The sequence below is a fragment of the Camellia sinensis genome, chromosome 8 (assembly GCF_055761805.1).
Source record: "Camellia sinensis isolate YWXY chromosome 8, ASM5576180v1, whole genome shotgun sequence".
Classification (NCBI taxonomy): Eukaryota; Viridiplantae; Streptophyta; class Magnoliopsida; order Ericales; family Theaceae; genus Camellia; species Camellia sinensis.
Window position 1 is genome coordinate 171,818,486 of NC_138968.1, and position 144,179 is coordinate 171,962,664.

A 144,179-nucleotide genomic window follows, 5' to 3' on the forward strand; every position below is an offset into this window, starting at 1 on the left:
AACATCGTCTAATAAGTTTAGAATTTATTGGTGACGAATTCCTTTTGTCACAAAAAACCTTAAATTTTGTGACAAAAATGTTCGTCCCTAATGACCTAAAATAATTGGCGCAAACAAGAAAAAAAAATTGGCGCCTCTTTTTTTCTGACGAATTTATTTTTTTGTCTCCTATAGTTTTGAGAAGAATTAAAAGAAACAACAAAAGTAATATTTGGTCATGTTTGGGTTATGTTCTAAAACGAAAATAAATATTATCACCAAATTTTAAAAATTAATTATTGAAAACTTCATATTAAACAAGGTAATGTTTTTTTATTAATTTTGAAAATTACAAATTTTTTATTATTTGTTTCTCTGTATTTTTTCTCACAAAAAAAAAAGCTACATTATTATCTTTTTTTTTTTTTTTTTTTTTTGTGGAGAGAGGTTTGACCTTCGATTTTTCTGAAATGGGTGTTCTAGACGGAAATGGTAGAATTGGTTTAGATAATGAGAAAAACTGCTTGCATGCAAGAGAGGCCTTCACTGTGAGAAAGAATGGTGGGTTTGCATAGGGTGCCTTCTTGGATAATAGCTTCAATGCTGGCATGCATGAAGGGCTTAAGTGTGAGACAGAAGAGAGGGGCTTTAGCGCGAAATAGAAGAAATGGTTTACAGAGTGTCTTCTTGAGTCACGACTTCAATACTTGTGAGAGAGGAGTAGACTCAAGTGCGAGAGAGAAATGAGGGTTTGTAGAAAGTGTCTTCTTGGGTCACGACTTCAAGGTCCGTGTACATGAAAATGAGTGATAAGCGTCAGAGTGTATCTCTTGGAGTCACAGTTTCAATGCTTCGAAACACAAAACCACGGCATTTTAATAAAGAGAAATGATTAGTGATAAAATATTTTTGTATCTTTAAATACCAAAACAAAGAATTTATTATTGGTGATGAAATATTTTTGTCTTCCACAACTTAACCTTATGAGACGAAAAATATATTCGTCACACAATCAATTAGAATTTATTAGTGACGAAATATTTTCGTCTCCCACAACTTATTCTTCCGAGCCAAAAATATATTTGTCGCCTATTTAATAGAAAAATGAAATGGCATTGTCTACATGATGGAATGTTTATTGGTGACGAGATATTTTCGTCTTCCATAACTTATCCTTCTCAAACAAAAATATATTTGTCGCCTAATAAATAGAAATATGCAACAACATCGTTTAATAGGTATGGAATTTATTGGCGACGAATTACGTTCATCACAAAAAAAATATATATATATTTTTGTGACAAAAATGTTCGTCTCCAATGATCTAAAATAATTCGCGCCAATGCAAATGAAATTGGCGCCTCATTTTTGCAGACGAAATTTTGTTTTTGTCTCCTGTACTTATGAGAAAAATTAAAACAAACGACAAAATTAATATTTCGTCATCTTTGGGTTAAATTTTAAGACAAAAAAATTTTGTCACCAAATTTTGTCACAATAGCCTAGATTTCTTGTAGCGGTCGAGAATCGAGGACGGGGACGGGGAATTATATAGGTTTAGGGATCGGGGACAGGAAGTGCAATCCTCGGCCCGGCCCCGCCTCGCCCCGTTGCCATTCATATCTGTCATACTTTGTTTGTTTAGTTTTCATCAATAAAGTTTTTTTTTGCTGATCAAAAAAAATTTGTAAGATTTTGTGTTTTCAATTTGTTTAGATATTTTGTTTGTATTTTCAATTGAAAAAAAGTTTAGATATTCTATTGTATTTTCAATTTGTTTTCAATTTGAAAATCTTTTTATCAAATGGCAAGTGTTGATATTTGATATTTTTGTGTGGAAAATATAAGGCCTAATTTTTTCATCTAAAAAAAAATCAAATTAAATAGTTTTTAAATTAAAAAAAAATAATGAAATAATTTTGATAATGTATGTTTTTTTTATACGTATTTATTATTAATATTTGACAATTTAAATGATAATCTTTTAGTTATGTTGAGTTGGATTGTTATAAAAAAAATGTTGACAAATTATTGTATTATGTTCAAAATTTGTAAAAATTTAAACCGCCACACCGATTTACAACTATTTGCCAATTCGCTTAATCCGCATTCGTCAATCTGGCAGATGGATGCAGATTAATTTTTTTCAATCCGGCATACGGATGACGGATTGGAAGTTTTCCGACTACAACTGAACCGCAAACACCTCTACTTAAAACTGATGTAATCTAGAAATAGAAATAGAGTAAAATTATTGCATAAGTATCATTTTTTTAATTATAAGATGTTGGAATGTTGATAAGTTAAATTACAATGAAAAAATTAAAATCATTTCATCAACTTGAATCTTAAATTTTTAACATTCTTATTATCTCAATAATTAATTACATAAATCACTGAACCACCTGTTTTATCCGCGTACCACTAATTTTCTTGTTTGTGAATAGTTTTAAAGTTGAAATATTGAAATTTATGATTGAAATATTCACATATAACTTTTGGACAAATAATTGCATTAGAAGTACACCTACCTAGGTTTCCTCATTTTTGTCTTTATTGTCATCGTATCATATGAGAATTGTATCATGTACCTACCCACACCACAGCGAGTCCGGATTCTCGGCCGCCCTTCTCGGCGGCCGTCCCAGCAGCCCCCCAAAACGACGACGTTTTGGGGGTTTTTTTGATTTTTTTTTTCTTTCTTCTTCCTCGTTCGAACCAGAGGGGAGGGGAGGGGAGGGGAAGAAGAGAGAGAGGAAGGGAGAAGAAGAGGGAGCCGCCGGTGGGCCGGACTAGAGGGGGCCATAATCACCGGGGAAGGAGGAGGAGGAGGAGGCGGAGGCGGGCCGGAGGCGGAGGCGACGGCGGTGCAGCTACTGCGACGAGCTGGATCGGGCGACGATCGGACGGCTGGCGAGCTCGACGACCTGCGACGGCGAGTCTTCGGCGAATCCGGACCCCCTTCCCTCCCCTTCCTCTCTCTCTTCTTCCCCTCCCCTCCCCTCCCCTCTGGTTCTGCGAAGAAGGAAGAAGAAAGAAAAAAAAAAAAAAAAAATGAAAAAACCCCCAAAACGACGTCATTTTGGGGGGCTGCTGGGAACGGCCTCCGAGAAGGGCGGCCGAGGATCCGGATTCCACCACAGCGAGTCCGGATTCTCGCTGAATTTGTGGATTTCTCTCTCTCTCTTTTTTGTTTCTTCTCTAATATGGAAGTAACAGCGAGATCTATTGTTACCTCCATAGCTTTGGTAACTTTGCTAACATGGGCATGGAAGGTAGTGAAATGGGTGTGGTTGAGGCCAAAGTTAGAGAAGTGGCTGAGAGAGCAAGGTTTCAAGGGAAATCCATACAAATTGTTGTTTGGAGACACCAAAGAGATGATACCAATGATGAAAGAAGCAAGATCCAAACCCATTGACCCTTACTCCGACGATATTGTGCCCCATTTTCTACCATTCCACCATCATTGTGTCAATCTTCATGGTATGTATCTCTCTTGAAAACTCTACTTGTTTGAATAGTTTCGAATTAGGTTTTCAGATTTTTTGAGGGCCACAAATAGTGGTGTGAATTTTGGAATTAAAAAAACAGAAATCATACAGACTTTTTTTTTTGCCCCCACAATCCCACATACATATCAACCAGAGATAAGAACAAAAAAGAAAAAAATAAAACAAAAACAAAACAAAAAGTTGACCAATCACAATATCTTATGTACATTATTAGGCTAGCATTTTACTATGTGATGCGCACATATGTGTAGACTAAATTTGTAAAAATTGAAACACTTAATTCATGTTTGTTATGAAAATTATTTCGAAATATGGGTGGTGGGGTTTCCAAAAGGAATTCCAACATTTTTTTTAAGGAAAATAAGTGAGACTTCTTTTTTAAGACCCCACGATCTCTGAAGTGATGACTTTAGGTGTTGTGAGATCCCAAAAAAGAGGGTATCATTGTTGTTTCCTTAAAAAAAAAAAAACTAAACAGGTCAAATGCTTGAGATTGGAGTTGAGTTTTGCATTTATGGCTGGACTACTTCTCAAATTATTCAATTTGTTACATTTTAATTTATTTAATATGTGATTTGTTACATTTAGTATTTAGTTTTTGGTGTTAGTGTCATTCAAAACAAATAATCGGGGAGTTAATTTTCAAAACTTTACCTAAAATCCCCAAATATGATTTTATTGCATTTTTATCCTTAAAATATATGCTCTGTTATCGAAAAATAGCCTCATAAATATGCTTGGAGAGCAAATTAAAAAATTAAAAATTAAAAATTAACAAAAAAATGTAACAGGCCGGATACTTACCTTTTCTTTTTGAGAAATTCTACTATATACATTTTTACCATTTGCATCCTTAATTTATGTAATTTTCTTTTTTTAATTAGAATTAATTTTTTTCTTTAATTATGATTTTATTTTAGTCATAACTCATGAGATCTTTAGTTGTACCTTATGTACATGTATTGTTTGATTATAATTTTTTTTTTAATTATAACTCTGAAAGTATAAAATTATATTATTATTTTTTTAATTATAAGACATATACGATACACATATGCACCATAGGCTTTCTTTTGTTGTTTAGAGACCATTTAATTAGCCATGATTATTTCTGATGAGAAATTGTTTTAGATAAAGTATTTGTGTGGGTGATTTTCCGACCACATTGCCCGCTTAGTAACCAGCTGGAGAGCACTGGCAGAATAGATGGCACCTGATGGACCTGCAACAGAAATATAAGAATCCCGCGGTGGTTTCGACCACCCGGGGGCACTCCGACGATCAAGTCAGTATATCTCTTAAAGATAAATCAAGTATTAAACTCACAAGCTTGAGTATCAAAAGCATACCTTAGACCCATGGGGGTGCCTCTCTTTTATAGCCAATACAATCCTAGTCCCAAAAGGAGTCTGGCTCTAATGGACTTAGGATTACTGCTAATCTGGGACTCCCAGTGGGATTAGGATAAACTCTCTAAGAGTCTGATCTTTACCCAAACTGAAGCCTTCTCCCAATCTAGGACTCTTGTCCATGTCCAAGTTGAGTTCCCTCTTCATTCTAGGACTCTTGTCCCTTATCCGCTTATCTCGGTTTCCGATATCTTCGGAGATAACCTCGGCCTTGCCGAGATCACCTCGGCATCACGACCAAGACACGTGGCACCTCGGCTGACACGTCGGCGTCACCTTGCCACGTGTTGGTACTCAGAAAATATATCCTCATAACTGCCCCCTAGGTTCTATTACCTCGGCATTCTGAGGTGATGGAACCTACACTGTTCGTTCACCTGTGCCCCTCTGTCTGAGATCAAACTCGCCGACCTCAAAGTTCCCTGGAATTAACAGTCCACTGGTGTCAAGAGTCAAGTTTTATGCTTTCCAAGCTGCTTGAAATCGTACCTCCTAGCCGAGATTCTGGTTCCATTAATTCGTAAACTCCAAGAGTTTTGCAACTGCTCCACTCACACTCTCTGGTGAGTTCCCGATTTTCAGTCACCTATTTGACTCCGGCGATTTTCATATCGGCGTTCATTTCACTTTTGTAGGTTCATAAACTCTTACTTTTTTATTAAGCTTAGTCTTTCATAACTCTTCTGATTTACTTTGAATCTGTTTATTTGCCATCTGTTGCCTTCTGTTCTCGTCTGTCTTCAAGTTTTTTATTTCTTATTGCTAAAATGCCTGGAACTGTTCTTTGTCATATCCGCTTTCTGTTGCGAGCATCATGTCTGGTTCATTACTTTCTTGTTCTTCACATACTTACTTAGTGCCTGTGCACTTGGCTTTATTCTTTGAACTTTGTCATCTTCTTGACTTCTGTTTTTCTCTTTTTTCATTTAATCCTCTGGCTTCTTTGCTTTCTAGTTCTTTTGCTTGAATCCACCATTTGTTCCAAGCTTTCAAGCTTCTGCAACTGTCTTCGTTTCTCTCCTCCGGTGAAGCTTTACGTCATTCTATCATTGTCGTCAAACTTCGGCAATTCTCATTCCGGCTTCCCTCTTTCTGGTAAGCCACTGTTCCTCCTGGTTTTATTTCTTGTTGCTTTCCAAGAAGCTCTGCTTCATTGTTAATCACCATTGCTTGTTTTACCCGTTATTTCCAAATCATCTTCTTAAATACACACTGTTCACACATCTATTGATTTCTACCACTGTTCTTGGCTTGACACACTTGTGCAATCTTTTTGCCTTGATTTCTTGATAGCTTCATCATCATTCTTGATTACGAATTACATTCATGTTTCTGTTTTTTGTGTCTTTTTCCAGATTCTTGCTTTCAATCTTTGCCTTCAAACTCCGAGGTGCCAATCGCCAAGAAGAGCTTTGATCAAACTCTTCAGGAGGTCGATACTGAGCTCGTGGCTGAGAAGGCTGCTGAGAAGTTCTTTCCAACTGTCTTCTGGGGGTGAGACACAACCTACCGCTGATGCCGAGTAGTTTGCTTCCTTCTTGAAATTGATGCCGAGGTAGCGGTAGAGAAACTCCTCCAACTGACTGCCGAGGCTGAACCATTGTCGTCCGTCGAAGCAGATTAGTCCGACGTTCTTGCTTTCAGTCCCTAGTTCTTTAAGGTCTTCATTTTTGTACTTTCCAACCTTCTCAGCTCTTAACAAACTAGTTGGTCATCCCGGTTGATCATATCTCGGAAACGTCTTTCAGTGTTTATCTCGGCTATACCAAACTTGTAAATTGCTACAAATTTCAACAAGTGGTAGACTTCATAATCTTTGGTTAACTCATTTTGTAATTTTGCTCAAAAATTTCAACAAGTGTTAACATTCCTTGCTCCTTAATTATCATTCATTCCCCCTGCACCTTCTCCCTGCCCCCTAATGTGAACGTTAGGATCACATTAGGGAAGTGGGCTTCGTGCTGTAGTCACAGACCTGATGTGTTCTTCTTTCGCCAATGTATTAAAACTTCTAGTATTTAATTCACCCCCTTTAGACCCTCTTTCTCTTGGCCTTTGCAAACTATCATCGCTGTTTCCTGAAGCATTTATTCCTTTCACAATTCTGGTCACCACTTCTGGCGTGCACTTTAGTGGTTCTAATCAAAACGACGTTTGACTCCGGCGAATCTTTTGCCGACATTTAACTTTGTGCACTCTTTAACTTGTAAATTCGCTCAGAATTTAAACATCATTTCGGTTTAACTTCGGTTAAGTATCATCTCAGTTTAACTTCAGTTAAACATCACCTCAGTTTAACTTCGGTTAAACATCATCTCGGCTTAACTTCGGTTAAGCATCATCTCAGTTTTTGAAGTTTTTCCTTCTTTTTTTTTTTTTTGTTGCTTGTACTCTTGTACCTTTTTGTTCTTTAGATAATGTAAACTCTGCATATGGCCGATGTGCCTCATTGTTCTTCAATGTCTAATTCAACTTTCCTTCTCTGAATGAAGCGCTCTTCGTCGCCCTCCTAGACGAGGATTTTCTTCAGTGTCTCTTCACTCTTTTTGGCTGGCTCCTTGCCAACATCATCTGGGACCTCCATGTCCTCGTCTTCAATCTCTGCCTTCCCTGGTTCCCGAATTTTGCAGGTAGTTTTCATTGCTGCCATGGAGCAATTCTTTGCCTGCAGTTGGTCTCCTCTGACTTCTTCAATCTCATGTACTGTGGGGAACCGCAATAGTTGATGCAACGTTGAGGGAACTGCCCCCATTGCATGCAACCATGGCCTTCCCAAGATGATGTTGCAAGGTGAAGGCGTGTCAATCACCATGAATTCTGTCTTGATCTTCTTCTAACTGCTCTTGCATGATTCTATACTTAGAATATTTTGCATGCCTTTCATACTTTGCCTCCTTTGTGCAATCTTCTCGGGGTTACATACCTCGGGTATAATAGCTACAAAACTTTTACTTCGGCAAGATACTGACCTGCAAACTTTTCATAAATTCTAACAAGTGTGAAACATATACTACTCAATGTTAATTTTGTAAACTTTTTCTCAAGTTTCAACAAGTGTTTAAACGGTGATCTCGATCTAGCCTACTTGTAAATTGCTACAAATTTCAACAAGGATTAATATATACTGTAACAGGGATCAACAAGGATTAACATAACAAGTGTTAAACAATAATCTATTTGTAAATTGCTACGAATTTCAACAAGTGTTTAAACAACATACTTAGCTTTTACCTCAACTTGTAAATTGCTGCAAATTTCAACAGATGATCACATGTCGGCTTAACATTATCTTGTAAATTGCTACAAATTTCAACAAGTGTTAAGCATCTTCTTGGTTGGACCAACCTGTAGATTGCTATAAGTGTGCAAACTATAACCTCGGTTTCATTTTGACTTATAAATTGCTACAAATTTCAACAAGTGAAGAGAACCAGTAATCTCGACTTAACTTCAACTTGTAAATTGCTACAAATTTCAACAAGTGAAGATAAGGAATCAGCTTAACTCCAACTTGTAAATTGCTACAAATTTCAACAAGTGAAGATAAGGAATCAGCTTAATTCCAACTTGTAAATTGCTACAAATTTCAACAAGTGAATTAAGGAATCAGCTTAATTCCAACTTGTAAATTGCTACAAATTTCAACAAGTGAATTAAGGAATCATTTCAGCTTAACTTCAACTTGTAAATTGCTACAAATTTCAACAAGTGAAGGTAAGGAACCATCTCAGCTTAACTTCAACTTGTAAATTGCTACAAATTTCAACAAGTGAAGGTAAGGAACCATCTCAGCTTAATTCCAACTAAGCATCATCTTGGCTTAACTTCAGTTAAGCATCGTCTCGGTTTCACTTCAGTTAAAATCATCTGGGCTTAACTTCGGTTAAGCATCATCTCGGCTTAACTTCGGTTAAGCATCGTCTGGGCTTAACTTCGGTTAAGCATCATCTCGGCTTAACTTCGATTAAGCATCATCTTGGTTTAACCAACTTGTAAATTGCTACAAATTTCAACAAGTGGTAAACGCATTCTTCTTCTCTACGCCCCCAGTGTGAACTTAAAATCCACTTGGGTTCTCATCATACATGTAGCTTTGACCTTGTCGCCGAGGTTGTCGGCCTTGGTTTCTCTATTGATCTTACTTGGCTCCAACCTGAGTTTGATTTTTGGCCTCGCATCGGCGAGCCGTTTCTCTTTTCTTGTTCCGATGCCTTTGTTCCCGGCATGTCTTCCTCGGCCTTAGCATACTTCTCAATTCTGGCCAACTTTAGTCTGATCTTGTGTGTTTCTTTTTTATCTTCTGGGATCTGAGATCTGCTCATTGTGCTCTTCTCTTCTCGGACTCAGGTGCCGAGATCTTATCTTCTGGAATCTTGGATCTGCTCACTCAGGTTGAGCTCTTCTTTTCTCGGACCTACTCATCTAGGCTGAGATCATGTCTTCTGGGATCTGGGATCTGGGATTTACTTACTTAGGTTGAGCTCTTCTATACTTGAATGTTATCTCCTTGGGAGCGCTCATGCCCCCTGTCTTTGCATCCCTTCTGGAAGGGTCTTCGTTCCTTTGCAGGTATCTATCCTTCCATACCTGGAGGTCATCTTCGTTGTAGTATCCTCTTTGATCTGTTGTCTTTGGTGCGTCACCTTCCTGGCCGGTGTCTTTCACTCCGTGACTCTGGTCACGAGTTTCTGTGTTGCGATCGTCCCCTTTAATGTCGAGATCGATAGGTCTCTCACTCCCAGTAGGAGCATTGTCTCTAATCTGATCTTTCTATCCGTCATTGGCCATCTATTCTTCTTTCTTTCCCACAGACGGTGCCGAATTGTGTGGGTGATTTTCCGACCACACTGCCCGCTTAGTAACCAGCTGGAGAGCACTGGCAGAATAGATGGCACCTGATGGACCTGCAACAGAAATATAAGAATCCCGCGGTGGTTTCGACCACCCGGGGGCACTCCGACGATCAAGTCAGTATATCTCTTAAAGATAAATCAAGTACTAAACTCACAAGCTTGAGTATCAAAAGCATACCTTAGACCCATGGGGGTGCCTCTCTTTTATAGCCAATACAATCCTAGTCCCAAAAGGAGCCTGGCTCTAATGGACTTAGGATTACTGCTAATCTGGGACTCCCAGTGGGATTAGGATAAACTCTCTAAGAGTCTGATCTTTACCCAAACTGAAGTCTTCTCCCAATCTAGGACTCTTGTCCATGTCCAAGTTGAGTTCCCTCTTTATTCTAGGACTCTTGTCCCTTATCCGCTTATCTCGGTTTCCGATATCTTCGAAGATAACCTCGGCCTTGCCGAGATCACCTCGGCATCACGACCAAGACACGTGGCACCTCGGCTGACACGTCGGCGTCACCTTGCCACGTGTTGGTACTCAGAAAATATATCCTCACAGTATTCTATCAAACTGGATAAGCACACCAAATCCAACGACCATAGCACGTCCAACAATACACCAAGTCCAACCCCAAGCCCATGGATATCAAACTCCTCCCATAAGAGTTGAATTTACAACTTCACACCTCAAAGTGGTGCTCCACAAATTACCATGCCAGGGGTCCTAGTTAATAACCATGAAAATGTTTCTTTTTTTTTTTTTTTGGGGGGGGGGGGGGGATTCCGAAACCGAAAATTTCTTTCACAAAAATTTAATGGAATTATTTTGTGAACTTGATTGAATGTTTCAAAATTCCTTTTTACTGGATGGAAAATACAAGATTTGAATGGATTTAGAACTGGACTTAGCTTCTTCTTTTTTCTTTTTATCGATACAAATTAATTGGACTTGGATTTATTTAATTTTTTTTAAATTAGCAAAAAGAAATATATTGATGTAAAAACCAGTCTAGACTTAGGAGCTATTCGTATAGCCATGTCTGCTTCGCCCTCTGTTGAATAATTTTCTGCTTCACTTTCTGTTGCATAAAATAAAAAATTTGGTTTACTCTTATATTTCTCCTTAGAAACATATCACTAGTTGCAATTCTATTAAACCAAACCATCCAGCCAAATTGCTTGTCGAAAGAAAATCAACAACACTTCCCTCCTTAGAATTAATTTGATAGTGTCATTGATTATTATATTACTAATGAATTTTTCCCCCTAATATTCCAGATTTTATACTTGGGGTGGGTGGATAAGTCAGGAATTGAGTAAGTAAGTCTAACTGGTTGAAGAGGCCCTTTGCAAAGGAGAAAATTAGATTGGCAGCGTTTGAGTGTGATCCGGGGGCTTCTATTTTTGTGATGGCAGTTTTTCAAGATAGTTGGAGTGTGGTCAAAGGAGATTTGGTTGAAGTATTTTTTGAAAACAGAATTGTCAACACTTGCTCAAATGCTGCTTTTATTGTTTATTAATTAGACTTTGCTTCCAGTCAAGTCAGTTAAAAAAAAAGAAGAAGAAGAAGAGAGAGTGCCTATACTGGTAATTGAACTTCAGATGCTAGCCAATCATATAGCACAAAATCATCCTACTCCTTGAACAACAGAATCTCTCTTGTTGTTTTTATTTATTTCACATTTCTATCTTTGGTTATAGCGTTGAAAGAAGATGTAAAACACATTTTTATATCATCAATATTAAGATTCTTAAGCTCATCTCACATGTTATCATATATTGTTAATCATTTTATTAGACCAAGTCTTTAATGTACTTCTTAACCTGGAAAAATGGCCAAAACTTTCAGGTAAAGATTACTTTCAATGGTTAGGCCCAACACCGAGACTAACCATTACAGATCCTAAACTGATAAAGGAGATTTTATTTAACTATGAAGCTTTTCAAAAGCCAGGGATGAACCCACTTGGCAAGTTATTAGTGACAGGGCTTCTGGGGTACGAGGGTGAGAAATGGGCTAAGCACAGAAACCTTATCAACCCGACTTTTCATCTAGAAAAGTTGAAAGTATTTAATCTCTAATCTTGACTTCTTTAAGTTAAATACATTTGGATGCATGTAGTATGTTACAGTGTGCTTAGATGAAATTAAGAAAAAAATTAAAATTAAATAGACAATATTTTTTTTTTATACCTAGCCATTAATTTCCTTGTTTTATCCACTTTTTTTTTTTTTTTTGGGAGCAAACATGAGAACCAAACCACCATTCATCCATTTTTCTTTTTTTTGGTTTCTTGCCCTTAAATTTTGTAAACTGCTCACTATTGTACTTCACAAATGCTTGTTAGACCCGAGACTAGCTAATTTAATGTGTTATAATTGTCATGAATGAACAATATCTTACAAATTAGTTGGGATCCACATTCAAAATATCTTCTTTTGTTTTGTTTTTTTGTTTGTTTTTTTTTGTTGGTTTCTGTGTTATTCTTAATGAAACTTAACAATTCCTTCTTTCTGCACTTTCTTTTATTTGCACACAACAATGCCTCATCCTAACTAGATTTAGAATCATACACAAAAAATAATAGTACTAAACAAGTAAAACAATTAGAAACTACTTAGTGTTTGTTTGAACTAGACATTCATTTGCTTCTCTTCCTCAAAATTGCTTTCCAGAGTAACCAAAACCCCACAAAATGTTTTCCATGCAAGTATTGCATCGGCAGTGCTTAACAATGTTTTTGGTATTTGTCGTATAGCAAATGTTACCAGCAATGTACTCAAGTTGTTGTGAGATGATAAGCAAATGGGAGGTATTAGTCTCAACAAAAGGGTCATGTGAGCTTGACGTATTCCCGTATCTTGAGAGTCTGACAGGCGACATAATTTCTCGGACATCGTTTGGTAATAACTATGAAGAAGGAAAAAAGATATTCAAACTCCAAAAAGAACAAACAGATCTTACAATCCAACAATTGCAGTCGATTTACATTCCAGGATGGAGGTAAGGTAGAATTAGTTTATGATTGTTTTGCTTGCTTTCTGTTTGAAAGACAAAACTCTTATATTGCATTACAATTTTAATTATATACCAATTGTGAGTTTCTTTACTTGTGTATACTTGATTTATTTACTTAAAGTAACTTTGATTGTACCTGATATCTTCATTTACATACAAAGATTGAATATAGGATTGTAGACAAATTTCTTGGTAGATATTAAATGCTAAAAATATATATATACCTACCCAAAAAGTTATATATATATATATATTGTAAATTTTCAAAATACTTTACTTCATATACTCAGCTTCTCATTGACAATTACGTTTCCAAAATTTATGTAGTTGAAGCCCAGATAGTTTTATCTTCTCATTTTCATATGATGCTTCATCGCTTTTTCAAGAAAATAGATTGGAAACTTTACATGTCTTTCTGTCCCAAGTAGTACCAATCACAAAAATTGAACCTTCTATTTTGGTTCTTTTTTGATGTCTTCATCTTTTTGAGATTTACTGGATTGCATGTAGGTTTTTACCAACAAAGACAAACAAGAGGATGAAAGCAATCTATCATGAAGTGGGATCTGTACTACGCAATATCATCAATAAAAGAGAGAGAACGATGAAAGATGAAGATGAAAATAATGACTTATTGGGAATACTATTGAAAACAAATTTGAAAGAAATTCAAGAAAAGGGAAATAAGAAGAAAATCACGCTAACGATAGAAGAGGTGATCGAAGATTGCAAGCTATTCTAGCTCACTGGGCAAGAGACCACCTTGGCTTTGCTTGTGTGGACAATGGTCTTGTTGAGTAAGCATCAAAAGTGGCAGTCTCTAGCTAGAGAAGAGGTTTTGGCAGTATTTGGGGAAAACAAACCAGACTTTGATGGGTTAAATCAGCTTAAAACTGAGTATTTTCTGCATAAACTAATTTTTGGAATTGTTCTCAAATTAATAGGACTAACTACAGAACTTTTTGCCTATCATACTAAAATCTTTTCAGAAAGAGAAAAATGTAATGCATGAATATAATTTGGAAGTTCGTGAATTGTATAAACTAAAACGGAACAGCTGTCATCTTCTGAAGAAGAAATTTAAGTACTAGCTATAATTGAATTGGAACAAGAATAACAACGTAGATGTATACATATTAATTTATGCTCCCTTAAACTTAGAAATTTGTGTTATTTGTTTATATTTTTTAACTTTGAATGAAATATTCATACGTATAACCTATAATAAATTTATAATAGAACAATATATTGTGTGTATTCTCCATGTTTAGTGTTCTGTATTTCTCAAAAATTACTATATCGATATGTCTACGTAGCTTCTTAGGTGTGCAAAAAATGCATACATATGAATGCAGAGCTATCATTTGATTATTGTATGAAAACATGACCAATCCAATTATACTTCTGCATTATGTATGGAATATTACTCATTTACCAATAAAGATTCAATTTAAATGTCCTGTAACTTTTATTTGCAGATAACCATGATTCTCAATGAGGTTCTTAGGTTATACTCACCAGCAAGCTACCCTATTCGAGCTGTACACAAGAAGACAAGGCTAGGGGAACTTCTTGTACCTCCTGGACTAGAGTTTCTTGTGCCAATTACTGCAATCCATCATTACCGTGAAATTTGGGGTGAAGATGCAACGGAGTTCAAGCCGGAGAGATTTGCTGAGGGAATTATAAAGGCAACAAAGGGCCAAAGCACATTCTTTCCTTTCAGTGGGGGTCCTCGTGTGTGCATTGGAAAAAACTTTGCAATGGTGGAATGAAAATTAGCCCTGGCAATGATTTTAAAACACTTTTCATTTCAACTTTCTCCATCATATGTGCATGCTCCTTTCACTATTGTTACGCTCCAACCACAATATGGTGCTCACTTGATCTTACAAAAAATCTAGGATCTGAATCTTGGAATTTCAATATGTAAAAATGACTATCTTAACTTTATGGTTAACGTTGTCTTATGTATTGGCATTGCTTTTCAGTTAGGGGATACGCTCTTCATAATATCCAATAATTCCTCTGTTTTTCAATTTGTCTTTGGTGGTATGGCTGCTTTTAGATATTTGTGATCGAACCACACCATATGGGGTGGCAGTAAATATTGAGTTTGTGTCAGATTGTTTGGTGCAATTTTTGCTTATAGCTTATTTGGTAGAAATAATTTAAATAAGCTGAAAAAAGTTAATTTTTCAAAAGTTGGGGGAGGAGAGCTTTTAACTTCTGCTTTCTATTTATTAACTTTTAGTTTAAAATAATCTCTACCAATCACCCTCATTATATATGCTAGATGAATGGTAATAATCATTATAATCCAAGGTTCATCTATGAATTTTATTTTATTTTATTTTAATTATCAACATCACAACCTAAAAATACTCAGGAAAAACAAAGCTAACATTTGAAATTAGTTCTCATCACCTTATTTGGAGAAGTTTTTTTTTCTCATTTATCTCCTTTGGAAGCGATAATTCAGCCCCTACCACTATTAAATCATATTTCTTTGGTTGAGCAAATTTCTCAATATTTAATTCACAACTAGATTTAATTTTCATTCTTATAAATACAAGCAAAAAGCATTTCAAAATAATTTATTGAGCACTACATTTAAAAATAATAATTAATTGAGAAATATAGCAAGTAGGTTGCTTTGGCTTGTTTCAAGTTTTAACACATTTAAAAAATAATAATAATAACATAATGGTAGAAACAAAAATAATCTTGGCAATAATTTTACAACACTTCTCATTTCAATTTTTTCCGTCATATGTGCGTGTTCCTTTCACTATTATCATGCTCCAACCCCAGTATGGTGTATAATTGGACTTACAAAAAGTCTAGCATTGATCTTACAAAAAGTGTTCCTTTCACTATTATCATGCTCCAACCCCAGTATGGTGCATAATTGGACTTACAAAAAGTCTAGCATTGATCTTACAAAAAGTCTAGCATTTGAATATTTGCAATGACAATATGTAAAAAAGAGGACCTTTAACATTGTGTTAATAGTGTAATTGAATAAAATTTAATATGCTTATAGGAACTTTGAATCGCAATGCAAAGGTATAAATTATAGACATAAACCGCTTCCATCATCTGTACAATCTTTCTATCATAATACGTATTCATGCTGCCACGTCACAACAATTTAAAATCAACTTTAATCTTGTGTTAAAAACTAATTAAAACTCAAAATAATTTGAAAACTTCTATCGTGATTGAAACTCTCAAAAACATAACGAGTAAATTACAATTTGTACTCTTGTATTTTGTATCAATTCTCACTTTAGCCTTTACACATGAAATTATGACAGTCAACCCATGCACTTCTAATCAAATCTTACTTTATTCCCTACACATGAAATTATAATAGTCAATTCCCTGTACTTGGTAAAATCTCACTTTGGTGCCTACACAAGAGTCAATGTCCCATTTCTATTACTCAATTGTTTAAATTTTTAACAGAATATAGTCATGTAATAAGAATGTCACTACAACATGAGAGTAAGAAAGGAAAATCAGCTACATTTGTCATCAATACACACTTTATCCCAAAATTTACATCAAAATATGACTGTATTACGCTAAAACAAAATGTAGATTGTGAATAATTAAGAAGATGAATTAGGATTTTGTATAAATTAGAATCACGAAATTCTATTTTTCATAATAACACAGTCTTATGTCTATTCATCTTTCTCTCTCTTTGATTTCTTTGTTGCATTTTTTTTTTAATTTCAAAAACTCTATTTTCTTGTCTTTTCATCCCAATTTTTACCATATGAATATACTAGCGTATACCCGTGCCTGAAGGCACAGTGTAAATAATGCTGGGATTAGAATATAATTGTAATCCCAACACTATTTAATAAATTATCAATTATCAATTATTAATTTAATATAATTGTACCCTTCTTGTCTTAAAAATAAATTATCAATTATAGAGATGAAATTATGCCTTCAACCTGAAAATCCCTGTTTCTATACCAAGAAAATGGCACAGGCAAACAACCATTGTTGAGCTTTGGTGACCCACCATGAAACAAACTCAAAAACATCTATCTAAGTTCACATAAGCTGTGGGAGTTTCCAATCAAATGAAGGGATTTGAAATTAAATTTTATAAGAACATAGGCGAGTTTTCAAATGAAATTCAATTAAGGCCCAAATAGTTTTATTTTAGTTTAATTACGTGTTTATGCAATCTTTAAGTTGTTGATCTGTTCTTTCATTTACAGTCAACAATAAAGCAAAAAGTTTTGCGAGTAGGTAAAGAACAAAGTTTTCCAACAATCAAAGCACATCCAAACTCAATGTTTGAACTTTCAAGGAAGGAGAAAAAAAGAAGCTTGAAAACAAAACTTATTTGGTAATTTTTTGGCAAATTTTCTATAGACTTAAAAGCCTAGAAATAAAACGTCCACTGTTTAATTATGGAGATGGGCTCAACTCCAAAATACATTATTATTAATTCCAAAATTGGACATATCTCTATAAAGTTACATGTCAAATAGAAGGCTGACTATTGCAAAAGGGAAGCACTGTGTGCTGTACATGAAATCTTAAAAGTAATACAAAATATTATCAACCAACAAATCCAAACAACAAATCCTCCAGGATTCAGAATTCAAACAACAAATCCAAACAACATAATCAACCAACAACAGCGATCAAGAGCAGAGAAAGGGAAATTCAAGAGACAATGTAAAATACCTCTATTTTGGTGTTGAACAATGGGTCTTGAAGCCACTGTTGGGAAATTAAAAAACATTAAAAAATTTGAGTTATTGACATAGAATGGTAAAGCTAAAGGAGCCTCAAGAAGGCCTATTAGTGTGTCCCCAATCTGGGAGTCCTTTGCATCATATATAGGACAATCAGTAGTGATGGGTCATCACTCATGTCCATCTATGTGTGTCCATCTCTCACCTCACCCTTTGCCTTCTTCTATGCAAACATTTCAACTGTCATATTTGTAATCTCTCAATCTCATCTTCTGTGTATCTTTGCTATTTTCATCTTACCCCTTCAAATGCCAACCACCAATCTTATCATTCTCTGTAATAATTTTTAGCGTAATAATCTTGTAATTTAAACATCTAATTGATTGTCATTTGGGGTTTGAACTATCCTTAAATCACACATGCAAGATTGTTATACATTTTTTGTGTGTGCATAGAATCCTAGTATCTATATATACACACACAGTGAATACATTGCTTGATTATTCACGATGACTTCAAATGAGGGCATGTCGAAAGATTGTTCACTAAATAATTTGACCATTTCTATAATGGAAGCGCGACAGGATATGAGTTCCTTTTTTGTGTGCTTCAATTACTTAACAATTTCTTGGAATTTTGTTATCTTGTATGTTATCTCATGAAAAGTGGATAAAGATTTACAATTATCAATTTGGAACTATTTAATAGTTTGGTTGAAACTAATTCTTTTCTATTATACTAAAATTGCTATAAATTAGAGGATGATTAGTCAGTTGCAGATTTCTGCATGGCAAAGCATGGGGTTGCCAAACCAAAAAAAATATTGCAAATGAAAGAGAAAAAAAGGTAAGTGTGTGCATGTTTGATTAGAAAGCCAAAAAATTAGATACAGAGGCACAGTTAGCAGAATTACTATTAAAGGGTTTTGACACATATGTATACAACTAACCAATGATGAGCTTGGAATGTGTCCTGTGCATTCACAAACGCTGGAATGTAGCCCATGCATTAATAGAGAGAGAAGACCAGCAAGAAAGTTTATGGGATGAAAAGTTTCTACAGCAAGAAAAGTTTCTGGACTGATAAGAAAAAAATAAAATATTACCTGGGTTTCTTTGTAAGGCTATGTGCTTTGTTGCAAAGGAGGGGCTTTGTTTGGAGTTTCAAATCTTAGACTATATCACATTTACACAAATAGATTATCGTATCAAAACCCAAATAAAAATGCTAGATTCTCACACCCTCACATTTACACAAATCATATCACATTTTATACAAATAGAATACCCAAATAAAACTCCTTGATTCTCACACCCTCTTCCAAAAAAAAACCTAACCCAACATGGTACAAATGAAAGTACAACGGAACAATAACAGAAGAGGGAAAAAAAAGTGAGAATTTAACCTTCTACCTTGGAGCTGTGTGAATTGAGCTGTGTAAAGGAAAGTCGGATGGTGCTATTGTGGTAGAGAGAGAAAGCTTGGGAAGAAGAAGAGATGTGGTGGGAATGAGAGGAAGAGGTGTGAGAGAGAATGAAGTTTCAAATTTTGAAATCAAAATGAGGGTGAAAGAGAAAAGATGTCTGTGACACGTGAGAGTTGAGGCGTGTTTGAGATGTGAGAGACGTGAGAGTTGGGTGGGAACCCAAAAAGCTAAATCTGGACCATTCAAACTGAATAAAACTGATCTCAACCATTGAAATGTCTCAATAAAACTCTTCTCAACTGTATTTAGGCTCTATTTGAAAATTGCTAACTTAGTTAATTTTCTAATTTTTGACCCAAAAAAAATCTATAAAAAAATGATAAAATATTTATAGTGATTTTTAAATTTTTAATTAAAAATTATAATTCCGAAATAGACTTTAAATTTTTTTTTTTTTACACACCCACCCCAAAGAGTTCATTCACACACCCACCCCAAAGAGCTAAAGGGCCGAGTCGACTCAATTTTTTTTCACTCTCATTCAAACCATAATTCCCAAACGGGTTGCAAATCATAATTCGATTAGAAGCGGGTGAGTTTTGTTTCATCCGATCTTGTCAAGTCGGTTGACCAATTGATGGTAAAATTGAGCCTCAACTAGTGAACTATACATAGCACAATACTATCTTAATTAAAAAAATGTTACATGAATCATCCAAAAGCACACAACATAGAAGAACCAAAGTAATGAAACCCAAGGATCTCAAAACTCAAAAACAGGTTCTAATTGCTTCTTTGAAATCAATGCTAATGGGAAAATCTAACTAAAATTAAACCCAAGGTTCATTAAATAAAATTAATTGTACTATTTTTTTAAACAAACCAAATACTTAAGCATACATCCACATATATGAATGTTTCATAAGGGTAAAGTTTTGTCAAGATTTGGGGTTAGCAGTTCAGATTATACAGAATTAGAAGTGAGCAACCAAACAAACCCCTAAGAAGTGAGGCAGTGACTTGAAGAATAAAAAAGGTTTCTAACAAATTGCTATCAAAATGGTGGGTTTTCTTACCTATCAAAATGATGTTGAGGTTTTCATTTTCTAGAGTTCCAAGAATTAAAAACCCATAATACCTTTTGTAGGTAACAAAACAGAGCAGAAAGAGAAGGAGAAAGAGAGTACCTTGGTGAGAATCAGTTCAGTTCCTGCTCTAGAGTCGGAAATTTCTGTTTGGTAACTGGTAAAAACAATGAAATCAAAAATGAAAGAGGAGCGAGGTATTTCAGAAATTAACAATTGTATATTGCAATGAGAGGAAAGAAAAATTTATATAATATCTTAAAATAGGTAAAACAGTTCACACCTTAATTAAAAAAATATAAAATAAATAAACCTCTATCATTAAAACAGGTAAAACAATCAAACAATAGATCATTGAAAAAGAAAACTCTTCTATCATTAAAACAAACATTGCAAAATCAAAATAACGTGCTCAAATTGGGTTGTCCAGCCCAACTGGCCAACCACCGGAACCCATCGCCAAGCCCTGAACGGTACCATTGCCCCATACACTATATTGGTTTGGGACAGTGCTCAAATTTGACATTCTGGACCCACAACAACTACCTATAGCCCCTCTGACTCTCTCGTTCGGGATCAAGTCCATTTGGCAGCATGTATTTATAGTTTAAAAACTATGTTTGAAAAAATAATTTTTTGAGTTTGCAAAAAAAATAATTTTAAATTTTAAGTTAAATTTTTCCATGGACTTTAATCATCTCTAAATGCCTCAATCATTAAGTCATCCAACCCGTTGTCTAAAGTTTACTAGGAAAATTTATACAAAAACAAAAGAGTAATTGCATGTCTCAATCACATATATTATATAATAAATAGCTAGTATAGTCAGTGTTATATAAGATATTAAAATAAAAATGTCAACATCCTAACATTATCGATGTAACTAATGTTTAAAAAAGTTATTGTCAAAAAAAAAAAATGTTAATGTTTAAAAAAGTTATGTGCTGGCACAACTCAACTGAAATGTGAAAGCCTTATGTCACAGATGAGGTGTTCCCTAAATTTAATGTTTTGATGATAAAAGATTATTTGATTGTTCCTTTTTTTTATTATTATTTTTTTCTCTTGACAAAAGATATAATTAACAAATAAAACATCTAATATAGTTTATAGAAAAGTCCTGTTGAATTTCCCCAGTATATATATATACTGCTGTTTTTATTAAATAATAATAATAAAAAATCTTTTTTATCGGAAATTATCTAATAGGTTCGGCTGTCTTTGGTGTTTATCTAATAACACTTTGTATTTTGTTCACTATGTTCTTATTTTTTGAACCCATGTAAATTACTTAGTCTCGTGCCATTGGATGGGCTCACAGTTAACATGGAATTCTCAAAATACAAGATAATTTACTTATTTTTTTATTGAGTTTTCAAAAATTGTTTCTGAAAAATTTTCTTGTGATTTACTCTTCTTTGAGATGGAAGTAATTTATAAATATTTTTTTTAATCTTTGTTAATATTTAATTTCATCGAATTAGTTTCCTACTCACAAGTGTTTAACTTAACTGTCTTGCGTCTCTATATTCAGTTTTTTTTTTTAATATTATTTATCAAGTTCGTACTTTTCTAATTTAATTAAATAATGCATCCACTCTTTTTCATCATAATTTTTTTGCATAAACTAAATATATCAATTAAATATGTATATTTTTATTTTTAAAAAGCTCACATCATCACATGTCAGTTAACCAAATATATGATTTTGAAATTTAAACAAAAAAAATAGATAAAATCTTCAAAAATGATCCGTAGCTCGAATATTTCGGGCTCGAATGGCTCGAAAGTACAAATTTCTCTCTCCGCCTTAGCAGTTCACTATATCTCTTCACTCTCGCCTCTTAACAAATTGCAAGAAATCAGCACTCTCACCTCTCTCTCACTCTCGCCTCATCCCTCTCTCCTCTCTATCTCTTCACTCTCACCTCTCTTACCTGTCTCTTGAAGGAGTACGAAGAACGACGAGACGGTGGACGACGAACGACGACTGAAGACGAATGGAAGCATGCGACAGCGAATCTGAGGTAAACCTGAAATCGCAAAGTTAGGGTTTACATTTAGCTTCAATTTTTGTAGAAATTAATCGATTGTGAGTGTTTGGAGTTGGATTTTGTTTGCAATTTGTGTTAGGGTTTGGGATTTAGCTTTAATTTGTGATGTGTTAGGGTTTGGGATTTGCCTTTATACCTGTTATAGAGAATGAACTCTGTTATAATAGATATAAAACAGGGTAGGTTTGGGATTTGGGAATGAACTTTGTTATCAAGATGTGTTACTGTCCTGGTATATTTGGGATTCTTGATACCTGTTATCCCAAACTTACTTTGTATGATAGTAACACTCTGTTATCAAGATGTGTTACTCTATTATCATGAATGAACTCTATTATCAAAATCTTGATAACAGGTATAAAGGCAAATCTGGTCATACAAAGTATACATACTCTGTTAGAGTTCAATCTGGTCATACAAAATATACCTGTTATCAAGAACGAACTCTGTTATCAAGATTAACCTGGTTAACAGGTTAATCTTGAATTAATTTTTAATCTTGATGAAATGTTCCGTGAAAAATTGATGAAATGTTCCTGAACTTCATGAAATGTTCCTATGTTAAATAATTTCAAAATTAATTCAACGAATAATTCAATGTTCTGTGTGTGAAAAATAGATTGAACTCTGTTATTTTAATTTAACAGATTGAACAGAGTTTTGTGAAAAATTAATTCAAGATTAACTTGTTAACCAAATTAATTCAAGATTGAACTCTGTTATCAAGATTAACTTGGTTAATTCAATATATCAAGATCGAACTCTATTATCAAAATTAATTCAAGATTAACCTGATAAGAGAGTTCAATCTTGAACGCATCTGTCTTTATTTTAAACAGATTGAACTCTGTTATCAAGATTGAACTCTTTAAACAAATCTGTTATCAAGATTGAACTCCAACATCATCTTCTACTAATAATAGGAAGATAAAAAAAATGGAAGAACAGCTTGGTAGGTAGTTGAATCTGTTGGTAGGTAGTTGAATCATCATCTTCTACTAACAAGTAGTTGAATCATCATCTTCTACTAATAAGTAGAACAGCTTGGGAGATTAAAAAAAATAGAAAGAACATCATCTTTTATTAATCGGTAGTTGAATCTGTTGGTATTTTTTATGCAGAACACCCTTCTCTCTCTCTCTCAATATGGAAGTAACAGTAAGCTCTATTGTTACCTCCATTGCTTTGGTAACTTTCCTAACATGTGCATGGAGAGTAGTGAACTGGGTATGGTTGAGGCCAAAGCAGATATAGAAGTGGCTGAGAGAGCAAGGTTTCAAGGGATATCCATACAAACTGCTGTATGGAGACACCAAAGAGATGATTTCCATGATCACAGAATCAATATCCAAACCCATGGACATGTCCTCAGACGATATTATCCCACATGTCCTACCACCCCACCATCATAACGTCAACCTTCACCGTATGTCTCGTGTAAATTTATTCAAAAATTTTCACTTTCATTGGATGCAAGTTTTTATTGTGTTTGGGGCATGTATTTTTTTATATGCCTTAGCTCCCTCCTCACTGCCATCGCCAACACAACAACACTATCATCCGCTACCTTACTTCCTCACTGCCAACATCAACACTTCCAAACCACCATCAAGAATCCACCATCACAACCTTTTTCAAATCAACACCATCAAATACCATCATCAAACAACATCTTTCTTTCAAATCCGAGCACCACTTCTGTAGATCTGGAGAAAAAAAGAGGATGGGAGAGTGTGGGGTTCAAATTGGAGGCAAGATCACTGTCATTCATTCAATTCTGGATAGACATTAACTACTGGAACAAATTGACGTTGACTATTGGAACAAATTACGAAAAATTAGAAATGTTAGGGACCAAAGTAGGGGAAAAAAACTTGGAAGGGCCAAATGGGAAAACACTCAAACTTAAGGAAGCAAAGCATAATTTACTCTAATTTGTATAATAATGTGTATTATTATGCCACATGGTGCTACATGGCATTTTCAAATCAAATTTGGACACGGATTAACTGTTGGAGTAAACTGGCAAACATTATAAACGTCAGGGACCAAAGTAAGAAAAAATAATTTAAGAATCAAAGTGATAAAATACTAAAACTTAGAGGGGGTAAAGCATAATTTACACTACTATAAGTGAAATTAAGTAGATACGTCGTCTTTCACTACCCTAACAATACAGTCTCCACTACTGTGATGTGAGATTTCTCGTTCATCAGAAAACTGCCACATAACATTATTGTTATACCCAATATTTACAACTAAGGAGGTGAATTTTTTAGTATTTGTTATGAACAATTGTATCTAATTTTGTCTGACTAATGCAGCCATAAGTGTTGGGAAGTTTCCCTTATTTTCTATATTTGGTTATTTTCTGTTGATTGTTACATATATTTTGTGTATTTTTTTACCCCATAAACTCTCAATTGACAATCAACAACAATTGAATTTATTGTTTCTTCTCTATTGGGGAACTCTTGGTGTTGGGAATGTGGACAATATATACTGTTGGACTTTCTTAAATAATTGATTGTCTAGTTTGATATAATTCTCTTGATATTTGAAAATTTAATGACAAAATGAAGTATAATAATTTTTAGGTAAACATTACTTTCAATGGATTGGCCTAATACCACAAGTAAACATTTCAGATCCTAAATTGATAAAGGAGATATTGTTGAACTATGAAGTCTTTCAAAAAAATAGGGCAAAACCCACTTGGAAAGTTGCTAGTGAGAGGGGTTCTAATGTTGGAGGGTGAGAAATGGGTGAAGCATAGAAACGTTCTCAACCCAGCTTTTCATCTAGAAAAGTTGAAGGTAGTTAACCCTAACCTTAGATTTTGTTTAAACACAATTGGATGCATATATTATGAGACTCTGTGCTTGAATGAATTTTAAAAAAATTTAGAAAGGCAAAGTTTTTTGATACCTAGCCATTGATTTTCCATTGTTATCCATTTTTGTTTTAATTTTATTTAGGAACAACAATGAAGACTAAACCCCTATCCATCCATTGTGTTAACGAGTAATTATTCAATAATTCTGAACTACAATGTGGTAATATGAGCATAGTGCTCCTAACTACAGTGAAAATTTTTAATGGTGAGACAATGTTGATCCACATCTTTGTTAGGTAGTTAAGTGACAACAAATGACCTACTTAGTGTATTTTTTTTGTTCCTCATTTGTCGAAAGCACCGTCTAAGTAATAACACATTGTACTCCGGGACTACCTGTTAAAACTTCACTATTGTGCTACAATTGCTTATACCCAAGACTAGTAACTTGAGTGTCTCATAATCAAGGTTTTGAAAAGCGGTTGCAGTCGCCGTAACGATTGCGGTGACGCGGTAGCAGTTGCGGGGTGTAAAAGCCGTAACGTAACGGTTGCGGCAACTGGAATAGTGATTTTTTTTTTTTTTTTTTTGCACAATTTGAAGAAAACTTACTCATACACATTTTTTTTTCAGAAGCACATTTATTGGGGTTTAAAATAAATTTTGATCAATTTTTCTTAATTTTTAAGTATGATTCAATATATTTCATATTTTCAAATCGCTATAAAAGGAGCCTTTTATATTTTATTTCAATAGTTAATGATTTTAAGAATAATTGACTTTAAATGTCCACAAATTATTTTTTACCAATACCTGAACTAACTGAATAAAAAATATTCACAATTATTAAATGAAATGATTATAAAATAAAAATTGTGCCATGAATTAAAAAAAATTATAAAGAAAAAAAATTCATATAAGATTTTTTCTTTAGGCTTGGATCACTTAAGTATTTGTTTTTTTTTTGGTGAAAAATGAAGCTATTCAGAATATTGTAAATGGATGTGACGTAGTCTAACAGACCGTTACGACCGTTACAGTACCGCTACGGCCATTACGTAACACCAAAACGGCCGTTACACATGTGAATTTCTGTCCCACCGCTATAGCGGCCGTAACGGGTGGCGGTAACCACCACAACCGCTATGTAACGGCGTTACGTAACGGTTGCGGCCGCTTTTTAAAACCTTTCCTCATAATTGTTTAATGAAACTCAACAATGCCTCATCCTAAACTAGATGCCTTCTTCGGCAGTGCTTAACTCTGTCCTTGGTGTTTGTTATATAGCATATGGTACCAACAATGTGCTCAAGTTGTTGTGAGATGATAAGCAAATGGGAAGTGTTAGTCTCAACAAAAGAGTCATGCGAGGTTGATGTGTGGCCATATCTTCAGAATGTGACAGCTGACATGATTTTTCGGACGACATTTGGTAGTAACTATGAAGAAGGAAAAAGGATATTTGGTGATATTTAATCCAAATCACGCGGTCGTTTTATATTCCAGGATGGAGGTATATCTTAGCTTCAAACAAGTACTTTTATGGTAGAGCTACTTACCAATTCTAAGTCACTTTACACGTATACTTTAGAATTCGTTTTTCTTTTTTTACTAGCAAAGAAGTAATATTTTATTAATGATAATAGAACATTACAAAAGAGATGAAGGAATACTAAAACACAAGTTAGAATTACTTTCTTTTCTTTTTTACCTAAAACACAACTTGTTTTCCTATTGTTGAGTGTATGTTTTGTATTCTACAATGCCATACAATTTTTGAGTTCTTTTAAAAGATTTTTGGGTTAAGTTAGGATAGGTTGTAGAATCAGAAATTCACCAAGAATCCAATGTGCAGATTTTTGTAATTGTGTATTGAGATTGAGATTTCTAGGGTTGCCTAAAAGTAGTAAATTTAGTAGGAAATTCTAGAGAGATTAATATAGAATCGTCAGCTTGCAGAGAGATGAAAGTGAATTTGTATTCTTCAATTAATGTGGTTAAATATTTTTCTCACACCTATGGATCTGTGATATGTTTTTGTAATGGTTTTTTTTATATATAATTTAAATCAGCAAATATATCTATATATATATATATATATTAATTTGACATAATGAGCAACATCAAGAAAATAAATATTAAGAAAAAGTTGTTGGAGAAAAATGGTTGAATAAGAAATTGCCTCATAAATGTGTATATAACTCACACATTTAAGGCTCATCAGTTTTACAAATTGATTGGGCAGCTTTGCTAGCATTAGTTGCCAGCCTTGATGGCTAGAGGCTCCTCCCCTCTCCCCTATGGTGTATAAAAGGAGGCCCTATTCCTTGAAAAGAGATATAGAATTTTTCCTTGACATCCATACACTGTCAGTCTACTTCTCCTATAATTTTCTTCCTGAGAGAGAGTGTTGCCGTTGTCCGTTCGCTAAGCTAATCAGAAGGTGCTTCTGTTGTAGCTGGTAAAAACCGTCGTATCCTGGGAAGTAGACGCCAGCGTACCTCCAGCACCCAACGGTGAGGCGGCGAATCTATTTTAAGGAGACTGTGGTATCACACAGGCTTCGGTTTGCTTCCTTTAACAATTTTATATTTTATCTGTATTTTATTCAGCATGTTATTTTTCCTGGGATTGAAGGTTTGTTTTGTTCATCTCATAATTTTGCGATATGCAATGTGAAATTATGTAATGTGAGTAGTTTTTCCCAACAAGCTTAAAATAGATTCGACATTTATCATAGAATTAGATTAATAGATTTATAGGTGTGTGTAATAATTTTGCATGTAATTGGCCACTGGTAGTACTCCTTGTGAATGGATGTAATCCTTGTCATAGGTGAATACGTATCAAAGTAATCCAGGCCTTCTCGCTGTCTGTATCCTTTGATAACTAGCCGAGTTTTATATTTGTCAATTGACCCATCTGCTTTCATCTTTCTTCGAAAGATCCACTTACTCCCCAAGGCCTTACTGCCTGGGGGTAGATCAACCAACTCCCAAGTATGGTTCTGTAAGATAGAGTCAATCTCACTCTTAATTGCTTCTTTCCGTAAAGGACTTTCAGGTGAAGTCACAGCTTCATGGAACGTTCGAGGTTCTCCCTCTAACATATAAGTCAAGAAGTCTGGACCAAAAGACTTTGTGGTTCTAGCCCTTTTACTCCTTCTTAGCTCATCTACTTTATCAGCTTGATCATCTACTTGATCAGTTATTTGATCATCCATGTGATTGCCTTCGTGATCATCTATTTCTTTCATGGAACTCGAAACCCTATCTTGGGGACGACACGGAAATACATCTTCAAAGAAAGATGCACTTCTAGATTCCATGATAGTATTCTTGTGTATATCTGAAATATCAGACTTGTGCACAAGAAATCTATATGCACAACTATTTTGTGCATAACCAATGAAAATACAGTCCACGATTTTCGGACCTATCCTAACCCGCTTGGGTGTAGGTACCCCCACTTTTACAAGACACCCCCACATTCGTAGGTATTTATATGAAGGCTTGTGACCTTTCCACAACTCATATGGAGTCTTTTCCACTTTCTTCCGTGGTATTCTATTAAGAATATAATTCGCGGAGAGAATTGCTTCCCCCCATAAGTTCTGTGGCAACCCAGGACTTATCAACATTGCATTCATCATCTCTTTCAGCGTCCTATTCTTCCGCTCAGCAACACCATTTGACTGAGGCGAATAAGGCGCTGTGGTTTGGTGAATAATCCCAAATTGAGCACAAGTCTCGGCAAACGGGATTCATACTCACCACCACGATCACTTCTCAACGCCTTGATTTTTCGGCTTAATTGATTCTCAACTTCATTCTTAAAAAGAATAAATTTATCAATAGCCTCGTCTTTGCTTTTAAGCAAATATGCATAACAGTATTTAGTGTAATCATCAACAAAAGTGATGAAGTACTTGTTGCCACCATGTGATTGTACAACTATCAAGTCACACACATCATTATGCACTAAACCCAAAGGCTGGGTACTTCTTTCAATAGAATGAAAAGAAGACCTTGTCAATTTTGCTTCTACATAAGTTTCACACTTGTGTTGTGGATTAATCTTGAAAGATGGTATGTGATCTAACTTGATTAATCTACGTAAAGAGTCAAAATTTACATGACCCAATCTACCATGCCATAAATTAGGGGACTCAAGCATATAAGCAGAAGAAGAAGCTTTCTCATTAATCTTAGGGATAAGTGTCACTACATTCAATTTAAACATACCACCTGACATATATCCCTTTCCCACATAAACCCCGCCCTTGGTCAACACGACCTTGTCTGATTCAAACACCATGCGGAAGCCATGCTTGCTTAGGAGAGATCCCGAGACAAGGTTCTTACGAATGTCCGGCACAAAAAGGACATCGTTCAAAGTCAGTTCTTTTCCTGAAGTCATCTTCAGGATCACCTTGCCTTTACCCTCAACAGCTGAGGTTGCAGAGTTTTCCATAAACAACTTCTCTCCGTTTGAAACCGGTTCGAAAGTTGTGAACATTCTCTTCTCTGCACAAATATGGCGAGTGGCCCTAGTGTCCACCCACCACTCCGTCGGGTTTGACCCCACCATGTTCACTTTTGACACGACGGCTGACAGATACATGTCGTTCACATCGTGTGACAATTCCTCCATTTCAGCCATATGTGCCCAATTTTTGTGTTGGGGAGGGTTTTTCCTGTAGGGCTTCTTCTCCAGACAATCAACTGCCCGATGCCCGTTACTTCCACAGTTGAAGCATTTGCCATCGAACCTAAAAGTAGGCTCCTTTGGCTTGTAGGCTAGCCTTTTGGAGATTCCTCCTCTAGCCCCCAACTTTGAGCTTTTGCCTGTCGGTAGTTTTTTCCTCGCCCCCGAGGACTCGCCATGCTCAACCATGTTGGCTTTGACAGTGGAGGTACTCCCTCCTTTCTTCCTGTTGTCCTCTTCAATCCGGAGCTTGACAACGAGCTCTTCGACTGTTATCTCCTTTCGTTTGTGCTTCAAGTAGTTCTTGAAGTCTTTCCAGCCGTTAGGCAGCTTCTCAATCAAAGCCGTTGCCTGGAATGACTCACTTAGGACCATCCCTTCTGCATGTATCTCGTGCAGAATCACTTGGAACTCTTGGACTTGACTCAGGACAGTTTTAGAGTCCACCATCTTGAAGTCCAGGAACCGACCGACGATAAATTTCTTTACCCCAGCATCCTCGGTCTTATACTTTTTGTCCAAGGCATCCCACAACTCCTTAGCCGATTTCTTGGCATAGAACACGTTGAAAAGCGGATCCGCCAAGCCGTTTAGAATGTAATTCCGACATAAGAAGTCTGCTTGTTTCCAAGCATCCAGAGCCATGAGCTTTTGTTTATCTTGCTCATTCTCCTCTACGGCTGGTACATCTTCACTCAGAAACCTCACAAGGCTTAGAGTGGTTAAATAAAACAGCATCTTCTGCTGCCATCTCTTGAAATTCACTCCCGTGAACTTCTCTGGGCGCTCGTGATGATTGAGCGGTCCTCCCGGAACAGCCGGAGTAACAACAGGAGGATTGACCACAGAGGTCACAACAGGGGTTGGCAAGCCAGTCGCCCCAAGGTTCGGATCCCCACCAACATTAGCAGCAGCAGTAGCAGCATCAGAGGCAGTTGCCATTTCTGAAAAATTACAGCAGAATTTTCACTATTCTGTATTTCCAGAAATCAAACTTAACACTAGAAAATCTCACAATTGGAAATTTAATTCAAAACTGGTCTCACCACGCAGCCTAGAATCGAACATGGTCAGGAAAGTTTCCAGGAAGACTGGAGGGGTCACACCGGTCCCACTTAAAACCCAGTTAACCTCAGACAAAACTTTCAAGAGCATGTTGACTCCTAGTCCATGGGAAACAACTTTAAGAATTAAAATTTCCAAGGGATGAACTAGGTTAAACACACCAAATTCCAAACTGTACAAGCAATTACAACAAAATTGCTACAATAATTACAAGCAAATAAAACGTGCTTTACATATTGGCGAATAACCACAAATGAACACTCAAGCAAACAATTGCTTCAAATATTTAGTTCAAATTAATCCTTTTCCCATTTCCATAGGTATTCCTGCAATAAAGAGTTAGCAGTAAAATACAACAAAACCTTCCTCAGCTTTTCTTTGCTTTTGGCAAAGTAGTGATTGAAGGGGAGGGTACTAATTGGTTTATTAGATGCATGTATACAGGGTTAAGCTTTTGATTTTGCCATTTTGTGTATGCTACTGTTTGGTCTTCCCATGGCATGGAATAGGCCACTGTTATCAATAGGGAAGAAGAGTTCCATTGGTGCAACGTTAATTCACTGTATTTTCTAATTAATTTATTAATTTATGGTGTACCGATTCATGCCTTGTATTTCTAGATTTACATGCTTCTAGGTCACATGCTTCTAGTTTACAATATAAATTACATGTTCATTCGGGTTTAATTTTTAATGTAATTTACATTTCTAGCATGTTTATTAGGTAGTAAATTTTCATGTAACTTGTACCTATTAATCTTTAATTTAGGTGTGGAGTTGTAAAGTTTATAACTTGCCTATATTTAAATTCATGTTAATTTCTCTAGAATTATTTGTATGTTAATCATGTCATTTGCAATTCTTGCCTAGTAATGTGATTTAAGTATTTAGGAGTTATAAAATGTTTGTAACTTGCCTCAATTAATTACATGTTTAGTGTACCATAAGTTCATATGTAACCTTTACCAATTTAAAATATGGTTTAATTATATTTAATTTAGGTCTGTAACTTATATAGTTAATTACATGTTTATTATGTAATTAATTTTTTACAGTTTTTTTTTTTAGTTTAAATTCTAGATGTATAACTTAAGGGTTGGTTTTAATCTTTACTTACAATTATTTATTAGTTTGTTTGCTAGTACCCTCCCCTTCAATCACTACTTTGCCAAAAGCAAAGAAAAGCTGAGGGAGGTTTTGTTGTATTTTGCTGCTAACTCTTTATTGCAGGAATACCTATGGAAATGGGAAAAAGGATTAATTTAGACTAAATATTTGAAGCAATTGTTTGCTTGAGTGTTCATTTGTGGTTATTCACCAATATGTAAAGCACGTTTTATTTGCTTGTAATTATTGTAGCAATTTTGTTGTAATTGCTTGTACAGTTTGGAACTTGGTATGTTTGACCTAGTTCATCCCTTGGAAAATTTAATTCTTAAAGTTGTTTCCCATGGACTATGAGTCAACATGCTCTTGAAAGTTTTGTCTAAGGTTAACTGGGTTTTAAGTGGGACCGGTGTGACCCCTCCAGTCTTCCTGGAAACTTTCCTGACCATGTTCGATTTAGGTTGCGTGGTGAGACTAGTTTTGAATTAAATTTCCAATTGTGAGATTTTCTAGTGTTAAGTTTGATTTCTGGAAATACAGAATAGTGAAAATTCTGCTGTAATTTTTCAGAAATGACAACTGTCTCTGATGCTGCTACTGCTGCTGCTAATGTTTTTGGGGATCCGAACCCTGGGGTGACTGGCTTGCCAAGTCCTGCTGTGACCTCTGTGGTCAATCCTCCTGTTGTTACTCCGGCTGTTCCGGGAGGACCGCTCAATCATCACGAGCGCCCGGAGAAGTTCACGGGAGTGAATTTCTAGAGATGGCAGCAGAAGATGCTGTTTTATTTGACTACTCTAAGCCTTGCGAGGTTTCTGAGTGAAGATGTACCAGCCGTAGAGGAGAATGAGCAAGATAAACAAAAGCTCATGGCTCTGGATGCTTGGAAACAAGCAGACTTCTTATGCCGGAATTACATTCTGAACGGCATGGCGGATCCGCTTTTCAACGTGTTCTATGCCAAGAAATCGGCTAAGGAGTTGTGGGATGCCTTGGACAAAAAGTACAAGACCGAGGATGCTGGGGTAAAGAAATTTATCATCGGCCGGTTCCTGGACTTCAAGATGGTGGACTCTAAAACTGTCCTGAGTCAAGTCCAAGAGTTCCAAGTGATTCTGCACGAGATACATGCAGAAGGGATGGTCCTAAGTGAGTCATTCCAAGCAGCTGCTTTGATTGAAAAGCTGCCTAACGGCTGGAAAGACTTCAAGAACTACTTGAAGCACAAACGAAAGGAGATGACAGTCGAAGAGCTCGTTGTCAGGCTCTGGATTGAAGAGGATAACAGGAAGAAAGGAGGAAGTACCTCCACTGTCAAAGCCAACATGGTTGAGCATGGCGAGTCCTCGGGGGCGAGAAAAAAACCACCGACAGGCAAAAGCTCAAAGTTGGGGGCTAGAGGAGGAATCTCCAAAAGGCTAGCCTACAAGCCAAAAGAGCCTACTTTTAGGTTCGATGGCAAATGCTTCAACTGCGGAAGTGATGGGCATCGGGCAGTTGATTGTCTAAAGAAGAAACCCTATAGGAAAAACCCTCCCCAACACAAAAACCGGGCACATATGGCTGAAATGGAGGAATTGTCACACGATTTGGACGACATGCATCTGTCAGCCGTCGTGTCAGAAGTGAACATGGTGGGGTCAAACCCGACGGAGTGGTGGGTGGACACTGGGGCCACTCGCCATATTTGTACAGAGAAGAGAATGTTCACAACTTTCGAACCGGTTTCAAACGGGAAGAAGTTGTTTATGGGAAACTCTGCAACCTCAGCTGTTGAGGGTAAAGGCAAGGTGATCCTGAAGATGACTTCAGGAAAAGAACTGACTTTGAACGATGTCCTTTTTGTGCCGGACATTCGTAAGAACCTTGTCCCGGGATCTCTCCTAAGCAAGCATGGCTTCCGCATGGTGTTTGAATCAGACAAGGTCGTGTTGACCAAGGGCGGGGTTTATGTGGGGAAGGGATATATGTCAGGTGGTATGTTTAAATTGAATGTAGTGACACTTATCCCTAAGATTAATGAGAAAGCTTCTTCTTCTGCTTATATGCTTGAGTCCCCTAATTTATGGCATGGTAGATTGGGTCATGTAAATTTTGACTCTTTACGTAGATTAATCAAGTTAGATCACATACCATCTTTCAAGATTAATCCACAACACAAGTGTGAAACTTATGTAGAAGCAAAATTGACAAGGTCTTCTTTTCATTCTATTGAAAGAAGTACCCAGCCTTTGGGTTTAGTGCATAATGATGTGTGTGACTTGATAGTTGTACAATCACATGGTGGCAACAAGTACTTCATCACTTTTGTTGATGATTACACTAAATACTGTTATGCATATTTGCTTAAAAGCAAAGACGAGGCTATTGATAAATTTATTCTTTTTAAGAATGAAGTTGAGAATCAATTAAGCCGAAAAATCAAGGCGTTGAGAAGTGATCGTGGTGGTGAGTATGAATCCCCGTTTGCCGAGACTTGTGCTCAATTTTGGATTATTCACCAAACCACAGCGCCTTATTCGCCTCAGTCAAATGGTGTTGCTGAGCGGAAGAATAGGACGCTGAAAGAGATGATGAATGCAATGTTGATAAGTTCTGGGTTGCCACAGAACTTATGGGGGGAAGCAATTCTCTCCGCGAATTATATTCTTAATAGAATACCACGGAAGAAAGTGGAAAAGACTCCATATGAGTTGTGGAAAGGTCACAAGCCTTCATATAAATACCTACGAATGTGGGGGTGTCTTGTAAAAGTGGGGGTACCTACACCCAAGCGGGTTAGGATAGGTCCAAAAATCGTGGACTGTATTTTCATTGGCTATGCACAAAATAGTTGTGCATATAGATTTCTTGTGCACAAGTCTGATATTTCAGATATACACAAGAATACTATCATGGAATCTAGAAGTGCATCTTTCTTTGAAGATGTATTTCCGTGTCGTCCCCAAGATAGGGTTTCGAGTTCCATGAAAGAAATAGATGATCACGAAGACGATCACATGGATGATCAAACAGCTGATCAAATAACTGATCAAGTAGATGATCAAGCTGATGAAGTAGATGAGCCAAGTAGGAGTAAAAGGGCTAGAACCACAAAGTCTTTTGGTCCAAACTTCTTGACTTATATGTTAGAGGGAGAACCTCGAACGTTCCATGAAGCTGTGACTTCACCTGAAAGTCCTTTATGGAAAGAAGCAATTAAGAGGGAGATTGACTCCATCTTACAGAACCATACTTGGGAGTTGGTTGATCTACCCCCCAGACAGTAAGGCCTTGGGGAGTAAGTGGATCTTTCGAAGAAAGATAAAAGCGGATGGGTCAATTGACAAATATAAAGCTCGGCTAGTTATCAAAGGATACAGACAGCGAGAAGGCCTGGATTACTTTGATACGTATTCACCTGTGACAAGGATTACATCCATTCGCATGGTGATTGCAATAGTAGCTTTACGTGGTTTAGAAATACATCAGATGGATGTAAAGACAACTTTCTTAAATGGAGATTTAGATGAAGAAATCTACATGGAGCAACCCGAGGGGTTTTCAGCTCCAGGAAAAAGTAAGAAAGTCTGTAAGCTTGTCAAGTCATTGTATGGTTTGAAGCAAGCTCCCAAACAATAGCATGAGAAGTTTGACAATGCTATGTTGTCAAATGGGTTTCGAATCAATAAGTGTGATAAGTGCGTATATGTTAAAGACACTGACCAAGGTTATGTCATTTTGTGTCTATACATTGATGACATACTCATTGTTGGTAGCAATGATGAAATGATTAAAGCTACCAAAAGATTGTTAAACTCTAAGTTTGACATGAAGGATATGGGCCTTGCAGATGTCATTCTGGGTGTTAAGATCACTTGAACATCTGGTGGTATTGTACTTTCTCAAGCTCATTATGTTAATAAGATACTTGAGAAATTTAAAAAGTCAGATACAAGTATGTTTAGGACACCGGTAGACTTAAGTCTATATTTGACCAAGAATAATAGTGAGAGTGTCTCTCAACTATAATATTCTCGGGTCATTGGGAGTTTGATGTATCTGATGAGTTGTACAAGGCCAGATATCGCCTACGCTGTTAGTAGGCTGAGTAGATACACGAGTAATCCTAATGCTACTCATTAGAAGGGCATTATGCGGGTGTTGGGGTATATCCGTTACACCCTAGATTATGGGCTGCATTATACCAGATACCCAGCGGTACTAGAAGGGTATAGTGATGCAAATTGGATATCTGATATAAAAGATTCCAAATCCACTAGTGGTTATGTGTTTACCCTCGGTGGGGCAGCCGTGTCTTGGAAATCTGCCAAGCAAACGTGTATCTCGAGATCAACGATGGAATCTGAGTTTATTGCTTTAGATAAAGCAACTGAAGAAGCTGAATGGCTTCGCCAGTTTGTTGAGGATATTCCACATTGGCTGAAACCTGTGCCAGCTATCAGTATTCATTGCGATAGCCAATCAGCGATTGGTCGAGCACAGAGTAATATGTATGATGGAAAGTCTAGACATATCCGTCATAGACATAATTTCATACGACAACTACTCTCAAATGGAGTTGTCTCTCTAGACTATGTTAAGTCTAAGGACAACATTGCGGATCCGCTAACCAAAGGGTTAACTCAAGAGTTAGTAGAAAAGTCGGCAAGAGGAATGGGGTTAAGGCCTTTAGTAAAGGTTACCGGAACGGAAAACCCAACCTAGTTGACTGGAGATCCCAAGATTTAGGTTCAAAGGGACAACCTAACTTCGTGTAACAGGTGAGTCACTGAAGAGGTAAATCCTCTTGCCCATTCCTTTATACAGTGATGCCCTGTGGGGGTGGAAGGTTAAGCTAATGCTTTTAATGACCTTAGTGATGTGGTATAATGAAATACCGTATCTAGGTCACCTATGTGGGTGCGAAGTGGGGCTGCTTCTTTAAGAATAGCCAAGGCCGAATTCTTTAAAAACACTCACAGAACCAGGCTAGTGTTCCAGGGCCATATCGGACACACCAGTGAGAACAAGAACAATGGTTGGACTAACTCCTGTGTGGGGTCTATTGTCTCGGTTTACATAAACGGCAGAACAGTTCAAGACATCACGTTCACTGGTCAGCCAGTAAATCCGATAGGCTTTCACTACGAAAGGTTCAAGGCCAACAGCTACCTTTTCTGATGCAGGGTTAGTCTATATGCTCTCTCTCTTTCCGAGTCTTTGTTGATAAACGTTGAGCGTTTGCTGTATTCGGTCAATTTTTATTCATGTGGGGGATTGTTGGAGAAACATGGTTGAATAAGAAATTGCCTCATAAATGTGTATATAACTCACACATTTAAGGCTTATCAGTTTTACAAAATTGATTGGGTAGTTTTGCTAGCATTAGTTGCCAGCCTTGATGGCTAGAGGCTCCTCCCCTCTCCCCCATGGTGTATAAAATGAGGCCCTATTCCTTGAAAAGAGATATAGAATTTTTCCTTGACATCCATACACTGTCAGTCTACTTCTCCTATAATTTTCTTCCTGAGAGAGAGTGCTGTCGTTGTCCGTTCGCTAAGCTAATCAGAAGGTGCTTCTGTTGTAGCTGGTAAAAACCGTCATATCCTGAGAAGTAGACGCCGGCGTACCTCCAGCACCCAACGGTGAGGCGGCTAATCAATTTTAAGGAGACTGTGGTATCACACAGGCTTCGGTTTGCTTCCTTTAACCATTTTATATTTTATCTGTATTTTATTCAGCATGTTATTTTTTCTAGGATTGAAGGTTTGTTTTGTTCATCTCATAATTTTGCGATATGCAATGTGAAATTATGTAATGTGAGTAATTTTTCCCAACAAAAATTTCATGATTAAATAGCATATACCAAGTATGTTGTCACATACCTTAAGCAAATCCTAAGATTCTTCCAGAACCCCACACATGCAACTTCAAGTTGGCATCAACTTGAGCTACACCCAGAAGTAAATCTGTATTCATTAGTGTGCATAGGTGTGAATATCCCGTTACATACCTGATATCTTCATTTACATAAAGGTTGAAACAAAGGATTGTAGACAAGTGTTTTGGTAGCTATTAAATGCCAAAAGCATTCATTTCATATTTAAAAAAAAAAAAATTAAAGTGACTTTTTAAATGAGTGGCTTTGGCATCTAAGCTAAAAAGGCCACATATTTTTTAAACATTTTTTTGTCTTTAGTGATTTCTTTCAAATTTGAACCAGTTATTTTTATATTCCCAGTCCGTTTAGTGTAGAAGTATCTAAAAAGTTTCTTAAAAAATGACAAAATCCAAAAAATAAATTCACTAAAAAATTAATAATAATTTGTCATTTTTTTAAAAAGTTTTTTGGTCAGTTTTGTCAAGTAAAACCTAAAAACATAAAACTTTTTGATTTTTTTTTTTTAGTTCACTAAACTAAAGATCAAAAAAATAAAATAAAAAACAACAAAAAACCCAATCCCAGACACACTGTTAGTTTTCTCTTGAAAAAGTACAACAAAAAAAAAAAAATCCAACAATTGAAGGGGGCGAAAAAAAATTTTATCTGCCCATTTTTATATGATGCTTCATCTCATTTTAAAGAAAATAGAGTTGAAACTTTACTTGTCTTTCCATCCCAAGTAGTACCAATCACAAAGATTGAGCCTTCTATTTGAGTCCTTTTTTCATGTCTTAATTCCACTGAGATTTACTTGATTGCATGTAGGTTTCTACCAACAAAGACAAATGTGAGGATGAAAACAATCCATAATGAAATGAGAGCTCTACTAAGCAATATTATCAAAAACAAAAAGCGGACATTGAAGGGAAATGATGGAGATAATGACTTGTTAGGAATACTATTGAAAACAAATTTAAAAGAAAGTCAAGTACAAGGAAACAAGAAGTACATCAAACTGACAATGGAAGAGGTGATTGTGGAGTGCAAGCTATTCTACCTTGCTGGGCAAGAGACCACCTCCGCTTTGCTTGTGTGGACAATGATCTTGTTGAGTAAAGATCAAAAGTGGCAAGCTCTAGCTAGAGACGAGGTTTTGGCAGTGTTTGGGGACAATAAGCCAAACTTTGAAGGGTTAAATCAACTCAAAACTGGGAGGTTTTATTGAATTTTTTCTCAAATTAATAGGATTGACTACCGCACTTTTTTTAGCCTCTTATAAAGGGAGAGTGAGAGTGGAATGTGAATAAACTAATAGGTTGATTACTGATGAAAAAAAGGGGCAAAATGTTATTTGAATTGAAACCTTATGGGCCCCTAATGTAATTATGCTAAATTAGGCTAGTATAGGTTCTAAACAGTAACAAAAAAAAAAAAAAAAAAGATTGAAAAACCGAAGGCCGACCCCGTGTTTTACAGGGTCCTAGGCAAACTCTAAAGAGCACTTTTACATATGGAAAAGTTTTCCTCCCAACTCAAGATGTAGGAGCTTTTACAACCAAAATAATGTGACACCCTAAGATTGGTTATGAGATTATACATGTGTTTAGAATCGTAATTATTTTAGGTAACTTATGTATTTTTTTGGAATTAAATCATTATTTAAAATTATAAATTTTAATTTTGGTAAATTTTGGATGACCCATCACTTGAACTTTTTTCTTTCTTCTTTTTTTTTTCATGATCAAATTGTTCCACAATTGTATTACATAATTAATATCCGTTGAAAAATGTACATACATTAAGCAACATTGTATGTTTTAGAAACATAGAAAAAAAATTCTCAATAAAAAAATTAAATGTCACTACTAAAGATAGGATTTTTTGAGTCGGCAAATTTTACCGTCGCAAAAGGTAGCCTTTTTGAGACGGCACAGAGTTACCGACTCAAATACCAAACCTTTAGCGTCGGCACCGTTGGCCGACACAAAAAATTAATATTTGATAGCATTACTTGAGTCGGTTCAATTTACCGACGCAAAAGATAGACCTTTTGAGTCGGCATAGACCTTTTGCGTCAGCAAATTTGTGCCGACGCAAAAAATTATACCTTTTTGTGTCGGCAACTGATGCCGTAGCAAAAAAAAACATTTATAGCCAAGATATATATATATTTACTTGATTATATTTAATAAATATATTTATTTATACATATACTTTTATATTAATATTGAGTGTATATACTATAAATAATATATATCTCATTTAATATCTGAAAGAGGTATGGTGGTGAAGTGGACTTAGTGCGGTGACTTTGGGGCAAATCGTCCAAATGGAGTGTGTTCGAAACTTGGGAGCCTCAATGAGAAAATTATGGCTTAAATTTTTTTAAAACATTTAACCACTTTTTGAGTCGGCAATCTACCGTCTCAAAAACTTTTTGCGACCCCACCATTTTCGTCCATTGAGACGCCGTCGCAAAAAGTTTTTGCGTCTGCAAATACGCTATTTGCGACGGCACGCTGCCGACTCAAAAGCCCTGTTTTCTAGTAGTGTGTGCCAATTTTTGTTTTTATTTTTTATTTGTTTTTAGTTATAAAAAAAATCGGATTTTTTAGAAAACATTTTAATCGGCATCGCGTCAATAAAATTTTAAATTTTTGATTAAAATATGAAAAAGTAACTGGAGACAAAATAAAAAGAGGAAATAAAAAACTAAAAGTTATTTTTACAAAATAAAACCAAACATACTTATTTTTGTTAACAAAATTCTACGACATACAGTGTTATGTATGTAAATTTTTAACCCGTACTAATTGTAGAGCAATTTGATCGTATAAAAAATAAACAAATAAAAATTATCTGATAATTTATCAAAAAAATTGCCAATATTTAATTTTTTTTAGATAAAAATTTAATTACAAAAAACATAAATAAGTTACCTAAGATAAGTAGGATTCCAAGTACAAGTTTTCATGTAATTTCTTAGCCAATCATAAGGTGCCACATTACTTAGGATGTAAGAGCTCCTACATCTTGGGTTGGAGAAAAACCTTCTCCTTTACATATTTAACACCCAAAAAAAATGGTAAATAATATATATATATATATATATATATATATATATATAAATGCTCATATCCGCACACATTTTACTTATAATAACTAAAATTTACTATGTGAGTGATTTTCCGCCCACACTGTCTGCTTAGTAACCAGCTGGAGAGCACCGACAAAATAAATGGCACCTGGCTGACCTGCAACAGAAAGAGAAGATTCCGGCGGTGGTTCGTCCACCCGGGGGCACTCCGACAATCAAGTCAGTATATCTCTCAAAGATAAATCAAGTGCTAAACTCACAAGCTTGAGTATCAAAAGCATACCTTAGACCCATGGAGGTGCCTCTCTTTTATAGCCAACATAAACCTAGTCCCAATAGAAGCCTAACTTCTATGGACTCAGGATTACTGCTAATCTTGGACTCCCAGTAAGATTAGGATAAACTCTCTAAGAGTCTCATCTTAATACAAACTGAAGTCTTTTCTTATTCTAGGACTCTTGCCCCTCATCCACTTATCTCGGATTCCGATATCTTCGGAGGTAACCTTAGCCTATCCGAGATAACCTCAGCATAACAACCAGGACATGTGGCTGACACGTCGGCGTCACCTTGGCCACGTGTTGGTACTTAGAAAATATATCCCCGCAACTGCCCCCTAGGTTCTATTACCTCAGCATTTTGAGGTGATGGAACCTTCAGTGTTCGTTCATCTGTGCCCCTCTGTCTGAGATCAAACTCGCCGACCTCAAAGTTCCCTGGACTTTACTGTCCACTTCTGTCAAGTATCAAGCTTCATACTTTCCAAGCTGTTCGAGATTACACCTCCTAGCCGAGGTTCTTGTTCCATTAATTCGAAAACTCCAAGAGTTTTGCAATTGCTCCACTCACATTCTTCGGTGGGTTCCCAACTTCCAGTCATCTATTCGACTCCGGCGATCTTCATATCGGCGTTCATTTCTCTTGGTAGGTTCATAAACTCTTTTATTAAGCTCAATCTTTCATAACTCTTCTGAATCCGTTTACTTGCCCTCTATTGTCTTTCTATTTTCGTCTGTTTTCAAGTTTTGAATTATTTGAACGCCTGGCACTGTTCTTGCTATATCCGCTTTCTGTTGCTAGCATCGTGTCTGGGTCATTACTTTCTTGTTCTTCACATACTTACTTAGTGCCTGTGCACTTGGCTTTATTCTTGAACTTTGTCGTCTTCTTGACTCTGGTTTTTCTTTTTTTTTCATTCAATCCTCTGTCTTTTTCTCTTTCTAGCACTTTTGCTTAAATCCGTCATTGTTCCAAGCTTTCAAGCTCTGCAACTGTTTTCGTTCCTCTCCTCCGGTGAAGCTTACGTCATTCTGTCATTTTCGCATCCGTCGTCAGACTTCGGCAATTCTCATTCCGGCTTCTTTTTCTGGTAAGCCACTGTTCCTCCTGGTTTTATTTCTTGTTGCTTTCCAAGAAGCTCTGCTTCATTGTTAATCACCATTGCTGTTTTACCCGTTGTTTCCAAATCATCTTCTTGAATACACACTGTTCACACATCTGTTGATTTCTGCCACTGTTCTTGGCTTGACACACCTGTGCAATTTTTTTATCTTGATTTCCTGATAGCTTCATCACCATTCTTGATTACGAATTACATTTTTGTTTCTGTTTTCTGTGTCTTTTTCCAGATTCTTGCTTTCAATCCTTGCCTTCAAACTCCGAGGTGCCAATCGCCGAGAAGAGCTTTGATCAAACTCTTCGGGAGATCGATGCTGAGCTCGAGGCCGAGAAGGCTGCTGAGAAGTCTTCCCAACTGTCTTCTATATCCTGCCATTAATGCCGAGTAGTTTTGTTTCCTTCTTTTACTCCTTGTACCTTGTACTTTGTCCTTATTTGTATGCTTTTAATCCAGCCGACGTGCCATTTTTGTAGTCTGAATAATTTATTTTTCAATATTCAGGCCGAAGTGCCTTCTTTCTTCTTTAAATGCATTTCTCTAATTTCTTCTTTGAATGAATGTCTTCTTTTTTCTGCTTTTGTATGATTCTACACTTAGAATAATTTGCATGTCTTCAAAGTACACCTTGACTGTGCAATCTCTTCAGGTAAAATACCTCTGTCATAACTTCTAATCTTGCTCATCTCGGCCTTGTTCTAACACTTGAAAATATTGTAACAAATATTTTTACAAGTATTGCTTAGGACTTGTCACTTTCTCAATGTCTTCTATCAAGACTTCAATTTTTCGTATTTCAAGTTTTGACAACCTGGTAGTCTCGGCAAGTACGCAGATATTGCTTGAGCTTGACTTTAACTTGTAAATTTTTCTCAAAAATTTCAACAAGTGTTTAAACCATCATCCTTTATCATAACCTTGGCTTAACTTTAGCTTGTAAATTTTTCTCAAAATTTCAACAAGTGTTAAACCACCTTCCTTTCGATATGACCTTGGTTTAATTATAACTTGTAAATTCACACAGAATTTCAACAAGTGTTTAAACCAATCTTCTTCCGATACGACCTCGGTTTAACTTCAACTCGTAAATTCACACAGAATTTCAACAAGTGTTAAATATCACATCGGTTTAACTTCAACTTGTAAATTCACACAGAATTTCAACAAGTGTTAAATATCATCTCGGTTTAACTTCAACTTGTAAATTCACACAGAATTTCAACAAGCGTTAAATATCACATCGATTTAACTTCAACTTGTAAATTCACACAGAATTTCAACAAGTGTTAAATATGACCTTGGTTTAACTTCAACTTGTAAATTCACACAGAATTTCAACAAGTGTTAAACATCATATCAGTTTAACCAACTTGCAAATTGCTACAAATTTCAACAAGTGTTAAACATCATATCGGTTTAACTTCAACTTGTAAATTCACACAGAATTTCAACAAGTGTTAAACATCATCTCAGTTTAACTTCAACTTGTAAATTCACACAGAATTTCAACAAGTGTTAAACGTGACCTCGGTTTCAACTTGTAAATTCACACAAATTTTCAACAAGTGTTAAACATCATCTCGGTTTAACTTCAACTTGTAAATTCACACAGAATTTCAATAAGTGTTAAATATCACATCGGTTTAACTTTAACTTGTAAATTCACACAGAATTTCAGCAAGTGTTAAACATCATCTCGGTTAAACCAACTTGTAAATTGCTACAAATTTCAACAAGTGGTAAACATCATATCGGTTTAACCAACTTGTAAATTGTTACAAATTTCAACAAGTGTTAAACAATGATTTCGGTTTAACCAACTTGTAAATTGCTACAAATTTCAACAAGTGGTAAACATCATATCGGTTTAACCAACTTGTAAATTGCTACAAATTTCAACAAGTGGTAAACAATGATTTCGGTTTAACCAATTTGTAAATTGCTACAAATTTCAACAAGTGGTAAACATCATATCGGTTTAACCAACTTGTAAATTGCTACAAATTTCAACAAGTGGTAAACATCATATCGGTTTAACCAACTTGTAAATTGCTACAAATTTCAACAAGTGGTAAACATATTCTTCTTCTCTCTGCCCCCTGCATGGCTTCCACATACTCCTTTGCGAACCTTATAAAAGGTCTTCAACCTGGCTAACTGCAGTCCAACCTTGTGTGTTTTCTTTTTTTATCTTCTGGGATCTGAGATCTGCTCACTGAGCTCTTCTCTCCTCGGACTTAAGTGTCGAGATCTTGTCTGCTAGAATCTTGGATCTGCTCACTCAGGTTGAGCTCTTCTCTTTTCAGACCTAAGTGCCGAGATCTTGTCTGCTAGAATCTTGGACCTGCTCACTCAGATTGAGCTCTTCTCTTCTCGGACCTACTCATCTAGGCCGAGATCATGTCTTCTAGGATTCGGGATCCAGGATCTGGAATCCGGGATCTACTCACTTAGGATGAGTTCTTGTCTTCTCGGACCTACTTATTTAGGCCGAGATCTTGTCTTCTGGGATTCGGGATCCAGGATCTGGAATCCGGGATCTGCTCACTTGGGCTGAGCTCTTCTATACTTGAATGTCATCTCCTTGGGAGCACTCATGCCCCTTGTTTTTGCGTCCCTTCTGGAAGGGTCTTCACTCTGTTTATGTCGATATATTCTCCATCTTTGCTAAACTCGTCGTTTTCGATACGTTGATCTTATACAGTGATGGCCATCTATTCTCCTTTCTTTCCCACAGACGGCGCCAAATTGTGTGAGTGATTTTCCGACCACACTGCCCGCTTAGTAACCAGCTGGAGAGCACCGGCAGAATAGATGGCACCTGGCTGACCTGCAACAGAAAGAGAAGATTCCAGCGGTGGTTCGTCCACCCGGGGGCACTCCGACGATCAAGTCAGTATATCTCTCAAAGATAAATCAAGTGCTAAACTCACAAGCTTGAGTATCAAAATCATACCTTAGACCCATGGAGGTGCCTCTCTTTTATAGCCAACATAAACCTAGTCTCAATAGAAGCCTAACTTCTATGGACTCAGGATTATTGCTAATCTTGGACTCCCAGTAAGATTAGGATAAACTCTCTAAGAGTCTCATCTTAATACAAACTGAAGTCTTTTCTCATTCTAGGACTCTTGCCCCTCATCCGCTTATCTCGGATTCCGATATCTTCGGAAGTAACCTCGGCCTATCTGAGATAATCTCGGTATAACAACCAGGACATGTGGCTGACACGTCGGCGTCACCTTGGCCACGTGTTGGTACTCAGAAAATATATCCCCACATTTACTAATATAAATTAAGATGAGAAGAAAACATTACATTACAAGAATTCAAAAGGACGAAAATCTGGTAAAATATTGAGTAGGTTCTTGGCTCACTAAATCTTCATTATTATTATCATTTATACATTGATATCATCAAATCTTCATCAACTGAATCTGAATTACTTTGTGCTTCTTCTTTCTATTTTCATATACAGATCTACACTTTCTACGAAACATGACTATATGATCAATAATCCACAGAAATTCACAATCCACTGAGACACAAAAATTAGAGACTACCTCATTAGGGCACATAAATTACGGTAAAAAAAATTAGGGCACAACAGAGACTCACCGGACGTAGCTTACGATCGCTTCACCAGATCTGGAAGTTGGTTGGAAGAGATAAAGAAGAACTGAAACTCTTTTGGGCCTTTTTTGTTAGATTGGGCCTCAATAGATTGGGATTATTTTAAAATGGGGAACTGACCCAAAGGTCCAAGCCCAACATATCATACCCCATTTAGGCCCAAAACAAATTTAATACTCCATTAAGTCATCAAATTATCAATAAGACGAAAATACCCACAATATATCATCCAATTTACACGCGCGCTACCATCACCCACGATCATCTCAGTCTGATCAGTACACTGTCACATCTCCGCCGCTTGAAATCGAATTCTCAGTCCTCCATCTCTCCTCCGTTCGACTCCATTCCCTCTGAAACCCTACCCTAACCACAAAACGAAACCATTCATCTTCATCACCCACGATCATCTCAGTCTGATCAGTACACTGTTACATCTCCGCCGCTCGAAATCGTATTCTCACTCCTTCATCTCTCCTCCGTTCGACTCCATTCCCTCTGAAACCCTACCCTAACCACAAAACGAAACCGTTCATCTTCAACACAACACCAAGCCGTTCATATTCTCCAATCGGCGACTCTCAACAACACGAAGAACCATCACCACTCTGAAGAAATTTCATAGTTCCTGACTTCCGATTCACAGAAATGGGGAAAAAAAGTAACATCTCTCTTCACCTATTCATTATTTTTCATTTAAATTTGTACATTATTCTTTCATATTTCGTGTATATACCTTTTACATACTTCAAAATATATAAACCCTCTTTCATATATAATCCCCTGTTTTACAACATTCTAGTCCCTTGTTTTTAAACATTCTAATCCACTGTTTTTACACAATCAACACCTTATTCTTATTCTCGTTGTTCAATACTAGCATATCACCCGTGCTATGCACGGATTGTGTTTACAATTATCTATATATGTGAATTGTAATTTTTAAATATTTTTTTTTAAATGTCTTCTTTTTTTCCTTTTTTATATTATATTAAAGTTTAATATTTTGATAATAATCATATGTGTTGGACTTTTCAAGGAATTAAATGTCTTTTTTATATATATATATTATATTAAAGTTTAATATTTTGATAATAATCATATGTATTGGACTTTTCAAGAAATTTTTTTTATACTTGTTCTTAATGCATTAAAATGTTATTATGAGAGATAATAATCATATGTGTTGGGACTTTTCAAGAAATTTATATGTGTTGGATTTCAAAGAATTTTTTTTATGTTTGTTCTTAATGCATTAAAGTGTTATTATGATGGTAAGACTTGGGAGTTGGGAGAAGGGAGAAGTTAATAAATGCTAAGATTTTTTTTTTAAAAAAATAAAAAAATCAGGAAATTTAGATTGGGAGATTAGAGCTCCCACAAGACTTGGGGTTAAAAACCCCTTTTGCTTAATATATAGTATAGATAGATTGCCTTTCCTTATTGTTGTTATTTTTGAATACTTAATCTTCTCGTTGTTATTGTTGCTGTTTACAAAATATAATGGGTTGTTCCTATTGTTGATACTGTTTACAAAAACTGCAACATCATACAGTTTCATTTCATCACTCTACAAGTAATATATCTAAATTTATTCAAATTGCAAATGAAACTGCAAAATTACACAGTTTAATCACTACTCAAAACAAATAAGTAACTTATTATAAAGTGCAAATCAAACTGTCAAATTATATAGTTTCGTAACTGTTACCAACAAATACATATAACTTCATATTAAACTGCATATAAAACTTCAAAATTATACAGTTTTGTCACTATATTACTCATACCCTGCTGTCACTTTCATTTTTTCAGAAATAGCTGTTGGAAGATATTGGAAGAAACAAACCCCTATGCCCAAAAATCCAATCAGGGATTTAAGTATCTCCCATTTTGAAAGTCCGTCTCCTGTATTCACTGAAATGCCACCAACATCTCCCCCTCCACAAAAAACCCAACCACCACAACCAAAAACAACCAAACACCACAGACCCCACCAAAAAACCCACAAAACAACCACACTACCTACAAGAAAAAGCCCAAGAACTACACCACAGACCCCACCCACACAACAAACACCAACCACACCTCCAACCACAACAAAAACAAACAAAAGAAAGCCAACAAAAAAACAAGAAGCTCCTCCAACCAAAAAAAGAAAGCTCCAAGAAAGCCAATCAACTCCCATAACAAAAACCAAGGTATCAAAAGGGAAAAAAGCAGCAGTCCCTGCAAAGAGAGTCCAACAATTTAATTACCGTTCCAACATCGGAACAATAATCAAACTGTTGAAGGGGGTCAAATTCACAAAAGCCCAACAGACAGAGCTGGAAAAAACCCCTTTTTGGCCCATTATAAATGCTCTCTCCTCAACACAACTAAAGGCCTCTTGGTACAGATGCTACAATTCCATTGTAGCAGAAATGACAACACTCTACAACAAAAGAAAAAGAGCATTTATACTTGGCAAAAAGGAAATGAAACTTAGAAACAGTGATGTCAAGCTCATTTTTGGTATCGATTATAGAGAAGACAGCATCACCACCAAATCCTATGCAAGACCAAAGGATTTTGAGCTTTCATTTTACAAACGAAGATGCAAATTAGTAAAGAGATTGGATGGCAAGTCTTTGACTAAAATGTTTCAACAAACAAAAAAAGGAAAATCAACCAATGATCGTCAAGATCTTGCAAGGGACATCACCATTTACTTGTGCTTGAAACTTCTCATGCCTACAACAGGCCATACACTCAGTTGGAGTTTCCTCAACTATGTTGACAATCTCAACAACATCAAGAAGTACAATTGGGTTAGGGCAATAAAAGACAAACTGATGAATTCAATGGTAAATGCAAACAACAACTCAAGGAATGTCACTGGATGCATCATGTTACTCTTGGAAAACACATTACTCAACCACTTCACACAAAAATATCAGACATCCACCTATTTTTAACTATCTACCATATTTCAATTTTTTTTACAGTACTGGTACTGTGAGCACAGTAAACTCCTCCGACCATCCAACAAAGAAGGCTTCCCAAGGTTTATGAAATGGAACCTTGGCAAAATGTATTCCAAGTGGAAACACATCAGCCTTACTCACTTTGAAAAGGTATTCAAACTCTTCTATACTATCATAACACAAAACTGTTCAACACTCATTTCACAGTCATTATAGTAAAAATCATGTTATGAAACTGTCAAATTCTTCAGTTGACAGTTTCATACAACATATGTTCAACACTTGACTCACATTATTCACAGTACAAATCATATTATGAAACAGTAAAAGTTTGCAGTTTCAAAGCACACACTTATTTAACATCACTCATATTATGAAACTGTAAAAATTTACAGTTTAAACGCACAAATCTATTTCACATGTAACGCCCTCAAAATAATACATAAAAGCCCACATTCTTGACATGCATTGATATAAGAGAAATAAACACTTTTCCATTCATCAGAATAATCCTTACAAATGTATTACATGTTGACAATAAAAGTAAATGCCCAACGGCTTTCAACTTTTCAAGCCAACATTTGGTTACACAAAAGAGAGTACTAACTCGTATCATATTAAGCCCTTGGCCTGAATTTACGTGTAACACAAAAAAAGTTAACAAAAACGACAAAAAGACTCTTCAACTCCCAAAACCTTCCAAGCTATGTCCTTGGAGGTGGCATATCACCTGGACTTGAAAATGATGTCCCATATAGAGTGAGCCACAGCCTAGTAGAGAAATACTAAACCAAATATAAGCAATGACTAAAATAATAGCATTAGATAGATGGTTAACACTTATAAACCAATTATATCACAATATAGTTCCATGACACTTGTGTCCATGTTACATTTCATTTTACTTTACTCATCAACTTATTCCATAAACGTGGCTCAGAACCTGGCTAGATAATTTAAATGAGGTTACATCTCATATTAATAGTACATCCATTTCAATTGGGATAACAACTCATATTAAACACTTCTTATTTCACAATAGATGCACATAATTGCTGTATCAACCTCAAACAAAACACTTCCATACTTCATATATGATATACAGATTTGCTATATCAATACTTCAATAGATACACATATTTGCTGTATCAATGGAGTACATCCCCTATCTCTTCCCAAACAATGTCCGGTTTAGGAGTCCATCCCCTATCTTCCCCTTAACCGTGGAGTACATCCCATTTCTCCTCCCACACAACACAATGTATATAAACACATATCATATACAAGGTCAATCAATACATAAATTTGATGTATTATTCCAACTGTCACATTCGATGACATATTCAATGTGATTAGTTTCGATTTTCCCTAATCAACATGCAGTGTCTACAACAATCAAGACTATCCTCCACCGATAGCCCAAAGTAGATATTTCTAAATAGAACATAAATGCAACAACAGATATAATATCAACATTTTCCATAGGTGAGTGATAAATTAATCCAACTACACCATTCAATCTCATAATGTCCAAATTTCATTATTCTCAATTCAATTTCACATTTCCCCAAATTAATTATACAAATTAATTATTCATTACAATTAGTGTGACGCCCTCAAATAAACCCATAATAACCATAACATTAACATGCATTTATAAAAGAAAACGAATCATTTGGGTTATTCATCAGAGTATTCTTATTGAAAGACATCACATGTAACATCCTGCAACATCAAAATAAATGCCCTAAGGGCTTACATCTTTCCAAGCTAACACTTGGACACAAAAAGGATGAGTACTAACTCATTTACAAGTTAAGCCCTAGGCTTGAATGTTTACATGAAATCTCAAAAAAAATAACAAAGTAAAACATATAACTAAAGACAAGTCTTCAAAATCCCAAACATCAAATCTTTCCAGGCTAAGTCCGTGGAGGTAGCTTATCACCTGAACCTGAAAATGATGTTCCCATAAAGGGTGAGCCACAGCCCAGTAGAAAAATACTAAACCAAATATAAGCATTGAATAAAGCTATAGCATTCAATAGATGGTTAACCAAGATAATCAATTTTGTCATTAAACAGTCTCATGACTCTAATGTCTAAGACATATTTCACTTTCCATTATTATCAACATGGCTCTGAACCTGGCCAAACTTACAACAGTGAATTATATATCATATTCACATTACTTCCAATATCAACAAAACAAATGAGACTCATGCTCATATCAAAACACTTCATACTTCCCATTTGATACACATTTTAGTGCTGTATCAATAATCATGTAAAAACACTTCAATATAATAAGCACACATAAATATGGTGCTAATGGAGTCCATCCCCTATCTCCTCCCAAACAATAATCCGGTTTAGAGGTCCATCCCCTATCTTCCCCTAAACCGTGGAGTACATCCCCTATCTCCTCCCAAACAATATGCATATGCAATGCTCAATTAATACATGTAATTTCTGTATTAATTCAATAGTCTAAATTTATGACTTAACAAATTGATTAGTTTCAATTTTCCCTAATCCGCATGCAATGTCTACAACAAGCACGACTATCCTCCACCGATAGCCCAAAACAGTTATTTCTAGACTCAAAAAAAATAAATATACCAACAATTCAATAGGCGAGTGATTTATATTTACCAACTACACCATTTAATCAATAAATTCCCCAATTTCATGGATTTAACCAAATTCCCCAATTTCCTTAAATTATTTACTCAAATCAATTTAGCAATTCAACTAGGTTTTGTTCCCGAAATTTTCAAAGTGTCCCCAACCTATCAAAATACCAAACTTAGAACAAAACATATAAATTGGAGTAGGAAAATCCCTACCTCGAAGAAAATAACCCGTATTGAGAAGATGGAGATGAAGACCAAAGACCAACGTGCTCCAAATCTCAAGTTTCTCAGATTAAAACGAAGCCCTCAACCCACTCTAACCTTTTAATAAAGGATCTAAGGTAGAAATTCACTCTAAGTAGATCAATCGAAAGAGAGAAGGTGTGTAGAGGGAGAGAGAGAGATAAAAACACTCCAGGGGCGGTTTTTAAAAAGTTATGAAGGAAAAGTAGGTCAAAAAGTGATCCAAAAAGTGAAATCACGGACTGATATAATCGACTCTACGCTCGAGCGTAGAAAGCCCCGCTCGAGCGTAAGACACAGAATCATGCTCGAGCGTGAAGAAAGCCGCTCGAGCGTCGATTGCACCCTTCCAGAAGTTTTGTAGGCGCTGGCACCCGCTCGAGCGTCAAACTCACCGCTCGAGCGGAGGAGCAAAAACAAGGGATCACGCTCGAGCGTAAAAACTACCGCTCGAGCGGAAGAACTGCAGAGCAAAATACTGGGAGATGGAAAATCACGCTCGAGCGTCAAAAGTACCGCTCGAGCGGAGAAGCAACAACGAAGGGACCGCTCGAGCGTTAAAACTTCCGCTCGAGCGTAAAGGCCAAAATCTGGGCATCACCTATTGGCATCTAAAATCAACCAACCTGTAACAGACCCGCCCAACCCAACCTATACTTCAAATACAAAGAGATTAAAGGACAACGACAACCAATAAGTAATGACAGGATCCACGGAACCTAAGTCCGGATACAATAATTTAAAGAGAAAAGACCGGGGTCGCTATAATTAGGGCATTTTTTCCATTTTTCCAATAATAGCCCCAAGGCTCATTTTTCACCCATAACCCATAAACAACCTCCATTTCAAGTCTACAACACAAATATGACTCAAATATGGAAAACCCCTCTTTTAGAAATTACAAAACAAACCCTAACTTTCTCAATATTACCCAACATCATCAACTAATCCAAATGACCAAAATTAAAGACAAACCTCATAAGATGGAGTACGTTATCCCTACCTTGAAATGAAGAGCTCAAATGGAGAAGATGACCAAAATCCAAAGTGCTCCAAATCCGCGATTTTTCAGATTAAAACGAAGCCCAAGCCACCCTCTTTCTTTCTTACAAAGGACTTAGGGTAGAAACACACCTAAACTAGATGAATCCCTAGAGAGAGAGTATGTAGAGAGAGAGAGAGCTCAGATCTAGGGTTTGCAAAACAAAAGAGGTGAAAAAGTGAAGTGTTTACCCGCTGCTGCCTACTGATATAACACAGGCTCGCTCGAGCGAAGGATTGGTCGCTCGAGCGACTAGACACAAGGAACTCTCGCTCGAGCGTAGAAAGCCTCGCTCGAGCCAAGAATTCGAAGCTTCAAGTCTGCAACCCAGAAGCAGGCTCGAACGACAGAATGCTCGCTCAAGTGACGAAACCCAAAACATACACCTCGCTTACTCGAGCGAAGGAAAGCTCGCTCGAGCCAAGAAACACAGCTCTCAGGTCCAGAATCAGATGCAAAAACAAGCTCGAGCGAAGGACTTCTCGCTCGAGCCACCAGATACAAAACTCAACTCTCGCTCGAGCGAAGGAACCCTAGCTCGAGCGAAGGATCTAAAACGCAAAGCTCGCTCGAGCGACAAAGTCCTCGTACGAGCGAAGACACCAAAAACTAGGCAGCAACCATTTGCTCCCAATCACACCAAACCTGTAACAAACCTGCCCAGCACATCCTATAACTCAAAAATAAGGAATCAAATGATGACATCAAGATATATATAACAACAAGCGCCACGGAACCTAAGTCCGGATACAACAACCAAATGGAGAAAGACCGGGGTCGCTATATCACATCACTCATATTATGAAACTGTAAATTTTTTTAGTTTCAAGCAACATATTTCGACACTTAACCCACATTACTCACAGTACAACTCGTCTTATGAAACTGACCAATTTTACAGTATTACTCATATATGCCACATTGTTCCAATGCAGGTTAACGAAAGTGCTTTAACCCCAACTGAACAAGAAATACAGTTATTGCATATCAATCAAATCACATCAACAGACTCTTCAGCAAAGAAACATGACCACAAAAAGGACAAGAAACTGAAGAAGAAGAAGAAGAAACTGAAGAAGAAGAAGAAGAAGAAGAAGAACCTGATGAACAACAAGACAACGATGAAGCAGAAGAAAGACATGAAGCAAAAGGTGATCAACCAGAAGACACTGATGAAGAAGAAGACCAACAACAAGAACAAGAAGAACAACAAACAAACCAACAACAAGAAGTCAATGAACAAAAACTGACAAACCAACAAGAAGAACTCCAGGAGAAATCTGACATATTTCATGCACAAGGTAAACTATTGTCTAATACTAAAGCAAACTACAAAATTTAATTAAACTAACCAAAAAACAATCCAACATTTTTATAGGTCATGACCAACCACAAACACCAACCAAAGATGACGACAAGGACAAGCTCATATCAGCCATGAGAGCACAAATGCAAGATATGGAACAAAAATTCATGGCTGAATTGCGTAAAAAAGAAGATCAATTGAAGGAAATGTCCACCAAAAAAACTGGCAGTCCCCAACAAAGATCAATGGTGAAGAGAATCAAGCACATAACCCAGATTTTGAATACCAACCAATGACAAAAGCCAAAGAAGATACAAGGAATAAGACACAAACTGCTGCTGATGTACCCAAACCAACAGAGGGTACCGATGAAGAAAAATAGAAAAAGAATGAAAAGAAAAAAGAAGAAATCGAAACAGAGACAGAACCTGCTACTAAACCCGAGAAAAAAGAGGGTGCTCATGAAGCAAAACAATAACAGAAAGAAAAGATGCAAGAAGATATTGGCCAAGAGAAAGCAGTTGCTGCTGAAACCAACCCAAAAGAGCATGCCAATCAAGAGAAGACGCAACTTCAAGTATTGGAAAGTGATGATGATTTCAAGGAAGAATCAATCCAAAACAAGCCACTCGTCATTTCTTGCCGCAAAACAAACAACGTTTGGCATAGCTTATCCAAAAAAGACCAAGACCAAATTCAACTTATCAACAACACACAATCAAGTGCTTGTGTCTGGTCTAGCAGCGAAGATGAAAATTGCGTATACTTTTCAGATATATGTAGATTGACCAACAGGGAACCCTTATATGGAAATGTAGGTCTCCAACTGTACAATTTTACAGTTTCTGTTCATATTCAATAACCTATTCCACAAACCTAACACATTCTCATATATAACATGTTTCAGGGCATTGATGCCTTCTCAGAAAAGCAATTGTCACTCCAACCAACCATTGAAGAATTTGAGAAAAATGATCTAGCCTTTGCAAGAAATCCATACGCAGGAAGATCTTACGTTTTCTCAACACTCATCAATGTAAGCAAAACTTAACATACATTTCAACTGCAAAATTTTATACTTTCTTAACATGTCTTACTACATGGTTTTATAACATATTTCAAACATATATATAACTTACAGACTCCACTACAAAACCAAGATCAAGCACTAAGAGAAAAAATGATGGACAACCATTTTCCAGAAACAATGAAAAACAGATATATCAATTTCCCAATCAACCACGATAACCATTGGACAATTGTGGTTTTTGACAATGCTAATGGGATATGGAGACACTATGACTCTTTGAGACCAGCAAAAGATTGCCACAACAAGCACTTTAAAATTGCAAAGGAAATTGTAAGTTAAATAAAATTTCCTACTTAGTTCCATTCCTTTAAAAACATCTCAACTCATCACTATAACTAACAAAAACACCCACTAACTATTTTGTAGCAACAACATCAACTCAGATGGAATAAAGCATTACTCAGCAATCAATGAAACATGTTATCATCTCAAGAATGCGAGACAGTAATTGCATCAATTGAGGAATGCCCACAACAAACCCCACACTCGTAAAATACAAAATCAATAAACTAATCTTCCAATATGCTAAATTTTGCAGTTTTACCTAACTAATTAACTTCATCTAAAACTTTGCAGGAATGATGGTGCAATCGCCGTCTGCAATATTATCAACCAATATATCAACTGGCAACCTGTGCAGAAATCACTTCGACCAACTGTGTGGGTCAAATTTCGAGCAGAAATCGTCAGTCAATTCCTCAATGATGAAATCCGATCTTGGTAACTCGAGCACTACCAAATGTTGACAAAACATACCAAACCATAGAAATAATAAACAAACTTCTTAACAATACAAATATTCAAGTGAACATATCTTTGTACTTTTTTTTTTTTTTTTAACATGTGACAAGTACGTTATATACTTTTGGAAATGATCTTCTTCTGGTTATTATAGTGAAAATGATTGTTGTCATTGATGTTGTTGTTACTCTTCTTCTTGTTATTATTATTGTGCTTGTACTTCTGACTGTTTGTGTACTTGTTTGTGGTTGCATATATTTTCATACAGTAAAGGTTGTTTCTAATAATTCTTCAAACTGCAAAATTATGTAGTTTCATCAGGTTGTTTTTAATAATTCTTAAAACTGCAAAATTATGCAGTTTCATCAGGTTGTTTCTTATAATTCTTCAAACTGCAAAATTATGCAGTTTCATTACTCAAACAAAATTTATGCTACACAATTATGCATCCAATTTCATGACTCAACAAATAGATGAACTACATTTCAAAATTGAAAATAAAACTGCAAAATTTTACAGTTTTCTCGCTATAAAATATGAAATAAATGAATCATGTAGTAAAACTGCATTTCAATATTATACAGTTTCAATAAGAAATTTTCAACAACCTTCTGTGCATTCCATAAAAATAAAACCAACCAAACCCACAAAAAAAAAAACAATAAAAAACAAAACAAATCTGTTACAAAACAACTTCAATAACTAAAAAACACATCAAAAAACAAAAAACAATTCAACCAACTTTATTCATTACTTCCATAATACCAAGTATCACATTTTTTATTATCATAATTCCTCAAATTCAAATACAAATCCAAAAGAATAGACTGTGGCCGCAAATAGTAGCATCGCACGTCTTCTTATTGTGATTCTCATATTTCAAGCACCTCCCACACTTGATTTGCTTCACATTCTCACCCCTAGAAGGTATCCTCTTCTTCTTGTTTCGCCCAGGCTGCTTTTTCGTTATAGGAGGTTTGATAATCGAACTACTGGCACCATCAAGGTCAAATCTCTCACTTGAAGGCACTGGATAAACAAATTCCTTGTATGACTATCTAAAACAATCTACATGAAAAAATGGATCAATGAAATCATACACATCTCTACCACTACTACGCAAAGCATGCACAGCATGACAACAAGGAAAACAATTCAATTGCCATTCGTGGCAAGAACAAGTCTGTCTACCAATATCAACATAAAAAGAAATAAAAGAATGAACCTCAAGCACAGTATCACTAGCAACAATCACATTCCAAGACTTAGCTAGCTCCAAAGAGTCCACCAACTTCTTTTCCATAACAGGACACAATTTCGTAGTCCATCTTTTATATTCACCTCTTTTATTCGACAATTGAGTCATGATTTGAACCCTAATCATATCAACCATACAAGTAATAGGCAGCTCACGGGCCCTACCAATCCAATTATGTAAGACTCGGCAGCATTAGATGACATCTCACCATATCGTTTCCCTCTAAAAAATACATTCGCCCACTTATCATTTTGCAAACCATCCAACATACTATCAACCCTACCATTCCCAGCAATACGCCTCAATTTCTCCATATAATGTTGGAAAGAAGCAACCGTTGGCGCATAAGCACATTTAACTAATATTTTCATCAAACTCAGCTTATAGTTAGTACGAAGTCCCACTAATTTGTCAATCAAATTTCTCTTCAAATGATTCAAGCAATATGCATGATGTGCATTGGGAAAAACCACTGAAAGAGCGTCTAGCAATCTATGTTGACGGTCCGACACAAAGGTCAATCTCCGGCCTGAACCAACACCCTTTAACAACTAACTTAAGAACCACATCCAATTATCTTGATTTTCAACGTCAACAATCGCAAAAGCCAAAGGAAAAAGACCTGCAAACAACATAACATCAAACTGCAAAAATTAGCAGACTCACAATACAATAACACACTGACAAACCAAACCTATACTAACTGCAAATAAATACATACCTTGATTACCATCCTTTGATATTGCTGCAAGCAAATGCCCCTTGTAACGCCCCTTCAAGAATGTACCATCAACAAACAACAACGGACGACAAAATTAAAAGCCATACAAACATCCATGAAATGCCACAAATAACCTCCGAAAACACCCACTACGTTCATCCACATCTAATTCAAACACACTTCCCGGATTCGTTCTCATAGCCGTCTCAAGGTACCATCGAAGTTGGTCAAAAGAAGTTGCAAAATCACCAAACAACCCACCTCTTGCCTTATCAACTCCTAACCATACAACCCGATAAGAAACATCTATACCATATTGTTTCTTCAACTTTTTTTTAACTTCAATAGGACGAGTTAACGGATTATCACTAATATTATTTTGCACAGTATCATACACAAGTCTAGAACCAACCATTTTGCTACAAGATCTACGAGCCACAATCCCACAATATGCACATTATCCAACTTCATTATAAAAAAAATACCGGAATTCATCAACACCCTTCCATGCACAAACCATTTACAACCCGTAGACGACTTCATCATACATTCATCAGTTACTCTTGTTGCATCGTTCTTCAAATAATTCACTACAAAACCACACTTAACTGCATACTTAGCCAATGCAATATGGAACGACGGCACTTCACCTTCAAATTCTTGACCAACACTACGTATAATCCCCTTCCAACTAGCAGACAACAAAACTCTCTCTGGTTCTGGATAAAAACTAGGCAACAAACCACCAAAATCATCACAATAGTTAACCAAAGAACTCTCACCAATTACAGAATCAATCCTACAAGAATTATCATTATCAACCTCCACAATTCTCTTATCACCCACAACAACATCAACAACATGACAACCACTACCACCTATCATTGACAGCATATTCCACAAATTATCATCACATTCAACAATACAATTAGAATATCAATACAATTAGAATATCCAACAATAGAGAAAAACAAACAAAAGTTACCAACACTCAACTCCTTGAACTTCGCACATATTTTCTCAACAACTTCATCATAACTACATCCCTCACTAATCTTAATAGCAACACAACAATTACTGTATTTGCACATTAACATGAAACACCCCTCCATACTACAAAATCACAAACCAACAAACAATTGTTCACAGATTCCAAACTGCAAAATTATACAGTTACAACATATCAGTACCAACACTGCACAATTCACAATTTCAAATTGCAAAATTATACACTTACAACATATCAGTATCAAAACACCAGAATTCACAATTTCAAACTACAACTTCAAAACACATTACACTATACAACAAACAAAATCAACAAAATCAAAATCATTACACTATATCACATACAAATATCAAATAAAATAAATATCAAACAAACAAAATTTATCACAAAACAAAGAACTAAAACAACATTGCCAAGACAAACCAGATATCACGCAAATTTGCCTATCTATATATACATACATATATGTATACACACACAAAGATATATATATATATATATATATATATGTATATGTATGTGTCGACAGATACAAACCAGATACACAGAGAGAGAGAGAGAGAGAGAGAGAGAACGTACGCAGAGATTGCCTGTACACAAAGATTCAGATCGCACAACCAGATCCACCTCACAGCACAATGAGATCGACCACACAGCACAATGAGATCGCCATAACGAAGAGAAATTGAGATCGCAGAGACTAAGATTTGATTTTCTTTTTTAAACGGAGCAAAAATTTGATTTTTCACGTATATATAGATCTCAAAACAAAGGGCAATATAGTCATTTACAAAATACGAAAATAAAAAACGGGACCTCTGGGTATAAAACTTAAAAACTGTGGACCTATTAATCTATTAAAAATATATTGGGATTAGAAGGGAAATAGATCCCCTACATAGGACTACATAGTAATTTTCCCTTTTAAAATCTAATATACTATTAACTAATTTGGGCCCTATTTCGATCCCAAATCTAGGGGCCCAAAAAACCGTCCTTCTTGCCTCTCCCCAGACCGGGCCTGGAATAGGACAATGACCCTATTAAGCCTTGTTTATCAATTTTACTTTTCGGCTAAGAGAAAAAAGGGGGAAAAAATCACAAAGTTAAAAAAAAAAATTTAAATTCAAACAGCTAAAAACAAAAATTGAAATAAGTTCTTGAATTTTTTTTATACAAATAAAAAATATCATTTTTAAACCCATTAATTTTTTTCACCGCATAAAAGAGTCAAAAAAAAAAAAAACTTATTAAAAAAATTAAATCCCAAACAAGGTTTGTATCATTATATCCAATAATATTCCCTCAGCATGAGGTTGGACAAACCCATTCTTTGATTTTTCCTTGAGCCCATAATCTGCCTTCTGTTCCCTCCATAATCCTTTTGTCAAGCAACCAAGTTCCATTTTGACGTACCATATTGTAAGCCCTAACCACGTCATCAAACCTAACAAAACCAGATCAAGCACCCATGTTTTTACTTTAGTTTTTAAGTTGGCATGTAGAGTAGACATTGGTAGGGCGGGTTGAACTGTGAAAGCGGACCCTAAGATCACTTGTGGGCTTTATTTGATGGGTTCGGACCAGATTGAATGATGAGTAAAAATTGAGCTCGAAAGCACAATTGATGGGTCGTATGTCACAGACTAACAGGTTGGATTCATTATCTTAACCCAATGAATGAACTAAGATTTAAGGCCTACTATTTTTTAATTTTTTCTGTATTTTTTCATTTTTCCCCCCTTTCTTTTTTCATAACTTTTGACCGGCTTGTAGGGTGACCCAACGGTTTGCCTCTCACAGTCTAAAAAGTTTATTCCTTTCAGATTATAATTTCCAAGTAGAACCACCATTGAAGACTTCCATTGTGAACCATTGAAGACTTCCATTGGGCACCATTGAATACTTCCATTGTGGGGCTAGAAAATTTCTGGCAAACGCCATTTAGCCAATGGGGTGTACACCAATTTTTTACCACCAATCAATTGGACCCCGTCTTTTTTATTTTTCCTGATAGGTATGCAAGTTAGATATACCAAAACGTATATATTACAGTTAGATTGGAATTACAGTCCAACCTTCACGGTGCTTTCTTCTCACACTCCCATACTACAAAAACTACTTTCACACACACACACACACATATATATATATATATATACTCCTTCCGTCCCAAAATATTAGTCTCTTATTCCATTTTTCATTGTCCCAAAATATTAGTCCCTCTTCAAAAATCAAGTACAAAAATAATATAAATTTCCTATTTTGCCTTTCTTTTAAATTAATAAACAATATAAAAAGTATAATTATGACATTGATATTCCCAAAAAATGTACTATCCAAAGGATAATTTTGGAAAATAAACTTTTTTCAAATGCAATAATTGTACTACCAAAAAAAGTTGGATTCCCCAAAAGGAATCATTATTTTGGGACGGAGGGAGTATGACATAAAATTACAAACAAAACGTCTGCTTCTTAATCTCCCAAACACAAATGTCTTACCATTATAAATGAATTTTCTTATAAAATTTATAACTATGCTCTGACATTTCTATATACATCATCTGGACTAAAATAATACTCTCCGTCAAATGCCACGAACTCTACATTCAACAATTATAAGCATCAACAAAGAAAACATCGCTATTATATTCAACTGAACATTGTTCTTCCACATTTTAGAGTCAAAAACTTGACAAAATCAAATACTTACATATGAATTGTTAAGATCTTACAAGGAAAATCTGTGAAGCGGAGCCCACTTTTGAAGAAAATTATCTGTCTCTACACATTTTGTCCCATTTTTCAATCAAAATGTGTTCATAGGAGAACTGCACTAGAAATTTTATTTTTGAATAATTTTCCTACAATCTTTTCATTGGAGATGGCCATGATTTTCTACGAGGTTCTTAGGTTATACCCAACTGTATCCATCCTTTCCCAAACTATACACAAGAAGACAAAGGTCAGAGAACTTGTTTTACCTCCTAGAATGGAACTTTTGTTGCTAGTTATGTCGATCCATCGTGATTGTGACATTTGGGGTGAAGATGCAATAGAGTTCAAGCCTGAAAGATTTTTTGAAGGAATTACAAAGGTAACAAAGTGTCCAGGCACATTCCTTCCTTTTGGTGAGGGTCCCCGTATCTGCATTGGACAAAACTTTACAATGGTGGAAGCAATAATAGTCTTGGCAATGATTTTACAACACTTCTCATTTCAGCTTTCTTCATCATATGTGCATGCACCTTTGTTATAACACTAAATCCCCAACATGGTGCTTGCTTGATCTTATAAAAAATCTAGGATTTGATCGATCTTTACAATGACAATATGTAAAATGAGGATCTTACAGTTGTGGTTATCATATATGAATAAAATTTAATAGGCTAAATTCTAAGCACTAGTAAACTCAATACAAACCTTGAATTGAATGGCTTACAGAATATAGATTAAAGGGACATGACATGATATTCTATCTCTAAAAAAGTGAGCAAGGATCCTCTAGAGTGATTTTTTCCTAAAGTTTCCTAGAGTGCTACACTGTGTGGTTGAAATTTACTAGCAAGTCACATCAATTTTTCTGATGTGACTTGCCAGTAAATCTCAACCACACAATGTAGCACTCTAAGAAACTTTAGGAAAATTTCACTCTAGAGGATCCTTGGTGCAAAAAAGTATCCTATCTCATATGACTCAGTTGTACGATTTAATATTATTTAAATTAAATCAAATAAATTATGTGGCAGTGAAAACAGAATGTTAGAATATTCAGGCATGCAACCAAAAATAAATTGGTAGTAAAGGGAGAAGCCCTTTAACTATATGGATTGGGTTGGATGGTTTTAAAAGGTGATGAGGTACGGGTGATTTAGAGAAGCAATGTGAACTTGTAATACTCCCTAGGCATGGGCCTAGTCACAGGTGAAGATGATAGACAAATGAGGGATAATACAAATAGTCCCGGTACCGATTCTTGGCTTACAAGAAATACCAAAAACCCAGCTCTAACAAGATATTAGAATTTTAGAAGAATCCAACCCAAAATCAATTTACTTTAGATGGAGAGGCCCATGGACTATTTAAGTATGGATTGTTTAGAGAGACAATGGGGTGTTTGGAACCTAGTTTTAAGGCTAAAATAGTCTCAAAAACAAAACAAAAAAAAAAACCCAAAACCTTTGAACCAAAAGTTTTTCAAAAAAAATAAAAAAAGGCCGGCAGTGGGCTGTCACAGTGACAGCCTACCACTGTCACAGTGACAGGTAGCGAAATTACAATTTTGCCCCTTTAAATTTATTTTCAAAAATGTAAAGTTAGGAATAAATTTGTCATTTTAACTTCAAACATCATTTCAACACATTTTTCAATACACCAACTCAAATAAAAATCCATCTCATCTTCCCAAACACAAAAACTAAAATAACCTACTAAAATAGTCAAAAAGCCAAAAAGCCTCTAAAATAGCCACTTCCCAAACACCCACAATATATAACAAAGCTCTAATACTCCTTACAGATAAACTCATACCTAGTTTTGTTACAAAATTATAATTTTGGAGACATTCAATCCAAAACCACTCCTAAATTATATAAATTAAGGGCATGTTTGTATGGGCGGACTAGATTAGTATTCCCATGACTAATAATCCTGGGATTACGAATTCGTTGGATTATCTATCCTATCTTAACTAAAAGTCAAGTTTAAAATAATTATTCCGTACTTCAATTGTTTAACCAAATATCGGATTAATAATTTTATTGGACTATTAGTCCAATTCCAAGCTCATGTCCACCCAAACAAACATGGCCTAAGTGGTTCAAAAAGGCAATATGAAACAAGTCTCTCAAAGCACCTCTCAAACGAAAAAGCTATTTAGAATATTTTACGTGTTTACATGGTCTCACCATACTATAAACATATTTATATAGGAAGCGATTTAAGATAGCTCAGTAGCAATCTCAATTTTCAGTTATTGTCTGCATTAGCATTGGCATTCCAGGGCACTAAATTGAGTCTTTAAATTGGGTTGGGCCAATGCTGAATTCGGACATTCCGGATCCAGAACTACCTACAAGTCGCTCTTTAGATCGAGTCCATCTGGCAACATGTATTTATAATTTATTTCAAACTCTGGTTTTTTTTTTTGAAAAAAATGGGAACTTACCAATAAGTCTCATATACAAAGTTCAAGACCCATCTAATCCTCAAACAAAACACTTGCACCAATTAGTCCTACACATTTTTAATTGTTACCAAAAAATCTTTTTTTTTTTTTTTTATTTACAGACACTGTTATATCTTACTACCGTCGGACTTTTGTCAAACGGTCACCGGAGACTTGTCGGAATGTTCAACATCACCAGAAAGTCGCTGGAGTATTGCCGAGAAGTCGCCGGAGTATCACCGGAAGTTCACCGGAGTGTTAAGAACGTTAATGGAAGTCGCCGGAATGTTCAGAACGTTCACTGGACGTTAAGAACATCACTGGAGACTTACCGGAATGTCTTGAATATTGCAGAAAATAAAAATAAATGGAGAAATTAGAGCAAAAAAAACATAGCAAAATGTGTTAAATATTGATAAACTAAAAGAAAAAAAAAATGAAACGACAAAAAACAGCAACAATGGGAAAAACATAAGCTATTTTTTCAATTTTTGTAAGGTTTAAACAAATAATTTCCAATATTGATCAAACTGAAAAGTAAGTTTTGAAATTGTAAAATGTTACAGTTTCAAAGCAAAAATCTATTAAGCATTTATCTTTATTAATCAAACTGAAAAACATGTTATGAAACTGTAAAATTTTACAGTTCTAAAGAATGTTATGAAACTGCAAAATTTTACAGTTTTATACCATGATTCATTCCAGCACCAAAAAAATTTGAAACTGCAAAATTTTACAGTTTTAAACCATGATTCATTCCAACACCAAAAAAATTTGAAACTGTCAAATTTTACAGTTTTCACTGCCTGTAACTAAAACTCGAAAATTACTTGTTCAGAACTTGAAAATTTTCTTCATTAGAACAAAAAAAGAGAAGTGTATAGAAGAGAAAATGTAGAAAAAAAATAAGAGATCGAAAGAGAAAGGCGGATATAGAGAGAGGATTGTACTCCAGCAACTATTTTTTGTTTAGATCTAGCCAAATCTGAAGTAGATCTACTCAGATATGATGTAGATCTACATCAGATGTAAGTAGATCTACTCATCTTCCTCGTCGGAAATATATCTTCTTCGCCGTCGGTGAAGGTGAAGTCATGAGTTGATTTCGATGATTGGTGGTTACCAGTGAACCCCCATTAATGGAGAAAGACGTGATCACCGGTCGTCGTCAATGACAAAGAAGATGAGAGAAAAATGCAGAAAAAAATAGAGAGGGGAAAACGTAAAGAGTGAGGCGAAAAGCACAGAGAGAGAAAGAGAGGAGAAAAGTAGGACTTTTGAATCTACTCAAAAAATTGTTAGATTAAATAATGTACACATATTTCAAATAGAACCTGTGAGTAATTTTCCCAAAAAAAATTAAGTTAAAAAAATGAAATATTAATTTTAAATTGAATAAGCAGAAAACACAATTAGTCACAAGGGCGGTGGAGGCTTGTGTGTGTGATCTAGCCTAGATTGGCTAGCCACTCTTCATTTGCAAAACCTAAGTGTCCTTTATAGCCCAAACCCAAGTCCATTGATGTTCTATATAAACACTGCAACAATGTGGGATAGACTAGTTTACCATTCTTTAACCAATATCAAATGTTGAATTAAGAGTCAAATTCTCATTCACTTCTTAATCGTTTTGAACAAACAAAAGTTTATTGTTCAACTAAACAAATGCAAACCCCTCATAAAAAATGAATGATTGATAAAATTTATCAACTACTGTGACAGTTATAGGTACATACCATATGCACCATTTTGGGGGTGAATAGTTTCACTTCTCATATATTTGAATAATGTTTTAGTAATCCAATTTGGATATCATATAATATAATGTGACATCTTTCATATACCCATCACCAATCACACATGTAAGCCCATTAAATAATGTAGTCAACTGTATATAAGACATCACATCTCATATATTTGAATAATGTTTTAATGATCAAATTTGGATATCATATAATATAATGTGACATCTTTCATATACCCATCACCAATCAATCACATATGTAGAGCCCATCAAATAATGTAGTCAACTGTATATTAGACATCACATCAAATAATACTTACATTATATCAAAATATTATCACATAAATAATGTTCCAAAAGTTATTGCAGCTCCTGCTTTGCCCTGGCACCGCTCAATTTTTAAATCTCAATTTTTAAATCTGAAAGCTTTATTTATGTCAACAAACAATACTAAATGATTTGATGATTAAGACTCTTTGATGGTTCCTTATTGACAAAAGCATAATTAAGACAATCTAAAAAGGAAATCAAGAAGACAAAATTTTACACCAAATTTGAGTAAAAAAAAATCAATTTTCTCAATCTGATATGACTTGCTCCAACCATGCATCAAAAGGGAAGGGTCGACCAGTAAGGGCAATTTTTTTTTTTTTTTTTTTACCTGTTTGAACCTTTTTTGACCGGTTTGAACCTACCATTTGAAAGGGAACCGGTCGATCGGTGGGTCAACCGGTCGGACAACCGGTTGGTTGACCAGTTAGCCCACCCCAACGGTAACGCACAGTGAAATGGTGAAATCTGGAGTTTGTTCTCACTTTGATGAATTTTTTGTTCCATTCTCATTTTGATACCAATTTGGTGAAACCATTGGAGCTCCAAAAAGTGATTTTTTCACCAAAATTCAAATATGATGCAAAGTTTGATGAACCGTTGGAGATGGTCTAATAAAAACCAGAAAATGAGAAGTCAGCTATATTTGATTTAATTTTCAAATTTTGTTTCTAATTTTTTTTCTTCTAAAATTAGTTTGGTAAAAAAATAAAATAAAATAAAAGAGAACTCATTATTTTCACTCGTGATTCTCTTTTTTGGTGTGGAAACAATTTTTAAAAATTTTAAAATATTTTATTTTTATCATACTAGTTTCCAATTTTTAAAAAAAAAATTAAAAATAAATTCTGAAAACTCAACCAGATAGAAAAGTCTTCACAATTTTTATCCTATTCTACAATTTACTAATCTAGGATTTCCTTGAATCCAGGAAAGGGAAATGACTAAAGTTTTATAAATTCAAAATTCATCTCCCTTACCCATAAACTAATATATTTTTAATTATTATACACCAGGTCAAATATAAGAAAGAAGTACTTTAAATCAAGGCATATAACTAAATTAGAATTTAATCTAAATCATCATTCTAATTCCCAAAAATCCTTGGCTCCCATCAATCACTCCAACCATTCAATTTTTTTAGTTTCCCATAAAAATATGTTAATATAACTATTTTTAAAATTTTCAATCATAACATGTATATGCTTATTTTATTTATATAAAGGAGATTATCCAAATTTTGCATAGTCCAAAATAATTTGATATTTTGTTATAACGTCTATGGTGTCAGCATTTTTTTGCAATTAACAAATATTCAATCTCTCACTTTCTATTAGTCTAATATTTCTAAAATGAGATTGAATATATATGAGATTGCATATATAGAACACCATCCTGCCACCACTATCACCATTCCCTCTCCACCCCAACTCCATGCCACAATGACGACTTGAAAACCACAACCAGATTAAACATATTCTTGAAAGTGATCTTTATTGCCAACGAATTTCATTACAAAACTTGGATTAAACTACTTGGGTAAATTAAGGGCTGGTTTGGCAAGTTTCAAAAAAGTCAAAAAGTCACTATCCTATTTAAGTCACATCACCTCTCTAATACATCACTTCAAACTCAATCCAAACTCAACCCATATTTCATAAAAAGTAAAAAAATACACTTATTTAGATCATCCCAAATAATCCCTAATTCTTAATAGGGGTTGTGCTTCAGACCCCCAGTGACGTGGCGCACTGGGGTTGGCCGAAAATCAAAAAGAAAAAAAACAATTTTTTTTGGGCCAATAGGAGCCGACCCCCAACACTCCAGCTGGGGGTCTAAGGCATTTTTGTTCTTAATAGTGGTTGAATCTGTCGTTCATTCATCTGATGTGACAGTTTTTTAAACTAATGTTTAAAATCAATCACATGAGATATTGGTTGGTTGCATTGTTGTTTGATTTAATGCCTAATTGAAAACTGTACAAATGTTTGCGTGTAAATTTGTTGAAATATCCATGTCTTTAAATTTAGAGCTGATATTTAGGCTTAATTTGGGAAAACTAAATAAATCTACACTTTTTATTTTTTTTAGGTCACATCAATCAACATCTCCTCTCTACTTTTCTATACATCTTTTTATAAAAAGTAAAAAAATGTACTTATTTAGAACATCCCAAACAATCCCTTAATAAGTGTCACACTTGACCGATTAGTTTCCAATTTTGACCTTCCAAAATGTTGGCTCATACTCTATTCATGGATGACTGCTATTTTAACGTTGGGGGGGGGGGGGGGGGGGGGGGGGGGGGGGGGGGGGTTTAAAGATCAGAGCCAACTAATTAATGATTGAGTCAACTAATTAAGTAGTGTCCTAAGCTTGTGTTGAAAGTCTTTATTCTTTTGCCTAGGTTTTTGTTTGCTGTTTTATTTGCTAGTTTTTAGTTTGTTTTCCTGGTGTTTTGAGGATGTTGCTGTTTGTAGTGACGCCTTTTAGGACTGGTTCTGAACTATGTTTTATATTTCTTCTTTTGATAATAAAATTTTTATTTACTTACCAAAAAATAAAAATAGTCATATAATCATATCTTCTTTCATTTTTTATAAATGTCATACAATCATATCCTAATATCACAATTCCTCAAAATAAGCCTACACTCTTATTAACGTTTTTTCCCAAAAGTCAACTCTCTAGCCCCTCTGTATCTATTTTTTTATCAAGCTCATGCTTATCTAATTTAATTAAATAATGCATCCTCTCTCTTTCACTCAGATTTTTTGCATAAACTAAATATACCCATCAAATATCTATACATATTTCTAATCTCTCATCATATGTCAGTCAACCAAATAAATTGTTCTCAAATTTTAAAATAAATAGATGAAATCATTCATATAAATTAAATTATTTTACAGATTCTTGTTTAACATATTGTGTTAATTATATTTAAAGATTATTTTTAACAAAGAATCTTTTAGCCAAAAAAAATTGCATCTAGAACTTGAAAAATATTTTTTGATTTCTTAAAAAAAGTTGCTTCCTAAATTAATACAGCAACTTCGTTTGTACATACATTTAAAATATGAGACAAATGACCCATATCATATATGTTTTATTTTTTTAGATTTCATACATCAAATCATATTTTTTTTCAATAATTCTTTTTTTTTTTTGATTCATATTCAATAATTCTATATATACGTCCAGGCATACATATAAATATTTTAAACCAAATTATTACATATATTTATTTAAATTACATTTTATAGTGGGATAATGCTACAATTATTTTTTTGCATTGAATATGTCGTAGCATACTCTTTATAATAGTTTTCTGAACAAGTTCAAGTTTAAATAATAATTATCAAATTAAGCATTACGTGGCGTGCCTAGGACTACTAAATAACGGAATTCTCCTTAATTTTACTTTTTTTTTGGGTCAATCGGTGGAAGAATATTTACAAATATCAAAAGATTATATTAAGCTGGACAATCAGTCCAACAAGAAAAACAAGCCCAACAATAACAACCATTACAAGAAAAAGTCCATAATAGGAAATAAATAACCAATAGTTGCCTACGACAAGAATTAACCCTGACCTTTTAGTTGAGAGTGTACAAGAGTGACCCGTAAATAACTTCTCCATATTGTTTTTGTGACAATGATGACAGTGATCATATGGTCCAGAGTACATCTGTACAGCATCCTATATATACCAACCTATTGTGGAACATTTGCTAGATAATTAAGGTAGTACTGGTAGTGCCCAACATGGAAGTAACAGTAAGCTCTATTGTTACCTCCATTGCTTTGGTAACTTTCCTAACATGTGCATGGAGGGTAGTGAACTGGGTGTGGTTGAGGCCAAAGCAGAAAGAGAGGTGGCTGAGAGAGCAAGGTTTCAAGGGAAATCCATACAAACTGTTGTATGGAGACACCAAAGAGATGATATCAATGATGAGGGAATCAAGATCCACATCCATGGATTCATCCTCAGACGATCTTATCCCACACGTCCTACGGTTCCACCATCATAACATCAACCTTCATGGTATGTCTCATGTACTTTAATTCAAATTTCTTTACTTTCATGGGTGCAAGTTTTTTCAGTGTTTGGTACAAATCCTTCTTGTGTATCAGACTTGCATCCAAATCTTTTCTATGCGTAGTACAATTATTTTTGTATTGTCCCACTGATAAGCAATTGTCCCTAAATTATACTTGGTTCCTTTTAGGTTTCAATGTTTTCTTAGTTTTTACCTGGAGTTTCTTCTTCCCACTTTCATTAACGTTTTTAATTTTTCTCAACTTATTCTAAAAGCTAACGTCCGTCCAATTTCAGATGAAAAATGCGACATTATCTGCTACATAAGCTTTATGTATTTTTTACCCTATACAGTATTACCATGTTGGCGCTACATGGAAATAGGAAAAAATTACAAAGGTCATGTGCCGCGTGTGGGGGGGGGGGGGGTTATGAATTGAGAGTCAAAGTGAGAAAAATGCTGAAACTTAAAGGGGGTAAAGCCTTTTATCCTATTACAATTATTTAAGTATATATGTTGTCTTCCACTAACCTAATGAATATTGGTGAACTGTCGCACTGAATTACTATTATACCCAATATTTACAACTAACTAGGAGGACTTTTAGTATTAGTTATGAAAATTGGTATCTAATTTTGTCTTACTAATGCAGCCATAAGTATAGGCAAGTTCCTTTATTTTCTATATTTGGTTGTTTTCTATTGATTGTTACATGACCTTTGAGTATGTTTTACCCTATAGACTCTCAACTAAGAGATCAAAGGGTCATCAACAAAGATTGAATTGGTTGTTTCTTCTCTATAAGGGGACTCTTTCTTATGTTCTTTATTTTTTTTTCCCTACTTCGGAGCTCTTTCTTATATTGATATGATATGTTGAGCTTATAGGTAATATACGTTGTTGTACTTTCTTAAATAGTTGATTGTCTAGTTTGATATAATAACTCTTGAAATTTGAAAATAATGACAAGACAAAATATAATAATTTTCAGGTAAACATTACTTCCAATGGCTGGGCCCAACACCACAAGTAAGTATTGCAGATCCTAAACTGATAAAGGAGATCTTGTTTAACTATGAAGTCTTTCATAAAAAAGTGCAAAACCCACTTGCCAAGTTCCTAGTGAGAGGGGTTTTGATGTGTGAGGGCGAGAAATGGGCTAAGCACAGAAACATTCTCAACCCAGCCTTTCATCTAGAAAAGTTGAAGGTAATTAATCTCTAATCTCGGCTTTTGTTTAAACACAATTGGATGCATATATAATATGAGAATGTGTGTTTGGATGAATTTTAAAACTTTTGAGAAGAGCAAAATTTTTTTATACCTAGCCATTGATTTTCCTTTGTTATCCATTTGTTTTTTCATTTTTGTTTAGGAACAACAACAAAGATTAAACCCATATCCATCCATTGTGTTAACACGAGTAACTATTCAATAGTCCCAGACAACCGCGTGGTATTATTCGCATAGTGCTCCTAATTAATGACATAGCGGAAAATTTCACTAGTGAGACAATGTTAATCCATCTTTATTAGGTAGACGAAAGACAAAGAATAAACTACTTAGTGTATTTTTCTATTCCTCATTTGTTGGAAGCATTAAGTAATAACTCATGATATTCCAAGACTACTAATAATTTTTTGTGCTAACAGTTTATTATTGCGCTACAATTGTTTATATTATACCCAAGACTAGCAACTTGAGTTTCTCATAATTGTTTATTGAACCTCAACAATGCCTCAACCTAAACTTGATGCCTTCTTGAGCTGTGCTTAACTATGTCTTTGATGTTTGTTATATAGCATATGGTACCAGCAATGTGCTTAAGTTGTTGTGAGATGATAAGCAAATGGGAAGTGCTAGTCTCAGAAAAAGAGTCATGTGAGGTTGATGTATGGCCTTATCTTCAGAATGTGACAGGCGATGTGATTTCTCGGACAGCATTTGGTAGTAACTATGAAGAAGGAAAAAAAATATTCCAACTCCAAACTGAACTAGGTGACCTTATAATCCAATTCGCACAGTCAATATACATTCCAGGATGGAGGTATGTCTGAAATATATTTATTTATATATATTAGTACTATTGCATTACAATTTCAGCTACTTGCCAATTCTAAGTTACTCTACAAGTATAATTAGAATTACTTTTTTTCTTTTTATCAACAAAAAAGTAATATTTTATTAATGATAATAAAACATTTACAAAAAACACAAGTGAGAATTACTTTCTTTTCTTTTTCACCAACCTACTCTAGAAAATTATTTTCCTATTGTTGAGCATGCATTTTGTATTCTACAGTGCCCATACAATCTTTTAGTTTTTCTTTAATACAATGTCTTTAAATTCAGAATTCACCAAGAATCCAATGTGTGAAATTTTTTAATTGTATTGGAATTAAGATTTCTAGATTGAAAATTGAAAAATTTGTGGGAATTCTAGGGAGAGAGTAACAGAGAAGGGTTGGCTTGCAAAGAGATGAAAGGGAGTTTGTACTTTTCAATTGATGCAATGGAATATTTTTCTCTCTCAAAATCTCTATTCATTTTTCTCTTTGATATGTGCGTGCAATTGTGTTCTTTTTTTAAAAAAAAAAGAAAATTTTAATAACTCAATAATGAAGTACATCAAGAAAATAAGGATTAAGAAAAAAGTTTTATAACTAAGCGGCATATCCCAACTAAGTTAACACACATACCTTTAGCAAATCTTAAGCTTCTTCCAGAACCCCACGGCATGGAACTTCAAGTTGGCAACTACAACCCAACAGTAATTGTGCTTTTGTTTATGTGCACAAGTGTGAATCACAACACATACCTAATATCTTCATTTACATAAAGATTGAATATAGGATTGTAATGTAGACTAGCATTTTAATAGATATTAAACTAAAATGCTAAAAGCATTGATTTTCATATTTTCAAACCAAAAAAAAAAAATTTTAACTAAAAGCTTAGTTTCATCTAGAAAAAGCAGAAAAAATTCCAATGCTTGAAGAAAAATACTTATATCTGCCCACTTGCATATGATGCTTCATTTTGTTTTAAAGAAAATAGTGGAACTTTGCTAGTCTTTCCGTCCCAAGTAATGCCAATCACAAAGGTTGAACTTATTTGAGTCCTTTTTTTACGTCTTCATATCACTGAGATTTACTTGATTGCATGTAGGTTTCTACCAACAAAGAAAAACACAAGAATGAAAACAATCTATAATGAAGTGAGAGCTCTACTAAGCAATATTATCCAAAAAAAAGAGCAAACATTGAAGGGAAATGATGGAGATAATGACTTGTTAGGAATACTATTGAAGACAAATTTAAAAGAAAGTCAAGTACAGGGAAACAAGAAGAACATCAAACTGACAATGGGAGAGGTAATCGAGGAGTGCAAGCTATTCTACCTTGCTGGGCAAGAGACCACCTCAACTTTGCTTGTGTGGACAATGATCTTGTTGAGTAAGCATCAAAAGTGGCAAGCTCTAGCTAGAGAAGAGGTTTTAACAGTATTTGGGGACAACAAACCAAGCTATGAAGGGTTAAATCAACTCAAAATTGTGAGTGTTTTCTATATAGATCAATTTTTTGAAATTTTTCTCAAATTAGTAGGATTGACTACCGCAACTATTTTTTAGCCTCTCATAAAGGGAGAGTGAGAATTTATGAAGTACCGACACTTCAAAACAAGTGCCATATCCATGTTGGACAGATGGACAGTTCAGGGACACATATGAGGCACACCACATGGATGCGTGTCCTATTATTTAATTAATTTATTTTCAGGAGACACTAAAAACATGGCAAGTTGTCTTTTTTTCAATTTTATTTAGTACTTTTAATGAATGTTGAATGTTTATTATTTTTTTCTTAGATTTAAATATTTAATAAATCATCCATAAAAAAAGATATAAACTATAAGTGTTAATTTAAAAAAAAAATTTAATTAAAAAAATATAATTAAAGTTAATTTTTGTTAATATTAATTGTTTATAGATGTAATATTGTTCTAGATAATAAATAAAAATATATGAAAGTATATTTCATTATTGTGTCCCCGCCGTGTCTGTGTCCCCATATTTTAAAATCGCCGCATCCTGTGTCCGCATCCGTGTCCATATCTATATCCATATACGTGTCCGTACTTCTTAGGTGAGAATGGACTGTGAAAATGCTAATAGGATTGATTAGTGATGAAAAAGAGGAGTAAGTGTTAAGTAAATTGAAACCTTATGAGAGCCCAATGTAATTATGCTGAAATTGTTGGACTCGATGTATTTCCTTCAAGCTTAAAAAAGATATTAGAGTAATTTACCCTAATAAAAAATAGTGGGCTAACATTGATTTCCTTGGTCACATGACATTTAAAAAAACTAAAGCTTTCCAAGGAGGTGATACTCGGGAAATATGCAACATTTTAGTAAGATCTACAAAAACTTTTTTTTTTTTTTTTAAAAAAAATTGTGAAGAAAGAGATTTTACTAACCCAAAATAAAGAAATACTTTGAGATAATAAAAATTTGGAAGAAGATTTCATTTCTACATGATATATACCAACCATGTTCACACACACTTAAAGCAATTTACAACCTCTCTCAAAACCCCCCAAAAAAACACTTACACAGGTTGGCATATCAACAAAAATCTAGGCACATAAACAAGGCACCACAGGAAGAAGACTTCCATGAACATATACATTGCAACAAGCACAGGACTAGCTTATTCATTAACATATTACATAAGCAACATAACCAAGAGTGACTTTTTTGTTCTGTTTATTTTTTTATCTTATAACCCAGGACAACCCCTTTCAAGTTTGATTAACCCTTTTCAAGTTAGATTAGACAAGCCCTAGGCAAGCTCTTAAGAGGGGCCCTTTCACATATTTACCCTCAAAACAAAAGTTTGGGTAAAATGGTACAAACAAAAATAAAAATTAGAGGCTACTCCATTAAGGCACACAAATTTGAGCAAACCAAAACAGAGACTAGGGCACACAAATTAGGACAAATAATATGTTTTCAGAAACTAGAGCCCAGCAAAATCAGAGATTTCCATTAAAGCATATAAATTAGAGATTATTCCATTAATGCACAAATATTAGGGCACAGAATTAGAGATTAAATTAGGGCAACAACTATGTTCTTCCATTAAAATCTGAGAGAGAGAGAGAGAGAGAGCACTCACCGGCTGACATGGCTGTTCAAGTCTTCGCTGATGATCGCTAGCTGAGCTTGAGTCCCTGCTCTCGAGTTCAAATATGGCTGACTGAGAGAAGAAGAGTTTGTTCTGGCTCTCGATTCTCTAAGTCCTCGTTTTGGGTTGGGCCCATCAGATTCTCTACTGGGCCCACGCTGAATTTTTACTAATGAATTTGGTGAGAGCCCTATTTTGAACCTGAATTTTGGCCCACCTAATTTGATTAGACATCCAAATCTGAAAATAATAAGATAAGATGCACTATTTTTCATTACTGAATTGAATTGAAAATTGTACCTCTTGTAATTTCATTTATCCAAGCCTTAGGTCCAAATCTTATTCCATTAAAATACGCATTAACTCTCTATCAAATGCCATGAACTCTATAGTCAACAATTCTAGGCATATCAACAAGAAAATCTAACATTACTGAACGTTGTTCTTCTACATTAGAGCAAAGCAACCTATTTGCAAGAGTAAGCTTAAGAAAATAAAAATCGATCACAAAATTGAATAGTTATACGTTGATGGATAAGGTTTTGCAAGGAGAATTTGTTAGTGAAATCCACTTTCAAAAAATTTTATTTGTTCATATATATTTTGTATTTAATTTTATGATCAATTTATGTCTTCATAGCATAACCCCCACTAAAAAAAAAAAATGAATAATTTTTTTGCAATTTTTTCATTGCAGATGACCATGATTTTCTACGAGGTTCTTAGGTTATACCCAGCAGTACCTATACTTGTTCGAACTATACACAAGAAGACAAAGGTCGAAAATTTTGTTCTACCTCCTGGACTAGAACTTTTGTTGTCAGTTATGTCAATTCATCGTGATCGTGAAACTTGGGGTGAAGATGTAATGGAGTTCAAGCCTGAGAGATTTTCTGAAGGAATTACAAAGGCAACAAAGACCCCAGGCACATTCCTTCCTTTTGGTGGGGGTCCCCGTAACTGCATTGGACAAAACTTTGCAATGATAGAAGCAAAAATAGCCTTGGCAATGATTTTACAACGTTTCTCATTTCAGCTTTCCCCATCATATGTGCACGCTCCTTCCCATGTTTTAACACTGAATCCCCAACATGGTGCTCGCTTGATATTACAGAAAATTTAGGATTTGATTGATCTTTACAATGATAATATGTAAAATGAGGATCTTACCGTTGTGGTTTTCATAAATGAATAAAATTTAATATGTTAAATTCTAAGGCCTTGGAAAACTCAATATAGACCTTGTGTAACTTATAGAATATATTGAAGGAACATGATCTTATATCTCTAAAACTATATATGTCCTTCTATCTTTTTATGACTCACAATTGTACTGAGAGGGTAATTTATATGAAAATTGGGCCAAGCTGGGTAATGGGTCGTTATGGGCCACAGTGCGAAGGGCTGAGTAAAAAGGCCATGAAGAATGGGTCGTTATGGGCCACAGTGCGAAGGGCTGAGTAAAAAGGCCATGAAGTTACTCCGGCCCAAGAGAGGTGTAAAGTTACTCCGGTCCCGAGGAGGTTAGCTCGGTCACCATACTAAAAACTTATACAGGTTATGCCGCAGTATGGTTAGCTCGGTCTAAACCTTGCTAAAAGTTAGCTCGGTTTAGACTTACCACGGTTTGTACAAGAGGAACTGAGGTAAGGGCAGTAAAAGGACGAACCGAACTAAAGATAGATCGGTCTGTTCTACGGCTAAGCATAGCCATGCGTACCTCGGCCACATTGGAGTCCGACCATGGTAAAACCATCTCACTTGGTTTAAACAGTGAGGGGGGTGTCAAAGGATAGACATTATTTTTCAAGAGTATGAATCCTAGAAGGACTCTACATGGAGGAGTAAGAGTCTTACTTGGATTGTGCCACACGGAACCTACAAAAGCTCACAAACATCACCTATGGAGAGGTAACACAACTTTGATTCCTGAATATACAGAGCTTTTGTCTACTTGTCTATTTTGCTGACTTAGGCATCGGAGGGGTTTCCGGCACACACCCGCCGGCTAGCTCACGTTTGCATTTTCAGGGAGTAAAGCGACGACGTTTGGAGGAGTGCAGACTTGATCAACAGGATTATACGAGAAGGTTTATTCCTTTCCCGTGGGGTTTCCGGCACACACCCGCCGGCTAGCTCACGTTTGCGTTTTCAGGTAGTAAAGCAACGACGTTTGGAGGAGTGCAGACTTGATCAACAGGATTATACGAGAAAGTTTATTCCTTTCCCGTACAATTGGCGCTGTCTGTGGGAATTGCAGACTAGAACAAGACCTCTTGATCAAGCTTTTCCTCTTTAAAAGTAATGGCGCACAACGAAGATTTGCCATAGTCCACCATCGACAGACAAACACCAGAGAGGGGTGCAAGGCGCGAAGGCCTACCTTCTATCCCTCCCATGGCGGACTTAGAGCCACAGTGACAAAATCCCAGGAGGGATACAAGGGGGAAGAGGCAGACCAACAGCCCCTGTCACTCTCGTTCACGAAGTCCTGACAAACAAAGGCGGAGGATTGATCCTCAAGTTCTGGAGGACCGCATGAAGGAGCAAGATGAATTAATAAGGAAGATAGCGGTAGACATGGAGGCCATGAAGCGCCAGATGAAGGGAAAATGAGTGGCGACAGGAGAGGGGCGCAAAAGCAAGACGCCCCCTCGTCGCTCAGAAGACCGTGGAAGGCATTCCACACCATCACAAGCAGAGAGTAGAAGCCTCAGGACAGGCAACACTCAATCCAGAACCTCCAGAACTTGTTTCTCCAGGTCTGAGAGAACGAGATCATTGAGGTCTTACACAGAAGGAAGTACCTATCGGCCCTCGCACTCGCACCAGACATCATCCAGGCAGACAAAGTTGCCAAGATCGTCCGATTTGCGGAACATGTTGGAAGAAAAGGCACGATGGAAGAAGGATACTAGGGCGCGCAACCCTCGCAGGGTATCTGTCCTTCAGCGGTTGGCTCCTCAGACGCATGGAAGCGTCGAGGTCGGAATGCCGTTGTCACGCCCTGCCTATGAACCAACAGACAAAGCATTAGCAAGGCCGCAGACCTCGCCGTTCGTTTCGACAATTGAAAACGCGCCCCTTCCTTCAGGTTTCCTTCAACCCAAATTCACCACGTACGAGGGAAAGACGGACCCCTACATACACCTAAGCCACTTCCGCCAGATTATGGCGGTATATCGGCAAAACGAGGCTTTGATGTGCATCATCTTCCCATCAAGCCTTGGTGACCTAGGCTTGACTTGGTTCGAAAAAGTTCCAGAAGGCAGCATAGCCTCCTGGGCACAATTGGCGGAGGCGTTCGTCACGAGGTTCAGAACGAACACCAAAACCATGGTGGAGATTGACCAGTTACTCTCCATCGACATGGGCGAAAAGGAGACACTAAGATCCTACAATAGTCGTTAAAGGGAGACATTCAACCAGCTTGGGGACTGCCCCACCAATCTCGCCATTGTACAATACAAAAGAGGCCTTCCAGTCGGAAACAGACTAAGGGACTCAATCACCATGACACCGCCCCTTACCATGGAGGCCTTGATGGAAAGAGTGCATCAGCATATCAGGGTGGAAGAAGATGGCGCCCGTGCCAAAACAAAATCTGGCACGACCGCAGTACCAGATAAAAAGACCACAGCAAAGATCAACGCGGTAGAATGTCCGAACAAAAACAGACGAGGCAGGCGAGACAACGGAGAGGACCAGGATAAAAGATGGTTGAGAGTCCGCACTGCCATAACCACAGTATTCAAGAAACCAATCTACCGGATTTTAAGCGAAATACGCGATGAGCCTTTCGTCAGATGGCCAGCTAAGCTAGGAGAAGCACAGAAAGACTACGACGAAAGATCGCAATGCACCTTCCACAAAGAAATGGGGCACCGCACTGAAAATTGTATGCCATTGAGACAACATCTGAAGGAGTTGGTGGCAGCCGGACACCTGGATAAATACATTGAAGGAGGGACGCAACCAGCCCCCCAGGACCACAATAACCCCGATGGAATGCCAATTGACGCCCCACCTCAAGGTGTGATCAATGTGATACATGGAGTATTCGAACCTGAGCGTGTATGCGACCTCAGAGGGTCGATCAAGAAGGCTAAGCACTTAAGGGAGGTATTAAGTGCCCAACCTACCATCAAAAAGGGGAGAACAGAGGCCACGAACGTCATGTCTTTTTTAGACAAGGACCTGGAAAGAATATATTACCCTCACAACGATGCACTGGTCGTCACCCTCCGCATCAAGGATTATGACGTCAAACGAATTCTGATAGACCAAGGTAGCTCATGTGAGATAATGTACCACGACACCTTCAAACAACTGAAATTAGAGGACAAAGACCTGGGACCAGCTATATCCCCCCTGATCGGATTCAACTCAATGCCAGAGTGGCCAGTCGGCAAAATCATTCTTCCAATCAGGGCAGGAAGCGTGACAAAACAAGTGGAATTTTGGGTGTTGAAGGTCCCTTCCATTTACAACATAATCTTGGGAAGAACATGGCTCCATGCCATGAAATCAGTAGCGTCATCCTATCATCAAGTAATGCGGTTCCCTAACGGAGCCGGAGTAATTGAAGAGGTCTTTGGAGACCAGATTATGTCCAAGCAATGCTTTGTCACGGTTAATGGCAGTCGCGCTACCAAGGGATATGTTCATTCGGTAGAAGAACCTGAGAGCAATGAACTGTTCGTTGATGTTGGCAAAGCAACTGACCAAAAAGCAGTGGAAGACTTGGTACAGGTAGGAATAGATGATAAGAACCCGGATAAGTTCTTTTTGCTCGGTTCGTCGTTGTCCAGCACTGAGAGATTAGAGGTCTTGGAATTCCTGACCTCTAACATCGAAGTGTTCGCCTGGACACCATACGACATGCCAGGCATCGATCCAAACTTCATTTGTCACCAACTCAATGTCCACCTATCCGCCAGACCAATCATTCAGCGCACTCGTAGATCGGCACTCCACCACGCCGAAATAGTGGCAGAAGAAGTGGGAAACCTACTAGCGGCAAGAGCTATCAGAGAGGTGCACTACCCCAGATGGATTTCCAACACGGTCGTAGTGCCAAAAAAGAATGGCAAATGACGTGTCTGCGTCGATTATAAGACAGTCAACAAAGCATGCCCAAAGGACAGCTTCCCCCTACCACGCATAGATCAACTGGTAGACCTAACGGCGGGGCACAACCGACTTAGCTTTCTGGATGCGTACAGAGGCTACCATCAGATTGCCATGTACGAACCAGACCAGGAGGTCACGTCCTTTACCACCCCAAGAGGATTGTATTGCTATAAGGTCATGCCCTTTAGCCTAAAGAACGTGGGGGCAACATTCCAGAGAATGGTCACTAAGATGTTTGAACCGTTGTTAGGCAGAACAATGGAGGCTTACATCGACGACATGGTTGTCAAGAGCAAGGATGAGAATGACCATCTAAAGGACCTAGGTGAGGTGTTCCAGATTCTGAAGAGGCACAAGTTGCGCCTTAATGCATCCAAGTGCGCGTTCGGTGTAAGATCTGGCAAATTCCTGGGCTTCCTAGTGACCAACCGGGGGATAGAGGTAGACCCCTCCCAGATCAAAGCTATTCAGGATCTAGAGAGGCCTAACTCAGTAAAGGAAGTACAGCATCTCACCGGCATGACAGCTACACTCAACCGATTTATTAGCCGGTCGTCAGACAGACTACGACTATTTTTTCAAGCATTAAAAACCAAGTTCGAGTAGGACGAAGAATGCGACCGCGCACTGGAAAATTTGAAAAAATACATCTCTTTTCCACCACGACTTGTCACCCCAATACCTGGAGAAGAACTCTTCCTGTACCTGACAGTCTCTCAGCACGCAATTAGCGCAGTGTTGGTCCATACGGAAGGAATCCAACATCTGCCTATCTATTATGTCAGCAAGACATTGCTAGGTGCCGAAATAAGGTATTTGCCACTAGAAAAGCTGGCCTTAGCCTTAATGATGGCATCAAGGAAGTTGTCACACTACTTTCACGCCCACACTATAGTTGTCCTCACAGCTTTCCTATTAAAAGCTCTGTTCGAAAGAGCGAACTTTTCTGGGAGAATCTTGAAGTGAGCAGTAGAGTTGGGACAATTCGACATCAAGTTCCAACCCAGAACCACGATAAAGGCCCAAGCTTTGGCAAACTTTGTCATAGAATTTACCCCAGGAAGTCATCATATCTGTCCAGTCAACCTGACTAACACAACCGAACTGGGGGTGAAAGTTGACGCCGGAATAGCGCAACCCCTGGTGCAGGATACTCAGTCGGACCCCATGGCAGACCAGAGTAAAGACAGCAAGGAAGAAGCAAACCATGCCACACCAAGCCAAGACTCACCAACAAATAAAGACTTGGTTCAATCAGATAGCGAGGGACAGACAGCTAGTATGGACCTTGAAGAAAACACCAGCAACATTCTTGACCCCACGACATCATCTGACCCCTCCACTTGCTGGAAGTTGTTCGTTGGAGAGATGTGGAAGTTCTTTGTGGATGGAGCATCCAACCGGCATGGCACAGGACTTGGCATAGTCCTCATCTCACCAGACGGCCTGGTTGTGGAGCAAGCAATCAACCTTGGCTTCCCAGCATCAAACAACGAAGCAGAGTATGAAGCACTTCTTGCATGACTCAAATCAGCATTCTACATGAAGGCCACCGAACTAATGGTCTACAGCGATTCACAGCTGGTGGTAAATCAAATTTCTGGCGACTATGAAGCAAAGGATGACAGGATGGCCAAGTACCAAGAATTGGTCAGAACAGAGATCAAGAAATTTTAAGTAGTAAGAATAGAACAGATTGGCAGGGAGGAAAACAACAGAGCAGACGAATTAGCAGGCTTTGCGTCAATGGCAGATACATCCATCCCTCACCCACTACTAATTGACTACCTACCGAGACCAAGCATTGAGGGCCCCGAAGTAGAAGAGATATGTTATGCCGAACTAGGCCCCTCATTGATGGATCCCATCATACTATTCTTAAAAGACGGCGTCTTACCGGAAGAAAAGAAAGAAGCCAAAAAAATTCGAGCAAAGTCGCAGCGATTTTGGCTCTCCCCATCTATGGCATTGTACAAAAAGTCATTCTCAGGACCTTATCTAAAGTGTGTCCACCCCAGCAAAGTAGAAGCATTCTTGTTCGAAATACACGAAGGGGTGTGCGAAAGCCACCAATGAGGAAGATCGTTAGCTTACAGAGCCATTTTACAAGGATACTGGTGGCCATACATGCAGGCAGACTCGGAGAAGTATGTGAAGAAGTGCGAGAAATGTCAGAAGTTCACACACCAAATACATCAGCTGGCCAGAGAACTCTTACCATTGTCTAGCCCATGGCCCTTTGCAATGTGGGGCTTGGACATAGTAGAACCACTTCCAACAGCGCCCGGAAACAGGAAGTTCTTTCTCGCAGCAACAGACTACTTCACAAAGTGGGTGGAAGCAGAAGCATTGGCATCAATCAAGGAAAAAGATGTGAAGAAGTTCGTCTGGCAGAATATCATTACTCGATTCGGCATACCTAAAGCCCTAATATCAGACAACGGCACCCAGTTTGATGGCAGAATCTTTAGAGGCTTTTGTGAAGAATACAAAATAGAGTTCTACAATTCTACACCGACATATCCCCAAGCCAACAGCCAGGCAGAAGCGTCAAACAAGGTCATCTTGGATGGACTAAAGAAAAGGCTAGAGAAGGCAAAAGGCAAGTGGGCGGAGGAACTTCCTCATGTTTTATAGGCTTACCGCACCACACCTCGACGATCAACAGGAGAAACACCATTCTCTTTAGCTTACGGCATGAAAGCAGTAATCCCACTGGAAGTTGGGCTCCCCACAATTAGAAGCGAAAATTTTGATCCAGACTTGAATGGAGAAGCCATAGCATTGGAGCTCGACCTCGCCGAAGAAAGAAGAGAAAGAGCACTGGTTCACATTGCCTCATACCAACAAGAGTTATCCAGGAAATATAACAAAACAGTGCATCCAAGGCAATTCAAGATCGGAGATTGGGTGATGCGCAAAGCGATGGGAAACACCTTGGTACCAAGAGATGGCAAGTTAGGGCCTAATTGAGAAAGACCTTACAAAGTGGTCGGATTAGCTGGCAAAGGGACATACCACCTGGAAGATGAGGATGGCAAAGTCATTCCTAGGCCATGGAATACTGCCAATCTCAAACTATTTTATTTTTAGCTTTTTTTACGAGTATGTGTAATTTTCTTTTTTCTCAATAAAACAAAGTCGATTCTTTTCAGCATAGTTATTTTTTGTAAGAGATTGTATTAGTGAGTTAGGGACATCAAAAGCAAGGTTGGCCGGAAAAACCAACACCCCTCCTAAGCCCAGGATAAGGATCCAGGCTGCAGGACGTTTGGTCGGAACAACCAAACACTTTACTCTAGATTGGCAGGAAAAACCAATCTAGAGGTTGGCTGGAAAAACCAACACCCCTTCTAAGCCCAGGATAAGGATCCAGGCTACAAGACGTTTGGTCGGAATAACCAAACATTTTATTCTAACTTGGAAAGAATAAACAATTTAGAGGTTGGCTGGACTAAACCAACTTTTAGTACACTTTAGTCGAAATAAGGACATCGGCTAAAGAGTGGTTAGCTGGATTAAACCAACTCTTGTACTCTTTAGCCGAAGTAAAGGACATCGGCTAAAGAGTGGTTGGCTGGATTAAACCAACTCTTGTAGTCTTTAGCCAAAGTAAAGGACATCGGCTAAAGAGTGGTTGGCTGGATTAAACCAACTCTTGTACTCTTTAGCAGAAGTAAAGGACATTGGCTAAAGAGTGGTTGGCTGGATTAAACCAACTCTTGTACTCTTTAGCCGAAGTAAAGGACATCGGCTAAAGAGTGGTTGGTTGGACTAAACCAACTCTTAGTACTCTTTAGTCGAAGTAAGGACATCAGCTAAAGAGTGGTTGGCTGGATTAAACCAACTCTTAGTACTCTTTAGCCGAAGTAAGGACATCGGCTAAAGAGTGGTTGGCTAGAAGAAACCAACTTCGAGGTTGGCTGGATTAAAACCTTATTACTCTTCAACCGAAGTAAGGATATCGGCCGAAGTATGGTTGGCTAGATTAAACTAACTCTTGGTACTCTTCAGCCGAAGTAAGTATATCAGCTAAAAGAGTGGCTGGCTAGTAAGCTCAGTCAGATTGCTCAGCTAAGACCGGAATAAAGTAACTCGGCCGAAAAATATTGTGTTTCGTTCAAATTGCAATTAGAAAGCAAGCACAAACAGGAAAGTAAACCGAGATAACAGTTGGAGTAAAAGAATTCATTGAAAAACTCATTACAAGTGCAAGCATACAGATCAAACCGGAATAAGTGTTGAATACAAAAGATGATTTTCATTGATCAAATTCAAAGCAAATACAAAAGAGGGCCTCAGCCCGATTACAAAACCAAAAGGGAAGAAGAAAATACTGAAAACAAGCAACAAGAAAAGAAAGTACAGAATCAGTTGAACAAATCATCAAGATCAGCATCAATGTCAACACGAAGACCGGTTTCAGACAGTAGATCGGTCTCAGTTGGGAGCTCGGTGTCTATTGGAAGCACGGTTTCAGTCGTCAGGTCTTCAACCGTTGGCTCCAACCGAGCTGATTGATCGTTGGCTTGATCATTGACGACCGGGGTATTATTGGTCTCGGTGTCTTCATCATCATCTGAACCTTGTAGAAACTGTTGTTGAACGGATGCAGCGTACTCTGCCAGTGAGCTCGGTATGAAGTACTGAGGAGAATTGTAGACCTCGGTCTCAGGTTCACAACCGAGCTTTACCACGGCTGCCCTCCAACCGCATTTAAAGAAAAGATCTTTAGTGGCCTCACATTGTCGTATGTAGAGGGCCTCCCCCTCCTTGAAACCTGCAGCATTCGCATCATTCGCCTTTTTTTTTAGTTCGGCAATCTCTGCATTTTTCTTTCCTTCGAGCTTGACTAGCTCGCAAAGGTACTTATCCTTCATCACAGTCAGTGCCTTCTGTTTGTCACCATTAGCCGAGGTAACTAGTCCGGTCAGACAAGCTACCTCGGCCTCTAGCTCGGCTGTCTTCTATTTGGATTCTTTTAGCTCGGTGATATTTGCTTCAACTCTGGCCATGGCTTGCCTTGCTGTTTTACGAAGCTCCAGCACATGCTTATGGGCGATGTGGCTCTTCTGCATGGCCTGCAAAAGAAGGAAAGACTTGTTATCAAACCGAGATAAAAGCTGTGCAAATTAGAAAGATCAACAGAAAAAACTACTTACAAGCACCATGGATTTCATGGCCGAACGAATGGCTTTTAGTTCGGTTAAATTTTTGTGATGCTCCACGTCTGCTGGGAGGCAAACACTCCTGGCAAGGTTGAATGCCATCATGTGATCCTTTTCAGCGACCACCGAGTCAGTGTCATGAATAACTCGATTTTGAAAAGTGATTTTGAGCGCCCACTTGGAGGAGCCAGCCCGGTCGGAATGCTCCGGTTGCGGGCTCGGTAAAGGGCTTGGTGGAAGAAGGGTTTCATCTTCGTCAACAAGGCGTTGCTCGGTTTGGGTAGTCCGGGAACGCTTGCTGGGGCGCGATGAAAAGGGTTGTGGAGATGGAAGAGCCACCACGGTCTCTTGAGTCTGGGTGGTTGGTGGTTACTTCAGCTAGGTGTGTTTCGATTAGGAGGGCTCTCACTCTGTTCCTCTTCGCCATCTCTTGTTCAGCAGTAGTACGGACTAGGTTAATTTGTGGCAAGGTTGGATCCGGTTCAGGCGATGCCTCCAATAAAAAGTCTGTCACTCTGGCTTTTCGTCGACTGCTGTATCTGTATGTCGGTTCAAAATTGAGCAGCTTGGCCAAACTTCTTTCAAGATACCGTAGTGCGGCGCGAAGTGTGTTTAGGTTAGGATAACTGTACAGTGACTTGAGATGGGCTGAGTCCGCATAAAGAAGACAACTATCAGTTCGGTTCAGGAACAGGAAACCGAAATAAAAAGAGACATGCAATAGAGCCGAGGTAATTATACCGGTGGTCCCTTTATTCCAGTTTATTCGGTCACCAGGAATCTGGGCTTCTTGGTCTTCGAAGTTCCCAGAAACCCAGAAGAAATCATCGTCGTTCAAGTCTTTATCTGGTGTGTCCGTTATTATTTTCTCTCGACGACGGCGTATCCTTAGATAATAAACCCAGCCATCTTCTTTTGATCCTATTGAATATTGATGAAAGAGTTCGGCTAAGCCGAGGTTAATGCCAGCTCGACGGTTTAGCTCGGCTATACCATTTATTATGCGGTATGAGTTTGTAGAAAGCTGAGTTGGGCATATCCTAGTTTGCCTAAGGAATTCACAAAGTAAGGGATGTACAGGGAATCTTAGGCCGGTTTCTACAATAGAAAGGAGGGTGAAGGGAACAAAACCAGGGTTTCCCTAAGGTATGATGTCTTGTTCGGCTAAGGTGAGGTGGACGTCGTCAGGAATGTTATATTCCCTTCGGAATTCGGCCAGGCCACCAGGTGTTTCTACTAAAAACCTATATTTACCCATTTACTCTTAAGTTATGTATAATTTTACTGTGATAGCTCGGTTAAAAAATGATGCTGAGTAGCTCGGTTGAGCGTACGAAGGAGTGCCTGGCAACCTAAGTCTGCAAAGTGAAAAAAGAAAGGGGTTATGCACAGATCGATGGACCGTGCTAAAAAGAAATCAAAGTAACATAAATGAAGTCCTATCTCGGTTATGTGAACTACGGGTGTTAGCTCGGTTTCATCAAGAGGTCTGTTAGCTCGGTTTCAGTAAGGCATTTGGTAGCCCGGTTGAGCCTCAAGGGGCAGCTTTCTTAGTTCGGTCTGAACTTGGAAGGCTGGTTTAGCCCCTAAATTCAGCTCGGGCGTAGTTAAGGTTTTCAAGGCTTGACTTGTTAAAATTACAAATATAGCAAGTTAGCTCGGTTGGTTAGTCCGGCTAGACTAACATCAACTACAAACGACCTTTTAGTTCATTTATACTATGATTTTGAATCAAAATCAGTGTTTTTCAGTTTATTCGTGACAAGCCAGAGGTTTTATTACACGAAAGAAGGGAATGTGTTTTGAAAAAACACACAAAATACATGTATTGTAAAAGCAAATGCGACAAACAGCAAAAACAAGGTAGGTTTGAGTAGCTTACCAGGACAAGAGAAGATGAGAGAAACGGCAGCAAAACCACAAAGCTTCTTCGAATACAGATTAAAGAACTCAGCAAGCTCAGAAGCTCAGGAACGAGAGGGAGAGAAGAGGAAGTGAATAGTGCAGTGCTTTGATCCAAATGAAGAGTTTTTGTTTTGATACAAAGGGATAAAGGCGGGAATTGTTCAAATTACGCGAGGTACGAGGACGGCGTGATAGCTGCCTTTAGCCAATCAGAGCGTGCCACATGTCATTGAAATGAGAATCGATTCAATTGCTGTGATTGAAGGGACGTTTTGACCAAACAAGCTGAGCCCGGTATGGAAAGACTAAAGGGGTTTAGTTCGGCTGAAAAAGTTGAAACTTTTTTAGCTCGACTGGGGACAGGTAATCCCTATCATGCTGCGCAGATGGAATTAAAGGGCAATTGAGAGGGTAATTTATATGAAAATTGGGCCGAGCTGGTTAATGGGCCGTTATGGGCCACAGTGCAAAGGGCTGAGTAAAAAGGCCATGAAGTTACTCCGGCCCAAGAGAGGTGTAAAGTTACTCCGGCCCAAGAGAGGTGTAAAGTTATTCCGGACCCGAAGAGGTTAGCTCGGTCACCATACTAAAAACTTATACAGGTTATGCCGCAGTATGGTTAGCTCGGTCTAAACCTTGCTACAAGTTAGCTCGATTTAGACTTACCATGGTTTGTATAAGAGGAACTGAGGTAAGGGCAGTAAAAGGACGAACCGAACTAAGGATAGATCGCTCTGTTCTACGGCTAAGCATAGCCATGCGTACCTCGGCCACATTGGAGTCCGACCATGGTAAAACCATCTCACTTGGTTTAAATAGTGAGGGGGGTGTCGAAGGATAGGCATTATCTTTCAGGAGTATAAATCCTAGGAGGACTCTACATGGAGGAGTAAGAGTCCTACTTGGATTGTGCCACACGGAACCTATAAAAGCTCACAAACATCACCTATGGAGAGGTAACACAACTTTGATTCCCGAATACACAGAGCTTTTGTCTACTTGTCTATTTTGCTGACTTAGGCATCAGAGGGGTTTCCGGCACACACCCACCGGCTAGCTCACGTTTGCGTTTTTAGGGAGTAAAGCGACGAGTTTGGAGGAGTGCAGACTTGATCAACAGGATTATACGAGAAGGTTTATTCATTTCCCGTACATGTACAATTAATATTATTTAAATAAAAATAAACAAATAAATTATGTGATTGCGAATGCACAATGTTAAAATTTTCAAACATCCAACCAAAAATAATCTGCTAGCAAAGGGAGAAGGCCCTCCTTAACTATATAAGACTAATGGTTTGAAAAAGTGACGAGGGACAAAGATGGTTTAGAGAGGCAATCTGCACCCCTAATACTCCCTTAGACATGTGACCTAGTGCCTGTTTGGTAGAACTTAAAAGCTGTTTATTTCAGTTTTTGACTTAATTTAAGTTATAATGTTGTGTTTGGTACAACTTAAATTATCAAATTATAGCTTATTTAAAGCTATTTTCTACTTAAATTTGGAAGCTGCTCGGGGGATGCTTAGAATTACAGCTTAAGCGTGCAGTTAATTGGAGGGGGATGAAATTACTTAAATGTCCCTCTAAAACTTCAATAATTACGAAATTGCCACTATATAAACCCTCTTCGTTGCCATCTTCGTTGCCCTAGCCCACTCCTCTCCTCACACTCCTCTTCTCATTTCCTCTCTTGGTGACTGAAGAAGATCCTCTACATCTCCGAGATCAACCAATCGAACTCCTCTACATCTCCAAGATCAGCCGATCGAACTCCTTTCCTCCCTGTTTTCCGTTGATCTGCACCAAAAAGGTAAGAGTTCATGCCTTTTGTTTGTTATATATATATATATATCGAGTTAGGGTTTTCACAGACAAAGATCATATCACACTCTATGTTCCTCTCTCCCCGTTCTTTTTCTTCTCCGATTTTCATCATTTTTTTTTGTTTATTATTATTATTATTATTATTATTATTATTATTATTATTATTATTATTATATGTGATCTTTGGATGACTAATGATGATTGTACAAAATTTTGAGCATGTTCTGATGGTAAAAAAACTGGACAACAATAGCTGTAATTGAGATTATGTTTATGAGAATCATCAAAATGGAATCATTGGATGAGAGTCACATTTTGTGCTTGAGATCATGTTGTTGAGTGGCAAAAAAATGGAATCATTAGATACTATCACGTTTTAAGTCATCATGAATAATAGTTGATTTACCATAAATGAGCATGAAAGGAGATAGCCACAAATGGAATCATTAGATTCAGTCAAATTTACTTAATAAAATTCAATTGTCAAGCACCAAGTCTACGGATTTGGAGATGCTGCTGCGCAACTGTTGCACGCCCAAAACGACGTCGTTTTGGGCGCCAAAGTGATTTTAAAATTAATTCCACAGCTCTGAGCCCCTGACCTGTCCAAGAAAGGTGCCAACGCTTACCACTACGCCAGTTAGTATCCTTACTATTACTAAAGACATATATATTATTTATACCTTATAAATATACAGTATGTTCCGTTTTGGAATTTTGTTAGTAGTTCCGTTTTGAAATTTTGTTAGTATTTCCGTTTTGGAATTTTGTTTGTTTAAAAAATCTTAAATATCAAAACTACAACATTAAGATCTTACAATTTATTTTACTCTATTTTTTTTTTAATAATCTCAAACAAACCCTCAACTATCAGTGTCTCAAAACTCGAAAAAGTTTTTTCTCATCGGCCAACCATCTATCTACCTTTCGCCGGACACTTTCGTCGAAGACTCTGTATCGCTTGCACCATACTATTCAGGTTCATACGAATACAACATATTTTCTCTTTGAATGTTGGTAGGCCTCAAGAAAAAAAAGATAATTTTCTTCACTATTGTGATTGTGATTTGTTGGTTTTTTTTCCTGTAGAATGTTGCGAGTTATTTTTTTATTTTATTTTATTTTATTTTTTCTATCTTTAGAACTATTGTTTTGGTTATTAATACTAGATGCTAGATGTGTCCACCTTTATTGTTGCCCCTTTGTGCGTTGCTTTTTTTGAGTCTATACATTTTTTTATTTTTAATTTTTTTTACATCAATAAAGTGAACAATAAAATATATAAATAAATTAATATAAAATATTATAAAATTAATGAATGTCTAGATTTAAGATTTTTTATTGTTTAACTTTTATTTTATATTTTCAAAACTACGAACAATAATGTTACATCTATCGTATTGTTATACCGTATTATATTTATCATTTTATTTGTCAACAAAACATTATTGTAATGATGAATTTTGTAGAATAAAAAAAGGTGAATCTTAATTCTTTCAATTGGTCAATTGGTGATTGTTCTTTGTCAATTTTTTCTCTGCCTTGAAAGTTAGGTTGTTTTGAGGTTAGAAACATTATTATTTTTTAATTAGAAGGCATTATGTTCTAGAGAATATGTTATGCTACTTCAAAATTAGAGAAGATAATTCTAAAAATTTTAATAGTAAAACTTGGGCATTTATATTATTTTATTTTTTTACAGTGACATCTATATAAATTTTATGTCATGACAATCTCAAAAAATCTTACCTTACTTTTATATTTGTTCTCAATTTTTTAGATTTGTTGGTGTTGGAATGGAGAATGATGGACATAAGAGTTGTAGCAAAGATATGAGGGAGTTGACCAAAGATAAAACACCATGTCTTCACATGGAATTTCATTTAGAGGAAGTCGCATATCAATTCTATAATGAATATGGAAGGATTATGGGGTTTGGCATTAGAAGAGATTACCATAGCAAAAGTAGAAAAGATTGTGCTATGATTAACAGGAAGTTTGTTTGTTGCAAGGAGGGAGAAAAAGAAAAAGATAAACGGTACATGATTGTAAATCATCCTAAACACGAGACAAGAACAAAGTGCAATGCATCTGTGTATGTATCTTTGGAGAGACTTGTCGAAGTGGATAGTGAAAAAGTTTGATGACAACCACAACCATTATTTGCATCTTTCTCAGTGCACACATTTGATACCATCTCAAAGAAAGTTATGTCAGGCTCAGGCTTTGAATGTTGATATAGCTAATGACACTGGTATCTCGCTTCAAGCATCACATGATCTCATTAGTGCCTTAGCAGGGGGAAAAGAAAATTTGGAATTCACGAGAGAGGACCAAAAAAGCTACTTGCATGGAAAAAGACAACGAAATTTGCAATACGGGGAAGCTGTGAGTTTATTAAGATATTTTCAGCAACAAGCAGCTGAAAATCCATATTTTTACTACGGAATTCAATTGGATGTGGATGAGATGATTACTAATATTTTTTGGGCTGACCATGAGATGATTACAGATTATGAACTTTTTGGTGATGTCGTATCATTCAACATAACATTTCAAACAAATAAGGAGTATCGGCCACTAGCTTTATTTACTGGCTTTAACCACTTTAGAAAGACAGTGATTTTTGGTGCCTCGTTATTATATGATGAAACTACAGCTTTGAGTGGTTATTTGAAACCTTCTTGCATGCAATGTCGGGGAAAAAGCCTACCAGTTTTTTCACAGACCAAGATCAGGCAATTACAAAGGCAATATCTGAAGTCATACCTAAGGTTTTCCATGGATTATGTACTTTTCACCTAATGCAAAATGCTTTGAAGCATTTAGGGTACTTGTATAAGAGTGGTTCAAAATTTGGTAGTGATTTCAAAACTTGTATTTTTGGATATGAGGATAAACACGAGTTAATTGATACTTGGGATTCTTTGATTGATAAATACAACTTGCATGAGAATGCGTGGATGAAGAAGACTTGGGAAAAAAGAGAGCAGTGGGCGCACGTATACATGAAATACTTGTTCACTGCAGGAATGCGAAACACTCAACTTAGTGAAAGCCTGAATGCAGCATTAAAGAGGTATTTGCAAGCTGATCATAATATTGTTCAATTTTTTGCCCACTTTAATCAGATTGTTGTAGATAAGCGGTACGAAGAAGTAAAAGCTATATATTATTGTAGACAACAATTGTCGAGAATGAAATTGAAAAAGTCTCCTATGTTGAACCAAGTTGTGAATTTGTACACCCCTCCTATCTTTGACTTATTTTATAATGAGTTGGACATGCCTCTTTGTTGTCGAGTGAAGTAATGCCATGAGTTAGAAGGAGAAGTTTGGTACGTGATTAGTTTGTATGGTGATGATATAGTGTATATTGTGGAGTGTAATATGGAATTTAATAAGTTAGGGGGAGACAAAATTTGTCAAAGAATTCATTGCACTTGTCAAAAGTTTGAAAACATTAGAATTTTATGTGGTCATGTAATTAAAGCACTTGATAGAATGAATGTTATGGAAATTCCTGAGAGGTACATATTAGGTCGATGGAGATTAGATGCCAACAGTGGTGAAATTAAGGGAGGAAAAGTTGAAGTGGATGAGAATGATCCCAAGTTAGAGATATTAGCACGTTACAGGGATTTTTGTCCTAGGATGGTAAAGTTAGCAACTCAAGCATCTATGTATAAGCCTGCTTATCAATTGGTTGATGAAGAGATTAAGGAACTGTGTACAAAAGTGAATAAAATGATGGTATTATTTGATGATTCGAGTGCTTGTAGTAGTGGAAGCAACATTGACATGAGTTCTAATCCTGACTTTGCATGAGTTAAAGGCTTAAAAAAAAAAAAAAAAAAAAAAAAAAAAAAAAAGTGGACAGAAGGGTGGTAGTAGATTAAAACCTTGGCATGAGAAGACTAATAAGATGACAAAAATTATTTCACAACCTACCGACCGTAGTAAGGTATTGTTCACCTACTTGATTCTAATTTTTGTTTTCTTTTTGACTCATGCAATGTATTGATAAATGTTATAATTTTTTTAGAAAATTGGTCGATCAAGCAACACGTTAAATGTTCAAAGTTCCTCTTTATGCAGCTCACAGGTTAGATTTTATTTTTTATATTTAAATTTTCTTATAATAGTATATTTACTTCTAATAGTATTTTATGAATTAGGATGTTGGGGTACCGTATTGGCCACAATCAATGAATTATGGTAACAATCTTTTCAAGCTTGACGATACTAACATTACGTGCCCATCAAATTACCCACAGTCTACCCTTTTATCTTCACAAATATCATTTAATCCACAAACTTCTCAGCTATGCAATTTTTCTTACGTTTGTAATGTAGTTTGTTTCTAATAAAAAATAAATTGATTCCAATATATTCTCTCACACTTATTCATTTTTATTTTTTCAGGGGATGTCATTTGATGAAAGAGAGCTCAATGCCACGGGGGGCGAGTCATTCTTAGACAATGAAACTTTTTTACAATTTTTTAGTCATTCACAACCTCCCAGACAGAATTGAAATGTAATATTTTTATTTTATTTTTTACCGTAATTCTTAGATAATGGTATTTTTTTTGAAACATATTTTGAGTATTTCAAATGGGTTTTATAGAATTTCGTTTGAGCCTTAGATTTTTTTTTTTAGTGTTGTTTTGGATGGACATATTGTAGTTTTTGCATAACTTGATAATTGTTTGTTTTAATTATTGATTTGACAAATTATATTTGTTTATTCTTGAAGTAGTCATTTTTTTGTCATTTTGCTTCTTGTTTAGATGAATAGGTTCAAATATATATATATATATATATATATATATATATATCAAATTGAGTGGCATCATTAATTAAAAAAAAATATAAATTAAATTGAATGGACATTATTTATTTTGTCACTATGAAATTAAGAACTATATAATAAAGTGAGATGATGACATCCACGCAGTTAGATTTATATACAATTTTTTTTTTTTTTAATGACAGCACTTGGGTGTATATACATATATAATGATTGTTTGAATAATATAATAAATAACATATATGTCTTTAGTAATAGTAAGGATACTAACTGGCACAGTGGTAAGTGTTGGCACCTCTCTTGGACAGGTCAGGAGTTCGAAGCTCAGAGCTGTGAAATTAATTTTAAAATCACTTTGGCGCCCAAAACGATGTCAGCAGTATCGCCAACTCCCAAGTCTACACACTCGAAAAGAAGAAAAAAAAATCTATCCAGAATTTAAAATTGGAAAATGTCTCGTAACTCAAATTCTGTGGCTCAAATGGCCAAAACGACGTCGTTTTGGCCATTTGAGCCACAAAATTTGAACTACGTAGCATTGTCGTTTAAAATTTAAGGCCAAGATTCTTCAGTGCCCACGACAAGAAGTTTAAATATACATTTTTTATATAAGTTTTTGAGACACGAGATGTATGAAATTTGTGAACATGAAGTTTGATCATAAAATTGTTGTCACGTTAATCAGTAGGTACTAATTAATCAACTTTCATTAATGAAATAATTTTTTTTTAAATTTAAATTGAAGAAAATGACAAAATTATAATTTTTATATTCATAAGGGTAAAAATGACAATTACACAGTAAAAAGTTATTTTACAGCTTATTTACCAAATACTGCTCTGCTACTTAAATCTATAATCTTACAACTATATCAAACAAGTTATCAGCTTATGCTCACAACTGTAAGTTATAATCTGTTAAGTTATAATTTATAATTATTTTCCAACAGTTCTACTAAACGGGGCTTAGTCACAAGTGAAAGTAATAAAAAAAATGAGAGATGAAATAAATGTTCATTTAAATAATAGGTGTTGACATATTGTTTTACACTGACTTACACGCATAGAAACAGCTAATCATTCTTTTATTTTTCAAATTTTTTATTTTTTATTTCATTGGTCCCGGGGCTTTTAGATTTTTGTGATTGAAACACACCACATGGCAGCAGAGATAATAATCAAAGGTTCATTTATGATTTTTTTTTTATTTTTTTAATCAACATCACAAAACTATTAATCTTGATCTTGATCCTGATCCCGATCCTGTCAAACAAGTGGCGTTTATTTGTTTGTGAGGGAAACGACAGCAAAAGGTTGTATGTCTAATATAAAATCTAATCATTTTAATTTTTAGGCTATGTCATACACAAATTGACAAATTGGTGGTCCCGATTGTAATAACTTATTCGAAATTATATTGTTATTTTTCCCATAGACCCACATGAAGTATCCCTAAAAAGTCGTCTTTCACATTTGGTATGTAAATTTATTTGAAAATTTTTAATGCTGTGTTTGGTTGGAGTTTTTGAGGTGGAATTTGGAAAAGGAATGAGAAATGTAATCCTATTTATGTTTGGTTATAATAAAAAATATATGGGAAAAGAAAGGGGGTGAGAAATAAATAAAGAAATAGGATACCTTTTAGGACATCAATTCTATTTTATAACCAACACAACCAAACATAGTTGGGATTTGGAATTCTATTAATTCTTTCTCCTTTTCCTTTGATTTCCATTTCCCTTTCCATTTCCCTTCCCAAATCCCCTAACCAAACACAGCGTAAGGAGATAGTTAAGAAGATTTATTAAGCATGTTAGTCAATATAATTCTAATTTTAAGTTTTAATAGGTTGGTTATTAGGTTAGTTACTTTGGGGTCTTTTAGAAATAATGGTAAAAAGTTAGTTTTTTGGCTTTTTAACTTTTTTTAGTCAAAAAAGTCAACTTTTTTATCCAAAATAATCCAACTTTTTGCCAAAAAAAGTCAAAAAGTCAGTTTTTTACTAATTTTTCAAAATACCACTTTATCATCCTACTTTTTTGGTGGCTACAATTGAAGAGTTCTAGAGACTTTCCAAACAAATATGTATATATATCTTGAATTTTTGTATGTTTATGTCTTAGATTTGGGATTTTATATATTTTATATATGTATATGTGTATGTAGCAATTTTAAATATTTTTTCAATTATGTTTGATGAATTACGGAATAACTTATTTTGTATTTTGTATTTTTTTCTCCTCATTCTACAGGTTTTGTATGTTTGTATGGCCAAATTTATTATTATTGCAAATTTATATTAGTAAAATATTAGCAATTAGTATTTTTTTGTTTTAAAAATTCATTAAGTTAGTTTGAATGATTAGCTAAAATAAAGAGTGTGAATATAATAGCTAAAGTAATTAAGTAAAATAAAGAGTGTATTTTTTTTGTACTTTAGCTAGTGAAAAGTGAGAGTGTGGTTGGAGTATTAGGGAAATAAAAATAAATAAAAGAAAAAATTCTTTAATATTTTTAATAAAATAAATTCTGAATTTTTAATTTTATTAATTTAAATTTAAATTTAAATTTAAAATTTTTAATTTATTTCTAATCTAAACTATACATGTATTTTCATTAAGTAAAATTAATGGGAAAAAATGAATTTTAACGATTAAACTTAATATAGATTATATAAAATGTCTAAAACATAATTTTTCTTTAAATTTAATGATTAAAATATCTTTTGTCCATTGATTTTATTTAACGAAAATAAACAAATAATTTAAATTGAAAATAAATAAAATAAAATATAATTTTAATTGATAAAATTAAAATTTTAATTTATTACAATAGTCAAATTGTGATGTATTCTATATAATTTCTCCAAATGTTTATTATCAAAAGAAAAAATATATATGACAAAGCTCAAGAGAAAAAAAAAAAAAACATTGACACGGTCAAAAGGCCTACTATTCTTACTTAAAATTAGGGATAAGCAGCGGATATTCCGATTCATCCAAACTGACCGAATCGAACCGATCCGTCGTATTTTGAACGGATGTGTGATAACGAACGGATGGTTGCTGATATTTTTTTTCAATCCGCCTAATGTTGGACAAATGGCAGATTTAAAGTTGCTTTGGCCGTAACTGAACCGCCAAACCGCGAGCACCCACAGTAATTTTTAAGACGGAAATTACCTTCTATTTACTTAGGCTTGCCATTAGCGGCTAGTCCAAGGATATTGCAAACTTGGAAACCTGTTGTTGATAAGTTCAAGTCTACGCTAGCAAGGTAGAAAAGAAAGATGCTATCGTTCGGTGGACGCCTAACTTTAATTAAATCAGTGTTATCAAGTCTGCTTTTGTTTTATCTATCTTTGTTTAAAATGCCAGAGGGAGTGGCAAAGGTTATTGATAAGGTTCAGGCTACTTTTCTAAGGGAAGGTTCAGATTTAAGACGGAAATTACATTTGGTGAAATGAGATGAGGTTACTAAAAGTAAGGATCATGGAGGGCTGGGAATAAAGAGGATCATAGATGCTAATGATTGTTTGCTCTCTAAGTGGTGGTGGAGGTTTGCGATTGAAGATAAGGCCTTGTGGAAAAGGGTAATATGTTCAAAATATCCAATGTCTGGTGGAAGATGGTTCCCATTTATGGAGAATTCAATCAGATTATCAAGGGTTTGGGGTGACATTCTTGGAGTAACAGATTGCAACCCCCCATCTCAGGAACTTTTATTTTTCAAATATGGACTTTGTTATTGGCAATGGGAATAGAATTGGGTTTTGGGAGGACAAGTGGCTGGATAATCAATGCCTTAAAGAGACTTTTCCAAGATTGTTTGGGTTGGTTACTAATAGTGATGTTTTATTGCGAGGAATGTTGATTCAAATGGGTGCTTCTGTAGAGTGGTGTTTTCAATTTAGAAGATCTTTAAGGGAATGGGAGATAGCTGAGGTGGGTGTACTCATTTCAAAACTTAACACTGCTCCGATTGTTCTGACCAATGTTGACGATTGCCTTAAATGGAAATCACTTCCTTCCGAGCAATTTAGTGTGGCTTCAGTCTATAATAGACAGGAGGTTGGAGCTATCTCAGTTGCTCTGCCTATTATTTGGAAAAATGTTTCTCCTTTAAAAGCACAATTTTTTGGTTGGCTAGTCTGGAAGGGTAAAATTAAATCAGCAGATTTTTTTACAACAGATTGGTGTGATTAGTGAGGAAGCTAGTACTTCATGTGTGTTTTGTAAATCTGAAGAGGAGTCTTTGAATCATGTGATGCTGTGGTGTCCAGAGATATGGAGATTATGGTCACATATTGTAGGATGGTAAGGTCTTCAGTGGGTAGTGCCTGGTTCAGTTGAGGGGTTGTTGTGTTGGTGGGTTGGCTTTAAGTTCAAGAAATTTCATGAGATGTTGTGGAAATCTATCCCTTGTGCTCTCATGTGGTCCTTATGGAAAGCAAGAAATGAATGTGTATTTAATGGAGTTCAGCCTCATCTGGGTGAGCTGTGTGATCTAGTTAAAGTTCGGATTATTGTGTGGTCGAAATCTCACTTTCCCAAGTGTGAGTACATTATTCATGAACTTGTAAACAATTTGCAGCAGATCAGGAGCTATGTTTTTTGTTGAAATACTGGTGCTGTTGTTATATTGGTGCATAGTTGCTGGTGTTGATGCATTTTTTATGTTGTTGCTGCTAGTTGTTGCTGCATTTTGGTGCTGTTGTTGCATTTTGGAGGTGTTTGGTGGAGCTTTTTTGAGCCAACTTATGGCTTCTGACTTTTAAAAAGTTATTTTGGACTGTTTGGTTAAACTTATTTCAAACAGTTTCTAATTCTAACAATTTATTTTAAGTCAAAAAGCTGATTCTGAAAAGCTGCTCACCCCTTACTTCTGATTATCAGCTTCTGCTGTGGATATATTAATTCACGGTTATACTCTTAGATTTTTTTATTTTTTATTTTTTTAAAAATAGAAAAAGACCCAAATGGACTATAAAGCATTATTAATATTTTTTATGAGAAATGTAGGCAAATAGTAAATAATAAAAAATAAAAATTAATTGAAAAAGCTACTTCACAGCTTATTTAACAAATACTACTCAGTAACTAAAATCTATAATCCAACAGTTATACCAAACAGATTAACAACTTCTGATTAAAGTCATAATTTATAATCTGTTAAGCTATAATCTATAATCTGTTTTAATAGTTACTGTAATAACCCTCATCACTGTTTACCGATAAACATTGATTACCGTCAAACTGAACTGATTATGACTGATAATTGAACTGATTAAAGTACTGAACTGATTGACTGAAAACTGGAACTGAATTGACTGAGTGTATTCTATCTGTTCGATTGTTTACTTGATCTGTTTATGTTTTATGTTCAAACTGCTAATTGGAGGCCTTATCGGCGGCCAAACCGGGAATTGATTGATGTTTTATGACCCTCATAATTAATGTGATTTTATGGTGTATTCATCTGAAAACTGATTAGGTATGATTAAATGAGATTAAAGATCAATGAATTGCAAGTGTTAGGCTTATTTACACTTTTGCCACATGAGTGGCCCACTACCTAGTCACTATTAGAGCCTTGCACACTTGAATCAAAACATTTTCCTCAGCCTTTTTCCTTGCCTTGCCGACCTTAGTGAGAGAGAGAGACTTGAGAGGTAGATTTCATCTCACTTTGCTTGGTTTTGCTTGGAAATTTAAGAGAATTGAAGCATAGATTGCATATTTGAGCTCCTAGTCTCCTAATTCAAGACTTAGGTAAGGATTTCATCTTCTCATTCTTGTGTTTGAGCTAATTCTTGCATGGTCCATGTTAAATTATAGAGCTAAGTCATGTTTTAGTTCATACATGTTGATATAGAGCATAATCCATGCATGCATGTTTGAATTGTTGGATTTTGAGTTGAGTTCATGGCAAATGGTACATGCATGTCCATAGTTTTGTAATGGTCCATGTTTTGAACTTGTTTTTGGATCAATTGGCTCCTTAGAGCATCAAATTGAAGCTTCAAAATGATTTGAATTCATGCATGTTTGCATGTTCATCCTGCTCTTGAAAAATGGTTTGAAATTGAGTTTGAATTAAACACCCTTGGGCTTTGATTTCTCAAATTGAGCTTTGAACCATGTTATTCTATGTGTTTACAAATGTTTTCCAGAAAATGGGCCCAAGAGGATTGGTTTTGATGCTTTTGAACTTGGTTTTGAGCTTGGTGGTGCAATCTGGGTTTTCCAGATTTTGCACTTCCGCTCGAGCGGGGAAGTGACGCTCGAGCGTAGAATCCAAGCATCCAGTATTTTCTCTGCACTGTTTTACAGTCCGCTCGAGCGGAGGATTTGACGCTCGAGCGGAGGCATGTGTCTCACGATCGAGCGGGCGTCGAGCGTCCATCGAGCGGAGATTTCACCCATCCAGTACTTTTACAGTACGCTCGAGCGAGAAAGTTGACGCTCAAGCGTGTACCTTGTTGCATGTCCGCTCGAGCGGGGAAACCCGAGCTCGAGCGGGACTCTGTTTTTCTGAAACTCCTAAAACTGTTTTCTAATCACATCTTTGCATCCTCATCTCATCCTAGGCATTCTTAGGCCTAGTTTAAGACATCTTATTGAGGATATAGATGTAGAACACACCGAGGCATTAATCTTTCCCAGCTGTGTAGCTTAGTGTGTTCAATCTGTTAACTGTGTAGGGTTGGCGACTGGGGAGGCACGCTCTAGCATACTGTAGCCCAAACTCTGTGAGTAACGATTGTGTAAAGATATGTTCAAAAATGATTATTTTCTGAACAACTGAACTGTATGTTTCTGGATTGATTACTGTTAACTGAATGAATGTATGTCCTATATTCTGAACTGTATTGTGGCATCCTTAGCACCTACTGTTTACTGTTACTGTTACAGAGATCTCTGTCGGTTCCCTTGTTGGAACCACCACTGTTTACTGACTGATGGCCATCACTACTGTTCGGTCTTTTAAGACCTACTGTTTACTGTACTGTCATGCTAATGGATGTACCACATATGACTGTACTGACTGAATGACTGAAATACTGTTTAAATGAACTGTTTTCATACTGTAAGGACATTCATTCTTAACCTCTTTACGCATTATGTTATTCACTGGGCTTTAGCTCACTGCTCATATATATATGTAGGTGTTCAGGCACCAGACCGCGACTAGGAGCGTCAGGGTTACTCCAGTTTTGTCAAGCCAGCCTATGTGCCTCACTACGAGGTTCCGAGCCTATCATGTTAAGGCTTAAAGGTGTTTTGCAATTCCCCCTTATGTACTGTCTTACTGTTTTGTATAGACCGAATGCGTACTGTACTGTGATGTAAAGGGTTGAATCCCTAGTCTGAATGATTGTACATTTTGTGCATACTGTTCTGTACTGATTATGTATATATGTATGAAAAGTCTTTTTGTATACAGACTGTCACAGCTCATTGGACATTGTTTATTTACTGTTTTGGCTTCCGCCAGGCCCTGTACTCTGTTTTACTGTTCTACTGTTCTGCAGGCCTTCGGTAATCTCGAATTACTGGCCGGTTACGGTGCTAAACCCATAGGGCCGGGTTTGGGTCGTGACAGTTACACCAAACAAGACCTTTGATTACTGGTTGTTAATGTCTGATGGTGCTGATGTATATTACTTTTGTTGCTGTTTGGTGGTTGCTGGGTTGAGAAGTTGGTGTTGCTAAGTGATTAGTGGTGGTCCTAGTTACAAGTAATAGTAGTTGTTTTGTATGGATACTGGTGATTGATTTTTGGTAGCTGTTTTGTGTTTTGCTTTTGCGCTGTGTGTTGGTTTTTCACTAACTTGGAGTTTGGAGTTTGTGCTAGCAGATGATTTGGTGTTCATTTTGGTGCCAACCTAGTTGGGATCGTGATGGTTCACTGTGATACTTTTACAGTCTTCTCTTTTTGATGTACTCTGTCATTAGAGATGACAATTTGAAACCGACCCGACAGGGACCAGGCTCTCCGACCCCGATTGGAACGGTTTTTTCCCGAAAAATACTCCCGACGGGCCAGGGATGGTATTTAAAAATGAATCCCCAATCATTTTTGGGCCGGGGACGGTGATACCTTCCCCAGCCTCGGTCCGTCCCCGTCCCCGTCCTCGGGCCCGACCCGTACCTGTTTATCCTGACATGAAATTACCTTTGCACCCATCTGCATATATATATGTTTTATCTATTCTTTTGACTCATTTTAGGGTTTCACGCAGAGACACTGAGATACACTCATACACCGCACTCTCTTCTCTCTCTAGTTACACGGCTGTTGCCGCTATCGCTCGGCGTCTCCCTTCTCCAGACTTCCTCACCAGCTCTTCGTCTCTCTTACGACGGATCGACTCAATCGACTCTCTAGTAATTTCTGCCTATCTCCTCTATCAACTCTTCAATTTCCTTGTTTTCATCCTAATCTATCAACTTTTCATTCCTTCTTTACCCCTTTGCAGATTTGTCATTTCAGTCACCTTACAAATCTGGTTTGTTTGTGTACAAATCTGGATTCTCCTTTGCGCTTAGACAGCCAAGGGATCTTCTCTGTAACTCTTTTTTGTTGTGTATGTTTGCAATTTTTTGAAAAGGTGTTTGTTCGGTCTCATCTTTCTACAACAATATTACTGCTCCTATTTTTTTAATCAAAATTCCTACCATTCCTCAAATGGGTGAGTTCCACAATGAGACTCAGGTGGTAGAAATTTCAGTAATGCTGTGTTTGGTTGGGAGATTTGGGAAATGATTTGGAAATGGAAATGAAAAAGGTAGATGAAATGTGAATAAATCATGCCTATATTTCACATAGTTTCACACATCTTTTCCCTTTCCCTTTCCAAATCCCTTTCCAAATCTCCCAACCAAACACAGCATAAAGGGGGCGGGATCTCTTAACATTTTTGTTATATACAAGAACTATTATTTTTAGTTGATTGAATTATTTTATTTTGTTATTTTCGAAAAGTATATACAATATATTTGAAGTCTCAGCATTGAAATTATCAATTTCTTTCCATATATTATGATTCATTTTCAATTGCTTTCAATAACTTTATTTTCTGGTATGGGTGTTGTTTTTTTTTTTTTTAAAAAAAAGAGTCGGGGATTTTTCGGGGTCGGGGAAATCGGATTCCTATAGGGGGCGGGGGTGGGGGAGGTCATGGGTTCCCCGTCGGGAATCGAGGATGGGGACGGAGAATTATATAGGTTCGGGGATCGGGGATGGGAAGTGCAATCCCCTGCCCGGCTTGGCCCCGCCCCGTTGCCATTCCTATTTGTCATACTTTGTTTGTTTAGTTTTCATCAATAAAGTTTTTTTTGTTGATAAAAAAAAATTTGTAAGATTTTGTGTTTTCAATTTGTTTAGATATTTTATTTATATTTTCAATTGAAAAAAAATTTAGATATTCTATTGTATTTTCAATTTGTTTTCAATTTGAAATTTTTTTTATCAAATGGCAAGTGTTGATATTTGATATTTTTGTGTGAAAAATATAAGGCCTAATTTTGTCATCTAAAAAAAAATCAAATTAAATAGTTTTTAAATTAAAAAAAATAATGAAATAGTTTTGATAATGTACGTTTTTTTTATACGTATTTATTATTAATTTTTGACAATTTAAATGATAATTTTTTTGTTATGTTGAGTTGGATTGTTATAAAAAAATTGTTGACAAATTATTGTATTATGTTCAAAATTTGTAAAAATTTAAACCGCCAAACCAATTTACAACTATTTGCCAATTTGTTCAATCCGCATTCGTCAATCTGACAGATGGATGCAGATTAATCTTTTTCAATCCGACAGACGAATGGCGGATTGAAAGTTTTCCGACCGCAACCGAACTGCGAACACCTCTACTTAAAACTGATGTAATCTAGAAATAGAAATAGAGTAAAATTATTACATAAAATATCATTTTTTTAATTATAAGATGTTGGAATGTTGGTAGGTTAGATTACAATAAAAAAATTAAAATCATTTGGTCAACTTGAATCTTAAATTTTTAATATTCTTATCATCTCAATAATTAATTACATAAATCACTGAAACAACTGTTTTATCCGCGTACCACTAATTTTCTTGTTTGTGAATAGTTTTAAAGTTGAAATACTGAAATTTATGATTGAAATATTCGCATATAACTTTTGAACAAATAATTGCATTAGAAGTGCACTTAGGTTTCCTCAATTTTGTCTTTATTGTCATCATATCATATGAAGAATTGTATCATGTACCTACCTTCACCACCGCGACTGAATTTGTGGATTTCTCTCTCTGTCTCTCTCTCTCTTCTGTTTCTTCTCCAATATGGAAGTAACAGTGAGCTCTGTTGTTACGTCCATAGCTTTGGTAACTTTGCTAACATGGGCATGGAAGGTAGTGAACTGGGTGTGGTTGAGGCCAAAGCAGTTAGAGAAGTGGCTGAGAGAGCAAGGTTTCAAGGGAAATCCATACAAATTGTTGTTTGGAGACACCAAAGAGATGATACCCATGATGAAAGAAGCAAGATCCAAACCTATTGACCCTTACTCCGACGATATTGTGCCCCATTTTCTACCATTCCACCATCACTGTGTCAATCTTCATGGTATGAATCTCTCTTGAAAACTCTATACTTGTTTGAATAGTTTCGAATTAGGTTTTCAGATTTTTTGAGGGCCACAAATAGTGGTGTGAATTTTGGAACTAAAAAAACAGAAATCATACAGACTTTTTTTTTTACCCCAACAATCTCACAAACATGTCAACCAGAGATAAGAACAAAAAAGAAAAAAACAAAACAAAAAGTACAATACATTAAGGGTGATGGGTTCTAAAAAGGAATTCCAACCTTTTTTCCTTAAGGAAAATAAGTGAGACTCTTTTCTTAAATACCCCACAATTTTGGAAGTGATCACTTTAGGGGTTGTGAGATCCCAAAAAAGAGGGTCCTATCATTGTTGTTTCCTTAAAAAAAACAAACTAAACAGGTCAAATGCTTGAGATTGGAGTTGAGTTTTGCATTTATGGCTGGACTACTTCTCAAATTATTCAATTTGTTACTTTTTTAATTTATTTACTATGTGATTTGTTACATTTAGTATTTAGTTTTTGGTATTAGTGCCATTCAAAACAAATAACCGGAGAGTTAATTTTCAAAACTTTTCCTAAAATCCCCAAATATGATTTTATTGCATTTTTTATCCCTAAAATATATGCTCTGTTATCGAAAAACAGCCTCATCACTGGTACCAAATAAAGAGTAAAGTATAACAGATGATATGCTTGGAGAGCAAATTAAAAAATTAAAAATTAACAAAAAAATGTAACAGGCCGGATACTTACCTTTTCTTTTTGAGGAATTCTACTATATGCATTTTTACCATTTGCACCCTTAATTTATATAATTTCTTTTTTTAATTAGAATTAATTTTTTTCTTTAATTATGATTTTATTTTAGTCATAACTCATGAGATCTTTAGTTGTACTTTATGTATTGTTTGATTATAATTTTTTGTAATTATAACTCTGAAAGTATAAAATTATATTATTTTTTTTTTAATTATAAGACATATACGATACACATATGCACCATAGGCTTTCCTCTATTGTTTAGAGACCATTTAATTACCCATGATTATTTCTGATGAGAAATTGTTTTAGAAGCAGTGACCCCAATTCCTAATGTATTCTATCAAACTGGATAAGCACACCAAATCCAACGACCATAGCACGTCCAACAATACACCAAGTCCAACCCCAAGCCTATGGATATCAAACTCCTCCATAAGAGTTGAATCTACAACTTCACACCTCAAAGTGGTGCTCCACAAACAATCACTATGCCAAGGGTCCTGGTTAATAACTGTGAAAAAGTTTCATTTTTCTTTTTCTTTTTCTTTTTCTTTTTTTTTTTGAGGAGGGGGGGGGGGAATTCCGAAAATTTCACTCACAAAAATTTGTTGGAATTATTCTGTGAATTTGGTTGGAAGTATCCAACCAGTTGAATGTTTCAAAATTCCTTTTTACTGGATGGAAAAGACAAGATTTGAATGGATTTAGAACTGGACTTAGCTTCTTCTTTTTTCTTTTTATTGATACAAATTAATTGCACTTGGATTTATTTAATTTTTTTTTTTATTTTAAATTAGCAAAAAGAAATATATTGATGTAAAAACCAGTCTAGACTTAGGAGACATGTCTGCTTCGCCCTCTGTTGAATAATTATCTGCTTCACTTTCTGTTGCATAAAATAAAACAATTTGGTTTACTCTTATATTTCTCCTTAGAAACATATCACTAGTTGCAATTCTATTAAACCAAACCATCCAGCCAAATTGCTTGTCGAAAGAAAATCAACAACACTTCCCTCCTTAGAATTAATTTGATAGTGTTATTGATTATTATATTACTAATGAATTTTTCCCCCTAATATTCCAGATTTTATACTTGGGGTGGGTGGATAAGTCAGGAATTGAGTTAGTAAGTCTAACTGGTTGAAGAGGCCCTTTGCAAAGGAGAAAATTAGATTGGCAGCGTTTGAGTGTTATCCGGGGGCTTCTATTTTTGTGATGGCAGTTTTTCAAGATTGTTGGAGTGTGGTCAAAGGAGATTTGGTTGAACTTTTTTTTGAAAACAGAATTTTCTACACTTGCTCAAATGCTGCTTTTATTGTTTATTAATTAGGCTTTGCTTCCAGTCAAGTCTGTTAAAAAAAAAAAAGAAGAAGAAGAGAGAGTGCCCATACTGGTAATTGAACTTCAGATGCTAGCCAATCATATAGCACAAAATCATTCTACTCCTTGAACAACATAATCTCTCTTGTTGTTTTTATTTATTTCACATTTCTATCTTTGGTTATAGTGTTGAAAGAAGATGTAAAACACATTTTTATATTATCAATATTAAGATTCTTAAGCTCATCTCACATGTTATCATATATTGTTAATCATTTTATTAGACCAAGTCTTTAATGTACTTCTTACCCTGGAAAAATGGCCAAAACTTTCAGGTAAAGCTTACTTTCAATGGTTAGGCCCAACACCGAGACTAACCATTACAGATCCTAAACTGATAAAGGAGATTTTATTTAACTATGAAGCTTTTCAAAAGCCAGGGATGAACCCACTTGGCAAATTATTAGTGACAGGGCTTCTGGGGTACGAGGGTGAGAAATGGGCTAAGCACAGAAACCTTATCAACCCGACTTTTCATCTAGAAAAGTTGAAGGTATTTAATCTCTAATCTTGACTTCTTTAAGTTAAATACATTTGGATGCATGTAGTATGCTACAGTGTGCTTAGATGAAATTAAGAAAAAAATTAAAATTAAATAGACAATATTTTTTTTTTATACCTAGCCATTAATTTCCCTGTTTTATCCACTTTTTTTTTTTTTTTTTTTCTTTTTTTGGAGCAAACATGAGAACCAAACCACCATTCATCCATTTTTCTTTTTTTTTGGTTTCTTGCCCTTAAATTTTGTAAACTGCTCACTATTGTACTTCACAAATGCTTGTTAGACCCGAGACTAGCTAATTTAATGTGTTATAATTGTCATGAATGAACAATATCTTACAAATTAGTTGGGATCCACATTCAAAATATCTTCTTTTGTTTTGTTTTTTTGTTTTTTGTTTGTTTTTTTTTTTTGTCGGTTTCTGTGTTATTCTTAATGAAACTTAACAATTCCTTCTTTCTGCACTTTCTTTTATTTGCACACAACAATGCCTCATCCTAACTAGATTTAGAATCATACACAAAAAATAATAGTACTAAACAAGTAAAACAATTAGAACCTACTTAGTGATTGTTTGAACTAGACATTCATTTGCTTCTCTTCCTCAAAATTGCTTTCCAGAGTAACCAAAACCCCACAAAATGTTTTCCATGCAAGTATTGCATCGGCAGTGCTTAACAATGTTTTTGGTATTTGTCGTATAGCAAATGTTACCAGCAATGTACTCAAGTTGTTGTGAGATGATAAGCAAATGGGAGGTATTAGTCTCAACAAAAGGGTCATGTGAGCTTGACGTATTCCCGTATCTTGAGAGTCTGACAGGCGACATAATTTCTCGGACATCGTTTGGTAGTAACTATGAAGAAGGAAAAAAGATATTCGAACTCCAAAAAGAACAAACAGATCTTACAATCCAACAATTGCAGTCGATTTACATTCCAGGATGGAGGTAAGGTAGAATTAGTTTATGATTGTTTTACTTGCTTTCTGTTTGAAAGACAAAACTCTTATATTGCATTACAATTTTAATTATATACCAATTGTGAGTTTCTTTACTTGTGTATACTTGATTTATTTACTTAAAGTAACTTTGATTGTACCTGATATCTTCATTTACATACAAAGATTGAATATAGGATTGTAGACAAATTTCTTGGTAGATATTAAATCTAAAAATATATATATACCTACCCAAAAAATATATATGTATATATCTATATATATTGTAAATTTTCAAAATACTTTACTTCATAGACTCAGCTTCTCGTTGACAATTACGTTCCTAAAATTTATGTAGTTGAAGCCTAGATAGTTTTATCTTCTCATTTTCATATGATGCTTCATCGCTTTTTCAAGAAAATAGGTTGGAAACTTTACATGTCTTTCCGTCCCAAGTAGTACCAATCACAAAAATTGAACCTTCTATTTTGGTCCTTTTTTGATGTCTTCATCTCTTCGAGATTTACTGGATTGCATGTAGGTTTTTACCAACAAAGACAAACAAGAGGATGAAAGCAATCTATCATGAAGTGGGATCTGTACTACGCAATATCATCAATAAAAGAGAGAGAACGATGAAAGATGAAGATGAAAATAATGACTTATTGGGAATACTATTGAAAACAAATTTGAAAGAAATTCAAGAAAAGGGAAATAAGAAGAAAATCACACTAACAATAGAAGAGGTGATCGAAGAGTGCAAGCTATTCTACCTCGCTGGGCAAGAGACCACCTTGGCTTTGCTTGTGTGGACAATGGTCTTGTTGAGTAAGCATCAAAAGTGGCAGTCTCTAGCTAGAGAAGAGGTTTTGGCAGTATTTGGGGAAAACAAACCAGACTTTGATGGGTTAAATCAGCTTAAAACTGTGAGTATTTTCTGCATAAACTAATTTTTGGAATTGTTCTCAAATTAATAGGACTAACTACAGAACTTTTTGCCTATCATACTAAAATCTTTTCAGAAAGAGAAAAATGTAATGCATGAATATAATTTGGAAGTTCGTGAATTGTATAAACTAAAACGGAACGGCTGTCATCTTCTGAAGAGAAATTTAAGTACTAGCTATAATTGAATTGGTACAAGAATAACAACGTAGATTTATACATATTAATTTATGCTCCCTTAAACATTAGAAATTTGTGTTATTTGTTTATATTTTTTAACTTTGAATGAAATATTCATATGTATAACCTATAATAAAGTTATAATAGAACAATATATTGTGTGTATTCTCCATGTTTTGTGTTTTGTATTTCTCAAAAATTACTATATCGATGTGTCTACGTAGCTTCTTAGGTGTGCAAAAAATGCATACATATGAATGCAGAGCTATCATTTGATTATTGTATGCAAACATGACCAATCCAATTATACTTCTGCATTATGTATGGAATATCACTCATTTACCAATAAAGATTCAATTTAAATGTCCTGTAACTTTTATTTGCAGATAACCATGATTCTCAATGAGGTTCTTAGGTTATACTCACCAGCAAGCTACCTTATTCGAGCTGTACACAAGAAGACAAGGCTAGGGGAACTTCTTGTACCTCCTGGACTAGAGTTTCTTGTGCCAATTACTGCAATCCATCATGACCGTGAAATTTGGGGTGAAGATGCAACGGAGTTCAAGCCGGAGAGATTTGCTGAAGGAATTATAAAGGCAACAAAGGGCCAAAGCACATTCTTTCCTTTCAGTGGGGGTCCTCGTGTGTGCATTGGACAAAACTTCGCAATGGTGGAATCAAAATTAGCCCTGGCAATGATTTTAAAACACTTCTCATTTGAACTTTCTCCATCATATGTGCATGCTCCTTTCACTATTGTTACGCTCCAACCACAATATGGTGCTCACTTGATCTTACAAAAAATCTAGGATCTGAAACTTTGGAATGACAATATGTAAAAATGACTATCTTGGCTTTACGGTTAACATTGTCTTATGTATTGGCATTGCTTTTCAGTTAGGGGATACACTCTTCATGATATCCAATAATTCCTCTGTTTTTCAATTTGTCTTTTGTCGGTATTGCTGCTTTTAGATATTTGTGATCGAACCACACCATATGCGGTGGCAGTAAATATTGAGTTTGTGTCAAATTGTTTGATGCAATTTTTGCTTATAGCTTATTAGGTAGAAATAATTTAAATAAACTGAAAAAAAGTTGATTTTTTCAGAAGTTGGGGAAGTAGAGTTTTTAACTTCTGTTTTCTGATCATTAACTTTTAACTTAAAATAATCTCTACCAAACATCCTCATTATATATGCTAAATGAATGGTAATAATCATTATAATCCAAGGTTCATCTATGAATTTTATTTTATTTTAATTATCACCATCACAACCTAAAAATACTCACAAAAAACAAAGCTAACATTTAAAATTAGTTCTCATCACCTTATTTGGAGAAGTTTTTTTTTTCTCATTTATCTCCTTTGAAAGGGATAATTCAGTCCCTACTACTATTAAATCATATTTCTTTGGTTGAGCAAATTACTCCTCTCAATATTTAATTCACAACTAGATTTAATTTTCATTCTTATAAATACATGCAAAAAGCATTTCAAAATAATTTATTGAGAACTACATTTAAAAATAATAATTAATTGAGAACTATAGCAAGTAGGTTGCTTTGGCTTGTTTCAAGTTTTAACACATTTAAAAAATAATAATAATATAATGGTAGAAACAAAAATAATCTTAGCAATAATTTTACAACACTTCTCATTTCAATTTTTTCCGTCATATGTGCGTGTTCCTTTCATTATCATGCTCCAACCCCAGTATGGTGTATACTTGGACTTGCAAAAAGTCTAGGATTTTTTTTTTTTGAACGACAAAAAGTCTAGGATTGATCTTACAAAAAGTCTAGCATTTGAATACTTGCAATGACAATATGTAAAAAAGAGGACCTTTAACATTGTGTTAATATTGTAATTGAATAAAATTTAATATGCTTACAGGAACTTTGAGTCGCAATGCAAAGGGATATTATAAACATAAACCGCTTCTATCATCTGTACAATTTTTTTGTCACAATACGTATCCACGCTGCTACGTCACAACAATTTAAAATCAACTTTAATCTTGTGTTAAAATCTAATTAAAACTCAAAATAATTTGATAAATTCCATCGTGATTGAAACTCTCAAAAACATATCAAGTAAATTACACTTTATACCCTTGTATTTTGCATCAATTCTTATTGTGGCCCTTACACATGAAATCATGACAGTCAACCCGTGCACTTCTAATCAAAACTTACTTTAATCCCTACACATGAAATTGTGACAATCAACTCCCTGTACTTTTGGTAAAATCTCATTTTAGTCCCTACACAAGTGTCAATGTCACATTTTTGTTACTCAATTGTTTAAATCTTTAACAAAATCTAGTCATGTAATAAGAATGTCACTACGACATGAGAGTAAGAAAGGAAAATTAGCTACATTTGCCACTAATACACACTTTATCCCAAAATTTACATCAAAATATGATTGTATTAGACTAAAACAAAATGTAGATTGTGAACAAGTAAGAAGATGAATTAGGATTTTAAATAAATTGGAATCACGAAATTCAATTTTTCACGGTAACACAATCTTATGTCTATTCACTTTTTTTTTTCTTTGATTTCTTTGTTGCAGTTTTTTTAAAATTTCAAAAACTCTACTTTCTTATCTTTTCGTCCCAATTTTTACCATATGAGTATATATATATATATATATATAGTATTATCACATACTTATCATGTAGAACAAAGTGTATTAGTGGAAAATATGGATGATTTTCTTCTCTTATCGTCATTTGTAATCACAGAATTGGATTTGTTAAAGATTTAAAAATGAAGTGACAGAAGAGGAACATTGACATTTGTGTAAGGACCAAAGTGGAATTTAGGTAAAAATACAAGAATTGACTGTCATAATTTCATGTGTAGGGGACTAAAATAAAATTTGGTGTAAAATACAAGGGTGCAAAGTATAATTTATCCAAACATAACTCTTTGATTCTTCTTTCTTGTTTGTGTTTCACAAAAATTATCATATAAGTCAATAAGACTACGTGATTGTATACTCATCTAAAATTATCATATAAGTCAACAAGACCACGTGATCGTATATTCATCTAATAGTATTTTGTTATTTTTTCATCATTTTTTATTTTTATTTTTAAGACATGTAATCATTTAAACTTCTATTATTAGTTAGGCACAACATTAAAAAATATATTTTAGTTTCACAAAAAAAACTCTCACATGAGTCCAATTTTCTTGTCAAGTCATTACGGGTGAATTTATTTTTTTTAAATTATGAATCTCTAACACATCTCCAATATCAACATAAAATTTTTAAAAGATATAAATTACTCGTGTTCTTTGTTTGAATATTCATATAACTCTCTATGCCGGTCTTCCTCATTTTCATTTTTTAAAAAACGAAAATAATAAAAAAAGTTCCACCAATCTCTATTTTTTGTTGGAAGCATTTTTTTGACCATCCATTCACAAGACGAAGCCTGCTTTGGATTTTTGTGGAAAAAAAAAATATATTATATAACCATATAAATATTGAAAATTTGTTTGACACGCACCGGTGGTGGTGTCTCGAGTGTTGCACCACATCAATGACCATATTCCGATCCCCATTTGGGTTTGAGTAATGGGTCGAATTTCAAAATATTTGTCATAAGAATGATATTGGAGCATGTTTTGCAAAATTTAAATGATGTAAATAATTATTAAAATATTAAATAATACAATAAAAAAAATTGAGCACATATATTTACGAAATATCTTAAATTTCACTTACATATTCTGAAATTTTAGAGGGAAATTATTCAATACTCCCGGAGCATCACGTGTCCATACTCCAAACTAATCACCAATCAGTTAGCCCCATGTTGTCCTCCCATCTCCAACATAAATCGTGGGCCCTTGTGTCTCTCCACCAATCAAAACATTATGGAGCACCACGTGTCCATACTCCTGGAGTACTGAATAATCACCCAATTTTAGATACCTAAATTTCTATTTGTTGGAAGTATCAAGCAAGTAAAAGTGACGCCATGCAAAATTTTAAATATAATTATTTACAATATCTTATTAGCTTAGACCCCCCCCCAAAAAAGAGGATAAATTACACTACACCCCCTTAGGTTTCTGTTTCATACAAATTTCTCCTCATATTTGAAAAATTATATTCCTCTCCTTGAGGTTTATAATCTCATTACAAATTGCTCATTGGATTGCTGGTGTCAAAATTTTATAAATGACCATCTTACCCTTTTTCATACCATTTTTTCTTTCTATCATTATGACTACATTCTATAACTTTTCATCATTAAATTCTACTTGAACATATTCTTATTAAGTGATGATATATAAATATAAATTCTATATCGAATTTTCAAACACAATAATATAACTTAATAGTGACTTTTCACTTTAAAACAAAATATTCATAAACATGATTTATATTTACAACAATATCACTTTCACAACATTTTTATGATATTTTTTGTATAAATTTTATATATGAATATAATTTTTCATTTTTATTTCCACCATTATATATAGATTAGATCAATTTAATCTAGATATATTTAAAAAGTATAAAATTTGTATAAAAAACTTAAAAAAAATCCATTGAATATAACAACATAAGATAATGTATCGAATTTTTTGTATTTTTATACTTTTTTTGTATTTGGTGAATTTAAAAAAAAAAAACAAAATTTTATATTTCTTAAGTATATCTAGATTAGGTGTATCAAACAAAAAATAAAAAAATTACTTAAAATATTAAAAAAATTTAGTAAAAATAAAAAACAAAAACAAAAACAAAAAACAAAAAAACTAAACTTTTTGTGTGACTTAAACCAAAGAAAATTGTTATTTCTCTTAAAATGACATGAACAAAATATTTGTATTATTTAATTATTTTATATGTATAAAGGCTAAGAGGTAAATATGTCATTTTTATCTAACAGTGGGCAAGTATAATTTTTCAAATGTGAATGAGGGATTTGTATTAAATAGAAATCTCAAGGGATGTCAGTGTAATTTATCCAAAAAAGAAAAAATCAAAACAATAAAGTGCTTTCTTGATATAAGGGTATTTTGGGAAGGGATGGCTTCTCTCCAGTAAGATGGATTGGACAGGAGGGTGCTGTTGGGCCCTTGGGGGCCCATCATAAGTCCCATTTCAATAATTCAAACCGTTCAATATGTAAAATTCGTCGAGTACTATATGTCTGTAAAAAATCACATTGATTGGATATCGATAGCTATTTCATCGGATTAGATTTCTGTCAACCGTTTATTTTTTTACCATCTATTTTTTTATACAAAACTAATTTGATCATGTAACTATCAATACCTAATCGACGTGATTTTTTACAATCATATAGTACTCGACGAGTTCTACACATTCAACGGTTCAGATTATCAAAACGGGACTCGTGGTGGGCCCTACGAGCCCAACAACACCACCCAGTCTGTGATCGGACTGGAGGGAAGCCAGACCCTTTTGAGAAGATGGTTAAAAGTTGATTTTTTAGCTTTATTTTGGCTTTTTTGATATTTTTTTTTATGAGAGAAAAAGTAGATTAAAAGTTGAGAAGTGACTTTTAATCCACTTTTCAAAATACTCTATACATAAACAAACATTATTTAAATTGGAATGCACGGTTTTAATTGAAAAAATTGATATTTTAAATTTAAAGAAATATATTAAGAGATTGTCCGAAAAAAAGTTAGAAATAACAATAGGATTGGATGAATTGGGAATTCCTATTCTATCCCACCCCAGTCTCGTTTAGTAAATATTGCCTTCATACTTGACGCTACTCAATAGACCCCTCCCCTTCCCCCCAGTCCGCCTAACTTGTTTTTGACCCTATCAATTTTACAATTTATATTTTTAATATTAAATTTTAATAATAATTTTATAACAAATGACTGGTGTTCTTCAAATATAATAGGTGTTGGTATTGCTTTTCAGATTGGTTATAGCACAAGATGCACACTCATCATGACAGTTGTCAATTATTTCCTCTACTTTTCAAATTTATCTTTTATTGGTAGTATTGTTTATTTGACTGGCCATCCACATTTGAATGTTTTTGTGAGATTACCACACCACATGGTGTCATGGAATATTCAACAAAAATGGTCATTAAAACAATCCATGGCACCCCCCTCAAATTGGCTTTGGAGGAGAATCTCAAGTTACTACTATATATGGCATTTGGTGTGAATGTAATTCTCTTTTATTATGTAAGTCTTGATTTAATTGAAATTTATATTGAGAGGATGCTACAAATCCTTAAGTTATAGTCTCTCGTTCAGAACGAGTAATAGAATACCTTAATGATCTCGACACGAGCGCTGTTTTAAACCCGCGAGAGGATGTGAGAATTTTCCTATAACAAAAAAAATGATCCATGTTTAGTCTCTCAAACTTATTCAGTAAAACAAAGTGGCTTTATTTCTTTGCAAGGTCAAGGAAAAAAACAAAAGATTGTACATATAATTATATAAAATATAAAAAAAAATTACATTAAATTAGATAACTAACAAGGCATAGTTAGAAGCCTACCGCTACCAAGTCTAATAATCATCACAAAATACTTGTGAAAAATAAAGAACTATATACACCTTTATATTAAGAGAGAAATAATTAATTGTTATTACTCGCAAAAAATTAACTCCTAACATCTTATATAAGGGTAAAAAAAAGTGGTCAACTGACTCAGTTAATTTGATTAAATTGATTCATACACAAATTAATTAACAAGTAGACACCATTTTCTTTAGAATAAAAAAAAAAAGTTGTTTTTTTTTTCAAAATAAAATATTTTTTTATGTATGATAGCATCTTAAACTTAATATATTAGTAATTATATTAATGGTAGTACGGAGGTGATGGTGATGGTGACCACACTAGTGCAGTTTAGAAAATGTTTTCTAGACTTGTATTTTTTAGTTAATCATAAAAAATAAAATAAAATAATTATTAATTTTTATTTTTTTACTAAAAAATAACAAAAAAAATAATAAAAATATATTTTCTACCAGACAAGCGAGAGGAATGGTGGTACCACTTGGTATAGTGGGTGAAGTCACCAGGGTTGTTATTATAGTGAATGAGCTGCGATTACATCATCAGAAGTTGAATTTACTTTTAGTGCTAATAATAATAAAAAAAGGGAAATTACAGATTATATTTCTGAGATTTAGTTAAAAAACAAATTACTTCTTATAATTTTGAAAATTATAAGAAACTATTGGAGGTTTCTAATTTTATAATAAATTGCCTTTTTTATTAATAAATCATCAAGTTAATCAATAATTTTTAATAATGTTATAAATATATTTTAATCAATAATTTAGGTAATCTTATTATTATATAGGAAAACAATTATGAATTTTTTTTAGTTGATTTTGTTAAATAAAATTTTATAACAATGAGGTATTTATAAATTTTCAAACTACAGGAAACAATCTATACTTTAAATAAATTTTAAAAGATGTATTTGTAATTTATCCGAAAAAAATATGGTTGCATTTCAAACTACAGTAAACAATATAAAATGCCTCATTGTATTTTATATACTCTCTCTGTCCTATTTCTTTTGGGGAATTTAATTTTTTTTAATAATATAATTATTACATTTTAAAAAAATTAAAATTTTAAAATTACCCTTTGATAGTACATTTTTTATGAAATATCAATTGTTATAATTGTATTTTTTATATTGTTAATGAATTTAAAAGAAAGGCAAAATAAGAAATTCATATTATTTTAGTTATTGATTTTTGAAAAGAGATTAATTTTTAAGATAATAAAAATAAAATAAGAGATTAATATTTTGAGACGGAGGAAATATATTTTATCTGAGATATTATACGACCGCTATGTTGATTCCTTAGTAATATAATTCACACATTACACTTATAATTCTTATAATTTGTTTATTGTCTCAATTTAATTCTTATTATTTTAATTACATTAATTTTATTTTAAAATTTTTTAATCAATTTAATTCAATTAACAACACTTTTTAAAAAACTGAACTTATATCATAGACTAAAATAGTTCATTCACACATTACACTTATAATTCTTAATTTTTAATGAGATTATCAAATTAACACAATAGTCAAATTAAAGAGAGTAAAAGTATAGTTTAGCTAATAAAAAAATTCACACAATAGTGACTTGCACGGCTCGTGAGAACTTGTTGGCTTATTTTTCCTACGAAGGAAAATATCACAAATGCGAGCGTTCCAGCAAGGATTGAAAAATCCTTATAAATTAAATTCAAGCCAATTATCAAGCGATTGTGTTGACGATTCTTTTGCCTCAACGAAGAGGACTTCAAAATTGTCAAGTGTAGAGAAAAGAAAAAGTAAAAGAAGAAAGAGGGACGAAGAAAGATGATTGAGTGAACAATCAAAGTAATAATTACTTACCTCTACTCTTATGCTTCGAAAAGAAAGTGCATTAAATGCTTCGAAATGGAAATGTTGAAAATAAATGTTTCGAAATATAAATCTATGTTAAACTACTCCTAAGATAAAGAAAATGACAAGAAATATTGAAATCAATTGTCTTTGATTATGAATTCTGGATCCTTTACAATGTAGCCATGTATGGCTATTTATAGACAAATATTTGTAGGAAAAAACTTCCAGCAATAACTACCCAATAACCATCTAAAACTACCCACTCTTCCATCTTCATTCCCATAATGCCACATAACCCTCCATGCCTTCATAACTTCTTATAACTTCCAAATGAGTGGAAGGATGCCACATGTTCTGCAATTATATAAATAATAAATAATAATAAAAATTACAGATTTATAGTGCTAACATTACCCCCCGCGGCCCTTAAAAATGATGTTTATTTAAATTTTTTAAGGGCCGAACCAAGCACATGACTAATCTAAGCAATAAAGTGCTTCGAATAATATCAACAAAGTGCTACGAATGATATAATTGCACCAATAAACTGCTTTGAATGAGCATGAATTATGACTAGATGTTGCGAATTATATATATACGCATTGAAGGGATATTATTGCAGAAAAGTTTCGAAGGACAACCACATATTTTCCAGATAAAGTCAATGATTCACCTTAGCAAACTGTTACACATGCTAAATAACCAACTTCGAAGGTGGTATAGAGGACTAAAATTATCATTCAAATGTCGAAAATGCCAACAAATGACGAATTACATTCTTGGAAATACTCGACAAAGCTTCGAAGGTTCATAACTATCACTATTTTTTCTTCGAAGCTATTGTTGATGCAAGATGGAGTGCTTCGAAGCTTACAAAATTATGGCAAAAGGGCTTTCGAAGCAACTTTTGGCCAACATTGTGGTTATTCAAATTTTGTATGTTTTGGTTCACACATAATTAATGAAAATATTAATTTTATGCTTTAAACCAATTATTAATTCTCCGAAGACACCAAAACCGTTGTTCTTCGAACCAACTTTTATAGAATACTAGTTACATTTTCATGTAACAAATGACTATAAAAATGGTTATCAGTAAAGCCACTAATTATCATGCAAAAAATAGGCATTATTCGATAATTAATTAATTGTCATTTTACATATATTTGAAGGGAGGTACACATTTCGAAAGCTTTCTTGTCCCATGTTACATTTCGAAGGTATTTATTGATGACAAAACCACCCTTCAAAAGTCACATATGTTACCAAAGGATTAAAGTCGTCCTTCAAAAGTGCTCATGACATCTCTTCGAATTAAATCCAAAGAGTTGGATTATTATGAAATTAGTTTGGCATTTTAACCAGACATTAATGGCTATAAAATGATATTTCAATGAATAATCTACTTCGAAATGTCTTGAGACATGCTTCGAAGGTAACCACAAAACCAAATAGTGATGGTTTTATGGATCAGCTAATAACAACATTTTTGGCTCAATATATTGCAATAACGAAATATTATTTATTAGCCATTCCATCAAAGTCAACATTTGATGTGATCCACAAATCTAAAATGGATTTCGAACAACAAAAGTCATGGTATAGTGTGACTATGAAAATTCATACTTTTTGACATTTGAAAAATGTCAAAAAAATTGAATTCATAAACAGTGGCTTGTTCATTATTTTTTACCATGTTTGTTTTAAAAGCATAATTTTTGCTGAATAGATTTTCATAATTATTTGGCAAAGTGGGTTGCTTTTCCATGTTAGCCATTAATGGCTTATGAAAATCACCCATAGATATGTTATTTTCATGACTTGACTCTCTAAAAATTGGTTTTGAAACCCTCTAAGCCATGCATAGAACATCATTCTTAGCCAAATTTGGCTCAAGAACATGCTCTTTCGTTATGTTAATTTCATAATTTGGCTTTTTAAAAACGGACTCTTGAACCCCTCGAGCCATTGATGAAATCAACTCTTTGCTTTTGCTATTTTTAACCATGGAAAAATTCTGAAAAAAATTCACCAATTCTGGCCATTAAGGCCTCAGTTAAAAACTTGATAGTGAGAGTTGATAGCTGTCACGACCCGCTCCTCGTACCCAAGTGTTAAGCATCGTGATGGCCAGTAACTGAAGTTACCTACGGCCAATTCTTAAACAAATAAATAAACGCAAGCGGAGGAAATATTTAAGTAAAGGTATCAAAATAATCATTGGAGTTTCTATTTTTATTACAAAATATATTGACCCAAAAAGGCCGATATTTACATATAAAAAGGTGCTATGTATGTCTATTCCGCAGCCCCGCATCTAAAACTCTCCAAAGGCCATTTCTGAATTGCACTATTTCCTGAAAATTGGTAAACAACTATAAGCACATGGCAAAGTGAGAAATATTATACAAAGAGTATAAGGGCACGAAATAACCATGGATAGTTATGTAGCCAAAACATTTACATAAACAAATCATTTAAGTAGTAGAAACTGAAATACATAGATTATGTAAGTAAATAGCCATAACCACGGTACAGAACAAAACAGAACAGAGGTCACAAAAGTGACAGTCAGAACAGAGGTACGGATTCAAGAGGTGGCTCGTACGGATTCTAGAGGTGGCTCCCACAATAGTGTAGCACTTAGTTCCGCACAGCACTTTGGTCTGCACAGAACAGAGGTACGGATTCAAGAGGTGGCTTCTACGGATTCTAGAGGTGGCTTCTACGGATTCTAGAGGTGGCTTCCACAATAGTGTAGCACTTAGTTCTGTACAGCACTTTGGTCCGCACAAAACAGAGGTCAGTGGATCCATGACAAACAGAGGACCACAAAGTAGTCAAACAGAGGCCAATGGTTATTTAAGTCCCCCAAGGCGTGGGACGCCCGTGGTGGTACTTACAAAACATAATTGTTTATAAGGTTATAGTCAAATGTTCTTTAAAACATAAACAGACATATCCATGGGTTTCATTTTAAGGAAATATGGTTCAGAAATAAAACCACATAACTAAAACCTTTATAAAACATAACTTTTAGTAAAAACATAACTTGTATAAAACAGATTTTGATAAGTTAAAACATATGTAAAATATATTTTGATAACTCAAGATATAATAAAACTCACCTTAACTTTAATACCTTATTCTTTTTTTTTCACTATCAAAGACCCTTTCACCTTCTCCTATTTCTCTCTTCTTTTCCTCTCTTTCTTTTCTTTCTCTCTCTTTTCTTCTTTCTTTTCTTTCTGTTTCTCCTTTTCTTTTTTTCTTCTTTCAGCCGAATCACCCCTTTATATATAGGGAGGTGAACTCACTCTTCAGGCAACACGCGTCTCTCCCTAATTCAATCCGCAAATTCGACTATGGGGCTGTTTGGGAATTGGTTTGGCCGGCTATTATAGCTTAAAAAATTTTTTTTTTGCCGAAAAGTCACTTTTGCAAGCTTTTTCCAAAAAAAAAAAAAAAAAAAAAAAACAAAAACAAAAGAGGACTGCACAGCGGCAGTGTAGGCTGTGCCTACACTATCAGTTATAAAATTTGTTCCATCAATGATAAATTACGATTTTATCCCTTGACAACAATTTTAAAAAATATTTTTTTAGGGGCAAATTTGTCATTCTAATTTCAAACAATATTTCAACACATTTTTCAATACAACAACTCAAATAAAATTCATCTCAACTTCCCAAACACAAAAACTAAAATAGCCTACTAAAATAGCCAAAAAGCCAAATAACCTACTAAAATAACCACTTCCCAAACGAGGCCTATAATTATATAGATTCGTTCCTATACTTAATAAATATTTAAGATAATTACTTTTTAACCTAATATTTTAATATAATTATATAAATTAATTAATTTTTAATTAAATTACACATTATCACATACTAACAAAAAATTAATTATTTATTTTATTATTATGTCCATTATTATTATTATTATTATTATTTTGACCCCTAAACTTTTAATAATTATATCATTTTACAAAAATTACATATAATAATATATAATAAATTATATATTTTCCGAACTGAGATTAAATAATATTAGTATAAATTCTACAGAATAATTAAAATCTGAGTTGTTACAATCTTCCCCCCTTTTAAGATTTCGTCCTCAAAATTTGCCATAGGTGTAAGTTATCTGCTGCGCACTTTGATAAATATATATTAGATGATTAATCTGATAGAAAATAGTATCTCAAAAAAAAAAAAATTTACCAAAAATAACTCACGGTCTAGTTGTCAAAAATTGGTTTGGGCCAAAATGAGAAATAAGGAGCGACTTTAAAAACTTTTCACTCGTTTTGTTTACGATAAAAATAAATAAAAAATAAAATAAAATAAGAATACAATGACAGAATCATATACAGGAGATGAACTTTTCATTGATGGAAAATAATTTCAAAATTAGTATTTTTATAATTTGAACCCACTTTTAAAAAGTCGAAATAATTTTTTTTTTTTGAATACTGAACTGAAAATTATATGTATTTAATTATATTATAATTTTGGTGAGTGCTTGAGCCCGACATCCTTCTTTTCTTTTCCCTCTTTCACTATAACAAATATAAATTATATCTAATATCCTTCCAAATTAGTCACACTAAAAAAAAAAAAAAATTATATATATATATAATCATATAAAATTATAATATAATTAAATCGACGAACAAAATATAATAATTCGGTACTAATAACCCGTTATTTTACTTCTTAAATGTGCATGTGTCCTATGCTCCAATGATGATTTTTTTTTTTTTATAAACCATTGCTCTGATACCATTTGTCACGACCCGCTCCCCGTACCCAAGGGTTAAGCATCGTGATGGCCAGTAACTAAAGTTACCTACGGCCAATTCTTAAACAAATAAATAAAAGCAAGCGGAAGAAATATTTAAATAAGGGTACCAAAATAATCATTGGAGTTTCTATTTTTATTACAAAATATATTGACCCAAAAAGGCCGATATTTACATATAAAAATGTGCTATGTATGTCTATTCCGCAGCCCCGCATCTAAAACTCTCCAAAGGCCATTTCTGAATTGTACTATTTCCTGAAAATTGGTAAACAACTATAAGCACATGGCAGAGTGAGAAATATTATACCAAGAGTATAAGGGCACGAAATAACCATGGATAGTTATGTAGCCAAAACATTTACATAAACAAATCATTTAAGTAGCAGAAATCATTTAAGTAGCAGGAACTGAAATACATAGATTATGTAAGTAAATAGCCATAACCACGGTACAAAACAGAACAGAACAGAGGTCACAGAAGTGACAGTCAGAACAGAGGTACGGATTCAAGAGGTGGCTCGTACGGATTCTAGAGGTGGCTCCCACAATAGTGTAGCACTTAGTTCCGCACAACACTTTGGTCCGCACAGAACAGAGATACGGATTCAAGAAGTGGCTCGTACAGATTCTAGAGGTGGCTCCCACAATAGTGTAGCACTTCGTTCCGCACAGTACTTTGGTCTGCACAAAACAGAGGTTAGTGGATCCATGACAAACAGAGGACCACAAAGTGGTCAAACAGAGGCCAATGGTTATTTAAGTCCCCCAAGGCGTGGGACTCCCATGGTAGTACTTACAAAATATAATTGTTTATAAGGTCATAGTCAAATATTCTTTAAAATATAAACAGACATATCCATGGGTTTCATTTTAAGAAAATAGGGTTTAGAAATAAAACCACGTAACTGAAACCTTTATAAAACATAACTTTTATTGAAAACATAACTTGTATAAAACAGATTTTGATAAGTTAAAACATATGTAAAATATATTTTGATAACTCAAGATATAATAAAACTCACCTTAACTTTAATACCTTATTCTTTTTTTCACTATCAAAACCTTTTCACCTTCCACTATTTCTCTCTTCTTTTCCTCTCTCTCTTTTCTTTCTTTCTCTTTTCTTCTTTCTTTTCTTTTTGTTTCTCCTTTTCTTTTTTTCTTCTTTCAGCCGAATCACCCCCTATATATTGGGAGGTGGACCCACTCTTCACTCAACACACGTCGCTCCCCAATTCAATCTGCAGAGCCGACTATAATTATATAGATTCGTTCTTATCCTTAATAAATATTTAAGATAATTACCTTTTGACCTAATATTTTAATATAATTATATAAATTAATTAATTCTTAATTAAATTACACATTATTACATATTAACAGAAAATCAATTATTTATTTTATTATTATGTCCATTATTATTATTATTATTTATATTTTGACCCCTAAACTTTTAATAATTATATCATTTTACAAAAATTACACATAATAATATATAATAAATTATATATTTTTCGAACTGAGATTAAATAATATTAGTATAAATTCTACAGAATAATTAAAATCTGAGTTGTTACAATAACTCATCATTCCATTGGCGAATTTCCATATCAAGTTGATGAATTTCTCCAATTAAATGGTGTCTTTTTTCTTCCACCAAATAATATTGTAAGGGATGAAAATTTATTTCATCAAGAAAATGGATCTCTTCTTGAAGATCTAAAATTTCTTGTTTACGCCAATAAATTTCATCTAAGCCATTTGAAATGGACAAATCCAATTCATTTTTCATTTATTACACTTGACGTCCCACTGGGTGTGCCAAAAATTGTTGACTTTTTTTTCCTACGAAGGAAAATATCACAAATGCGAGCGTGTCAGCAAGGATTGAAAAATCCTTACAGATTAAATTCAAGCCAATTATCAAGCGATTGTGTTGACGGTTCTTTTGCCTCAACGAAGAGGACTTCAAAATTGTCAAGTGTAGAGAAAAGAAAAAGTAAAAGAAGAAAGAGGGACGGAGAAAGATGATTGAGTGAACAATCAAAATAATAATTACTTACTTCTACTCCTATGCTTCGAAAAGAAAGTGCATAAAATGTTTCGAAATGGAAATGTTGAAAATAAATGCTTCGAAATATAAATCTATGTTAAACTACTCCTAAGATAGGGAAAATGATAAGAAATATTGAAATCAATTGTCTTTGATTATGAATTCTGGATCCTTTACAATGTAGCCATGAATGGCTATTTATAAACAAATATTTGTAGGAAAAAACTTCCAGCAATAACGATCCAATAACCACCTAAAACTACTAACTCTTCCATCTTCATTCCCATAATACCATATAACCTTTCATGCCTTCATAATTTCTCATAACTTCTAAATGAGTAGGAGGATGCCACATGTCCTGCAATTATATAAATAATAAATAATAATAATAATAATAATTACAGATTTATGGTGCTAATAGAATTATTTTGAATTTTATTTTAATAATTTAAATCATTTAATTTTAAAAAATATTGAGTAAAACATATCTTTAAAAAAACAAGTTAATCGTATCAATAGTTTCTTCATTAATCAACATTTATATTCAATTTAATACTTAAATATTTACTTTTTTATGTACTAGTATGTTTTGATAAAAAACTTATCGATGATTGGCTTAAATTTTTTTTAAGAAATGTATTTTATTAATATTTTTTAAAATTTAAACAATTTTAAAAACTGTGAGCCACACAGCAGTCACTGGTGACCCCAATTCCTATAAATACCATACCTAGTGTGGGACAGCTAGTAAGGTTGAGGAGATCGATCTCTATCGTTTATATCTATCTCTGCCATTATGGAAGCAACAGTCAGCTCTGTTGTTGGCTCTATTGCTTTGGTAACTCTTCTAACATGCGCATGGAAGGTAGTGAACTGGGTGTGGTGGAGGCCAAAGCAGATAGAGAAGTGCCTGAGAGAGCAGGGATTCAAGGGAAATCCATACAAACTGTTGTATGGAGACACAAAAGAGATGATATCAACAATAAGAGCTGCAAAATCCAAAGCCATGGACCAGTCCTCAGACGATATTATCCCACACGTCCTACCATTCCACCATTATTGTGTCCAACTTCACGGTATGTACCTCTCTCTTGTAAAACAAGGAGATTGAATATTTTTTTTCAATTTTTTTCCAGCTCTTGTCAAATTAGTAATCTAAGTTAAGTATTGGCATATTTTATTTATTTTTTTCTTTTTCTTTTCAAATCCTTTCTCAAATTCTCCAACCAAATACAGCGGGATTCGGTGAAGACACTCCAAAATCACTTCGAATCGTTCTTTTTATAAAACATATCATTCAAGCAAAAACTGATATTGATCCATCGGTAATTATTTGAACCTAAAATATACTATCTATTTTCATAATCTAACTTTTGGTTCGTTTTAAAATAATAATAATAATAATAATAATAATAATAATAATAAAAATCATTCGAGTGGCTACATGTCCAATGAATTGCTTTTTTAAGTTAGTGATTTTTTGCACCAAACTTACAAGATAAATTGTCTAGATCAAGTGAATTGATTCAGGACTCTACTTACGTTTTTTTAACATTTTTTTTTTAATTTTTATTTTTTTTCAAAACATATATTAGCAATAAGCTAATTCAAAAGATTATGATCATAAAAGAGAGTGACTATTTGGTGGTCTTGGGCATCCGCATCAGACTCTTTATAATAGCTTCAAAGCTATTGTAGAGAGCATCAACATCAAATCCTTCCTCTATCAGTCTCAATAATTTTTTTATAAATTAACTTTTTGTTAAATTTGCTATATTATTTTTTATTATATTTTCTGAAGCAAAACTGGGCCAAAATCTTTATATCGGTCGTCTACCCAGTCTATCCAGGTCCTCCCGGATATCCTACCAAATGTCTCATGAGTGCCTGTAGCGGAACAAAATATCCAAAATTAGCCTAATTGGTCGACTGATCAATGGCAATTTTTTTTTTTTAAAGAATTCTTTGAGTAGCACCTCATTAATTTAATAAAAAAAGAAACGATAAAAAATATAATAAGAAATTATTATTTTAATAAAATTGAGTTAGAATGGAGATTTTGATGCAGTGAATAATAAAAAAGTGGCTAATTAAAGTAGAAAAAGTGGATTTTAGGTTAAATTTAACTAAAAATTTGAAGAGACTTATGCGAATACTCTTAGAGAATTGTTTTAGATCATTTATGCTTGTCAAATCGTTAAAAAAAATAAAAAAAAATAAAAAAAATTACTAGTCTCACTATTTTAACTGATGAATATCAAGTTGATTGTTACGGGACCAAAAAAATAAAATAATTTCTACTTGCAGGGGACATCACTCAAATATTACTTTTACAATCAATGTCAATATTAAGATTCTTATGCATATTTCACATATTATCATATTTTGCTAATAATTGTTTTAAGTCTTTCATTTTCTTCTCACTTTGACAAATAATGGCCAAATCTTGCAGGTAAAAATTACTTTCAATGGATAGGCCCAACACCAAGAGTAACCATTACAGATCCTAAATTGATAAAAGAGATCTTACATAACTATGAAGCCTTTCAAAAATCCGCGATGAACCCACTTGGCAAATTACTTGTGAGAGGGCTTGGATCGTGCGAGTGTGAGGAATGGGTCAAGCACAGAAATCTTCTCAACCCGGCCTTTCATCTTGAAAAGTTGAAGGTAATTAATCTCTAAATCTTCAACTTTTTATTTTTAATTTTTATAAGCTGCTTCAATAAGCTGCAACAAACAAGGCCTTACAATCATACAAAAATAATAATAGTACTAAACAGTCTTATTGGTGTTTGTTATATAGCATATGGTACCTGCAATGTACTCGAGTTGTAGTGAAATGATAAGCAAATGGGAAGTGTTAGTTTCATCAACAAAAGGGTCATGTGAGGTTGATGTATGGCCTTATCTTGAGAATTTGACCGGCGACGTAATTTCTCGAACAGCATTTGGCAGTAACTATGAAGAAGGACAAAGGATATTCAAACTCCAAAAAGAGCAATTCAATACTATAATGCAACTTTTGCAATCAATTTACATTCCAGGATCGAGGTAAGATAAAATGAATTTATGATTGTTTTACTTGCTTTTTGTCAAAAAGAGTAAACAATAAATGATATTATATTACAATTTCAAATTTTTTTTACCAATTTGAATTGTTTTACATGTATTTTTTTTAGTAGATACTGAATGCTAAAAGTACTAATTTTCATATTTTCAAAATACTATACTCCCAATAAGTTGAAAAAATTTCTTGTTTTCATGTCATCATCTATTCAAGGCTTACTTTTGTAGTTTCTATTTTAGTAGATACTGAATGTTAAAAGCACTAATTTTTATATTTTCAAAATACTATACTCTAAATAAGTTGATAAAATTTTTTGTTTTCATGTCATCATCTATTCAAGATTTACTTTTGTAGGTTTCTACCAACGAAGACAAACACAAAGATTAAAACTATCTATGAGGAAGTGAGATCTCTAATGAGGAATATCATCATCAATAAGAAAAAGCGGACAATGAAAGGAGATGGAGATAATGACTTGTTGGGAATACTATTGAAAACAAATTTGAAAGCAAGTCAAGAACAAGGAAATAAGAAGAACATCACACTGACAACAGACGAGGTGATTGAGGAGTGCAAGCTATTCTACTTTGCAGGGCAAGAGACCACCTCTGCTTTGCTCGTGTGGACAATGTACTTGTTGAGTAAGCATCAAAAGTGGCAAGCTCTGGCTCGAGAAGAGGCTTTAGCAGTATTTGGGGACAATAAACCAACCTATGAAGGGTTAAATCAGCTCAAAACTGTGAGTGTTTTCTATATATGTATATATCGATTTTTTTATATTGTTCTCGAATTAATAAGATTGACTCTGTAATTTTTTCCAATCGTATTTCATCTTTTCGAAAGTAATAGATGAATATAATTTGGAAGTTCACAAATTGAATGCAGGGAAGGCTTACATATGCACAATAGGTTTATCACTTCATTATTGTTTGAAGACATGGTCAATTTAATTATACTTTAGGATTTTGTACTGCTTGATTACTCAATATAGATTCAAATTTTAAAATTCCTCTAATCATTTATCTGCAGATAACCATGATTCTGTACGAGGTTCTTAGGTTATACCCACCAGCAGCCCACATTCTTCGAGCTATACACAAACCGACTAGGCTAGGAGAACTTGTTCTACCAGCTGGAGTAGAGTTTACATTGCCAGTTATGGCAATCCAACATGACCCTGAAATTTGGGGTGAAGATGCATTGGAGTTCAAGCCAGAGAGATTTTCTGAAGGAATTACAAAAGCAACAAAAGGCCAAGGCACATTTTTTCCTTTCAGTGGGGGTCCTCGTATATGCATTGGACAAAACTTCGCAATGCTGGAATCAAAAATAGCCCTGGCAACGATTTTACGCCACTTCACATTTCAGCTTTCTCCATCATATGTGCATTCTCCTTTCAATGTTGTCACGATCCAACCCCAACATGGTGCACAATTTATCTTACAAAAAATCTAGGATTTGAATCTTTACAATGACAATATGTATGTGGATCTTAATATTGTGGTTAATATTGTAACTAAATAAAATTTACAGTATTGTTAGAGAATTCAGACTCAGAAGTATTAGTGGTTTGAATTCAACTCTAGAGTCCACGTTTAGAATGAACATGAATCACATGTTTTTTTTAAATCTAACTCATATTTTATAAAAAGTTAAAAAGTACATTTATTTAGAACATCTCAAATAATGTTTTCTTGATATAAGGGTATTTTGGAAAGAGATTGGCTTCCCTCTAGTTCGATGGATCGGACTGGAGGGTGTTGTTGGGCCATGGGGCCCTACCACAGGTCTCATTTCAATTATTCAAATTGATCAATATGTAAAATTCGTCAAGTATTATATGTCTGTAAAAAATTACATTGATTGGATATCGATAGCTATTTCATCGGATTAGATTTTTGTCAAGTGTTTATTTTTTCACCATCTATTTTTTTTATACAAAACTAATTTGATCATGTAACCATCGATACACAATCAACGTGATTTTTTACAGTTATATAGTATTCGACGAGTTTTACACATTCAACGGTTCAGATTATCAAAACGAGACCCGTGATGGACCTCCACGGGCCCAACAATACTCTCCAGTCCGTGTTCGGACCGAAAGAAAGCCAGACCCTTTTGAGAAGATGGTTAAAATTTGACTTTTTGGCTTTATTTTGATTTTTTTAGTTTTTTTTTTTTTTTTGTGTGAAAGAGAAAATAGATTAAAAGTTGAAAAATGACTTTTAACTCACTTTTCAAAATATTCCATACATAAACAAACATTATTTAAATTGGAATGCACGGTTTTAATTGAAAAAATTGATATTTTAAATTTAAAGAAATATATTAAGAGATTGTCCGAAAAAAAGTTAGGAATAACAATAAGGTTGGATGAATTGGGAATTCCTATCCTATCACACCCCACTCCCGTTTAGTAAGGGATGTTTTGGAAAGTTGGTAAAAAGTTGATTTTTGATTTTTTATCAAGTTTTTTAGTTTTTTTGAAAGTGATTTAGGAAGTTGGTAAAAAATTGACTTTTTTGATTTTTGATTTAATATTTTTTAAAAGTGTCACATCACTCTAAAATGACCAAAATATCTTTATTTTTTTAATTAAATTTACAATTTTGCCTTTTTGCATGTCAACACTTTTTTGAATTAATTAATTACAATGTTCCAGAGGGTAGTTTGATAAATGACCCAGTTACGTTTTTGGGTCTTCCCAAATGGTGTCTTCAGCGTTTTTGCATGGTGCAGCGTTTTTGATGAATTAAAAAAACGCAACTTTTTGTCAAAGTTCCCAAAATGGCAATAAGGGGTGGTTTGGGATGTTCTAAATAAGTGTATTTTTTTACTTTTTATAAAATATGGGTTGATTATGAGTTGAGTTTGAAGTGATGTAGTAGAGAGATGATGTAACTTAAATAAGATGATATGACTTAAATAAGATAGTAATTTTTTAACATTTTAACTTTTTTTAATATATGTCAAACAAAACCTAAATATTACCTTCATACTTCCCCTCTCCCCCAATCCGCCTTCCTGAGTGTAACTTGTTTTTGACCCTATCAATTTTACAATTTATATTTTTAATATTGAATTTTAATAATAATTTTATAACAAATGACCGGTGTTCTTCAAATATAATAGGTGTTGGTATTGCTTTTCAGATTGGTTATAGCACAAGATGCACACTCAACATGACAGTTGACAATTATTTCCTCTACTTTTCAAATTTATCTTTTATTGGCAGTATTGTTTATTTGACTGGCCATCCACATTTGAATGTTTTTGTGAGATTACCACACCACATGGTGCCATGGAATATTCAACAAAAATGGTCATTAAAATAATCCATGGTACCCCCCTCAAGTTGGCTTAGGAGGAGAATCTCAAGTTACTACTATATATGGCATTTGGTATGAATTTAATTCTCTTTTATCATGTAAGTCTTGATTTAATTAAAATTTATATTGAGAAGATGGTATAAATTCTTAAGTTATAGTCTCTTGCCCAAAACAAGTAATAAGATACCTTAGTGATCTCGATACGAGTGTTGTCTTAAACTCACGAGAAGATATGAAAATTTTCCTATAATAAAAAAAATAATCCATGGTTTAGTCTCTCAAACTTATTCAGTAAAACAAAGTGGCTTTATTTCTTTGCAAGGTCAAGGAAAAAAACAAAAGATTGTATATGTAATTATATAAATATAAAAAAAATTACATTAAATTAAATAACTAACAAGGCATAGTTAGAAGCCTACCGCTACCAAGTCTAATAATCATCACAAAATACTTGTGAAAAATAAACAACTATATACACCTTTATATTAAGAGAGAAATAATTAATTGTTATTACTTGCAAAAAATTAACTCCTAACATCTTATACAAGAGTATAAAAAACTGGTCAATTGACTCGGTTAATTTGATTAAATTGATTCATACACAAATTAATTAACAAGTAGACACCATTTTCTTTATAATTTTTTTTTAACAAAATAAAATATTTTTCTATGTTTGATAGCGTCTTTAAACTTAATACATTAGTAATTATATTAATGGTAGTGGTGGTGATAGTGATAGTGATAGTGATAGTGATAGTGATAGCAAGCTGGAGGTGATGGTGATTAGGGGTGTGCATAATACCGCCGAAACCGTCAAAACCGCACCGAACCGCACCGCCAAGGCAAATTCGTTATTATTTGATAATCGAACCGCCGATTTTTGGTAAGAAAAATGGCAAATTCTAGTGACACTTTTATCAATCCGCCGGTTTCTATTTTTCTTCCAAACCGCACCGACCCGCACCGCTATTAAATCATGTTTTATAAGATTCTAAAAACTCTTTTTTACTTAAGTTTGCTTGTTGTTCTATACCTTAGAATATAGTATTACATAACTGCTCGAGGGGAATTTTATGTATTGTATTTGATAATTGTAACTTCCACAGATGCTTGTAATGAACTGATGGCATAGTCGTTGATATTATCATGTTGTTGCTACACTTGCTGCATCAGAAGAAAACTTCGCAAGATGTTTAATATCACGGTATCTCTCGTCTTTTTTTTACTCTTTGATTTAAGTTTTGTAATTTGAATTATATTTTTTATAAACCGTCAATCCGCCCGAACTGCCAAGACAAATCCGCCATTATTTGTCAACCGAACCGCCAGTTTTTGATAAGGAAAATGACAAATTCTAGTGATACTTTTATCAATCCGTCACCCGTCATACGGTTTCTATTTTTCTCTCAAATCGCACCGACCCGCACTGCGCACACCCCTAATGGTGATGGTCATGGTCATGGTGACCACACTAGTGTAGTTTAGAAAATGTTTTCTAGACTTGTATTTTTTAGTTAATCATAAAAAATAAAATAAAATAATTATTATTTTTTATTTTTTACTAAAAAATATCAAAAAAATAATAAAAATATATTTTCTACCAGACAAGCGAGAGGAATGGTGGTACCACTTGGTATAGTGCGTAAAGTCACCAGGGTTATTATTATAATGAATGAGTTGTGATTACATCATCAGAAGTTGAATTTACTTTTAATAATAATAAAAAAGGGAAATTACATCATCACAAGTTGAATTTACTTTGAGGTTTTTAATTTTATAATAAATTGTCTCTTTTATTAATAAATTATCTAGTTAATTAATAATTTTTAATAATATTATTAATATATTTTAATTAATAATTTATGTAATTTTATTATTGTATAAGAAAGCAATTATAATTTTTTTAAAGTTAATTTTGTTAAATAAAATTTTATAACAATGAGGTATTTATAAATTTTCAAACTATAGGAAACAATATATACTTTAAATAAATTTTAAACGATGTATTTGTAATTTATCCGAAAAAAATATGGTTGCATTTCAAACTACAGGAAACAATATAAAATGCCTCATTGTATTTTATATACTCTCTCTGTCCTATTTCTTTTGGGGAATTTAATTTTTTTTAATAATATAATTATTACATTTTTAAAAAATTAAATTTTCAAAATTACCCTTTGTACATTTTTTATGAAATATCAATTGTCATAATTTTATTTTTTGTATTATTAATGAATTTAAAAGAAAGGCAAAATAAGAAATTTATATTATTTTAGTTATTGATTTTTGAAAAGAAATTAATATTTTGAGATAATAAAAATAAAATAAGAGATTAATATTTTGGCTCGAAGGAAATATATTTTATCTGAGATATTATACGGCCGATATGTTGATTCCTTAGTAATATAATTCACACATTACACTTATAATTCTTATAATTTGTTTATTGTCTCAATTTAATTCTTATTATTTTGATTACATTAATTTTATTTTAAACTTTTTTAATCAATTTGATTCAATTAACAACACTTTTTTAAAAACTGAACTTATATCATAGACTAAAATAGTTCATTCACACATTACGCTTATAATTTTTATTTTTTAATGAGATTATCAAATTAACAAAATAGTCAAATTAAAGAGAGTAAAACTATAGTTTAGCTAATAAAAAAAATTCACACAATAGTGACTTGGACGGCTTGTGAGAATTATTTCGAGTTTCATTTTGATAATTTAAATAGTTTAATTTTAAAAAATATTGAGTAAAACATATTTTTTAAAAAACAAATTAATCGAATATTAATAGTTCTTTCACCAATTGACATTTGTATTCAATTTAATATTTAAATTTTTATTTTATTTTTTATATACAAGTATGTTTTGATACAAAACTTATTGACTTTTTTATTTTTTATTTTCTACAGATGTATTCTATTTTAATATATTTTAAAATATAAACAATTTTAATAATCAAAATAAAACTGCAATTCCTATAAATATCATACCTAGTGTGGGACAGCAAGTAAGGTTGAGGAGATCTCTCTCTATCTTTTATATCTATCTCTTCCATTATGGAAGTAACAGTGAGCTCTGTTGTTGGCTCTATCGCTCTGGTAACTCTGCTAACATGCGCATGGAAGGTAGTGAACTGGGTGTGGTGGAGGCCAAAGCAGATAGAGAAGTGCCTGAGAGAGCAGGGATTCAAGGGAAATCCATACAAACTGTTGTATGGAGACACAAAAGAGATGATATCAACAATAAGAGCTGCAAAATCCAAAGCCATGGACCAGTCCTCAGACGATATCATCCCACACGTCCTACCATTCCACCATTATTGTGTCCAACTTCACGGTATGTATCTCTCTCCTGTAAAACTATAAGATTGAATTTTTTTTTTCAATTTTTTTCCAGCTCTTGTCAAATTAGAAATCTAACCGGAAAGACAGACGTGCGAAACTAAATGACATATATATATTTTATTTATATTTTACTTATTGTTTTTCTTTTTCTTTTTCTTTTTCTTTTTTAATCCTTTCTCAATCCCATACCAAACACAGCGTTAGGATTCGATGAAGACACTCCAAAATCACTTCGAATCGTTCTTCTTATAAAGCATATCATCCAAGCAAAAACTGAGATTGATCCATCGGTAATTATTTGAACTGAAAATATATTGTCTATTTTCAAAATCTAACTTTTGGTTCGTTTTAAAAAATAATAATAATAATATAAAAAATCATTCGAGTGGCTACATGTCCAATGAATTGGTTTTTTAAGTTACTGATTTTTTGGACTAACCTTACAAGATAAATCATCTAGATCAAGTGAATTGATTCAGGATTCTACTTACGTTTTTTTAACCCTTTTTTTTTAATTTTTTTTTTTTCAAAACATATATTAGCAATAAGCTAATTCAAAAGCTTATGATCATAAAAGAGAGTGACTTGAGCATCCCATCAGACCCTTTGCAATAGCTTCAAAGCTATTGTAGAGAGCTTCAGTATCAAATCCTTCCTCCATCAGCCTCAACAAATTTTTTGTAAATAACCTTTTTGTTAAATTTGCTTACAATACTGTTCGTTAGCTATATTATTTTTTATTTTATTTTTTAGAGCAAAGCTGGGCCAAAATCTTTAAACCGATCGTCCACTCGAATGTCTCATAAGTGCCTGTAGCAGAAGAAAAATGTCCAAAATTAGCTTAACCAGTCGACCGGTCAACGGCAATTTTTTTTTTTTTTGCATTTTTTATGAATTGTTTGGGTGGCACCTCATCAATTTAATAAAAAAATGAAAAATGAAAGATAACAAATACAATAAGAAATTAATATTTTAATAAAATTGAGTTAAAATAGAGATTTTGATGTAGTAAATACTAAAAAAGTGACTAGTCAAAATAGAAAAAATGAATTTTAGGTTAAATTTGACTAAAATTTTGAAAAGACTGATGCGGATGCTCTAGGAGAATTGTTTTAGATCATTTATACTTGTCAAATCGTTATAAAAAAAAAAAATACTGGTCTCACTATTTTAATTAATGAATATAAAGTTGGATTGTTACGGGACCAAATAAATAAAATAATTTCTACTTGCAGGGGACATCACTCAAATATTATTTTTACAATCAATGTCAATATTATTAAGATTCTTATGCATATTTCACATATTATCATATTTTGCTAATAATTGTTTTAAGTCTTTCATTTTCTTCTCACCTTGACAAATAATGGCCAAAACTTGCAGGTAAAAATTACTTTCAATGGATAGGCCCAACACCAAGGGTAACCATTACAGATCCTAAATTGATAAAAGAGATCTTACATAACTATGAAGCCTTTCAAAAACCCGCGATGAACCCACTTGGCAAATTACTTGTGAGAGGGCTTGGATCGTGCGAGTGTGAGGAATGGGTCAAGCACAGAAATCTTCTCAACCCAGCCTTTCATCTAGAAAAGTTGAAAGTAATTAATCTCTAAATCTTCAACTTTTTATTTTTAATTTTTATAAGCTGCTTCAATGAGCTGCAACAAACAAGGCCTCACAATCATACAAAAATAATAATAGTACTAAACAGTCTTATTGGTGTTTGTTATATAGCATATGGTACCTGCAATGTACTCGAGTTGTAGTGAAATGATAAGCAAATGGGAAGTGTTAGTTTCATCAACAAAAGGGTCATGTGAGGTTGATGTATGGCCTTATCTTGAGAATCTGACAGGCGACGTGATTTCTCGAACAGCATTTGGTAGTAACTATGAAGAAGGACAAAGGATATTCAAACTCCAAAAAGAGCAATTCAATACTATAATGCAACTTATGCAATCAATTTACATTCCAGGATCAAGGTAAGATAAAATGAATTTATGATTGTTTTACTTGCTTTTTGTCAAAAAGACTAAACTATAAATGATATTATATTACAATTTCAAAATTTTTTTTACCAATTTGAATTGTTTTACATGTATTTTTTTTAATAGATACTGAATGCTAAAAGCACTAATTTTCATATTTTCAAAATACTATACTCCAAATAAGTTGATAAAATTTCTTGTTTTCATGTCATCATCTATTCAAAGTTTACTTTTGTAGGTTTCTATTTTAGTAGATACTGAATGCTAAAAGCAGTAATGTTCATATTTTCAAAATACTATACTCCAAATAAGTTGATAAAATTTCTTGTTTTCATGTCATCATCTGTTCAAGATTTACTTTTGTAGGTTTCTACCAACGAAGACAAACACAAAGATTAAAACTGTTAGTTTATTATTGTATCATGTTAGTGTTAGTATAGTGTTAGTTTATTATCAGGTTAGTGCATGTTAGTGCAGGTTAGTGCTATTAGAATATGATAGTTTATTCTTAGTGTTAGGCATAATGAATGTTCCCATTTACTTTCTTCTTTCGGTGCAAATTGGTGGCACCCTATGTAGCTTTTTTCTCTCTATAAAAGAGAGTGTAAATCCCCTTGTTAATACACACAACAACTGAATACTTCAGTAGCTCTTTCTCTCTCTCTCTATCCTCTATCACTCTCTCAAATTATTGTTTCATGGTATCAGAGCCCAGAGTTACATTTCTGGCAATTTTCGATTTTGGTGTTTAGTCCCGTACACAGTGGCATACATCAAATCGCTCGGAATTTTCTCACGATTCCAACGGCACCTAGCCCGTTCTCAGAACACCCTCCACGCGCCCACACGCGCCGCCTTTACCTTCTGCGCGTCACCAGCTCCGCCACCACTCTCACACGCGCCCGCACGCGCCATCTGTTACTACTCACCTCCGCCACGCGCCTCCACGCGCCCACACAACCGCGGCTGACGTCAGCCCTGCCACTCCCGTACGCCGCGCCTGCTATTGTGCGCCTTTCGTGCGCCGCTTCACTACATTGCACCCGCGTGCGCCAAAACGGCTATTGTGCGCCGCGCCTGCGCCTGTTTGCTACCGTGCGCCGCCGCCTTCCTGCTAACGTGCTCCTCCCTGCACTCTGCTAACGTGCGCCGCTGACATCATCGCTGACATCATCTCTGTCCAGCAGCCTTTTCTGGCTATTTTCGACCTTCCGGACTCACTGGTACACTCTGTTTTACCAAATTTTGCTCCTACAGGTCTCTTCCTGTTGCTTTAATCCTACTTAACTAGTATTATGGATCGTCTTGATACCTCCCATCCCATTTCCGTTATTCTGAATGGTTCAAACTATGTTCTGTGGGCCCAAGCCATGTCTTCCTTTCTTAAAGGCAAGAAGCTCTGGCGAATTGTCACCGGGGATGTGACTAAACCAGTCAAAGACAGTGCCACTACTGAAACTCCTGTTCATACTGCTACATATGAAGACCGACTTGAGGAATGGGACAGTAAGAATTACCAAATCATTACCTGGTTTCGTAATACCTCTGTTACCTCTATCAGTCTTCAATTTGGCCGCTTTCAGCTTGACTCTGTAACTACTCCTGCGAAAGACATCTGGGATTTTTTGAAAGAACGATATCAGACTACTGGTCTTGCCCATCAGTATCAACTTCAGAACCAACTTCACCGCATGCGCCAAGAATCCACTCAGTCCATTAATGACTTCCTTTCTCAAATATACTCTGTTTGGGATCAGCTTGCTCTTTCAGAACCAACCTGGCATGACCCCGAAGATGCAGTTTTATTTACTAACCATCGCAACCAGCAAAGGTTGGTGCAATTTCTCATGGCTCTTACCCCCTCGTTTGAGCCCGTACGTGCCTCTCTGCTTCATCGCCATCCCTTGCCCACTCTTGAACAAGCCATTTCTGAGTTGCTATCAGAGGAGACTCGTCTAGGTACTCTTCAAACTCATCATGTGGACTCTGTTCTTGCCACTCCTCCGTCCCGGCCATCATTTACCCAGCGGACAACTGCTTGCCTCTATTGTCAGAATCGGGGCCTTCCTTCAACCCATCTCCTGGTCAATTGCCCCGTCAGATCCTGCCGCTACTGCAACAAACTTGGTCCTGGTCATCTGCAACAGGATTGTTTTCGCAATCCATCCCGCTCATCCTCCAATAGCCACTCCTCTCGCGGTGGCTCTTCCCGGGGAAGTTTTCATCGTTCCGGCAACCAGTCTCATCACACTGCTACTTCTGCTTCCGGAAATCAGTCTTATCACACTGCTGCTGCTGCTTCTGGGAATCAGTCTCATCACACTGACACTGCCCCCTCTGCAGGGTTCTCTGAGTCACCTGCTCCTTCTACCCCTCACTTTTCTCCAACGGATGTCGAGGCCATGCTCAAACAACTTCTCTCCTCATCTGGTACACCTCCTCCTACTGCTTTGTCTGTAATCCCAGGTAACTCCTCTTGGTATTTTGACTCTGCCTGTTGTAATCATATGACCTCCAGTTCTACTATTTTTTCTTCCTTATCTTCATCTCCTCATATTCCCTCAATACATACTGCTGATGGTTCCCTCATGTCTGTTCGTCATGTTGGTACTGTTTCCACCTCTTCTTTATCTCTACCTCACGTTTATCATATTCCTGCTCTTACCTTAAATCTTCTTTCCATTGGTCAATTATGTGAACTTGGTCTAACTGTCACCTTTTCTGCTACTGATTGTTTGGTACAGGACCCTCAGACGGGGCAGACTATTGGGATCGGCCGTAAGCGTGGACGTCTCTATGAACTCATTCACCTTCATGTTCCTGCCTCTCCTCAGATTGCTGCCCCTGCATCTACTTCCTTATTATCTCCCTTTCATCTTTGGCATTGTCGCTTAGGGCATATTTCTGTTACTCGTTTAAGGTCTTTGGTTTCTAGTGGACAGTTGGGTCATGTCATCCCCGATAATTTCGATTGTATACCCTGTCAACTTGCCAAACAACCTGCTTTATCATTTAATAAGAGTACTTCTGTTTCTCTTGCCCCTTTTGATCTTATACATTCGGATATTTGGGGGCCCTCCCCTACTACTACTATGGGGGGATCCCGCTATTTTGTTGTTTTTATTGATGATTTTTCCCGGTTTACTTGGCTTTTTCTCATGAAAAATAGGTCTGAACTTAAACACATTTATTATCGATTTGCACAAATGGTTCACACCCAATTCTCCAAAACCATCAAAATTTTTCGCTCTGACAATGCTATGGAATATCGGGATTCAGATTTCCTTTCCTTTCTTCAGCATCATGGTACACTGCCTCATCGTTCCTGTGCTGGCACGTCCCAGCAAAATGGCCGCGCTGAACGGAAACATAGGCATATTCTTGACACTACTCGCGCTCTCCTTCTCTCTTCTTCCTGTCCTGAAAACTTTTGGGGAGAAGCTGCCCTCACTGCTGTTTACACTATCAACTGTGCTCCTACCCCTGTCATCCATAATCAAACTCCCTTTGAACGTCTGCATGGCACTCCCCCTCCTTACGCCAATCTCCGGGTTTTTGGCTCTGCTTGTTTTGTTCTACTTCAATCCCATGAACACACCAAGCTTGAACCTCGCTCTCGTCTTTGTTGCTTTCTTGGATATGGCATTGAACATAAAGGCTTTCGCTGTTGGGATCCTCTCTCTAAACGTCTTCGTATCTCCCGCCATGTCGTTTTCTGGGAACACCAAATGTTTTCCTCGCTATCCTCCTTTCACTTACCCGGACTTTCCACTACTGCACTGTTTACTAATCCTTCCATCGATCTTTTCTCTGCTGATTTTGATACAGGTTCCTCCTCCATCGAGACGCCCTTGCTCACCCCTGATCCTGTCCAGCCTGCTCTACCTGAAGGTCTACCTCTTGTTGCCACACCTCCTTCTCCACCGACTCTTCCTCCCACCGATCCTCCTACGGGTCGACCACGCCGGGTAACTCAACCTCCTATCCATCTTCGTGATTATATTGTTGGATCTGCTGCCTTCTCTACTTATGAACCTACCTCCTATCGTGAGGCTTGTACTAATCCTCTTTGGCAGCAAGCTATGACTGATGAACTCCATGCCTTGGACAAAGCTCATACTTGGGATCTAGTTGATCTTCCTCCTGGCAAGACTGCGATTGGCTGCAAATGGGTTTACAAAATCAAAACACATTCTGATGGCTCTATTGAACGCTACAAAGCTCGTCTTGTTGCCAAGGGTTTCAACCAAGAATATGGCATTGATTATGAGGAGACATTCTCTCCTGTTGCTCGGCTTACCTCTGTTCGCAGTTTACTTGCTGTTGCTACTGCTCGCCACTGGGGGCTCTTTCAGATGGATGTCAAAAATGCTTTCCTCAATGGTCATCTTCTTGAAGAGGTCTACATGCAACCTCCACCTGGGTCCACTTTTCAACCTCATCAGGTTTGCAAACTACAGCGTGCTCTTTATGGCCTCAAGCAAGCGCCTCGTGCTTGGTTTGCTAAGTTCAGTTCTACCATTCATGACTTCGGATTCACCTCTAGCTCCTATGACTCTGCTCTTTTTATACGGACTACTTCTCATGGTACTACTCTTCTTCTTCTGTATGTGGATGATATGATTATCACTGGTGATGATAAAGCTGGTATTCTCCACCTCAAACAATTTCTCCACCAACAGTTTGAGATGAAGGACCTTGGTACTCTTAACTACTTCTTAGGCCTTGAAGTCTCTCATGATTCTACTGGTTCCTATTTGTCCCAGGCCAAATATGCATCCGATCTTCTGGCTCGAGCTGGTCTTACTGATTGCAAAACTGCCTCTACTCCGGTTGATCCTCAGATTCGTCTCACTCCTCTCGATGGGACTCTTCTCTCTGATGCTACTCTTTATCGCCAGCTTGTCGGCAGTCTTGTCTATCTCACAGTCACTCGTCCTGACATTGCCTATGCTGTTCACATTGTCAGTCAGTACATGTCGGCTCCTCGCACTCCCCACTATACAGCTCTACTCCGTATCCTTCGCTACCTCAAAGGCACTATGTTCCATGGTCTTCACTTCTCGGCTTCTTCCTCTCTTGACCTACGTGCCTTTTCCGATGCTGATTGGGCTGGGGATCCTACGGATCGACGCTCCACCACGGGATTTTGTTTCTTCTTAGGGGATTCTCTTCTTGCTTGGCGTAGCAAAAAACAATCACTCACTGCCCGCTCTAGCACCGAAGCTGAATACCGAGCTCTTGCTGATACTACTCAGGAACTTCTCTGGCTTCGCTGGCTCCTTGCTGATATGGGTGTTTCTTCCTCTGCTCCTACCCCTCTCTACTGTGACAATCAGAGTGCCATTCAGATTGCTCACAATGATGTTTTTCATGATCGCACCAAACATATTGAGATTGATTGTCATTTTATTCGCCAGCATGTCACCTGTGGAACTGTTCATCTTCTTCCTATTGCCTCAGTCGATCAACCCGCTGATATCTTCACTAAAGCTCATCCTCCTGGCCGCTTTCATGATCTTGTTTCCAAACTCAACTTGGTTGATGCTTTCCCTCCTTGAGTTTGCGGGGGGATGTTAGTTTATTATTGTATCATGTTAGTGTTAGTATAGTGTTAGTTTATTATCAGGTTAGTGCATGTTAGTGCAGGTTAGTGCTATTAGAATATGATAGTTTATTCTTAGTGTTAGGCATAATGAATGTTCCCATTTACTTTCTTCTTTCGGTGCAAATTGGTGGCACCCTATGTAGCTTTTTTCTCTCTATAAAAGAGAGTGTAAATCCCCTTGTTAATACACACAACAACTGAATACTTCAGTAGCTCTTTCTCTCTCTCTCTATCCTCTATCACTCTCTCAAATTATTGTTTCAAAAACTATCTATGAGGAAGTGAGATCTCTAATGAGGAATATCATCATCAATAAGAAAAAGCGGACAATGAAAGGAGATGGAGATAATGACTTGTTGGGAATACTATTGAAAACAAATTTGAAAGCAAGTCAAGAACAAGGAAATAAGAAGAACATCACACTGACAACAGACGAGGTGATTGAGGAGTGCAAGCTATTCTACTTTGCAGGGCAAGAGACCACCTCTGCTTTGCTCGTGTGGACAATGTACTTGTTGAGTAAGCATCAAAAGTGGCAAGCTCTGGCTCGAGAAGAGGCTTTAGCAGTATTTGGGGACAATAAACCAACCTATGAAGGGTTAAATCAGCTCAAAACTGTGAGTGTTTTCTATATATGTATATATCGATTTTTTTATATTGTTCTCGAATTAATAAGATTGACTACTGTAATTTTTTCCAATCGTATTTCATCTTTTCGAAAGTAATAGATGAATATAATTTGGAAGTTCACAAATTGAATGCAGGGAAGGCTTACATATGCACAATAGGTTTATCACTTCATTATTGTTTGAAGACATGGTCAATTTAATTATACTTTAGGATTTTGTACTGCTTGATTACTCAATATAGATTCAAATTTTAAAATTCCTCTAATCATTTATCTGCAGATAACCATGATTCTGTACGAGGTTCTTAGGTTATACCCACCAGCAGCCCACATTCTTCGAGCTATACACAAACCGACTAGGCTAAGAGAACTTGTTCTACCAGCTGGAGTAGAGTTTACATTGCCAGTTATGGCAATCCAACATGACCCTGAAATTTGGGGTGAAGATGCATTGGAGTTCAAGCCAGAGAGATTTTCTGAAGGAATTACAAAGGCAACAAAGGGCCAAGGCACATTTTTTCCTTTCAGTGGGGGTCCTCGTATATGCATTGGACAAAACTTCGCAATGCTGGAATCAAAAATAGCCCTGGCAACGATTTTACGCCACTTCAAATTTCAGCTTTCTCCATCATATGTGCATTCTCCTTTCAATGTTGTCACGATCCAACCCCAACATGGTGCACAATTTATCTTACAAAAAATCTAGGATTTGAATCTTTACAATGACAATATGTATGCGGATCTTAACATTGTGGTTAATATTGTAGCTAAATAAAATTTACAGTATTGTTAGAGAATTCAGACTCAGAAATATTAGTGGTTTGAGTTCAACTCTAGAGTCCATGTTTAGAATGAATATGAATCACATTTTTTTTTTAAATAATATTTTTGTTTCTTTTTTGTTTGAATTTTTTATTTCTATCATTACTGTAAAACGATTTATTAGACAGAAGTTTAGTTAAATGTTTTGATACTGCATTCACACCTCAGAAAACCAATCATCCCCTGTTTGTGCAATAGAAAAAGAAAAAAGGAAAAGAAGAATTCATGAACCTCACCACCAACACTTCTACTTGCTAACATCCTCCTAAGAAGGATCTTTTCTTCCTCCTACCCTACACTTCATATTACTACACACAAATACATATATGGCGAAACTTTTATTTATGGCGAGACTTGAATCATTAATTTTCAAGTTTATTTCAAAATGTAAAAATGATTTACCCAACTTAGGCTTAAGCCTGACCTCTAGTCCAACCTGGTTTGCCCAATCTCGAGTTTATCTCAATGAATCAGGTTAGGCCGGTCAACAATTTGGATTTAATCTGATTTGTTTAATCTAATAATTTGATAAATCTCTAAATTCAATTGGTCCAATTATTGTCCAATCGGATATAAATAAATACAATTCAATTCAATTCAATTCAATTATCAATCAGATCCTATGTTCATACTTTAATTTTTATATGTATATATAAGATTTGATTTTCATAGTACAATTTTTAATTCCAGCAG

At 35.1% G+C, this 144,179-nt stretch overlaps 5 protein-coding genes, 1 long non-coding RNA gene and 2 pseudogenes across 8 annotated transcripts; 7 read left to right on the top strand and 1 right to left on the bottom strand.

Moving 5' to 3' along the window:
* Window positions 1-3,144: 3,144 nt before the first annotated feature.
* Window positions 3,145-14,805, top strand: LOC145797319 (cytochrome P450 CYP72A219-like; annotated as a pseudogene). Its single transcript, XR_014338701.1, has 5 exons — window positions 3,145-3,462; window positions 11,597-11,814; window positions 12,507-12,751; window positions 13,277-13,661; window positions 14,245-14,805. The product of XR_014338701.1 is annotated as a cytochrome P450 CYP72A219-like (transcript).
* Window positions 14,806-32,914: 18,109 nt separating this feature from the next.
* Window positions 32,915-62,087, top strand: LOC145798291 (cytochrome P450 72A14 pseudogene; annotated as a pseudogene).
* Window positions 62,088-65,875: 3,788 nt separating this feature from the next.
* Window positions 65,876-75,472, bottom strand: LOC145797320 (uncharacterized). Of its 2 annotated transcripts, XR_014338705.1 has the most exons (3): window positions 75,247-75,389; window positions 72,766-72,823; window positions 65,876-66,097 (listed from the first exon to the last, which is right to left on the bottom strand). It is a non-coding gene; the product is annotated as an uncharacterized LOC145797320 (long non-coding RNA). The 2 variants fall into 2 exon arrangements; XR_014338704.1 differs by lacking the exon at window positions 72,766-72,823 and having other exon boundaries at window positions 75,247-75,472.
* Window positions 69,532-76,472, top strand: LOC114302716 (cytochrome P450 CYP72A219). The gene is made up of 5 exons (XM_082884131.1): window positions 69,532-70,071; window positions 71,058-71,275; window positions 71,869-72,113; window positions 73,235-73,619; window positions 75,953-76,472. The coding sequence occupies exons 1-5, from the start codon at window positions 69,792-69,794 to the stop codon at window positions 76,376-76,378; spliced, it is 1,554 nt and encodes a 517-aa protein (XP_082740257.1). The 5' UTR covers window positions 69,532-69,791; the 3' UTR covers window positions 76,379-76,472.
* A 15,508-nt stretch (window positions 76,473-91,980) lies between these two features.
* Window positions 91,981-92,598, top strand: LOC145798292 (protein FAR1-RELATED SEQUENCE 5-like). The gene has a single exon (XM_082885801.1). The coding sequence runs from the start codon at window positions 91,981-91,983 to the stop codon at window positions 92,596-92,598; it is 618 nt and encodes a 205-aa protein (XP_082741927.1).
* An 11,551-nt stretch (window positions 92,599-104,149) lies between these two features.
* Window positions 104,150-110,354, top strand: LOC114274485 (cytochrome P450 CYP72A219). Its single transcript, XM_082884129.1, has 5 exons — window positions 104,150-104,712; window positions 107,116-107,333; window positions 108,047-108,291; window positions 108,823-109,207; window positions 109,793-110,354. Exons 1-5 carry the CDS (start codon window positions 104,433-104,435, stop codon window positions 110,216-110,218), a joined length of 1,554 nt encoding a protein of 517 aa, XP_082740255.1. The 5' UTR covers window positions 104,150-104,432; the 3' UTR covers window positions 110,219-110,354.
* A 14,841-nt stretch (window positions 110,355-125,195) lies between these two features.
* Window positions 125,196-129,296, top strand: LOC114274484 (cytochrome P450 CYP72A219-like). The gene is made up of 5 exons (XM_082884127.1): window positions 125,196-125,752; window positions 127,129-127,346; window positions 127,483-127,730; window positions 128,101-128,485; window positions 128,776-129,296. The coding sequence occupies exons 1-5, from the start codon at window positions 125,473-125,475 to the stop codon at window positions 129,199-129,201; spliced, it is 1,557 nt and encodes a 518-aa protein (XP_082740253.1). The 5' UTR covers window positions 125,196-125,472; the 3' UTR covers window positions 129,202-129,296.
* Window positions 129,297-134,076: 4,780 nt separating this feature from the next.
* Window positions 134,077-143,572, top strand: LOC114274483 (cytochrome P450 CYP72A219). Its single transcript, XM_082884128.1, has 6 exons — window positions 134,077-134,429; window positions 135,821-136,038; window positions 136,175-136,422; window positions 136,795-136,825; window positions 142,300-142,653; window positions 142,945-143,572. The coding sequence occupies exons 1-6, from the start codon at window positions 134,150-134,152 to the stop codon at window positions 143,368-143,370; spliced, it is 1,557 nt and encodes a 518-aa protein (XP_082740254.1). The 5' UTR covers window positions 134,077-134,149; the 3' UTR covers window positions 143,371-143,572.
* Window positions 143,573-144,179: the final 607 nt, after the last annotated feature.

What these genes read in the sequence shown, in the direction of transcription:
- LOC114302716 (XM_082884131.1), top strand. Translation starts at nt 69,792, where the DNA reads ATGGAAGTAACAGTAAGCTCTATTGTTACCTCCATTGCTTTGGTAACT. An exon ending in TCATAACATCAACCTTCATG is followed by an intron (nt 70,072 to 71,057) that starts GTATGTCTCATG and finishes AATAATTTTCAG; the next exon opens with GTAAACATTACTTCCAATGG. An exon ending in TTCATCTAGAAAAGTTGAAG is followed by an intron (nt 71,276 to 71,868) that starts GTAATTAATCTC and finishes TTTGTTATATAG; the next exon opens with CATATGGTACCAGCAATGTG.
- LOC145798292 (XM_082885801.1), top strand. Translation starts at nt 91,981, where the DNA reads ATGTCGGGGAAAAAGCCTACCAGTTTTTTCACAGACCAAGATCAGGCA.
- LOC114274485 (XM_082884129.1), top strand. Translation starts at nt 104,433, where the DNA reads ATGGAAGTAACAGTGAGCTCTGTTGTTACGTCCATAGCTTTGGTAACT. An exon ending in TTCATCTAGAAAAGTTGAAG is followed by an intron (nt 107,334 to 108,046) that starts GTATTTAATCTC and finishes TTTGTCGTATAG; the next exon opens with CAAATGTTACCAGCAATGTA. An exon ending in GGTTAAATCAGCTTAAAACT is followed by an intron (nt 109,208 to 109,792) that starts GTGAGTATTTTC and finishes TTTTATTTGCAG; the next exon opens with ATAACCATGATTCTCAATGA.
- LOC114274484 (XM_082884127.1), top strand. Translation starts at nt 125,473, where the DNA reads ATGGAAGCAACAGTCAGCTCTGTTGTTGGCTCTATTGCTTTGGTAACT. An exon ending in TTATTGTGTCCAACTTCACG is followed by an intron (nt 125,753 to 127,128) that starts GTATGTACCTCT and finishes CAAATCTTGCAG; the next exon opens with GTAAAAATTACTTTCAATGG. An exon ending in GGTTAAATCAGCTCAAAACT is followed by an intron (nt 128,486 to 128,775) that starts GTGAGTGTTTTC and finishes ATTTATCTGCAG; the next exon opens with ATAACCATGATTCTGTACGA.
- LOC114274483 (XM_082884128.1), top strand. Translation starts at nt 134,150, where the DNA reads ATGGAAGTAACAGTGAGCTCTGTTGTTGGCTCTATCGCTCTGGTAACT. An exon ending in ATTTACATTCCAGGATCAAG is followed by an intron (nt 136,423 to 136,794) that starts GTAAGATAAAAT and finishes TTACTTTTGTAG; the next exon opens with GTTTCTACCAACGAAGACAA. An exon ending in CGAAGACAAACACAAAGATT is followed by an intron (nt 136,826 to 142,299) that starts AAAACTGTTAGT and finishes ATTATTGTTTCA; the next exon opens with AAAACTATCTATGAGGAAGT.